Raw genomic sequence first — 125,486 nt, 5'->3', positions numbered from 1 at the left:
AGGGAGCAGCCTGAATTGCTCCAGGCCAGGCTGATCGCTCAGGAGAGCAGAAGTGGTTCCCATTCCCCGCTCTGCCCTCCTGTGCACTGGCAACCTCGCCCAGCAGCAATGGCAGCGGGCTGGGGCAGAGCCTTGTTTGTCCCTCTCCCCAGGCCTGGCCCCTCCGCTATACGCCCCACACACTCTGCAAGGAACGGCCTGGTTTGGCTTAGCCGCAATGCTAACCATGGAAACCGAGCACCAGGGGACTAGAGCCCTTGTGCCAGGCTGGTAACCCCACATGCCCCGCGCTCCCTGCCCAGTGCAATTCACTCACTGCAGCTGGGCGACAGGAACTTGGGGACAGGGCTCTCAGCCAATGCAGCTAAGCCGGCTTACAAGGCCTACAACAGGGGTGATTGCCTGTGCTCAGAACCTGCCTGCAGCATGTGTGAATACAGAGCGAGGGGGCTGGCCGGGCACGGGACCACTCGGGTGGCTGCGGCCAGGCCTGCAGCCACAACACAGGGTCCATCTCTCACACGCTGAAATGTAAGCCTGCTCGCTTGAGCTTAGGAGCAAGGGCGGTTCTAGGCCTTTCAATGCATGTTATTTGTTGGAGTGACATCCCCGGGGGGCAGGATTGCCCGCTTTGCCCAGAACAGCCACATGGCTGGCTGAGCTCTGAGGGGTCTTTGCTGCCTTTCTCCTGTTCCTGAGGCTTGGCAGAGAGCACTCAGGCTGTGCCACCTCTTACCCAGTGCCAGAACCCAACAGGCCCCAGGGCAAGTGCTTCCAAGCCTGAAGCAAACATGTCCCTGTCCTGATACCTGTGCGCTCCCGGCAGAGCGGCACAGGTGCTGGGGGGACCTCAGTGATGGACATCCGGCTCTCATGACGCCGGCCCGGCCATGACCACAAGGCCAGCACCAAGGAGCTGCTGCCCCGTGTGTGTGCCTGGCGCCCATGACCCTGCCCTGGTTTCTGAGGGCATGCCTGCCATTGACCAGCCCTGCTCCTCCCTAGGCCGCATCCCCTGACTGTCCCCTCTCAGGCCAGGCCACCAGCTGATGGCATCCTGTGTGCCAGCTGCCATTACACAGCAGGGTCAGCACGGGCAGGTCACCCCTTCGGGAGCTGTGACCCTGGTTTCAGACAGCACCTCACCCCAAAGCCCTGTGTAAGCTTCACAGTGGGAAATGAGGCAAAGCCTGAGAGAAAAGGCTTCTACTGGGCTAAACAGGCTCTAGGCTCGCCTAGCCTAGTGCCAGCTGTGCTGGTAAACTTAAGAATGGCCTGGTGCCTTCATCCCCCCACCCCCACCCAAGCACGCACCTCTGTGTCAATCTGCTCTTCATGAGCAGCCCCCTGCTGCATTCCCTGCCCTGGCACAACAGCCTCATCCCTGCTAATGCGTCAGGCCTGGTCTCGCAGCCTCCTGAGCGGCTCGCCAACAGGTGTTTCACCTGCCCCCCCGCTGTGACCTCCCTACACGCTGCCCCACAATGCTGCTGTTAGAGCAAAGCTGGACTGGCTCACTGCCCATTCCATAACCCAGCGTGGCCATGCAGTACCGAGTCCACTCACCAAGTCCTAGACGGCCTTCACTGCACAGCCTGCACCCAGCCCTCCAGTAGCCTAGGTGCGGGGGGTGGCAGAGTGCCCAGGGTGCCAGCCCAAGCACAACTGTCTACTCTTGGGCACAAGCCAAACATGAGGCAGCTGCACTAGTGCCATGTGCCAGCCTGGGCCACACTGCATCTGCAGACAAGCTTGCAGCCCATGCTGCCATGCAAAAACAGTCCCGGCCCTCCATGCCTCATCAGGCAGGGCTAGGTCACCGTGTGCACAGAGCGCTCCACGCTTTCACAGCTGGATGGCAGGCTCAGAGCTCATTTGCTCAGCTGGTCTGACCTGTAGCACGCAGGCAGGCCCTGTTACCATTTCACCCTGGCTGGAGCCCGCCCAGGAACTTGCATTTGACTCAACTGTAACTTGTTTGGCTAAAGCAGGGGTCAGCAACCTTTCAGAAGTGATGTGCCAAGTCTTCATTTATTCACTTTAATTTAAAGGTTTCGCATGCCAGTAATACATGTTAATGTTTTTTAGAAGGTCTCTCTCTATGTCTATATATTATATAACTAAACTATTGTCATATATAAAGTAAACAAGGTTTTCAAAATGTTTAAGAAGCTTCATTTAAAATTAAATTAAAATGCTGATCTTACGCCGCCAGCCTGCTCAGCCTGGGGTTCCGTTCACCTAGGCCGGCAGCGGGCTGAGCGGGGCCGGCGGCTGGGACCCCAGCTGGCAAGGGGCTGGCAGCCAGACCCCCCAGACTGGCAGCGGGCTGAGCGGGGCCGGCGGCTGGGACCCCAGACCGGCAGTGGGCTGAGGGGCTCAGCCCGCTGTCGGTCTGGGGTTCCAGCCGCCGGCTCCTGCCAGGCAGGGTCCTGGCAGGGTGCCATTTGAAATCGGCTCGCGTGCCGTCTTTGGCACGCGTGCTATAGGTGGCCGACCCCTGGGCTAAAGCATCTTCCAGAAAGGTGGCCAGCTGTGATGTGAAGCCTTCAGGAACTGGCAGAGCCACCCAATCCAGCAGCTGAACCGCACTTCAACATTTGGGCCATTTCCCATTTCAGCTTCCAGCCCCTGGTTCTTCATCTGCCGTTCTCCACTCGCGTGAAAGCACCCGCTTGGCCCCTTGTGCACCGTACGCCCATCCATCTTCCTTCTGCAGAGCTGCACCTGCTGGCGGCCTCAAGGCTCTATCTTTGAGGCATTTCATTCCACCCACAACTCATTTGCGTGGCTCTTTTTTTTGCACCCTCTCCAATTTTTCCACACCTTTCTTAAAACATAGCCCAGACCTGGTGGCGGTATCCCACTCTGTCTCACCAGTCCCGCCCACTGAGGTAAAATCCTCCCCCAGCAGAGGGAAAACACAGTGACACAGCCTGAGGGCCGAGGCATGAGGAGGATACCGTGGGCCCTGGACTGATGTGGGTCTGCAGGCAGAGATGACCACGGGAGAGGCACCACCAGGAGAGGGCACGCCCCTAAGAGAGCTCATCCCGGAGATTGCTGGCAGGAGGCACTGGTGAGCGAACCATGTCACAGTCTTACAAAGTAAAGAATAAGGATTACCACACCTTTCTTCCAATGCCCGTGATACCAGACTGCACTGCTGGCACCCCAGCCCACACACCCCCTCCAAAGGGGAACAGTGGAAGTAAAGCTGAGACTCAAAATAAGAGCATCACCCACCACTAAGATTTTCTCTTCGGCCAGGTCTACAGTCCCACTTACTTCAGTGGCCAGGCCAGCGCCAGCTGGGTTGTAGAGGACACCAGAACCCAGCCAGAGCAGCAGCGTGCGGCCGGACCTAGGCCTGGCCTGCTCGGGTCTAGTTCTGTGTGGTTCCTTCATAGCGTTCATGTCCTATAAAGAGCAGGAGCCCCAGTGAGGCCAGGAGCCCAGCTGGGAGTCACTGGCTACACTCAACCCTTTGAGGATCAACAGAGAAACATTTCACTGAGTGCCGGGCTGGGGCACCAGCTGAGGCCTGGGAAGGGCAGCGGGCAGAGGAAGGCTGGGGGCCCACTTGGCTCCAGTCTCCCCAGGAGGGGGGAGGGCACCATCCCACAGGATCAGCTCCTTGACTCTCCTGGAGTGATGTGAATGCTCCTCGCCAGGTGACAGCACTAGCAGCAGCCAGCTGAGGACCCCACAGAATCAGCAGAACATGGTGCTACACCAGAGTAGAGCGAGGGAGGGGGCGATGGGCTTGTGGCTGATGTGCTGGCCCAGGCTGCAGGAGCTCCACCCCCAAGTGCCAGTCTCCCTGCGTGGCCACAGCCCGTGACAAGGGACTAGGCCATTACCGACGTGGGAAACATCATGGGCATTGCTGATTGACCAACAGCTGCTGCAGGATTCCTGCAGCGGGACAGGTTGGTGACAGGGGATAGGCAGGCTGGTGGGAACGGCTGGGGCCTAGGAGGAACGTGTTTGAGAGTTAGACCATCAGAGGAGTGAAGTTCTGGAATAGCCTTCCAAGGGAAGCACTGGGAGCAAAAGACCTATCTGGCTTCAAGATTAAACTCTATATGTTTATGGAGGAGATGGTATGATGGGATAACATGGTATTGGCAATTAACTGATCTTTAAATATTCATGGTCAATAGGCCCAAGGGCCTGTTAGATAGGGTGGGATCTGAGTCACTACAGAGAATTCTTTCCTGGGTATCTGGCTGGTGAATCTTGCCCACATGCTCAGGGTTCAGCTGATCGCCATATTTGGGGTCGGGAAGGAATTTTCCTCCAGGGCAGATTGGCAGAGGCCCTGGAGGTTTTTCGCCTTCCTCTGTAGCATGGGGCACGGGTCACTTGCTGGAGGATTCTCTGCACCTTGAAGTCTTTAAACCACGATTTGAGGACTTCAATAGCTCAGACATCAGTGAGAGGTTTATCGCAGAAGTGGGTGGGTGAGATTCTGTGGCCTGCGTTGTGCAGGAGGTCTGACTAGATCATAATGGTCCCTTCTGACCTTAATATCTATGACTCTAAGTCACTCAGCTGTGACATGGGGATAATCCTGCCTGCAGCCCCAGGCGTCAGATCTGTGCAGGCAGCACCAACCCTGCAGGTGCCATGGGGTAACAGCAGCAGCTGCACCATGGTTACCTACCCTTGGATGGCTCCAAACACAAATTCAGACCCTGGTGAAGCTGAAGGATTCAACCAAGCTCCCCCCAGCCTGGGCCCATCCCCCATGATCCCTGGGCCCACAGGACTGTTTGGCCTACCCCCCACCTACAGCCACAGCCCATGCATCAGAGAAAGCAGCTGCCTGGCCTGGGGGCCTGTGGAGACGCTCGCCCAGCCAGCACGTGAGGCGGCTGCGGCCCCATACACTCAGGCCTGCACCACAGTAGCAGCACTGACCATGCCCAAGGATTGCCAGGGGCTATGATGGCCCCACAGTGAGCTGACACGTGGCTCAAAGCCCAGTTCAACCCCCAGGGGGAAAGCAGGGGCTCAGTGACACGCTGCAGGCTCTGAGCGCTGGCCTTGCCCCGGCCATCCCAGCACAGGGCCGCCCGTCTCACCGCTGCAGACGGGCAGGGCTCCTGGAGCTGCAGGCGAGAAACCAGTCAAGGCAGCGTGGTGCTTTAGGCAGATATTTATTGTCACAGGGGGAGGGGAGCCAGGACAGCAAACCACTCTGCAGAGAGTGACGGAGCAGGGTGGCCAGGCTGTTCCTACCAGTCTCCTATACATGCATGTAGGAGCAGCACAAAGCTTGCTTCATGGCAGCGGAGAATTGACAGCCTTCTAATGCCAGCTTGGAGCACGACAGCTAAGCAGCTGGGCCAGGCCCTGGACAGGAACCACGACCGCCCCTCGCCTGCTGAGCACCCTGCTTTGGGGACAGTGCAATTCCAGCAACCTTCATCTGTGGAAACAGACCCAGTGGAACCTGACTCCAGGTCCCAGCAGAGCAGGGCCTGGGCTGCAGAGACTGAAAAGAAGGGTGCTCTGGGGCCAGAAAGGTGGAGTTCAGCACAGGCCAAGGAAACTCTGAGCAGAGAGCAAGTGGGTGGGTGGGTGGGAGGCAGCTAAGGGCACCAGAAGTCACCCTCTCTCCCTCCATGTGCAGAGCAGCAGCGACCCCAAGCCAGCAGCAGGGAAGGCAGGAGAAGCTCAAAGTCCATGCTCCTGAGGTCTCCCACGCCCCATCTCAACTTCCATTAACGGGCTGCAAAGACCATGTCGCTGAAGGCAGGTCTGCTCTTCAAGCCAGCCTGCCTGCGCAGGGCGATTACAGGCCGAGGCAGTTACCCACGCTGACTGCCAACACCCCAGTGTTCGTGCCAGACACCCAGCAGGGGTAGGATGGGGTTTGGCAGCTTCCCATAAACCCCTGGCCCAGAAAGAGCAACAGGTCACTTCAATGGCCTTCTGGATCCCTTTGAATGACCATCTTACCGCCTGGGGAAACCGAGCCAGCAGCCACTCACCTGCCCCCAGAATCTGGGAATGAGCTTGCAGTTATGGGGACACGTGCTCCTAACCATGGAGCAGAAGGGTGTGGGGCCTGCTCACTGCACACCTGGACATGCTCGCAGATGGCCTGTCACTGCAGTTTGTAAAGGAAGCAGTGGGCTGCTCCTGGGATATAGGCAGCCAGCCTGGCAGGACAGCCAGCTCAGAGCCCACAGGAATGGGCAGAGGCCAGGGGCTCCCAGAAGAAGAGTGGCAGCTAGTGGGGCCAGGTGAGCAATGCAGAGGGGACCCTGAGGTAGCCATGGGGGTTGGACAGGCTGGCTAGCACCTGCACTCAGCAGTAGGCACCTACTGCCCCTACAGCCACTACAGGGCCAGCCTCGCTCGAGACCTGTTCCCAGGTTGAGGGCAGGTTAGCAAGAATCTTTCAGGGGCAAAGGCATTTGCTCGCTGGGTCCCCCCTTCAGTGACTGGCCTGCCTCAGCACCAGCAGGTCCACAGGAAGAAAGTGCAGCCTGGTGACGGGGAGAGGGGGGGGGAGGATGGGGTCACTGCATGCTGCTCAGAGCCCTGCAATAGCCAGCAGGAACCTCTGCCTCTGCTCTCCGGACAAGGACTGCTCGGTTTTCTGCCCTCGGAGGATTCAGACACAAGATGATGCAGGAATTACACGGCAGCATCTGCCGCACGAAGGGAGGCAAGAGAAACACGCTCACAGGAAGCCTCTGGGGGACAATACTTTACTGGAGCTAGACTGCTCGAGTCTTAGCCTTGGTAAAGGGGACATTTAAACTCCGGCAACACACATCTAATGAGTCACTCTAGAGCAAGGAGTTAATTGCTGAGAGATGCCAGTTCCCTCAGAGATCAGCACTGGCTCGCTCAGTGTACGCACACACAGCTGATCAGTACAGTGACACAGGTACAATGATAATGCAGGGACTGGAGCCCTCCTGCTACATCGCCTCCCAGGGCCCACTGGACCCGCACAGCACACACAACTCACGCAAACAATGGCAGCTCCGGAACAACAGACTGTCCAGTTTCCATCAGAGCCAGTGCCAGAGAGGAGCCATCCCCGGAGCTAGGACTAGTGACCATTCAGAATGTACTGGGAGGGGCGGGGGGGTCATGGGCAGTTCCACTGGGCTCCACGCGGCAGCAGGAGGGCCGAGGGCGGTTAGAAGATGGGGATGTAGTTGTCAATCTTGGTGCGGTGCCGCTGCGCAATGCACTCGGCAATCCACACGATGTTACGACACTCCTGCTCCTTTAGCTTGACAAAGGCGTAGAAAACCCCGAAGTGGAACTGGTTGAGGAAAGCCAGCTTGTTCAGCTTCACCTTCGAAAGCAAAGGGCATGGGTCAGTGCCCTGCAGCACTGCCTCCCCCCTCAGAAACCTCCATTCCCAGCCCCACAGCAAAGCAGCCCAGAGCTCTGGAGAATGGGACTCCTGGGTATTTGCTGGGAGGGTGAATGGCCCCAGCCAGAGTGGAGCTCCTGTTGCAACCAGCAGTGCAGGCTCAGTGGCTATGCGGAGTCAGTAGGAGAAGCCTATCCTTGGGCACCAGGAGCCATTGCTGCCATGACAGGAGGTGGTGTGTGGGGAGGAGAACAGGGACATACCCACCAGGTTTGGGTTGCCACTGTCTTTCCGGGGAAGCCCCAAGAACCCTTTGCAAGCTTCATTGGTGCTCCCTAGATTCTACAGTGAAATCATCTGGCAGGGAGTAAGGGAGTGGGAAGAAAAGCAGGGCTCCCCACAGCTGCCAAGCCAGGCCTGGAAAGCTGGGGCAGGTGGCATGACACAGAACATCTGAGCCAGTCCCCCCGCCCACCCATGTGACTAACTCTGCTGCTGGACATCCCTTTGCAGATGCTCTGGAGACTTCCACTGAGCAGCAGCTCCTAAGGCTCACCACAGAGGGTCCTTCCCTCACCTCGTGCTCGAAGAAACGGTCCTCCAGGGTTTTGTCTCCAGGGTTGCTGCCGGCTCCTTCAAACAGCAGTTTGTATTCCTATGGCAAGAGGAAGGGGCAAGGAATGCATCAAAGCAAGAACCCAGCACAGCATCAGCATCATCCCTCCCGGTCCTGCTGGAGCAGCAGGCTCCCTGCAGAGTGCTTATCCATCAGCCAGCCCTCCTGGCCGGTGGGGGGTTGTCAGCCTCTTTCCCACCCTGCAGAGAGGAGAGAAGTGCCAGCTCCAGACAGAAACCCTTTCATCCTGGGCAATTTCTCACAGCAGCCTCCACCACAGACGGCAAGAAACCAAGATCAGAAGCGAAGCAGACTCTCGTCCCTCTGCCAGGCTGCCAGCAGCAGGGCATTGGGCTGGCTCCTGGAGGAAGGACAGGATTCTCTGCAGCAAGCACTGATGATTTACCACCCACTTACATTATTTAGATATAGGGCACTTAATCTGGAGTGAGAGTGTCCACACAGGCTTGCGCTGAAACTACAGGTGTCAATGACAGCAGATTTGGAACCTGGTGTAGACAAGTGTAAATATGAAACTGATTTCATTGCTCTGGTTCCAACAGGAATTAATTCAGGACAGGTCTCTGGCCTGTGTTATGCAGGAGGTCAGATTAGATGAACCCAGTGGTCCCTTCTGGCATTGGAGTCTATGAATAAACCAGGGCTACTCTGTGTGGGCACTCACTGGTTTAAACCCGGCTCCTGGAGAGTTTACAGGTACAAGCTAACCCAGGCAACAGGTAAACCAGGGCAGTGTGTGTTGAGACAAGGCCTGGGCACAGATCCCTGCCACGGTGCATCACTCTAGGGGAGACGGGTCTCTCCATACCCAGCTCCCAACAAGTTTCATGCCATCTGAGCAGGTCCCTGGCAGGTTTCGAGGCCCTCGCCATACAGCATTCTAACGCTAGGGTCCAGTTGTAAGGCAGGGGATCCCTTCAGCCACCACCTCCACCTGCATTGCTCCGTGACCCCAGCCAGGTCTGGGAGAAAAGCCTTGCAGCGCCTCTTGGCACGGATGGAGACCTGGGGGCTCAGAACTGGGTCTGAATGCCAATCATGCAGCAGATGACTCAGGCTCTTCAGCAGGGGCAAAAAAATAAACAGCACCTTGTATCCCACCCTGCAACCAGCACGGCACCGAGTGACGCCGGAGGGAGCCCGGTCCAGGCCTCTCTCAGCCAAAGGAAGCGTTGCTGTGACAAGAGCCCCTGCCAGACGAACCCTGAAACGCACCAGGGGTATCCCGCCCCCACCCTCCTCCGTGGCTGTTGTGCCACAAACTCGCTGATCAATCCGCAGAGAGCAGTCCAGCCTGGTCCACAGTCAGCTCCTGTGACCCCCCGACGGTACTTACAGGGTAGTAGTCCGCTACTGTTTTGACTTGCTCGTAGTCATCTGCTCTGGCTAGCTGGGCCAGCCCCTCAGGATAGAGCTTTCCGCAGTGAGGGAACAGCTTAGCTCGGTCCTCTTTGGAGAGCTCCGTGCCAAACGAGTTAATGGTGATGATGAAGGCTCTCCTGTCAGCTTCAAACTAAGAGAAAGACAAGTCGCATTAGGCAGTGCTGTGCCCGTCCCCCTTGGGTAAAGCGCAAACCTTCAGCTGCCAGTTGGCAAATCCAGCGCTCAAGCTGCAGGCTGACGAACGGAGCAAGGCCAGGAGAGTGATAAAGAGCAAATCTGGCTTCGTTAGGGCATGCGAGAGCACTGGAGAGGGCACAAGCCAGCCACACTTCTGCCACCCTCAGCAGGGCCAGGCGACACAGCCTGTGGCACAAGCCCGGCACACGTGGCCAAAGCTCCCATGCAGCTGCCGTTTGTGGGGCAGAATGCCAGGTGCAGAGGAGAGTCACCGTTCCTACTGGGCAACGTGGCTTCGGAGCCGGGCTGATGAGCACTCAGTAACTGAGGGATGGTCTGAAAACCTGGGGACCACGTCTCGACTAATCGGTTTGGTCTCTGTGCTAGCAAATGAACTGCTTGTCCCACCCACTGCCCTCGGGCGCTCATGTGCCGCACGCAGTCACTGCCCCAGGGTTGATTTTCTAAAGCCAGGCACAGATTTGTGCAGCCTGTCTGCAGAATCACTGGTCAGATTCATGCATCTTCTGGCTCCTCGGCACTAGTGTGCAATAATCATAGGGTACAAGGCTGAACTGATGGAGACAGCCTTGCAAGATGCCCAGCGTTGCACTCCAGTGCTAGGAGTTCGCAACGGAGACAAGGTGTGTGAAAGCTCTGGCCACAGGAGGTGTCCACCAGTCCCTTTGGCTGAAGGGCAGAGTGCACCCAAGGACAGGTATGCACTGGGCCACTTGAGCAGAGACCCGTGGAAGGAATACTCATGGGCTTGGCTGCCAGGAATGGGGAGAGCCACATACCACCCCTTGCCCTTCCAGCTGCTTCATAACTTACTCTGTCCCCGGCATCATATGTGGGCTCCTCTCCGAGCCAAAATGTGCCACCTCCCAAGCCTTTTGCATTTCTGGCTGAGGGCAAAGTGGGAAGGTGTTTGTGGGGCCTGCTGTGATGACATCACCCGCTTCCCAGTGCAGGCAACAGCTTCTCCTGGCTCCCCAACCAAGCAAGCTAGCCACATGCACTGAGGTGCAAAGGAGTTTTAGAAACCAACTTATCTGCGGTCAATAGGCAGCTCTGATCTGCTCTGGCTGAGCAGCGCACAGTGCAATTACGGTTACATTATACTGTGCAGAACGTGCAAGGGTGTCCCGTCTGCAGCCTACCTCCAGGATTGGACACATGGCGTCTGCAGTTGTGCCTCCCAGGATCTTGCAGAACTTGTAGAAGGATTCCAGGTATGCCTGAGCAGAAAGACAAGCAGACGAGAGGATGAGTGACACTTATCTACAGCCCATGTGATCCCCAAGCATTTCTGAACGTGTCAAATGGCCTCAAGACACGAGCCCAGTAGGACCTCTGCATCCTGGCACACGTCTCACGCCACTACTACTCATCTGGTATGTCCCCATTAAGTTCCACCCACTCCAATGACCACGCTTCCATGGAAGGGGAGGGAGGCTAAAGAGGAGAAAGGCTGCAGTTTGATTTCAGAAGTGGCTCGGCAGCTGGCAGCATGGGCCCCACTTGCATTGCCAGAGGTTCTGAGTTCAAATCCAAGGGGAGCCCTGACAGCTGTGAATACATCTATGGCTCCTCTAATTGCTCCCTTCTTGTCTTCCAGTCTATGAACCAAACAAATAGGCAATGACACAGGGTATGTTGGAGCTCCTTGTGTGGGGTGACTCGCGCTGGTCTCCCCAGCTAGCCAGTAATAGGGTGCCCGAATTTGTGCTAACACACGTCATAGTTCATAGCATAGCTGATCTATGCGCAGACTGTAGGCTCATTGGTTCTGTGCAGTGCCATCTATGTTTGGGCTGCTAACAGAAAATGCAAGACACCCTCACCCCACCCTTTGTATCAAGACAAGCTCCCCGCACCCCTCTCCCCAAGGGAGCAGTGGAGGGGGGTGGGAGGAGGATGGTGTGTCATTGTGGAATGCCAGCTGGAGAGATTAAAGTGCCTCTGGGGTTAGTCACATGCTGGGATACCAGGCTGTCGCTTCAGACTCCAGTGAGAGACCAGAGAAGTGCTGTTAAAGTAAAACCTTTCCTAGGAAGATGCTGTCTCACAGGGAGTCACCTCGCTGCACATTCACAACTGGAACGTGCTAGGAAACCTCAGCAGGGAGGGCGTGAGAAAAGTACACCAGTAGGAGGCCGTGGGGAGTGCTGCCCTGCACAGCTGCTGCTCTGGGCAAATGTGTCCCTCATTTCCACAAGGGCTTTCAACTGAGAAGTCAAGAATGCGACATGCCCCAGAATGGGGTGCTCTCGCTTGGGCCCCAGGGTGACGGCATCTGCCCAACACTCATTGCCTTCAGCTCTGCCGTTCACCACACTCGGGCCAGGACTTCCATGGCAGCCCCAGATCTCACGCAGATCTCTCTGACCAGCTCCCTGAGAGCACTCGCTCCCTGCTCCATGTTTGGCCTCAGCCTGGAAGCACATCTGGGGAGAAAAGTTGAGGAAAATCCTTCCTGCTACTGAGCTACACGAGCCGGACAAACTTGCGGCATTTTAGAGCTTTCTGCTAGCCAGTGCAGTAGAGCTACTGGGGAACCCCCAGCCTTTGCCCGCTCAGGGGCCCAGAGCAAGCAGCCAGCCCCCTCCCAAGGGTCTCAAGGGGCTCCATCCTGTCGTGCACATACAGCAAGAGACGGTCCCTGTGCTGAGGAGTACTGCCTCCAATACTAGAGCAGACACAAGAGGGAAAAACACGGGCAATGTCTGTAAGATCACCAGAGAGTCCTATAAAGGAATTAAATACAACTCAAACGCCTCATCTTAAAATAAAATAAAATACAAAAAAAATCACCCTACAGGAGCTGGGTATGATTAGTCAAAAACAAAAGCTAGAAAAATTTCTATACAAATGCAAGGAGTTTAAAAGCAAAATAAGGAGACGTAGAATGTTTGACAGTTGATTGAGGTCCTTGACATCCCAGGCATTAGGGAAACCTGGTGGCATGATAAACATCTATTAAAACAGCCACTGTTTCAGAGAACCGAAGGGTGGCAAGGGTGCCCGTGTTTAAGTAGTTCATGGGCTGAGGGAACTAGGAGGATTCCAAAAAGGATGGAGCTCGGCTGTTCTCAGTGGTGGCAGATGACAGAACAAGGAGTCATGGTCTCAAGTTGTAGTGGGGGAGGTCTAGGTTGGATATTAGGAAACACTATTTCACTAGGAGGGTGATGAAGCCATTCAATCTTACTCATTGCTTTCTGTCTCCTCGGCAGTTTTTGATCCGTGACCATACTTTGCCTCTCGCCCCGTGATAGAACAGAATAGAATTAACAGAGGGTAAAATTTTCAAAAGCATCTTAGAATAGACTATCAGGGTTGGAAGGGACCTCAGGAGGTCATCTAGTCCAACCCCCTGCTCAAAGCAGGACCAATCCCAACTAAATCATCCCAAGCAGGGCTTTCTCAAGCTGGGCCTTAAAAACCTTTAAGGATAGAGATTTCATCACCACCCTAGGTAACCCATTCCAGGGCTTTACCACCCTCCTAGTGAAACAGTGTTTCCTGATATCCAACCTGGACCTCCCCCACTGCAACTTGAGACCATTGCTCCTTGTTCTGCCATCTGCTACCACTGAGAACAGTCTAGATCCATCCTCTTTGGAACCCCCCTTCAGGTAATTGAAGGATGCTATCAAATCCCCCCTCATTCTTCTCTTCTGCAGACTAAATAACTCCAGTTCCCTCAGCCTCTCCTCGTAAGTCATGTGCCCCAGCTCCCTAATCATTTTTGTTGCCCTCTGCTGGACTCTTCCAATTTGTCCACATCCCTTCTATAGTGGGAGGCCCAAAACTGGATGCAATACTCCAGAGGTGGCCTCACCAGTGCCGAATAGAGGGGAGTAATCACTTCCCTCGATCTGCTGGCAATGCTCCTATTAATGCAGCCCAATATGCCATTAGCCTTCTTGGCAACAAGGGCACACTGCTGACTCGTATCCAGCTTCTCGTCCACTGTAACCCCTAGGTCTTTTTCTGCAGAACTAGAGGGGTTCAGAAAAGAGCACGGAGAAGGACCAGGGTACATGCATAGATGTGTGTGTTTTTACACAAATACACTGCCCTAAGCTGTTTGCACACATCAGGCAATATACACACGTGTGCACATTTGCTCAGTTTAGCAGGTTTTCCCCTAACTAGCCTCCATGCTGAAAATGGCCTTCACTACCATCCATCAGAAGCAGAGGTCACACCCCAGCTGTAGTGAAAACAAGGAAGACAGATATAATCTGTATCCTGCCCTTTACCCAGACACTCAAGATGGAGTGACAGCCTCATGGCAGCACTCACTGTGACAAACACAGGACTTGGTTTTCATATTAATGAGACGTTCCTGATAGTGCTGGCTAAAACCAGACCATACTAGTAAGAGCTGCAGTTAGCTCTGCACGCACAGCTCTGCTGGTGCCCCTCAATCCTGATCCACCACGCACACAGCCATTCCCTCTCTGGGCTCCCCCACACAGCTTTGCCGGTGCCCCTCAATGCGGACCCACAGCCATTCCCTCTCTGGGCTCCCCCACACAGCTCTGCCGGTGCCCCTCAATGCAGACCCACAGCCCCCACAGCCATTCCCTCTCTGGGCTCCCCCACACACAGCTCTGCCGGTGCCCCTCAATGCGGACCCACCGCCATTCCCTCTCTGGGCTCCCCACACACAGCTCTGCCGGTGCCCCTCAATGCGGACCCACCGCCATTCCCTCTCTGGGCTCCCCACACACAGCTCTGCCGGTGCCCCTCAATGCAGACCCACAGCCATTCCCTCTCTGAGGGGCATCGGCAGAGCTGTGTGTGGGGAGCCCAATGCGGACCCACAGCCATTCCCTCTCTGGGCTCACCACACACAGCTCTGCCGGTGCCCCTCAATGCGGACCCACAGCCCCCACAGCCATTCCCTCTCTGGGCTCCTCACACAGCTCTGCCGGTGCCCCTCAATGCCGACCCACAGCCATTCCCTCTCTGGGCTCCCCACACACAGCTCTGCCGGTGCCCCTCAATGCCGACCCACAGCCATTCCCTCTCTGGGCTCCCCACACACAGCTCTGCCGGTGCCCCTCAATGCCGACCCACAGCCATTCCCTCTCTGGGCTCCCCACACACAGCTCTGCCGGTGCCCCTCAATGCCGACCCACAGCCATTCCCTCTCTGGGCTCCCCACACACAGCTCTGCCGGTGCCCCTCAATGCCGACCCACAGCCATTCCCTCTCTGGGCTCCCCACACACAGCTCTGCCGATGCCCCTCAATGCGGACCCACAGCCATTCCCTCTCTGGGCTCCCCACACACAGCTCTGCCGATGCCCCTCAATGCAGACCCACAGCCATTCCCTCTCTGGGCTCCCCACACACAGCTCTGCCGGTGCCCCTCAATGCGGACCACCCACCGCCATTCCCTCTCTGGGCTCCCCACACACAGCTCTGCCGGTGCCCCTCAATGCAGGCCCACAGCCATTCCCTCTCTGAGGGGCATCGGCAGAGCTGTGTGTGGGGAGCCCAATGCGGACCCACAGCCATTCCCTCTCTGGGCTCCCCACACACAGCTCTGCCGGTGCCCCTCAGTGCAGACCCACAGCCATTCCCTCTCTGGGCTCCCCACACACAGCTCTGCCGGTGCCCCTCAGTGCAGACCCACAGCCACTCCCTCTCTGGGCTCCCCACACACAGCTCTGCCGGTGCCCCTCAATGCAGACCCACAGCCATTCCCTCTCTGGGCTCCCCACACACAGCTCTGCCGGTGCCCCTCAGTGCAGACCCACAACCCCCACAGCCATTCCCTCTCTGGGCTCCCCACATAGCTCTGCCAGTGCCCCCAATGCAGACCCACAGCCATTCCCTCTGGGCTCCCCCCACACAGCTCTGCCGGTGTCCCTCAATGCGGACCCACAGCCATTCCCTCTCTGGGCTCCCTACACACAGCTCTGCCAGTGCCCTTCAATCCACACCTGCAGCCCCCATGCCTATTCCAGCCCTCCACGAGGGAAGCTTATTCAGAGTAAAGACCTCTTCGCCCTCCAAGGCGGGGGATTCTGGGTTCAAAGTCACATGCCATCTCCTTATTCCTCTAAGCTGCTGCGTTGCTGGGGTATCCATTGTTCCAACAGCTTGGCTGGGGCTCTGAAGCCTTTCCCAAGTAAACCTTCACTTTTTAAGAAAGCACGTTACTGGTCCATGATCTTGGAGCCAGGCCCGAGGGAGCAGTCTCTCCACGTTGGCTAGGTCAAGCCTCCACTTCACATGGATTCTGTGGCCACCTCTGTCAGCCAAGGAGCAGCCCTCTGCCAGAGCCTGCACAACTCATGCAAGGTTATTCAACAGAGAGGGGCAAGGTCAAAGGGTACTTTAAGGACACCCTCGCTGGCAGCCGGCTGACACGGCAGCAGAGATTGGAAGCAGCTGGCACTAGCAAGCTGGATATAATAGCATTGCGTGAACCAGCCTCCAGACCCCCCAGCCCGGAACACGGCTTCATTCCATCCTGGACACAGACCCTGTTCTCGGTCACTTTTTAACCGCATTATTGCTCCCTGGGGGAGATTCTTCTAGACGGCTTTACAATATACAGTGAACACACTAACAACTGCCTCCTTACCCAGCCTGGAAAAGCTGTCTTTGGAAATAGCCAGCCAGGACAGTGCTCCATGGGCGCTCCCCCTGTGTGGCGGGAAACCGCCAGGCAGACAGCAATGCCCCACCCCCTCACAGCACAAGTCACTGATGTGTGTTACTCCAGGAGGCTGCTTCATTAGCTCCTTCCCTCCCCGAGAGGGCCACATTTACCTTATACAGTGTGTTTCGGATGATTTCGATGTTCATTTCGTCGAGGTCCTGCTCGGATATGCAATCCTGGAAGAAGGCAGCTGAAACAGACACAGAAAGCCATGAGCAACATTGCAGGGTGCTCCTGCTGCTTGAGTTGTACACTGTGCTCCTTGGAGAGGGAGTGGAGTGTAAGACCTTGGCATGTAGGAGACCAGGTTTCCAAAGGCACAGCACCCAGCATGACCCTTACGGCTGGATGGTCAGAAGCGCTCGTATTGGGGGCTGAGCTGGGAGTAATCAGGCCTGTATTCTGGTGCCTAGATGGGAGCCAAACTCTCCTGAAAAAGACTGGCCGTGACTTTTCTAGTCCCCGGGAGTTCTGGTGCCGCATAGCCAGTGAACCACCAGGCGTCCCACAGAGCTCTGCAGGACGGGGCAGGGTCTTAACCAGCAGTTTTATGGTGGTGACAATAGTGCCATTTAGAAATCTAATTTCCTAGGGTGCCTTGAGCTGCAAGGCTATTAGATCCCAGACTCGGGCGCAAGTCAGACTGCAGTACCAGTTAGCGGCTTGTTTGTTAGGCAGCACTATGCTATTCCCCAGGACTGGGCCAGCATCAGACATGGTGGTGAACAAACGCTGAAGCAGACAAAAAGAAGGCATATGCAATCAAGTGGGGCAAGAGGGAAATCCATATGCCTGTAATGGTGATGGGACATTCACGGGGGCAGTGGATGTTAAGTTTTTAGGAAGGTAAAGAGCTGGATTAAAGACTCTGGCCTACAGAAATGTTCTACACCGCCTTGTTTCTCAGCAAGAGATGGTCATTTTCATTCAGTATAAACCCTGGACACAGAGCCGAGAGATGGACACACTGCACAGCTGGTCAGACTTTTTTAAACAATGCATTTCAGCCTTGGGAATTGGACATCCCATGTACGACGCTTTGCAGTACCTTCCGTTACACTTGCGGTAGCTATTTGCGTTAAGGGTCCTGGTTTTCATTCTGCTTCCGTCTTGCTGCCCCTTTTATGCTAGGGCTCCCTTTCCGGTTTCCCCTGCTCATGTTCCATGCTCAGGGAATGCATGTAAATGCTTTGGCTTTGCTGCAGGTGACCCTTCCCTATCTGAACACTCAATACATGGGAGCAAGAGCTCTCGCTATTGGTTCAGTTTTTGTTCAATTCCTTGGCTCCTTGTCTAATGAGTCATTTTCCCATCGACTATTTCTCTGCCTCATTGTCCCAGGCCGTGTTTGTGGGAAGCACTTTCTTTCCCAGCTAAGAAAATCTAGGCTGCTACCAACTGTACCACCAGGACTCTAAGTCTGTTGGGGAACTGGATCCTTTCTGGAGCAGCTAGAAGAACTGCCCATGGATCACCCCATCGATTATGTTCCATTAACTCTGTTTGCCAACACGAGCCCAGGAGGCCTGTGTGCCCAGACAGCCACAGTGGACGCGTTCGCTCATCTCCTCCCAGACTGCTCACTGCTGGCCTTCGGTCTTGTCTCTCTCTTGCTAGGATAAGGTGCCATTGGGACGAGTTTCAAGTACTTGTTTCACAGTGGGACATAGACAAGTCTGGCTCTGCAGACCACAGCAATTACCAACATTTAACAAAGTTAGTGGCCTCTCCCACTTGGGGTTACTTTTCCCCTCTACAGTTACGTCTCGCTGCTGGCGAGAGAAGGCTCTGCTGACCATTCTTCCAGCCAAGCCGTGATGCATCACGGTAACGCTTCTGCTAGAGTCCACATTCTACAGATCATTATAAGGTAAGTCAGTGAACTCCTGGTTTACAGCACTCATGGTTTATGGAGCGACTGCTTGTATTTACTGCCTCTGTCGGTACAAGTAAAGGCAGAGAGGAATGGAAGTGGTAGCTATCGGGAAAGATGCCCATAGAAAACTGCCCAGCATACCAACCAAACTGCTCAGTGTTCCAGTGGGAATAGTAAATCTATGCTACAAACTTGCTAAATTAAGTAAAATTACCTCACTCCCTCAGAGGGACTTCAGATTATTTACTAAACTGCCCTGCATTACCTGTGTCAGTCAAGACAACTAGTGTTAAAAGAAGGTTACATTTCTTAACACGCCTCAACCTTCTACCTTCAGGTTTCCGCATAAGACCGTTTGTACAGCAGCTGATGGGGAACTAAGGAGGTCGCTATATGATCATTAAGTTGTAGCTGCACAAGATAGTTCAAGTAACACATACAAGACAGAAAAACCCGCCAGGCCTGTCTGGGTGGTTAGAACAGTTTGTAGTCCCAGATTCAGAAACACGGGATTGTGCCCATCCTCGTGCACGAATGGGCAGACAGGATCCAAGCCCAGCTGAAAGGCACTTTGAATAAACGCTGCTCACCCAGGGGCGTGTCCACCAAGATTGCGTTGTAGAGCTCCGCAGGGGTCTGAGCAATGTTCACAGCTTCCATTTGCTCAAAGCTTCCTAGAGGATGGCACTTGGGCACCAGCTCCGCGATGGAGCGCTGGTGCAGCGTTCCGGTGATCAGCAGGATGACGTTATCGATCATGTAGCTGTAACTAGGAGGAACAGGAGAGGGGAACGTGTTACTGATACGGACACAAGGGCAGTAGGGTGGGTGCACGTGTTGGCCCACTGAAGATACATCACAGTCACTGCTGGCTCTTCAGGCCACCTGAAGGCTCTCTAGGAAGTTGCCAGGTGCACCCCCCTCCTCCAGGGAGCAGAGGAGCCTCCTTTCCAACACTCACAGGTCTACCAGCCTGGGCGAGAGGAACCAAGCTTACTCCCAACTTTAAACCTCTCCAGCTAGACCCCTGCCAACCACACATCTCTTCCTGCCACTCCCCTCCCTCTCCCAAGCCACTGGGACCCCCTCATGTCACATGCCCCAGTGAAGACTCCTCCGTTTGTGGCTGTACAAAGCATTGCCTCAGCCAGGCCAGTAGGAGCCAGGGAAACTGATGGGGATGAGGATGACAGGTCTTCATCCCTCTGGCAGTTCAGCTGCTGCATCTGGGGAAGCATTGTACAGGCGCAGTGGGGAGACTGCAGCGTTCCTGCAGCACTGTGCCAAGTCTGGCCCCTGTACCTTGTGGCTACTCACTTGGGAGCACATACGCTGGGCAGCCTTATTAAAAACCCAGTAAGAGGAAAACTGCATGTTATTAATCACCATCACCTTGCAGCCTTTAACTCCAGACTGGAGGTTTCCAGAAGACCTGCTCTAGCTCCACCGGAATTTATGGGTTTGATGGAGAAATCACTGGGTGCGGGTCTGTGGCTGCATTATTACAGGAGCTCAGACTGCATGATCCAAAAGGGCTTTTCTGTCCTTAACCCATGAATCATTTACACTGCAGCAGAGGCCACAGGCCATACCCCAACAGGGGCTGCCTTGCGCTAGGCACTGTACACACAGATTTTAGCTTGAAAGACAAGACAGGCTGGAGGGGCAGAAGCTGCAGCAATCAGGAAGCAAGGTCAGGGCTTCGAGAGATGCTCCGACTGCCTATACAGAAGGAGACATGTGAGATTTAGACACTGCTTGGATGCTGGGCTAGAGGGCAGGAAAAGGCCAGAATGTGGCTTGGTGCTGCCCAGCATGACAGAGGCAGGGAGGAGGAAGGGCTTTGGGGAAGAGCTGCAGCTCAGCTGTGGCCATGTTGCATTTCAGCTGAGAGCTGGAAATACACAAGGAGGTCAGGAAGACAGGCTGAAATTTCAGTTTGAGGGAGACACGTGCAAAGTAGAGGCCGACAGAGACGGCAGGAGTCTATCAGCAAACATTGCTCAGAGACACCCAGGGAGAGAAGGGGAGACAAGGAGGGTGCCAAGCATGGTGCCCTGATGGACCTCAGCGAGCAAGGAGGATGACGAGGTCCTGAAGGAGCAATCTGTGAGGTCGGAGGAGAACAGGGAGAGGATGGAGCCAAAGGCCGAGGGATCACAAGACTGGGATGGGCATGATGGAGAGTCTCCAAGGAAGCTGGTAGGTCCAGGAGGAGGAGTACAAGTTTTTGACTGGAAAGAGGCCATCAGAGCCCTTGGCGAGAGCTGTTTTGGGGAAGCAGAGAGGGCAAAAGGCGGAAGGGAGTGGGGCTAGACTGGACTCCTGAGAGCGGGTGTAGGAGGCACGCTGAGCGCGTCCGGAGGTAAGTGGAGAATGGCAATGGAGGCCCAGCCTGGCAGGGAGCAGGGGTCCAGGGCGTTCTCTGGATGGCCGGAGAGTAAATTATTGAGGGGAAGGGACTTGAGGGGAGGGCAGAGATGGGGTTTGAGGAACCAAGCAGGAAGGACATGGCCTGGCTCTGCTCGAGCACTTAGTTGAGCCTGGCTAGGAGAGGCTGGGTGAGTTTTTCAAGGCCTGCTGAAGCTGGGGGCTGCCGTGTCTCAGGGAATAAGGAGAAAGCAAGATCAAGCCCCATACCACATGGGGTGGGTAACTACCCCTCCAATTGCCCTCCACTTCCCCGCGTGCTTCTGCCTCTGCCTTCCCCTTATGACAAAGGACTCTGACAAAGGACGTTAAGATTTGGTTCACTTTACCAAGACTACACGTCGGCACAACCACATGACTTTATTAACAGTCTCCCAGCTCAAAGGCAACCCCTCTCCTGCCTCCACAGCACCCTAGACCAGAGCCCCCTCCCCACTGTGGAGATTAGAACATGGTCAAGGCCACCTGAAGGGAAGCCCCCTCCCCCCAACTTGTTTGTAACAGAAGAGAAGCAGACAGAGCTGTAACCCAGGAGCGTGATTAGCACTGGATGAGAGGCCACAAGCCACCAAGATGCATCTCAGTGAAACACACAGACCAAGCCCTGGCTGAAGCATGCACTGTTAGGACCAGCGCCATGCAGGGGCTCGAAGGTAGCAGTTTCCAGGCTATACTGTCTGCTTACAAACAAATGCAACTTAAGCCAAGATTGCACGCCATGATTTTCAGGAAAAGCCCTACAGGTCGTCACGTGCCCATCTGTAACGCCCCTACTCTGCAAAGGCTGCATTAGGGCATCACCTATGCACAGCAAGGCAAAGCACGCTGAACCTCGCAAGGCATAAGATCCATTCAGCCAGAAGCCTCCTGAGCTTAACCTGCAACTAGGAACAGGCAGGGGAAAGGAAGAGGATAGAGCGCTCCGATGTTGCCAGCACAAGCACCTACCAATTACGTGCTGAACGGCTCTTGACCTGCCCTAGCTCACCTCAAGTCCTGCCGTCATCATGACAAGGGCAGCCTGCAAGGAGTTAGACCCAAGCCATCCACAGACATGGGAACGGTAAGGTAACACTTCTACAGCTACTTGTGAACACAGAAACGGCTCCAGAACCACGCTCTCTGATCCAGCTTTGCTAGAAACAAACTGAGGTTGTGTTCGACACCGACAAGCACCGGGCAATGCAGAGCTGGGCTGATGGGCCATCCTTCACACAGACACACACACACACACACTGCTGGGGGAGGAGCATAAGTGTGAGAGCACACACTACACTACTTTCCCACTCTCGATTTTGAGTGTCCTGTCACCTGCCCCAGTTTCCTGCACCACTCTCCGATGACAGAAATTCATCACACGACATTGTACACCAAATCGAGCGTCTCAGACTCACAAGTCTGCCTATTACTACTGGTCCCCAGGCTGATTTCACCTGGGACCAGCTTCATATGTGCACAGTGTGCATGCACAGGTCCCAGGATATGTGCACAGAGCCATAGGTGTGCATGACACTTCACCGAGAGAGAGAGGAGAAAGGTTCCAGGCTGAAGTGCTTATAATCTATGCCCAATACAACAGGACGCAGGGCGAGCCCAGGAGATAAGGAGCCGGCTCACGCAAACAAGGCAATGCTCAATATCCGACAGTTCCCATTCACTGCTAGAATACTAGTGCGGATATCAACCCCCTAGGGTGAAACCGGTGCAACAGGAAAAGGAACTGGCCTTTTGTTTGTCTGCAGCTCTCCCGGAGGACCACATAAACCCAGATATGAGAAGACACGTGCTGTAGAGGACCTAACCTAACGGTCCGGAAAAGGCCAACCATCCAGCAGCAGCTCTGAGTACACGCCTTAGCAATAGCGTTGGCTAAATGTGAGCTGCAGTTCCACTCTCTAGCAAGCCCAGGCTGTGTTTATGCCAGCTCTCTCTCGCTCTTTCCAGATAAAACAAGCTAGAGGCTGAGATCTTCATGTTTCCTGTTCCAGGTGACCATCGAAGTTCTGACTAAACAAGAGAATTAAGCCAGAACACACTGACCGAGTGTTTGGGATGCAGTCAGAAAAGCCTCCCCCCAGCCATGCCTGGATGCACCTGCTTTCCGGTGCAAGCGGCCTTCTTGTATGCCAGTTACAGCACGGGCAGCGAAGCAGCAGTACCTCCTTTGCCTCTGCTACGGTCTCTTCTACCAGCCCTACGGGGTTTGGTTGGTTTGATTTATTACAGGGTAGCACTGATCCCCCAAATGCCCATCGAACATGGTGTGCCTGTTTATGCACCTCACCTCCCTCCCCACAACTTCCTCGGGGCCTTGAGTGCTTCAGCACCTGCATAAGTGTCATTTTTAGGTCATGCTCAAATCACCTCTTGGGAATGAGAGGCTTTCCAGCAGACAATGCCACTAGTCTGGTGAGAGCCAGACACAGGTATAACCAGATTGTCCGAGGTTACAGAATTCCGCAGCGGCTTCACAGAGCTAATCAGTGCTCACACCTCCACGCCTAGAAAGGTGCCACCGGAGGATAATCACTTCCCCTGTTTTATTATGTGAAGAACAATGGGAGCAACATGTTAGTCATATGGGACTGCTCCTTCCAGCACTCCCTTTAACAAGTCAGGTTATGCTGCACCTCTTAAGAGGAACAACAGTTCAGGAACATCAAGGTTCTCAACCAGCAAGGATAATACAGGGGCTTGGAGGGAACACACCCAATCTTCCCACTTGTGCTGGGAAGTGGGCCACTGGGTTGAGGGATTCTCCAAGAACTGTGACGCGAACCAGGAAAGCCACCGCAGAAGAGGGGGAGGTGGTGACAGCTGTTAAGACAGAAAATCGCCCCCAGAAAAATGGTAACAGGCACCAGGAGTTAATTAGGGAGCGTAAAGACTAGTGTAAACACCAAGGAAGCTGTATTGAGAGCTAGCAAAAGAGGTTTAGGGAGACCTAAATAAGAACAGGCAAGCAGCAAGAAATGGGAGAGATTACATTAGACAACAGCTAAATTCTGATGTCATCCTGTAGCGTATTTGGCAATGGTAAATCTGTACAGGGGATAAGGTTGTGGGGGGGGGGGGGGGGGGGACTGAAGAACAGGAATCAGGACCTGACAGAAACTCTTCACTTAAATCGCTTCCCTTTCTGAAGTCAGGATCAAACCCTCGCCAAGGGCATAATGAGGTTTCCAGTGGCACAGAACAGGAATCTGCCTGCCTGCAGCTGTGAAAGCAGTTATCAATAGACTAGGAGCTTGGCCAGAGGCGCAAAGTTCTGGATATAGAGTCACTGGCACATCCAGAGGAATATAGCCCTGTATCTTGCAGCACATAAGATGCCAGCTGTAGATCATCTGCATCCACAGACCTGCAATTAGTCTCTGAACTCAGAAATATTTTCTTGGCGGTCCTTGAGAACAGGTCAGATGTCTAAGACGGAAATTCTCAGACACCAACGTTAGCAGAACAAGAAAAAGGGCCAAAACAGCAGAAACCATGGAGATTCACAACAACAACTGGAAGGGCTCTTTCCAGATCCTGCACTTGGCATGAGGGAGACCCTTGTTCTTGAAAGAGAGAGTCTCTTGTTCAGCCCAGCAAACCCTCCCCTCCCATCCTCTCCAGCCCCCAGAGTTGTGTGTGTGTGTGTGGAGAGGAAGCTATGATGCAAGAGGACAGCATATCCGATAGCAAACCACCCAGAGCCTGCTAATGTTTTTGTACAGTAATGTAGGACAAGTCCCTGAGTCACCTTCAATTATACAAAAGATACCAATTAAATTCAGCCCACAAGCGAAAGGTCAATGATGAGATGTTACACACTGAATAATTCAAACAATTCAGGCTCATGGCGCCATGGCACTGTTTCTCTTGCAGGACGGCAGGACCTTTATCACTGTGGCTGGTGTTAACATGAATCCCTTAGCACAGGTGTTCGGTAGAAGCCATAGGTTCTAACTGACATTTGTACTTACGGGTTTCAATGCTGCTGCAGTGACATGCGGTTGAAAAGGTGCAGCACCCTAGACATGCTAATGGTTACATACAGTAAACCCGGAGTCCCGGCATGAACTGAAGCATGCATGTCGCTGCATGTCAGAGTTCCCTCAGCTTGGCCATCACGCATATACAGCGGCTTTTGCCCAAAAACTAAGATGAGCAGAACCTTGCTCCTACAGCCATAAAAACCACAGACCTCTGCCTCCGCCCTCCAGATTTCCCACTGCTGGGCCTTTTATCCTTTGTTGCCGTGGCCACTGGAGAGCTGCACAATCACATAGTGGGTACATTTCTGTAATGCATTCAGATGGGTTTTCACCCTTCAGTTACTGATACGGTCAACCAACCTTAACGCCCATCCTGGGAAACTTTTGAACTAGATGAGGTTTTTTTATGCTTTTCTAAATGGTTTGGCATGCACTGGGAGGAAACTGAACATGAAACCCTAAGGAATTTAGGAGTGTCACATGGTCTCTGACGCTCCCAGCCAGACTTTGAAGCCAGCTATTCGTTCTCCAGCCTTCTTTGCCCCATAACTTTAGAAAAGCGGTAAAGCTGGGAAGAAGAGCAAGAATAAAGTCCAGAGGACCTGTTGCAGACTTACCAGGAATGACGAATTTGATGGGGATGACTAGGTAGGACTAGGACCTAACTTACCCCCCTACTAGGTCTATAGCAGATTTTGCAAACTAAGAAATCTGCAAGGAGCAGACGTATGCCTGAGGGCAAGAATCAATGTATAAGAACAGCCACACTGGATCAGACCAATGGTCCCGCTAGCCCAGTATCCTGTCTTCTGATAGTGGCCAATGCCACATGCTTCAAGGAGAATGAACAGAACAGGGCAATTTATCTAGTGATCCATCCTGTCATCTAGTCCCAGGATCTGACAGTCAAAGGCTTTAGTACACCCAGAGCATGGGTTTGCATCCTTGACCATCCTGGCTAATAGCCTGAACTTATCTAATTCTTTTTTGAACCCCATTATACTTTTGGCCTTGACAACATTCCCTAGCAATGAGTTCCCCAGGTTGACTGTGCATCGTATGAAGTACTTCTTCCTTATGTATGTTTTAAACCTGCTGCCTGTTAATTTCATTGGCTGACCCCTGGTTCTTTTATTACAAGGGGTAAACAACACTTCCTTATTCACTTTCTTCCCTATTCACTTTCTCCACAACATTCATGATTTATTGACTTCTATCATATCCCCCCTTGGTCATCTCTTTTCCAAGCTGACAAGTCCCTATCTTTTTAAATCTCACGTCATATGGAAGCTGTTCCATACCCTTAATCATTTTTGTCATCCTTCTCTGTACTTTTCCCAATTCTAGTATACCTTTTTTGACATGGGATGACCAGAACTACACCTAGAATTCAAGGTGTGGATGTACCATGGATTTATACAGAGACATCATAACATTTTCTGTCTCATTATCTATCCCTTTCCTAATGGTTCCCAACATGGATAGCTTCTTTTTGGCTGCCGCTGCACACTGAGCAGATGTTTTTAGAGAACTATCCACAATAACTCCAGGATCTTTCTTGAGTTGTAACAGCTAATTTAGATCCCATCATTTTGTATGTGTAGTTGGGTTTGTTTTCCAATGTGTGTTACTTTGCATTTACCAACACTGAATTTCATCTGCCATTTCCTTGCCCAGTCACCTAGTTTTGTCAGATCCCTTTGAAACTCTTCGCAGTCTGCTTTGGACTTACCTATCTTGAGTAGTTTTCTACCATCTGCAAACGTTGCCACTTCAATGTTTACCCCTTTTTCCAGATCATTTATGAAGATGTTGAACAGTACTGCTCCCAGTACAGGTCCATCGGGGACCCCGCTCTTTACCTCTCTCCATTCTGAGAACTGACCATTTATTCCTACCCCTTTCTTATCTTTTAACCAGTTTCTGATCCATGAGAGGACCTTCCCTCTTATCACAACTGCTTACTTTGCTTAAGAGCTTTTGGTGAGAGACCTTGTCAAAGGCTTTCTGAAAGTCTGAGTATACTATATCCACTGGATCACCCAGGTCCACACGTTTGTTGACCCCCTCAAAGAACTCTAATAGATTAGCGAGGCATGATTTCCATCTACAAAAGCCATGTTGACTCTTCTACAATATATTGTGTTCATCTACACTTGTGAGAATTCTGTTCTTTACTATTGTTTCGACCAATTTGCCTGGTACTGAAGTTAGGCTTACTGGCCTGTAATTGCCAGGATCACCTCTGGAGGCTTTCTAAAAAATTGGTATTGTGTTTACTATCTGACAGTCAACTGGTAGAGAGGCTGATTTAAGTAACAGGTTACATACCACAGTTAGTGGTTCTGCGATGTCATATCCAAGTTCCTTCAGAACTCTTGGGTGAATACCATCTGGCAGTCCTGGTGACTTATTACTGTTTAATTTATCAGTTTGTACCAAGACCTCCTCTACTGACACCTCAATCTGGGATAGTACCTCACCTAGAAAAAACAGCTCAGGTGTGGGCATCTCCCTCACTTCCTCCGCAGCGAAGACAGAAGCAGAGAATTAATTTAGCTTCTTTGCAATGGTCTTGTCTTTGAGGGCTCCTTTAGCACCTTGATCATCCAGTGGCCCCAGTGATTTTTTGGCAGACTGCCTGCTTCCCATGTACTCAACTTTTTTTTTGCTGTTACTTTGTGTCTTTTGTTAGTTGCTCTTCAAATTCTTTTTTGGCCTGCCTAATTGTACTTTTGCACTTGATTTACCAGAGTTTATGCTCCTGTTTTCCTCAATAGGATCTGATGCCCAGTTTTTAAAAGAATGCCTTTTTGCCTCTAACCACCTTTTACTCAGTCATTTAGTTATGATGGCATATTTTTATTTGGGATATACATTTAATTTAAGCCTCTATTATATGTTTTTTAAAAGCTTCCATGCAGCTTGTAGGTATTTCACTCTTGTGACTGTTCCTTTTATTCTCATTTTTGCATAGTTCCCCCTTTTGAAGTTAAATGCTACTGTAGTGGGCTTCTTTGGTGGTCGTCCCCCCCCAAACAAGAATGTTAAATTTAATTACTTTATGGTTGCTATTACCAAGTGGTACAGCTATCTTCACCTCTTGGACCAGATCCTGTGCTTCGCTTAGGGTTAAATCAAGAATTAAGTCTCTCCTGGAGGTTCCAGGACTAGCTGCTCCAGGAAGCAGTCATTCTTGGTGTCTAGAAATTTTCATCTCTGCATCCTGTCCGTAGGTGACATGTACCCAGTCAATATGGAGATAGCTGACATCACCAATTATTATTGAATTTTCTATTTTTATAGCCTCTCTAATCTCCCTGAGCATTTCACAGTCACTATCACCATCCTGGTCAGGTGATCAGTAGTATATTCCTACTGTTATCCTTTTATTATTCAAAGATAGAATCTCTATGGATAGAAATACCATGGAACAGTTTGAGTCATTTAAGGGTTTTTTTGGGGGTTCCCCCTATATTTGACTTTGCTTTCTTTCACATATAGTGCCACTCCCCTACGAGTGTGACCTACTCTGTCATTCCGATATATTTGCACTCTGGATTACCATGTCCCAATGACTGTCATTTCCCATGTTTCTGTGATGCTATTATATCAATATTCTCATTTAATACCAGGCACTCAAGTTCACCCATCTTAGTATTTAGACTTTTAGGATTTATATACAAGCACTTATAAAATGGGTCAATATTTAGTTGTCTGGTAGTGGAGGCCACAGAGTAAGGGACAGATGGTTTGGGGAAGCTCGCTGGATGCGGTGAAGACAAGTGGCAGCAGCTCCTAGTCTACGTGAGAAGTAGTAGGGTTTGTAGCGGTGCTCACAAAAGCCACAGATCACAGGGCAGCAGCTCGTTTTTCAGACTCGCAGCCTCACAAACAACTTTGATCATAAGGGGACATATTTTTAAATGTTCTTGGCTGACAAAGCTCTCCTGTTGCAGTGAATGTTGACAGCAGAACACGAACTGGTAAGCCTCATCTCCACTTCACTTTGACCTTCTGGGCAGGAAGCCAAGAATCTACAGGAGCAGAACAAAAATGTATCCGTGTTCCAGCCAAGCGAGCAACTTATCACTTTGGAGAGCCACAGCCAGGAGACCTGGTATGTGGAGTTTCAGGAACCTCAGCTCCTTCACCAAGGCTAGATCCACCTGAAAAGACCTAGTTAAAAACAAGTAATGCCCAGAAGGAAGGTGGTCCAGCCACATGCAACACTGACTGCAGCTCCCAGTCCAGCAAACACACCCTCTCTCGACATGGCAGACAGACAGCCTGCTAGCCAGCTAAGTAAGCTGACAAACTGCCGTTCTGCCCGCTGGAACTGGCCTAGCCAACCACTGAAATTCTGCGTGTACTGTCACAGCAATGGCTCAGACTTCTGTGCCCCATTCAACACTGCAGCGTGTGCCCGCACACTATCCGTTTGGGTACACAGCATCACTGCAGAGGGAGCATGAAGACCAAATGGCCTTGGAAATCAGCTTCATTTCTGGTTTCAGGGCAATCCCTTAACAAACCCAGGAGTTCTGTCTTGCAGGTTCAACCTATTCTCTGTACACTATCATCTCAACATACACAGAGGAAGCAGCTACCAGGGTGAACGTCAATGCCCCATTACCACCCCCTCCCTTTTCACCCCTATTTCCATCCCTCCCTGCACCAGCAGGGTACAGTCTTGCCCCCCTCTGGCCCAGAAGGAATGTTTTTTTCCCTCCCTGCATCATGGCTCATGTCGCAACAGCCGCAGCCGTCAGCTGACAGCAGGAACCAAACCCGCTAGAGAGCTCTGTTCACTACCTAGAAGTCACACAAGCGGTGACTGCCATGTTACAAACAAAGTACCGCCCCTTGGAGGTGGTGTCTGCTTGGTAATGCTCCAACTCTCCGCTGTCCAGGCTCTGAGGCTCACCCGCCCCCCGCCCCCATCCCAACGCAAAGATGAACTACAGCACAGAGAAGCCAGCATGTAAGCTTGTACTTTTTCACCAGCCATCAGAACCAGTGCATTCCACAACAGACAACTTCCAGCTGAGACCCATTCATGGCTCCCTTTCTCACATCACATCAACCCATACCTCGCCCGCTCGCTGACAAATGCTGGCCTCTGCTCCAGTGGTAGGCACTGGATTGTGACAGAGAGCTGCTATTTTCACTAAACTGTGTGCCACACTAGCAAATCCACCAGGAGTACAACACGGTCATGTTTCAGTCAATCCACAGGCACTAATGCAAATACCGGGACTTATCCCCAGGAGCCATCTGAGCTACTGCCTTTTGGATTGGTACTGAGTCCCAGCTTCAGTAACCTTGTAACTTTGGAAGATACAAAGAGCACAAAGAGCAAGGTAAATTATGTTATGGCCAGAGAGGAGAGAGATCCAAAGGGTCCTAGCTGTGTAAACGTGGACAGGAAAATAAATGGTGGTAGAATGCAAGGTAACAGGACTTGGAAAGACCATTGGGGCACGAAGCTATTAGTTCATGGGAGAAACCTGGAAAGCAGCGATGCTGAATTGGACGTAGGGAAGGGCAGCAGATTAGACAGGCTTGTAATGACATACAGCAGCCGAAGGAAAAGACCTAGTGTGTTTCACAGCAGAAGCAACACATCATGAAAAGGAGAGGATCGTCCTTGTCTTTTGGACTCTGTTGAGACTGCACCTAGTAAACAAAGATGTCAGTAAGTCAGAGATCACTACGTAAGGAGCAAAGCTATGTGGGTATTGGGCTGAAGAAACTAGCTTAAAGAGTGGAGAGAGGTCCACAACTGGACCTCAGCCGAACAGCAGTTAGGCTGAGGAAAGGAAGAAATAACTGCGTACAAATATTGAAAGATGCAAGTGTCCAAAAGAGAAGGATTATTTGAGATGAGCAGAGTGGTGTAAAGAGATAAAACCAAGCAGAAGAAAATATAGCAACAATCAGAAAAAGCTTTGTTACCAAGGAGTGTATTTGACTGTGCAGTCTCCCAAGTGAACCAGACAGAGCCCCATGGCTTGGGACACTTACAAATGGCCTGGAAAAGGCACTGGAGAACGTAATATTGCACTGGTCCCAGGGAGGAAACTACATGTGACCAAAGACATCCCAGCACTTACTGCTAGGCTTGGCAGAGTTTGATTTATTTTACTTTGACAGATAATATTGATGTTTATTATTAAGTTCTTAGATTTTTATCCATTTAAATTTTCACCGTAGCAGGAAATGATGGGCGGGTCAGACAATTTAATGACAGCAGACATTCAAAAAGATTAAAAGATTCAAAAAGCTAAAGTTTGGTAAACATTAAAATCCTGTCAACATCGCATCAAAATATGCAAAGGAAATAATACCCTTAAGTCAGCAAATCATACCTATTTTTACTATTCATTCACTAGCCCATTTGTCTAAGCCTAAATCACTGAATTTTGACTAAGTTTGCAAGCAGCTTTTTTCTTACTTCTCCCAAATTTAAAATTCTATTGTCGATGGAAATCTCTTTTTGATGTCTGTACGGTGAAATCAACCCAAAAATCTAACCCTTCCAAGCCCACATAGGGCTCAGTCTCAAACTCATCAGGTAATATAGTTTCATCCCCAGTCAGGACAACAGGCGGATATTTTTTAAACTGCTCTCTGCCCCAGGATACCAGGTAACGTATAAACAACATTGCAAGTGGCTGCAGAGCATGACTAAGGACAGAACACAGGATGAGTTGCATGTGTCTCATGAATCTTCTGAGAACCCAGCCACACTGTACTGGAACAGCTGCTATATTCCACAGTCCCAAGCACTGTTCTCCAGGAAGGCATGACCAGGACCAACGACCAACGAAGATCCAACAAAAGCTGGAGGCTGTGCTCAACTGGGGCATAGGAAGGTTGGGGCTGCTGTTAAGGCACAAGATGCAGTCAGGAGCAGTCTAGAGTCACCTAACTACCAACATCTCCTTGTTGAAGGACACCATGAACAAGTCACTAACCACCTCAGCACTTGGAAGGAGACAAACCTGCCTCACGGGAGTTAGTTTGTTGTCCGGGAGACCTCCAAAATGTGAGTCCGTGACCACCCTAAGCAAACAATGGAAACCCCAGACCTCCAAACATAGACGACTGTACACACGTAGCCTTGTGAGGGAGCTGATCCCACTACTGCACAGTCCGCATGCTGAAGGATGGGAATACTTATCTATTGATGACGACATGTTCACACCGGATCATAAAGCATATGCGCAAAGGTCAGATTGAGACTGACCAAGCAACTCAACTCTCAAACCAGGAAATGCCAGTGTTTTACCCTGCAACCTGAACCTTCGTGTACGATTACACACATACACGCTTCTGGGCATAAAAACATGACCTCAGAGCCCAAGCTCATGCCTGCAGGTCTGCAAATGATCAGAAATTCCCCAGTTTCCAGGGAGAACACCACACCCCAGATGCTGTAGCCCTGGAAATGCCCTAAAGAAGGCTCTGAAGGCATGACGTTTTAGTGTCTAGACAGGCTATTTTAGTGCTTTTATGTGGCTTCCGTATAACCGGCACAGCCGACTCATGGGAACTAAGGTCCTTGGCTCAACAGACAGAGGGATATAACGAAAAGTCACTACAATTACAAGAAAATCCCTCCAACATTTGTACAATAGCTTTCCTGTGGCTGGTACAAGATGGCACGGCATGGGAGAGCTCACTCGGCTCTGCTTTGCGATGATCCGCACACTCCCGAGTAACGAGACCATCCTAAACTCAGGGCGTGAATTGGGGCCCGGGTGCATGTGGCGGAAGAAGGGCAGGGGCGTATGTGGCAGTATGGCACACTACCACTTCTTTCAAGCTCCTGCCTAGCACTCCAAAATCAATGCTTTCATTACAAGAGAGATTCCCATAGTGGTTAAACAACGAAGAGCCGGAGATGCTCGCTCAGAGAGGTACAGACACCCCTGTTCACCTCAGTGGGGGCACACTCAGATGCTGAATGAGAATTTAAACAACATTAACCATTTCATTGCTGATCACAACATGACAGAAAGAAAGAAGAGGAGCCCTTCTTCCACTACCTTCCTCTCTTGATCTCTGCAGACACCACCACCATCCTGCTGTGACTCCGGCTCTCAAGCTGGACATCATCTTCAACTCAGACTGCTTTCGAGGTCCCCACATCCAAGCTGCATTTAAATCTTGCAGATTCTTCCTACATAACATCTGTAAGATCCAGCCTTCTCTTATCCATCCAAGCTCTCAACCTCTCACTTCTCAACTACTGCAACATCTCTAGCCTTGACAAACACCATCGTGCCCTGCTCAGATCCATTCAAAATGCTGCTGCAGTGATCACTTTCCTGGCCCATCACTTTGACCATGTCACCCCTCTCTTTGCATCCCCCTCCATTGGTTCTCTCTTCTCTACCACATCAAACATAAGCTGCTTGTCTTTGTTCTCAAGGCCCTTCACAATCTGTCCCCCACGATCATCTCTCCTCCACCGCCAACGCTCATCTCTGATGGCCCATATCACACGTCTCCATCACCCGCTTGTTACATCTGCAAACAAGCACCATCGTGCTTTCTCCCATGCTGCCCCTAGACCTGGGAGGTGCTCCCGTAAACATCCTTCCTTCCCAGCCCTCCTCGAGTCTCCTTTGCTGTGGCATCTACAAAAACCATCATAATGGTTAGGCTGCTGGTGAGAGAGACCACAGCACATCTGACTCCTTGTACTCCATCTGTTGTCTCATCTTACACTCGTCAGCTCCTTGGGGCAGGGACAGTCTTTGTCGTGCTTATACAGCACCTAGCTCAACAGGGTCCAGGTTCATGATTGGGGCTGCCAGGCATGACACTAATACACATGTGAAGAGATGCACAATCTGCTGCTCATTTGGGTGACAGATAAATGGCGGTGGGGACATATCACCACTTACATATACTTAAGTTCAACCACAAGTGATGGGACTCAACGCAGGCATTGCTGGATGAGTTCTCCAGCTAGCATCAGGCAGGTCAGAAAAGATAATCAGAGTGGCCTCTTCTGGCCTTAAAAAAAAAAATCTATTAATTTATTTTCCCCCAGTTAAGGAGGGGAGTTGAGGCCAAAAACCCAGAGAATATGCATATGAACATCTGCAGCTTACTTCAAGAGACCTCTCAGGTGGGTACTGCTTATTTTGTGGTGGCGTTTGTGAGTACTGCTACCTATGCCCCTCATTCTACCCCTGCCCAAATTTACATGCTTTTTGGAAAGCAGACCTTTTATACACACATCATGTATCTGCTCCAGAAGTGGTCCAGGCCTAGAATTGCAGGGCAGGTGCCACAATCCAAAGGCTCAGTCAATAGCTGGACACACTGAATCCTTTTACACTAGTAAGACAGGCTGGCATGCAAGGGATTCTATAAGTGCTTATCTGGACTCCCCTTTGCTCTGCAAAATGGCAGCCTTCTGTAGGGCTAGGCTTTTAAAAGGCCAAACACCTGAATTTGCTCTGGCAATATATCAGACTCTCTCCTTTATTTTATATTTAGCCATGCTGCCACACGGTGTGCTCTGAAATCTATTTTCTAGCATATCTGTATATTTTTGGTCTGTGATGGTAGGTACCTACAGAGGCAGGATTTATGGCTTATTACAACAAATCTATAACTCATTAACCCTCTCTTTTTGTTTATGACTGCAGACGTGTTACCAGGCCACTCTACCTTGAATGGTCCCTTACAATACCTGCTAACTACGCATGCTGAACAATCTGACCCACCTTGCATTTTGCTGTGAGTAACTTTCCCAGACCTGAAGAAGAGCCGTGTGCATGGGCAGCACACGACTTCTCCCCCCACCTCGCCCCCGTTTGGGGAGGCTAGCCCCGCCCACCCCGCCCCCGCACCACCCCTTCTGCCTGAGGCCACGCTCCCTTCCCCAGAGGAGTCCTGAGGAGCCCCGGCCTGCCAACTCAAACCACCCCAATCCCCGGCCCGCTGGAGGAGCCCCGCCGCAGCCCAGCCCCGGGGCCGTGGCGGGGACCATGAGCAGAGGTTTGGGGAGGCTTAGCCTCTCCCAGCCTCTATTACACACGGCCTATACCTGTGTGGCTTGAAAGCTTGTCTCTCTCACTAATAGAAGATATTACCTCACCCACATTCTAAGTTACCTGCCCTAAAGTTCCCACCACTGCTACAAATACCTGCCACCCCAGTTAGGAGACACTATTCCCAGGAAGCAGCATACTGAAATATAACCATGCATCTGATAAGACATAGCACTGGTATTTCAAAAGGCTCTGCAGAATACAAACAAAGCCTCAAGAGATTCCAGCCCGCAACTCAATTCACACAGCCCCTCAGCTGGCGCTAGTAATTAGCCTTGTGTCTCGCTGCTCAAAGTGACGTGACGGCCTGTCCACCTCTCCCTTGCCGGTCGCATTTTACCTCACAGCAAAACACAACACGCAGCAACAACAGGAATATCTGGCTCCCTGAGACACAGCCTAGTCATCATAAGACATCTGCACTGTCCCTTTAATCTGCCCAAGAATTGTAAACTCTACAATCCTGGAGGCAGTATTTATTTACTGCTGTTCCGGTGCCCAGTATACAGCTTCAGGAGCCAGGGAAGCAGAGGGCAGACTGGGTCCCTGAGAATCACAGCTAGCTTTGCAACCCCACTCATATAAATGCGCCAGTCTGGCAAATCCCTGCTTGCAGCTTACCAGACAGTCCTATCTTCCTAAAGATGCAAGTGTCGTACACCTTCCCCAGCCGGTGAATCGCCAATGCTTGCATAACGATGGGAAAAGCACCCCTTTGTTTACTACTAAGAGGGAAGCAGAATCAAGTTGTGTCCCCTCTATTCCTCCCCAACCCCCCAAGCTAGGGAAGTCCATTTAATTGAATCCATCTCTTATTTCTTCCGTGTTGCCTAGAATTACAATCCTGTGCAGCAGGATACACTTAATGGCCTTGCATACCTGCATGACAACTGCCTGTATGTTAGCAAGCCTCCAGAGTGAAATTGCCACCCATTTCTCCACTGTCAAAGCAGCTCTCACTTTGGTCTCCATGCTGGGGCAGCTCTGTACAACTCCAAAATCGTGGCCTTCTGCATCTGAAAGTCCTGCAGCCACTCAGTCATCCCAGCGTTGCATCATGATCTGATCCCACTACTGCGTGCTTGTTTCACTGACTCAGAACCATGGCTGACCGTGCAGCTGGTCAGTGAATGCCTGCGGCATCTGGCTAGTTCAATTCACTGTCCACATCATCCACTCAGTGTTCTCAGTACACTGCTGGGGGCTGCGGTTCCACAAATACAAAAAAACCCCAGTCAGTCACCCTGTCTCTAAAACAGATAAGCGCTCAATTGATGGTTTCACATCTGAGTTTGACAGCAAGATGGCAAATAGAAAATTGGTATGAAAGAGCAGATTTGGGGATGGACCAGAGGGAAGTGGGGATTTTTAACCTAAACAGCCACAATTCTGAGCAGAGTGTTATCCCACAATATGCTACAAAAATTTCCCACAACATAAAGCACCCGATGGTGGTGCTTGAAACACTGGGAGGCATACCCTCAGTGCCACATGTCTTTTGCTGGTGCTAACTGGCGTTGTGAGCACACGCTGCACCGACAAAGGCAGCCAAATGTGAACACTCTTGCCCAAAGAACTGTTGGCAGAACCTCTGCGGGTAAGACTTTAGTCTATACTAGCACTGAACTGGGATATTCTAACGTGGTCCCGGCAAAGCAAGGTATTTGACCTGCTCTGAGCTGGCACCCTCACGCAGGCCCTTGGGATGTTTGCAACATTTTACAAGCATGTATGGACAGTGTTTAACAAGTGTAAGATGCTTGAAGTGATACTGTAAACCCAAAAAGCAGCTAGTGTGATGTGGCTTTAAAGGAGCAGAAAAGACAAAAGGAAGGTGTCGAAGAGCCTGACCTCCAGGCATAAGAAATTGATCTTGCAGAGAAAAGTTGGGCGCAGCATTGCCCCATCTCAAGAGCCAGACGTTGAGGTGAGCAGGCACTCCAGGGAGAGCAGCACACCTTCGGGCTCTCAGATGGCTTGCAGTTAACATGCCAAGCCCTGTTCTTGGTACTGTAATAGCTCGTTACCAAGGCAGAGTGTTGTTTGTTCAAGTTATTTCTTTAACTATACTTTGCTCTGTATTTACCAACTACCATAGGTAATGCGCTCAAAGTTTACTTTGAACTGAATTATGTAATTTTATTGTCCCACTGTACCTTGGTGAAAACAAACATCACCAACACTGTGTGTTTCTAAGAAAGAAGCAGGATCAGGACTGAAGGATCAGGCCAATACTCTCCATCCAATTCTCCATTTTTGCGCTGAAAGTTTGGTAGTGAGAAGTGTAAAACTCTCCTCTCATCGTGCACTTGTCATACAGTCCTCCCCTTGGAAGGGAAGTGAACCCTCAACAAATTCCATGGCCCTTTTTTAAAGAACTAAAAGCCACTGTAATAGCAAACTGGAATGCCTGCTCTCATACCCATCAGGAGAAATAGCTCCTTTAAGTCATCGTTCAGTTCTAGAGGCAGCTGGGTTATACAACAATTTCCAGCACATAATGTTGAAGCTCATTCCTAATGTCCATGAAAACGTGGTTTCCTTTGGACAGACGTGGAAGGAGTGGGGTCTCTGCCATTCAGGATGGCATGGTCAGAGAACTGCTGGTCCTGTAAGCCTTTTCAAAGCCTATGCAAATGGTTCTGACACACTGTTGTTACTTCTTCCTTCAAAGTCCTTGGATCATCTTCCACAGTTCTCCTGAACCATCCCTCTTCAGCCAGCCAGTCTCTTCATTTCTGCCAAAGTGGCTTGTAAAGCTTTTATTCCGAGATCTGCAGAGCTCCTAGAATGATGTTTGTTTTCATCCCCAAATAAAGACTCAAACCCCTCTTCTAAATGGAAAAACTTCAACGCAGCCTTAACTATGGTGTCACTAAGAAAGCCTCCTGAGAATTTTGGATCTGGGGTTCATTTTACACTAGCGACAGTGTGGTTTCCCCTTGCTGTAGGTTCTCGATCATTGACTGGGATGTGCCCTGTAGCACATGTACACTGGGATGTGCCCTGTAGACCACGTAGTGTCAAGAAAGGTCTGCTCGTCACAGGGAGCACTACCCCTTAACCCAGGCAGCCATGGAAAGACTTTTGCTCCATCCAATAGCACTGTTGTAAGATTAACTTCAATTCAAAGTTGAGCAGAAGAACACAGGTCTGCCCAGCGCAGAGGAGGAGCAGAAGTAAGTTGGGAGTGGGGTAGGGGGTGTGCCAGCCCAAAAAGGGAGTCTCTGCTGGGGGAGGAGGGGAGGGCTTAGAAAGTATCTGTCGTTCACTGACCAGAGACAGCCCACTTGGCTCCAGCAGCCACTCAGTTCAAAGCCTACTCACCAGTGGCAGGAATTACTGTTCCTAAGTTACACAGGAGTAACAGGGATGTGCAAAAAAAACGAGGAGTCCTTGTGGCACCTTAGAGACTAACAAATTTATTTGGGCAAAAGCTTCCATGGGCTAGAACCCACCCCATCCCCCGGCTGTTTCCCACAGCTGGGCTTCAGTCACACATTCTCCTGGCAGCCTTTAACAGAGCAGTAGGAGTGAGAATGAGAAATGGCGGGGCTGGAGGGTGCGGAGGAGATCCTGCCCCGGCAATACACACCTGTGGCAGAGAAAAGGGGAAGAGACACAAATACAAGCGAAACCAGGGGCCTGTAAGCACAGAACTCTCAGGCCATGGCCCACCGAGCTCATCTCCAACAGTGGTCAGACGAAGGGGTGCAAGAAACACCACAGTGGGCTGTGTGTCATGGCCTGCCCAGAGCGGAAGTTTCTCCATAGCAGCTCCAGTGAGGAGGTGCTAGGTCTTCATCTGAGTCCTCTAAGCGCTAATTGTGGGTTTTACTACCAATTTCATTATTTAATGCAGCTAAGCTCTGCCTCAACTCTATTTTGTGGCCAGGAGTTCCACGGGCTCACTGTTTCCCATTCTCTCTTAACATGTTCTGCTTTTCAGTGAATGTCTTTGTTCGTATATTATGGGAAAGAGCAATCAGGAGTTCCCAGCCTCCCTCCTTGGCGCCACTCGCTAGCTTGGACACCATCCGGTCCCCTCACACAGAAGCCTTCCAGGGATCTCATTTATCTATTGCTACTCTATCCCCTCCTGAAGGACGGTGACTGGAGCCGAACAGCCTTCCCGGTGAGGTTCTAGAACGGGGCAGCAATGCTCTCTGTATTCTCCGCCCCATTCTCATGCACAGCGAGACTGCTGGCTCTTTGTGAGCTGTGCGGCAACGCCAGGTCCCTTCCCTGGGTGTTTCTTAGAGCCCAGCAAGGGGAGCCCTTTTAACCTAGCCTCAGTCTTCTCCAGAATCAACTAACCTAAATGATTGCATGATTTGAAAATTTATCCACCTCATTGCCCACCCTTTTCAGACACCTTTAATATATTAAGCATGGCTCCTAGGTGAAAGATAATGCCCCGGCCCAAAGAAAGGGGGATGTAGTACCAGCCAGAGCAAGGGGATTCCACACCACCCCCAACTCCTGGGTCTGCCAAGGAGGCAGGTATATCCATCTCTCTGGACATCAGGAAGGCACTGACAGAAGAGACACAATGGGAGTTTCGAGCAGAGATGGCAGTTCCATTGACTTGAGGACACGAAGTAAGGAACCTGTCTATTACAGGGAGTTTGACCCCACCGGGTGACTCTGCTTTGCTGAAGGACATCAAGCTATGCAACTGCAAGAGGCAGTTCATGAGAGTTAACCTCAGGCTCTGTAGCATCAGTGGTAGCTGAGGGAATCCACCAATGACAGCCCTATGTTACAGTGACACACTACATGCAATCCACTTCAGAAAAGCTTTTAGGCCAACAGACAACCTGACCAGGTTCAAACTGACAGTTTGGGAGCTGTCCCAAACAAACAACAAATAAAGAATCTATCCAAAACGTATAAAGGAACATTAAAAAAAAACCAAAAAAAAAAAAAAAACCAGGACAGTTCGTTCTGTCAGGCTAATACAAAGAACAAAGCCTTTACACAAAGTCAGTGCGGCAGAACGTTGAGAACCGCCTAAAATCACTTCCATCCCGCAAATCCATATAGATATTTGTTGAATTCAGGAAGTGGTTTTGCTGCTTCAAGTACACTTAATACCTGCGGTAGCTGCCCTACAACATGACCCTATAAATACTCTGAGCCGAACAGTCGCTATTTGTGTTGGAGCTAGCATTTTGACAGCCAGCTTGTGCCTCTGAGTCTGAAAGTTATTACAAAAGGCATAAAAGAATCAGGGACACTCCTTGCAAAAAGAGATTATTGACCACAGAGGAGTTCTCTAACAAGGTAATTTGCCCTGACGTGACGCTATCAGGAGTTTTATGAGAGATTGCAGTTAGCCTTCTAAGAACAGTATAAAAGTTAATCTCTGGAGTCAGAAATCATCTTCTCCCTGGTAACGGACAAGGATGGTAAACTACGCTCACTAAGGAAATAAAATAAATGAGTTTACAGTGGTCACGTCAGGAAAAAAAAAGGGAAAAAAAATGTCAAATTTCCAACAAGCCATGTGTTGAAAGGCTATCACAACTAACAATGGCCCACCCATCACGTGGAAGTCTCTGAGAGGGGCATTTCCTGAGATGCAAACAAATCAATGCTACTCCCCTAAGTGGGAGGAGAAGAGAACTACTGCTGGATGGGCAAAAGCAAGGATTTGGAAGTGACACCAAGAGACCCCCCCAACGTTTGGCCCTTTTGCCTAGAATCACGGTTAAACAAGGACATTTCCGGTTTAACCTTGATTGTGTGCTTTTAACAATGGAGACAGGGTAAACATTTCTCCCCACCTCTTTGGACATTACAAAACTGAACCCTGTGGTCCTCAGGAGGGGCTCTGTAGACTCCCCACCTCAGCCCTGGATGCTGCCCATTCTTCAGGTCTTCTCTCTCCTTTTGGGGTAGATTTTCAAAGACACATGACAGTTGGGCACCACCTATTGACAAGCTGCACTTTGAAAGGCCCGATGTCTCCCCTCTTTGCCTTCTCTTCCCGTCATCTTTATGCCCCATGCTGCTTCTGCCCCTCTTCCAGTGCCTCAAGTGCTCTCTCCTCACTTCACTTCCACCACTCACCACAATCCCATGCTGCCTGCACCTCTCCCCAGTCACATCCCCCTCTATTTCAGCTCAGCGCTCCCAGGACTCACTTCCAGCACAACATGACTTAGGTTCGTTCCTTCCCACCCACCCCAGTGCCTGTTACCTTTGCTTGCCACGTTGGCCTATTCAGATGGCCAGCTCTTTCGGCCAGGCCCACCAGGTATCAACTCTCAAATGCCACATGCTGAGTGATGGGGCCACTTTTACTGAGACGTGGCTGGTGTGAAGCGTGCAGCACCCTCTCCCTTACACTGGGTTAACAGGTCACCAGCACTGACAAAGTAGCTTAATATCATCCGATAAGAAAAATCCTCTGCAAGATCACGTTACAGCGTTCTGCTGCTGAGAAGCTTCTCCCCCTCCCAGTGCTTCTGCACAGCGCTGAGTCCACACAGGAGACCCATGGCAACTTCCCTGGCTGGCTTTGCAGCATGCAGACTACACACAACTCCTCTGGCTATGCTGATATGTTAATACACAACCCAACTTTGCTGGTGGTCTTCTTTAGAAATCAAAGCTCCAAAATGAGGAACTTGGTGAACATCTCTGTTCCTAAGGCATCATGGGACCTATTGACCATCAGGGCAAAACATGTCTAGGCAAGAGACAGCGCTTTCGGGGGGAGTGGGGGTGGGCAGGCAGACACGACAGTCTGAGTCTAGGGAACAAACCACCCCAGGAACTACAGGACCACCCCAAACCTCCCCACCTTCTACTGTAAGTACCAGGCTCACATCTCCAACTGCTTTTCTCTGACAGACACGGAGCAGTATGGACATTTAAAAATATCCCCCAAACAAAACCTACACACACACACACACACACACACACACACTTCTCCCTGTAGGGAAGGGAGAAAATGAGCCACGTGTGTGACAGGTGAGTCTCACCTCACTTAATGTACAACTGGAAGACCGTCCAATACCCTGACAAGGGCAGGATAAAACCCCGTGTAAAATAGGAGGCCAGCTCAGGGGAGCAGCATTCACATCTCAACTCATTCCCAAGCTCCCCAGCTGGCAGGGGCTGGGAATATTACTAAGGCAGCACTTTCTACCAACGCCAAAGGCCAGCGTGAGGGCACCAAAAGTAAACTAACACTAAAGAAAGACAGGCCAAGAAAGATGGTTTTATGCTCTTCAGATCAATTTGCAACCAACTGTAAAATGTTTTCACTGTAGAGATGTTTGTTTTAGCGCAGCCATTCCCTGGCAAAGCAACTATTAAAAAACCAATGACAGGGCAAAGGAACATGCTGTATTGTCTTTGGCAAATAAAATCTGGAATGATCAGGCAAGATCAAGACTGCACCAGGCTAAGTTCAGAAAGGGAAAGGCACAAAATGAGTTACACTTTAGCAAGGGACACAAAAGACAACAAGAAAAGGTTATATAAACACTTCAGGAACAAGAGAAAGATGAAGGAAGTATAGGTAAATTACTTAGCAGGGAAGGAGAGCTAATAACTCAAGAAATCACGAAGGTGGAGGTGTTTAATGCCTATTTTGCTTGTCTTCACTATAAACATTAATGGTGACCACATACTTAAAACAATATTAACAGGGGCAGGGAGGGTGGAATGAAAGCCAAAAGAGGGAAAGAACAGGCCTCAGAACAGTTATCGATTATCTTCGAGAACTCACGGAAGATGGTGAGGTCTTAGAGGACTAGAGAAGGGAAAACTTGTCTTCAAAAAAGGAACAAAGAGGACCCAGGGAATTACAGATCAGTCAGCCTAACATCATTACCTAGAAAGATACTTTAACGAACAAACAATTTGTAAGCACCTAGAAGATAACTGGGTTATAAAACGTAGCCAGCATGGATCTATCAAGAACAAGTCACGCCAAACCAACCGAATTTCCTTCTGGTGACCAGGTGACTGGCTTAGTGGATGGGGGAAGCAGTAGATGTGATATAGCTTGATTTTAGTAAGGCTTTTGACATAGTCTCAACATGACATTCTCATAAGCAAGCTAGGGAAACATGGTCTCGATGAAATCACTATAAGGTGGGTGCACAACTGGTTGAAAGACCGTACTCAGAGTAGTTAATGGTTCACTGTCAAACTGGGAGGGCGTATCTAGTGGCATCCCACGGAAGTCAGTCCTGGTTCTGATCGAATTCAATATTTTCATTAAGGACTCGGATAGCTGAGTGGAGAGAGTATGCTTATAAAATTTGCGGGTGACACCAAGCACTTTGGAGGACAGGATTAGAATTCAAACAACCTTGACAAAACTGGAGAATTGGTCTGAAATCAACAAGACGAAACTCAATAGAGACAAGTGCAAATTACTACACTTCGGAAGGAAACTACAAAATGAGGAGTAAGCGATCAAGCGGCAGTACTGATGAAAAGGATCTGGGGGTTAGAGTAGATCGCAAATTGAATAGGAGTCAACAATGTGATGCAGCTCTGAGAAAACACAAATATTTTGGGGTACATTAACAGGAGTGTCCTAAGTAGGACACAGGAGGTGGTAATAATCCCGCTCCACTTGGCATGGGTGAGGCGTTAGCTGGAGAACTGTGTCAAACTCTGGGCACCACACTTTAGGAAAGATGTGTACACACTGGAGAGAGTCCAGGGGTGATCTAGGTATAAGCAGTCCTGGCTCAGTGGAGGGGGCTGGACTAGATGACCCTTCTAGTCCCACATCTCTATGATTCTCTGGCTGCCCCAGGCCACGGAGAAAGCCATCCCCATGCTCAGCTCTAGTCACAGTACAGAAGCCAGAGGTGCACAGACATGGGGCCAGCGTACCACCACCTGCACCTGACTGGGAGCTACACGACACAGGCCTGTCCCAATGCTGTCTGAGCCCCCGAGAGGGGACACTGCAGCACCCGTCCCCCCGGCACTGGGATGCATGCACAGCTGCCGCTCACAACAGGCCCAGGGGAAGAATGTTTACCAGGTCACTCTCACTGGCAGGTGTGACAAGTATGGCTGATGCTGAGATTTCTCTGTTGAGCTACGTGGGACTTCGAGACGGAAAAATGCCAGCACAAGTTACTCCACTGCCAGCTTTGGTCGGGGGGGGGGGGGCCCTCACCATCTCTTGTGCTTAAAGGTGAATGGCAAATCACAGGGGCCTTCAGCCAGGGTCACACACTGGAGACCTCATGCTACCAGTAGTACTATCTCCTTCCTGTCTGCCAATTCCCGGTGAGTTTTCTAACTGAAGCAGTACTATTCCCAACATGGGGTGAGTCGACATTAGACCTCATTCTCCTATACAGGTGGCCACTGATTTTTAGTAGAGCAATCAATGGGCACCTAGGTATGAGTAAAGCTAAGATTTTATCACCGTTATTTTTAATAAAAGTCACAAACAGGTCACGGGCAACAAACAAAAATTCACGGAGCCAGTGACCTGTACGTTACTTTACTAAAAGTCACTGGGGGGCTGGGCTAAGTAGAGTGGAGGAATCGAGTTTTGGGGGTGGAGGGACACCATGGTGGGGGACACAGCCCCAGCCCCAGTTGTCACAGCAGGGGGCACACAGCCCTGGCTCCAGAGTTGGCTGCAGCCCCGACTGCAGCCCCCAACAAGCCCTGGCCACAGTGGGGGGGAAGGAGGGGGGGAGAGAAGAGAGGAGATGGACACATGGTCCTGGGAAGTTGCAAGGAGGGTGCCGGGCAGGCATGTGGCCCCAGCTGCAGCCCCTGGAGAAAGCCATGGGGCTGGGGTGCACGGCCCTGGCTGGAGCCCCCACTAAGCCCGGTATGCCACAGGGCTCGGACATTGCCCCCACCAAGACCAGGACACCGCAGGGTTAGGGCACACTGCCCTTGCTGCAGTCCCTGGAGGAAGCAGCAGGGCTGGGGCTGCAGGGTCCTGGTACCAGCCAGCCCCACTTGCAGGGCAGGGGGAGGGGCACACAGTCCTGTCTCCTCCTCCTGAAGCCCTAGAAGTCTCCGAGGTCTGGTAAAGTCACGGAATCCATGACTGCCGTGATCTCTGTGACTAAACCGTAGCCTTAGGGATGAGTGACTAAGACACGGTTATATTTGTTTTGTGTCAACAGAATCCCAGCCACTAACACATATATCCACATAACTCCACTGTGAAGCAGTTCCAGTTGCTACCCAATATACTTGAGATACTCACAGAAGCAGGTAAGTGTATTTTTAAACCCTCTCACAAGATATCCCCCTACTCCTCCACCTCTTTCCATTGTCACAGCCCTAGCTGCGCACTGCAACCTTAAGTCAGATTTATTTCTAATTTGAATGTGTCAGATATTTTTAACAGTGAGGGTGTCAATCACTGGAACAAACTACCAAGTGAAGTGGTGCATTCTGCATCTCAGGAGATCTTCAAATCCAGATGGGATGCCTTTCTGGAAGAGACTTTAGTCAAATGTGAAGTTATTGGGCTCAATACAGGGATAAGTGGGTGAAATTCTCTGGCCTGTGATAGACAGGAGGTCAGATCTCCTCTGGCCTTAAACTATGAATCTATTAACTCTGCCCACATCAATCATTGCATGACTTTTCCCCAACACCAGCAGTGGTGGATGTTTGGTGCTGTAGTTGGCTGTGTTGGAGAGGGTTGCTTGGGAGAGGGTTGTTAGCAGTTACAGCCGTGCTGTAAAGCTGGCACCTCTAGTGGGGCTGAGGTAAGGTTATGGCGTTTGGTCTATGGTGTACAGTAGCTGCATTAGTGGTAAGGAGTGTCTGACACCAAGGACAATAGAAGGAACATATTGTTTGTTAGGTGGCTTACCTACACATCACTGCTTCTGTGGATTTGTAACAGGTACATTGTACAGGCCTAACTACGTCACACCCAAGTCTGTTTTAGTTTCCTGGAGATTTTTTATTGCTTAAGTTAGCTGAATTTCTTACCCCCATCCTGGTGGAGGACAGTCCTTCAGCAACTGCGCACAGACCCTCCTCTGCCGTAGGAAAAAATCTGACCGATGTAGTGGCTGATGGAGAAGGTTTCACAGAGCTGGCCCTCAGTCTGCTTTAGGGGCACAGCTCAAGCCTCTGGTCATGACCAACAACAGCTAAAATATTAGCCCAAATCCCATTTTTGAGACAGCTACCCATTGCACCAGATCTTCTCAAGAGCCATCTCCGCTGTGTTGTGTGTAGACAATGTTTTTTTAAAAAGACAGTCAACAATGACAGATTGGACTGTCAAGAACAAATGTCAGCCAGAGCCCACTTCAAAGGGCTTCCTTTTAGAAGTATGTGAAAAGGAAAGACTGTACAGAAAATTCAAAGGGCGTAAAACGAACAGTGGGGTTTTTCAGACCGAAAGGGTTCATGCTAAAAGAAAAAGCTAGAATCAATGCACTATATTAAGCTCGTTTTGGAACCCTACCTATGCAGTTGCTACTAAATGCATCCATACTTTTTGATTTTTTAAAACAAGCAAATTTCCCCAAACAAAAAATGGAAAGAAAAGTTTAATCAGAAGTGTGAATTTAATAAATAAATAAAGCAGGAGTTGTGTAATAACACTTCGTGAGATGCCTTAAAATCCACAATTCCTCAATCACAAAAAATGTTGTTTCCAAAAAAGAGCTGTAAGGAGTACAGAGAACTTGAATGACTAACAACTATTAATTCCCCCTGGCCCTGAAAAGTTAGAAAAGCTCTCCACCTCTGTTTATCCCAAACTAGGATCTACCTAGTAAGTAAAGACAATAGGAAAATTATTCACGTCATGAGACACTTTGTCTAAGGACCCACAGATCAGCTAAGATTAGGAGTTCCAATTTCCAAGAACAGAAAATAAAATGGCTCAATATTAAATGCCTTGGCAAGAGTCTCATAATTTGTATATGGATAAAATCTCTTTCACCCTTCCAACATAACTGAAAAGAACTCCAAAAAAGTTACCCAACACTATGCTTTGCAATGCAAAAGTAGCCCACTACGAGTAGATCAAGAGATGGGTGGGGAAGCTGTGAGTTAAGCCAAATAGAAGTAACTTGTGAGATTGGAGGCACTGCTTGTTAACCCAAGAAATGCAAATCACATGTTTTCACCCCAAGTGACCAACTATACTTTGTTTGCCTTATAAATCTAATATGCCATGTTTTCTCCAGTCATGTCTTTCACCTCAAATCAGAAGCTGCACATTTGCCTGCCCTGTGACTCAGACAAACTCTCTCTCTATGTGAATAACGTTTATTGTTCTATTGTAAGCCCGAAATAATGTGAGAAGTTCCTATACAGTCAAAGAATGTATGGAATACAAATTATTGTTGCATTCTAGGAGAGAGAGGCATCGTATAGCACAAAAAGGAAGGTTAAAGAATCACCAAACCAGGGTAAAAAGTTTAATTTATTAAAAGAAATTGCTTAATTTGAATTAACACCACAAGCTGATACAGAAATACAATCCTTAAAATGAATCTAATATAAAAAGCCTCCGATAAGACAAGGATTGAAGAAGTGTGTTACACACTAACACCATCTTCTGGATGCCAACAGAAGCAGCAAGATGAAATCTGAGCACTCAGTTGGAAAATAGCCAACAGAAATCAGCTGGTGGTCCTCTCCCAAGAGCTGTGGAGTCAGGATGCATAAACTTGAGGTCAACATGTGGGACCCCAGAGCTCACTGGACCTCCATGGACAGCCTTGCCCTTTGTCCAGCATCCCATGACCAAGCACTGACTGAACCCACTAAGTTGCAGAATCCCAGTGTGATGGATGCCTGGACCAGCCATATGAAAAAAAGACTCTACCCTCGCCACAGGGTTAACAGGACTAGAAGAAGCTGGGAGGGGTTGCAAGTGCTTTGGAGGACAGGATTAAAATTCAAAATGATCTGGACAAACTGGAGAAATGGTCTGAAGTAAACAGGATGAAATTCAATAAGGACAAATGCAAAGTCCTCCACTTAGGAAGGAACAAATCAGTTGCACACATACAAAATGGGAGAGGACTGCCGAGGAAGGAGTACTACAGAAAGGGATCTGGGGGTCATAGGAATCACAAGCTAAATAGGAGTCAACAGTGTAACACTGTTGCCAAAAAAAAAAAAAAAAAAAAAAAGGGAACATCATTCTGGGATGTATTAGCAGGAGTGTTGTAAGCAAGACACGACAGGTAATTATTCAGATTGGAGATTTCACAGAGACTTGTTAGATAAATACCTGCCAGGGACGGTCTAGATAATACTTACTCCTGCCTTGAGTGCAGGGGACTGGACTAGATGACCTCTCGAGGTCCCTTCCAGTCCTATGATTCTGTGATTTCAAAATCCGATGAAGTGAGCTGTAGCTCACAAAAGCTTATGCTCTAATAAATTTGTTAGTCTCTAAGGTGCCACAAGTCCTCCTTTTCTTTTTGTGATTTCAAAGACTATTTCCCCTTTTGTTCGTTAACATATATAACTGAGGGCTACCTTGCTGAGTCTGCATTCTTTAGTGAGACCTCACATGACCATATTTTAGATTTTAACTAGTGCTATATGCATTCCCTCCTATATAAGTCCAAGCAAATTGACCCAGTGAGATTTGAGCCTTAACTTTAAGCAATTGCTTTTGATATTCTGAATTTGTCCTTTTGGACCAATGCATTCAAATAGCAGGGCTCACATATTCCCACAAGTGCCTTGAAGACAAGTACATCCTTACTCCTTGGAGAAATACTGGAAGTGTGATAAGTGTGTTAGGTACTAAAGAATTGATGATTGGTACAGGTACAGAGAAGGGCTACTAGGATGGTCTGAGGAATGGAAAACCTGTCTTATGAAAGGAGACTCAAGGAGCTTGGCTTGTTTAGCCTAACTAAAAGAAGGCTGAGGGGAGACATGATTGCTCTCTATAAATATATCAGAGGGATAAATACCAGAGAGGGAGAGGAATTATTTAAGCTCAGTACCAATGTGGACACAAGAACAAATGGATATAAACTGGTCACCAGGAAATTTAGACTAGAAATTAGACGAAGGTTTCTAACCATCAGAGGAGTGAAGTTTTGGAATAGCCTTCCAAGGGAAGCAATGGGGGCAAAAGAGCTATCTGGCTTTAAGATTAAACTTGATAAGTTTATGGAGGAGATGGTATGATGGGATAACATGGTTTTGGTAATTAAATATTCATGGTAAATAGGCCCAATGGCCTGTGATGGGATATTAGATGGGGTGGGATCTGAGTTACCCAGGAAAGAATTTTCTGTAGTATCTGGCTGGTGAATCTTGCCCATATGCTCAGGGTTTAGCTGATCGCCATATTTGGGGTGGGGAAGGAATTTTCCTCCAGGGCAGATTGGAAGAGGTCCTGGAGGTTTTTCGCCTTCCTCTGTAGCATGGGGCACGGGTCACTTGCTGGCGGATTCTCTGCTCCTTGAAGTCTTTAAACCACGATTTGAGGACTTCAATAGCACAGACATAGGTGAGAGGTTTTTTGAAGGAGTGGTGGGTGAAATTCTGTGGCCTGCGTTGTGCAGGAGGTCAGACTAGATGATCATAATGGTCCCTTCTGACCTAAATATCTATGAATCTATGATTATTATAACTAACTACAATAAGAAATCTTGGTGATTTGCACTGTTCCTTGGTATAACTGCTGAGCCGCAGTCACAGTCTGGGACAATTGATTGCAAGTTGGTATTGGTGTGATCAGTACACACCTAGAACATTGGTTGTGTCTACGCTTTATTGGTGAAGTATGTTGATGTGGTTCTGGGTGCATTAATAAACTGATTGGTTAAGAATAACCAAGTGTTTTGATTTGAGAAATACTGTTCAAGTTAAAAGTTGACCTGAAAAGAACCTAGTGTTAAAGTTAGTAAGCTAATGCTCCCTGGACTCAATAAGAAGGGGTTATCCTATTAGATTCAGTCTAATATTGGCTATAACACTATCAAATTGGCAAACCTAGTTTGTTAGATTTCAGCTTTAAAAAATCTAAAATACATTTGCCAAGATGCCAAAAAATTGACACACACACCCCCCCCCCGCACCCTTTCCCACTTAAAAAGCACCACAGAAAATGGAAACTAAGATCAGTTGATGGCAATGAATATAAATTATAAGTTAAGAAGAGCAGACACTTAATAAAGGAAGCTACAAAGGTTTCTGTGAAAAATATTTGGCCTATAGGGTTAAAAAAAAAAGAATCTTAACACTGGTATGGGTCCATTCGAGTTACAGATAGTAAGTTGTCAGTAATAAAGCAGAGAAGACAGAAATGCTCAATAAATATTTATTACCAGTATTTGGAAAAGCTGGATGCTGTATCATAATGGGAAGGTACTTTCTATTTCACCAATAAAGAGGATTATAAACAGCATCTATTCAACTTTGCTGATTTTCAATAATCTAGCACAGAAAACTTGCACACGTGTTTTAATAAACCTTAAAGAACTAGGGTTAGCTCTTGGGGACAGGGAAAAATCCAATATTGTTCCAATATTTTAAGGGGACAAATGGGATAAGCCAAGCAGTTATTGATCAGACAGCCAACCCCAAGTGAAAAAAACAATGAAGGGGGTGAGACAGGACTATCAAAGAGTGGAAACATAATCTGTACCAATCAATAGGATTGTATGGAAAACAGAACTTGTGAAATGAACTTGGTATCTGAAGAGATTACAAGTTTGGTTTATTAAGGTAATGAAATACTTTGATTTAGCACTGAAAGACTGATTAAAAACTAGCACTACATAAAATCAGTGTAGCACATATTCAAGGGATTACAAACTGGCTGACATATCTCAAAAAGCAATTGGCAATGGGGGTGTTTCAAGGGGAGTCTTGCAGGGATCTGCCGTGGCCAATCTCAATTCAAAAGCTCTATCAAATATTCAGGAAAAAAAATAAATTCTTGATATAGCTTGTAGACAGACTGGTTGGGTGATAAATAATAAGGACTGGTCACATACACAGCACAATCCGGACTGCACGGTAAAAGGAGTACAGAAACGTGTATTTTATTATAGCCAAACGCAGACTTGTAAATCTAGGAACAAAGAATCTAGGGCCCACTTACAGGTTGAGGGGGCTGCATGCTGGAAAGCAGCGACTCTGAAAAGGACTTGGATCACGGTAGAAGCCAACATCAGCTTCCAGCATGATGCTGTGCTAAGGCAGCTGCTGTGACCATGATGCATAGACAGGAGAAGGAGCAGGGAGAAGGTATTACCTGGGCATACAGCATCGCTGAGACTGTTACTGGACGCCGTGTCCACTGCTGGTGTCCAAAGCTGGAAAGGATTCAGAGAAGAACCACAAGAACAATTCAACAAAAACCCAGTTCGACAGTGAAATTAGAGAAGTTCAATTTAGTTTACCCAAGAGAGGCTTACGACATGACTTGCTCACTGTCTACCAGCCCCCATATAGTGAGAAGTTTTCCCAATAGCAGAGAGCTCTTGAAATCAGGCAGACTAAAGCATAACAAGATCCAGTGTCTGGAAGCTGAAGCTAGACAAATTAAAGCTGGAAATATGGGGCAAGGTTTTAATGGTGAAGGCATTCCACCATTGGAACAACTAAATCAAGAGTATGGTTGAGTCTGCCATTTGAGGTCTTTAAATCAAGATTGGATGTCTTTCTAGAAGATCCTCTAGCTCAACCAGAGATTACTGGACTATGAAAGAATCACAAGGTGAAATTCTCTGTCCTGTGGTTAGACTACTACTTGTATCATGGTAGCTCTTAGGAGCCCCAGTAATGGATGAGGGCCCCATCACGCCAGGTGCTGGACTGACACAGAATAAAAAAAAAAGAGCCCCTCCCCCCAAGAGTTTACAATTAAGTACAAGACAGGAGACCAATGACACAATACTGAGGTACTCCCTCCATTGGTCTAGGGAAACAATCAGATAATCTTGGTCAGCGTGACAGGCGGTGCTCAAGTTTCTTGTAGGCCTCATGGTGAAGGAGAGATGTAGAGAGAACAATGAGTTAGTTTTGCAGATCTCGCCAAGCATGTGGGGCAGCAAGGGAAAAAAAGCACCAAGGTGTTCACCTGAAAATTTAACAAGGGGGCGATGGAGGTTGGCATCAGGGGCCAATATGATGTGGGAATCAACATCTTAATCGTGAGAAAGAGACGACGACAGGTAGAATGGCTATGGACTGTGAAGGGCCTTAAAGCAGAGTGATGGAGTGAACGGTGGCACAACCAACAACAGTGGCCAGAGTGAACAGCGAGCAGCTGGAGGAACGAGCGAGGTGCCTTCTTGCCCCCCAGCTGGGAGGTGAACTCACATGAAAGCAGCTCTGAACTCTGAGTCTCCACTGACCAAGGACACCACCAGTGAGTGTTAATGAAGCTGTTACACAACATAGTTCATGTGACCAAACATGGCCTTTCTATTTAAGCAAGAGATACCACACACTACAAACTGGAGGCCAATGTTAAATGCACTGTCACTTGTTCATCCTGAAGCTGAACACTGGTTCCGAACAAGACCAGCAAATGCTCACTGTCTTTCTGCAGGAAACTCAACTGACTGGCTAGATGCATGCGGTGCAACAGTGGAAGACTCAGCAGTTGAAAAAGTGAAGAACTCTCACCACATTCAAAAAATTTGCATGATAAATGCACCGATGCAAATAGTCACCAAGTATTAAGTCATTGTGTACATTATCTTGATGTCAGTGGTAGGCCAGTACATGCATTTCTAGATGTTCAAGTTATAGAAGACAGATTGGCTGCATCTGTGACAATCCACATCTTAGAGTTAAATGCTTGTCAGTTGGACTCCAAACAGATGGCTGCTTGCGCATTTGATGGAGCTGCAAACTTCTCTGGAAGACATGGTGGAGCACAAGCTTTGCTCAGAGAAAAGTGTAACCCTAGTCTCTCCTATACACACTGCAGAGGCCATCTACTCCACCTTGCCCTAGTATGAGCTGCAGACTCTTCAAAAGACATTTAAAAAGCTACAAATTTAATGTCTTCATTATATTCTTTTTTCAGCAAAAGTCCAAAAACACTGAATATCTTGGAAAATATAGAAGATACACTGGGACTGAAGTTCAAATTAGTCCAACCTGGGAAACCCTCTGGCTTTCTCATGAGCGATCCTTGGCTGTTGTCTTAAAATTACTCCAGCCATTATTACTGGCTTTGGAAAGTATCTATCAAGATGGGATGGATCAAAGTAGCGAGGCTGGTGGATTACTTTTGCTACTACATTCAGAGAAGACTACTGCCATTCTCTCTCTCATAAGTCTACTGTTGAAACTGCTTGGGTCATTAAACAATGCCATCCAGGCATCTGCTACAACAGTAGTAGATCTTTGCCCAGCAGTAGAAGCTACATTTGGATCAATCAGAGAGCTATCCATTGAAAAAGTACTGGAAGAAGCAAAGACTTCCATCCAGAAGTTGACAAATGAAGGCATTTATACTGAATCCTTAATTGAAGAGGACAAGAAGTGTTTGTTAAGATAACTGAAAAAGTACACAGACTTGATTCTTAAAAATCTATAACAGCAACTTCTAGATTCTACTCAACCTCTACGTAGCTTTTACAGATGCCTGTCCTATAAAACACCGACAGTTGAGTGGAGTGAGGCACGACCAGCAATGGAGCTGCCATGTGCTTGGGACAGAATAGAGAATTTGAACACAGAGTGGAATATCCTACGATGAATGAAGGAAGATTTGACTTCAACTTCTTTTTTATCATCGCTAGTGACTCGACCCGATCTTTACGCTCTGTTTCCTGGGCTGAAAGAAGCAGGAATTCATCTCTTGCTACTCCCAGTCACAACAGCTACAATTGAGCGTTCTTTTTCATCATTGAATAGAATTTTGTGTTTTGAAAGTTGCCGCCTTCTGCCTGATCATGTGAATGAACTAATGAGCATATCAACTGAAGGAATGGAAGTACCTGACACACGAGAAGCCACCAAAATTGAATGCATTGTATTCAAGACGTTCATTAACAGAGCTGTGCAAAATTATAACAAGAAACCAAGAAGGATGTAGACGTAGTGCTTCATAGAAGGCTTGAGTAGCCAACCTTAATTTGTGTGATGATTTTAAAATCTAATAAAATGGTCATGAAACATTTTTCAGTTTTTACTATGGTGCCATACAGTCCACCTTCACCCTCACGGTCTCACCCCTCATTGGCCCTGACCTCCCCCCCCCCCACCATAAATTTGAAAACCCCCCCATTTCAATTCCTGGGGAAAAATACTGCTAGCATGGCAGCTCCTGGGGTTTATTTTAAACTAGAAGATCTCAATGCTCATGGAAAACTTCAAAAAGGAAGACTAAGTCAATCTGTACTGAAGCAGATCTTGGCAGTTGTGTTAGCAGGGGAAACACCTGGAGAATCTTTGGAGTGGAAGCCTTTTGAATACACATCTGCCCAAAACACTGTGCAGCCGACGAGGACGCTGTCAGCAGGATCCCAGGGCAATTTCACTCTCAAACTTGCAAGCCTAGAGCTGTTATGTCCATCAGGGGAGAAAGACTCAGCAAAGTCTGCTTCCAAGTGCTGCTGTGGAGCAGCTCGTACTCACGTGATGAAGTCCAGGAAACTCGCCAATGGCTCATACGCGTGGTTCCTCATGTGACGAAACTCCACCACCATCTTCTCCTTCAGCTTGTCATCTATGACAGACACAGTAAGGGGGGAGGCTTCGTTGGCCAGGAAGTTCCCATAATCCGTGCTCTGGAGGTGCAGCTTCAAATCTGAAAAGCAGAAACCACCATTCAGGAAATTTTTGTTTTGAACTATTATGGAAAGGAAAAGCTCCAGCAAACACTGTGCTTTGATCTGAGCATTCCCCCCTTACACTGGCACACAGTGACACCTGCTGCTCAGAGAGATACCTCCGCTTTTGTATTGTGTAATTCAGCTCATTGTAATTCCTGCCAAGTGCAAATCCAAGCCCAGGAAGAGGCCAGCCATTTATCTTAGTCCCAACTTTGTTTTCCTCAAGCAATGCCCTCCTCCTCTACCCTAGAAAAAAATTCAGATGCCTCAAACACGTTTGTCCTCTCTCTCCTTAACTATTTAAATTTGCACCCCCATGTTTACAGTCCTATGTGCTGGTGATCTGCCTGAGTTTGAGCGCTACTCTCATTCTTAGAGCTGTGTCAACAAGCACATCTGACATCTGAAGACCAAGCACTTTATTGTGCCCGGCAGTGCTCTGGTCTCAGGCTTCATTGCAGGCCCCGCCGCAGTGAGTTTTTAGCAGGGAGAAGTAGTCAGGATCTCATGTGGCTCAGACACAGTTATGATGAAAAATCACAGAATCATAGAACAACAGAGTTGGAAGGGACCTCTGGAGGCCATCTAGTCCAACCCCCTGCTCAAAGCAGGACCAATCCCAACTAAATCATCCCAGCCAGGCTTTGTCAAGCCTGACCTTAAAAACTTCTAAGGAAGGGGATTCCACCACCTCCCTAGGTAACGCATTCCAGTGTTTCACCACCCCCCGAGTGAAAAAGGTTTTCCTAATATCCAACCTAGACCTCCCCCACTGCAACTTGAGACCATTACTCCTTGTCTTGTCATCTGCTATCACTGAGAACATCTAGATCCATCCTCTTTGGATCCACCTTTCAGGTAGTTAAAAGCAGCTATCAAATCCCCCCTCATTCTTCTCTTCCGTAGACTAAACAATCCCAGTTCCCTCAGCCTCTCCTCATAACTCTGTGTTCCAGTCCCCTAATCATTTTTGTTGCCCTTCGCTGGACTCTCTCCAATTTCTCCACATCCTTCTTGTCGTGTGGGGTCCAAAACTGGACACAGTACTCCAGATGAGGCCTCACCAATGTCGAATAGAGGGGAACGATCACGTCCCTCGATCTGCTGGCAGTGCCCCTACTTATACACCCCAAAATGCCACTGGCCTTCTTGGCAACAAGGGCACACTGTTGACTCATACCCAGCTTCTCGTCCACTGTCACCCCTAGGTCCTTTTCTGCAGAACTGCTGCCTAGCCATTCGGTCCCTAGTCTGTAGCGGTGCATTGGATTCTTCCGTCCTAAGTGCAGGACTCTGCACTTGTCCTTGTTGAACCTCATCAGATTTCTTTTGGCCCAATCCTCCAATTTGTCTAGGTCCCTCTGTATCCTATCCCTACCCTCCAGCGTATCTACCACTCCTCCTAGTTTAGCGTCATCCGCAGACTTGCTGAGGGTGCAATCCACATCATCCTCCAGATCATTAATGAAGATATTGAACAAAATTGGCCCGAGGACCGACCCTTGGGGCACTCTGCTAGATACCAGCTGCCAACTAGACATGGAGCCATTGATCACTACCCGTTGAGCCCGACAATCTAGCCAACTTTCTACCCACCTTGCAGTGCATCCATTCAGCCCATACTACTTTAACTTGCTGACAAGAATACTGTGGGAGACTGTGTCAAAAGCTTTGCTAAAGTTGAGGAATAACACGTCCACTGCAAAGGATACATGTGTCAAGAGGCACGTGTTTGCTCTGTGCATGGTGCCTTTTACAGATCAAGACACCAATTTTGGAACCCAGAGCACCACCTTGGGAGTTTCAGAATCTGATGAAGTGGCAGCAAAGTCAGTTTGGTTTTGCAAGCAGGTACTGGTCAGCAACTGCATTTGAGTCATACAGTACACCATGGTAAAGTCAAGTCTTATGTCAAGGGTCAGAGGTGGAGCTGGTGAAGAGGAACAGAAGGTGTTTCCTTGGGGAGGGAATGCCTAGTACGAGAGAGTAAGGAAAATCTGAACGCTAAAGCAAGCAAACAAGTTGACTCCAAGTCCAGACACCAGTTCTGTTCCTCAGTTCCCCCTGCAATGTCAGCTGACCCACTGCAAGCTAAATTGCTGGCCATCGGATAACCCCAATGTGACAAACTCTCTCCTTTGTCAAGATAAACCCTTCTGGCTCAAGTAAGATTTGTAATGCATCTCCAAGGGCTGTAACTGAACCCAAAAAATGTTAAGTCGTTTAGAATCATTTATTTCTCCAAGGGTTACTAGCTGCTCTAGTACATAGTGTTCTTCTGCCTTCAGCTTCATCTTGTCAGAGCACTAGTGAGGCAAGCCAATTCTCCTAGGGATTCAAGGGGCTTGAGGGGAAAGGGATAGGCAGGGAAGTTTAGTTGAACCAGATGCTACCCAAAAACCTCTTCCTGATTTCTTGGAATCCGAAGTGTTTGAGCCACTCTTGCCCTATCACTGAATTGTGTAACAACTTCAGCTTTACACCAAGAATAAGAGTAGGTACCAAGGTTGGGTGCATATCCATCACCACTGGACAGACTCAGAAACGAGCTAAGTACATCTAAGGGCCTGATTTTGCTAAACTGTGCCCTTAACCTGTAGGCATAGTTACAGCCAACTGCACCCGCAGTTACTCCACTACACCACCGTCAGAGGAAAGTTATCACCAGACAGCATTCAATGGAACATACATCAAGCGGATTAAAAAAAAAACAACAAAAAAAAAAAACAGCTGATGGAGCTCAAAGTAATTTTAAAAGGAGAATACTAATCCACTGAAAGCATTTTCAGAGGGGGTCTGGCGGGGATCTGTTCTTGTCCCAGTGCTATTCCACATCACTGATAAAGATGCTGAAGAAAATATGAAGTCCCTGCTAGTAAATTTTACAGATTGCACGTTAGTGGAGCAGTAAATATGGACAGATCATTTCTACAGACCAGTCTGGATGGTAAAATGGGTCCATTTGAATATTTTAACAACACAAAATGCAAAATTTAAAAATAGAGAATAGAGATTTCACATACAGGAAGGGGGACTATATCCCGGAAAGCAAAGACTCAAAGGGACTTGGTGGTTATGGTGGAAACCAACCAAACTTGAGCCATGGCATCACGGAGTGCTAAAAAGATTAACAGTCTTTGGACATATTAGCAGGGGAATCTCAAGTAAGGTAAGGAAGAGGTGATATTACCTTTGCAGACAGCATTGATAATGCCATTACTGGATACAGTGTCCAGTTCTGGTGCCCAAACAGACTATTAAGTTAGAAAAAAAGGGTTCAGAGAAGAGCCACAAGAATGATTTGAGGTCTGGAAAACCTACCTTACAGTTTCAGAGTAACAGCCGTGTTAGTCTGTATTCGCAAAAAGAAAAGGAGGACTTGTGGCACCTTAGAGACTAACCAATTTATTTGAGCATGAGCTTTCGTGAGCTACAGCTCACTTCATCTGATGAAGTGAGCTGTAGCTCACGAAAGCTCATGCTCAAATAAATTGGTTAGTCTCTAAGGTGCCACAAGTCCTCCTTTTCTTTCTACCTTACAGTGATTGAGCTCCTTGAGTCTATTTAGTTTATCCAAGAAAAGGATAAGAGGTGCTTGACCATGGTCTATAAGTACTTACCTGGGGAGAAGATTTCTGACAGTGAAGGGCTCTCAGCTAACAAACGGAACAAGAGCCAATGATTGGAAACTCAAGGTGGACAAAAATTCAGCTAAAATAAGGTACAATTTAACTAGGGATGAGGTGGATTCTCCATGATTTAATCTTTTAGAAAGATATCTAATGTTAAATTAAAGATATGATGTCTGCATCAAACCCATAAGAATGGCCAAACTGAGTCACACCAATGATCTAGCTAGCTCAGTATCTTGCCTTCTGGCAGTGGGCAACACCAGATGCTTCAGAGGGAGTGAACAGAACAGGGCATTGAACAATATGATCCATCTCCTGTTGTCCAGTCCCAGCTTCTGCACTGTACAGGTCAGACTAGATAATGGTCCCTTCTATTAATTTAGCTGTCCATTAGCATGTGCCTTTGAAAACCGGTGGCAATCGGGGGAGGTCCTGGACAACTGGAAAGAGACAAATATAGAGCCCATCTTTAAAAAAAGGGAAGGAGGAGGATCCGGGAAAACTCACCTCAGCCCCTGGAAAAAATCATGGAGAAAGTCCTCAAGGAATCCATTTTGATGCACTTGGAGGAGCGGAAGGTGATCAGGAACAGTCAACATGGATTCACCGAGGGCAAGTCATGCCTGAACAACCTGATTGCCTTCTATGATGAGTTAACTGGCTCTATGGATATGGGGAAAGTGGTGAATGTGATATATCTTGACTTTAGCAAAGCTTTTGATATGGTCTCCCACAGTATCCTTGCCAGCAAGTTAAAGAAGTATGGGCTGGATGAATGGACTATAAGGTGGATAGAAAGCTGGCTAGATTGTTGGGCTCAACGGGTAGCGATCAATGGCTCAATGTCTAGTTGGCAGCCAGTATCAAGCAGAGTGCCCCAAGGGTTGGTCCTCGGGCCGGTTTTATTCAACATATGAAAACCTTCATAGACTATCAGGGTTGGAAGGGACCTAAGGCGGTCATCTAGTCCAACCCCCTGCTCAAAGCAGGGCCAATCCCCAATTTTTTCCCCAGAACCCTAAATGGCCCCCTCAAGGATTGAACTCATAACCCTGGGTTTAGCAGGCCAATGCTCAAACCACTGAGCTATCCCTCCCCCCCCCCACTTTATTAATTATGTGGATGATGGGCTGGATTGCACCCTCATCAAGTTTGCAGATGACACTAAGCTGGGGGGAAGAAGTAGATACACTGGAGGGTAGGGATAGGGTCCAGAGTGACCTAGACAAATTGGAGGATTGGGCCAAAAGAAATCTGATGAGTGCAGAGTCCTGCACTTAGGATGGAAGAATCTCATGCACTGCTACAGGCTGGGGACCAACTGGCTAAGCAGCAGTTCTGCAGAAAATGACCTGGGGATTACAGTGGATGAGAAGCTGGATATGAGTCAACAGTGTGCCCTTTTTGCCAAGAAGGCAAACAGTATATTTGGCTACATTGGTAGGAGTGTTGCCAGTAGATCGAGGGAAATGATTATTCCACTCTATTAGGCACAGGTGAGGCCACATCTGGAGTATTGCATCCAGTTTTGGGTCTCCCACTACAGAAGGGATCTGGACAAATTGGAGAGTCCAACAGAGGACAAAAAAAATGATTAGGGAGATGGGGCACATGACTTACGAGGAGAGGCTTAGAGAACTGGGCTTGTTTAGTCTGCAGAAGAGAAGAGTGAGGGGGGTTTGATAGCGGCCTTCAACTCCCTGAAAGGGGGGGGGGGGGGTTCCAAAGAGGATGGAGCTCGGCTGTTCTCCGTTGCTGGAAATGACAGAACAAGGAGCAATGGTATCAAGTTGCAGTGGGGGAAGTCTAGGTTCGATATTAGGAAACACTATTTCACTAGGAGGATGGTGAAACACTGGAATGGGTTACCTAGGGAGGTGGTGGAATCTCCTTCCTTAGAGGTTTTGAAGGCCCAGCTTGACAAAGCCCTGGCTGGGATGATTTAGTTGGGGATTGGTCCTGCTCTGAGCAGGGGGTGGGACTAGATGACCTCCTGAGATCTCTTCCAATCCTGATAGTCTATGATGCTATGTGCATTTACCCAGTTTGTGCTGTAAATACAGTAACTGCACATGCACAGTTTAGAATATTTGATAGGGACCCTTGTGTGGACTTCACGGGTGGGGAGAGAAGAGAAGCAGGCCGACTTGGTCTCTCTTCTCTTCGATACCTGTGGGTTCTAGGTTTCACCTGGAGATCAGCTCAAACACCAATGCCAGCAGGTACCATTCCTGCAGGCTCTGGGGCTGAGAGCTGCTCTGTAAGGAACATGCTGTAAGTGTAGCATGTGGTACAGTAGCCTCGCTGTTCCTGTGCGGCCCCAGGCCTTATTTACTGCACCCTCGTCATACCCTGTTTGGAAGAGAATCATTCATTTCCTCCTGGGTTTTCTACGGCACTTGTCACTATAGCGTCTGAGTGCTTCGCAAACACTAATCTATCTTCACCTCACCACTCTGAGATGAGGGGGCAGAATTATCCCCACTTTACACATGGGGAACGGAGGCAGATTAAGGTCAAAAGTTTCCACTGATTTTGGTGCCCAATTTGAGATGCTTAAAATAAATGATTTTTTGGTGTACTGAGTGTCATATACCACTTATTATGGTCAACGCACCACTCTAGCTGACTTCAGCTGCGAGTGCTAAGCACTTCACAAGAAGCCACGGTGTAGAGACTTGCTTAGGACTACACAGGAAATCTGCGTCAGAGCCAGGGATAGAATCTAATTCTCCAGGGCATCGTTCAATTGAGTTAACAATGAGACTCTCCTTTCTTCCTGCATCCCCTGCCTCATTGACTGCACACCTCCCAGTTTCTGCCCCAAATGAGGCAGGGGGTCTTACAGATGACCCCACCTTTTACTGCACAGCCCTGATTCACCCCTACAGCAGCTCCACCCTGTGCACTGAATGAGGCAGGGACCCTGTGGAAACAGTTTGTGATAATGTAGTTGGATCGTGTCACAATGCACGCGCACAAGGGGACTGAGTTAAGGTAGCACAGGCAACTTGCGATCTGGCATCTCCTAACTTTTGAGTGCTTGTGTTTGCAACTTTCATGTTCTTTTAATGCAGGGGGGTTTGTGCAGTTTCTTAGGTTTTTAAGAAAACAAACTGAAAAAAACAAATTCCACCTCATCAACCCCCCCGCATGGTTCAACAGCAGGGTTAATCTATAGACCCACCGAACAGACCTCTGCCACCTGAGCTAATGGACTGATAGCAACAGAAGATTGTGACCCTCAAGATGGGCCAGCCCTAGAATGGGATGTGACAGACACTTTGCCATCAGCAGATATCTGAGAAACCCCTGCAGCAGAGGAGAGGGGAGACTCAGGGATACTGTGTTCCATTCCAAGCTCTAGAAGTGAGTGTGCTCCAGTGGGCACAGACTTCTGCCCACTTCCAAGCTTGACCTCTTCTGCAGCAGCCCCTCCACCTTGTTACTGTCCCCTTTTCCCCACCCCTGACCCTTACTGCACTCTCCTTCTCTGTGCCTACCTAGCCCCAGCCTCCACTCAGGAGGAGTATCCCAGTTCCCCTGTCCAGGCTCTTCACCCAGGCTCTTCACCCAGCCTCCCTCCTTTTTGTCCCAGTTTCTTTGCCCAGGCAGACCCACCTCTGACAAGGAGCTGGGATGCAGGGGAGATCCGTTTCCTTCCCTCCAACCCCACCCTGGTTCCTAGTCCCAGTCTCCTTGTCTAGCTAGTCGCAGTCTCCTGGCCCCAGCTTCCCATCCAGTCTCAGTATTCCCACCATCCCAGCAAACTGCCTCCAGTCCCCACCCTCATTTTCCCTCACTGGCTCCCAGTCGCTGGCGCTGGTCCACCGGGAACAACACTTCCTTGGTTTGAAGTCCAAGTGAGTGTTGTCTTGGGCCCTGACATCGCTGGGCAAAGCTGGACGCCTAACTTGGCACCTCGTCTACATTTCACTTGGCAGAGCACAGAGCAAACGTACCACAAGAGAGGGAAGGAAGAGGGGAGATTCCAGGAGCTCATGTTTTTTAAGCTGAATTGGTTTCAAGTACTTGGTAACCTTCCCACATGAAGAACCCAACAAGCTTGCTCCAAACTCACACAGTGAGCTCCTTCTCACAAGTCAGCGAACCCTCATCTCCGGCACAAGCTAACGAGTCTTGGACAACCATCCTGCTTTTCCACTTCCCACAGGAAGGACTTGTTGCCTCTGCTCAGCCTCTCAGCTGCTTCACGCAGCAGTCTCAGTGGTAGAAACAGACAAGAACGTCATGCCCTTCCTAGTACTGGGAATATCGGGGGCTTGCCCAGAGCACCGTTCCATCCTCCAGCTCCATCTTTGATGCTACTGGGACCAGACCCTTATCACTGCTTAGCTATGCTGCTGACTGATACACTGATGCCCCTTTCAAGTCAAAGGATCCCTACACAGATACTTAGTTCCTTCCTGGGGGACCTGTCAGAAACCCGCCCCCTATCCCCACATCCTTCAGTCCAGTGACAGATCACACAACTAGGCCCTGCTCATGGCCATAGTTGGAGGGAAGGGGTTAAGGGACATTGCCAAACTGCAAGCCCCAGTCAGGTGTGGAATTTGCTGCCACCTCCCCCACACAACCCCATTGACCTGACTGGAGCTGCCCCCCCTCAAATACCGAAGTCAAACTACGCCTATGGCCCTGCTCTGGTGGCCAGCGTAAAGGCCACACCCACAGCAGTGCCTGTGATGGCATATCTGCTCCAATGTGCTCTCCCCTCTGCCCCTAGGAGCTAGAATCAGGCCCCTGAATACCATGTTAAAAGTACAGAAATACGCGGCCCAATTCTCAGAGGTGCTCACCATGCACTGCTCCCCCCTAAAATCTCCCAAAACAGGCAAGTCTGTTTGTCAGGGAATTTCTTGGTAAGGCATTAGCTGTGATTTCTGGGCCACATAAAGACACGCAGGGACGGCTGCACTATTAACTCCCAATAGATGCATTTTATTTGTATCAGCTTCGCTCAAATCTTGTTCAAGATAACAGATGAAGGAGCAGTACAAGCAGTAAGCTCTGCCAAGCAACCTCTCAACTGGAAGGCTGCGAGGAAGCTTCCGTTAGCCATTTGTTTGGACAATTCTGCATGGCGTGCGGAGGTACTCAGAGAGGCACTCGTTTCAGTGGAGCAAAAGCCAGCTGGAATTGGGAACACATTATGTAACACTGGAATGGATTTCTGTGAGAGGGGAGCCAGTCCAATAACTCTGGAAACTAGGAATCAATTTCAGCTGGGCTCCTCCACTGCCTATGAATTAGTATCCAAGCAGATTAAGCACTCTCCCAGAGGCTGGATTAGCTCTGCTTTCTAACTCCCAACTCCGTGGCCCTGATGCCTCAGACAGGCATACGTGGTCCCCACATTGACTTCCATTCCTGCACCCACAGGGGCCAGTCACCTGTTCTCAGCCAAGGAGACCAGTCATTTAATAATGCTGATCACTTCAGTCTAATGGCTTGCACCACCCAACCAAGAAAGAAACAGTGGGAAAACCTGCCCCTGCCATCGCTATGGCTAGTGAATCAAACCAAGAGCCAACTGCTGAACAAGTCCCAAGTGTGCCAACCTCTGGCTCTGGGACACTGAGTGGGAATGAATTTTCGTGGGAATACATACAGAGGAGCAACAGCAAGAACATCCTAGCGGATGTCAGCTGCCACAATAAGGCAGCAGAGAAATGGGGGATACCTAGGGAGCCGATTGGCAATGCCCCTTGTTCTTTGGGTTCCTCACACTTCCATTATAATCCCTCCTTTTCAGCTGCTTGTAACTGCCAAAAAGCGACAATTCAGATGCGAGTTTCCCACGCTTAGCCTCTGCCTCAAGAAATTAAGTTTCAGGAGGAAAAAACAGTTCAGCCATTTCTGAAGATTAAGGGGAGGAGGTACATTCACCAGCTCAGACTGTTCCAAAATTCTGTGAATGGCTCTAGCCCTTAAAGGATTTGGGGAGGAGGAACCTGAATTTTGGCCAGGGCACCCACTTGGGTCAGAGTAGTGCCTTTGCTCTTCCCCTGAGCATGTCCAGCTATGGCAGTGCCGTAAGTGCCAGAAAATTGCCATTTGTAAGAGTTCAACAACTTGTCAGAGACCTGCTCTTTTGTTTGCTGATCGTCCCATGCAGAGAGTATAATTAAAGACTGCCATAACATGCACACAAGAGAGCTGAATGATGGCTACTTTCAACCAAGCATTTCTCAACTTTTACACGTTTGACTGTATAACCCTGTAGTTATTTATATGTCATTTAAAACAAGTTGCGACAACAGCATGCTCAGCGCAGTAAGGAAACAGCGGAACCAGTCCTTGCCACATGGCGTTTGCAATCTACAGCAAGTATTTTGTGCTTACCTGTAGGATGGTTTTGTCATAGTCAGTCACCCATCAGTCTGAAGGAAACTACTGGATCACCACATTCACAGGTACTCATGGAGTCAGCTCACTGGGTCAAAGTTTAGCATCCAGCTGCTACCCAGACATATGCTCTCAACTTGCACTGTCCACCTCATATATAATGGCCACTGTTTCGATTTTCACTCAACAGTTGTCAGTGTTTGAGGGCTTCAAACTGTCCCTGTTTAAGAAACTTCCAGGTAAGGACAAAATTGTCTTCTCATGCCCAGGTAATCTATCCATCTGAAACAGTCTACTGGGAATTAGCAAGGCCCTCTCAACTCAGAGGAAAGAGAATTAGTTTTTTTAAGACATTTCATGAAAGTTAAGGGAGGATTGTAGGCTGCGGTTTCATGGAAGAGCCAAGCAGAAGCCCAGGCTGTTGTCTTGCTGATTTCCTCATTGGATACATAACTTCTTTTAGGGTATGTCCACACTATGAAATTAGGTCGAATTTATAGAAGTCGGTTTTGTGGAAAGCGGTTTTATACAGTTGATTGGCTGTGTCCCCACACAAGTGCTCTAAGTGCATGTAGTCGGCAGAGTGTGTCCACAGTACAGAGGCAACCGTCGACTTCCGGAGCGTTGCACTGTGGGTGGATATCCCACAGTTCCTGCAATCTCCACCGCCCATTTGAATTCTGGGTAGAAATCCCAGTGCCTGATGGGGCTAAAACATTGTCGCGGGTGGTTCTGGGTACATATCGTCAGGCCCCCCTTCCCTCCCTCTGTGAAAGCAAGGGCAGACAATCGTTTTGCGCCTTTTTTCTCGAGTTACCTGTGCAGACGCCATACCACGGCAAGCATGGAGCCCGCTCAGCTAACCATCTCCGTATGTCTCCTGGGTGCTGGCAGACGTGGTACTGCATTGCTACACAGCAGCAGTTAATTGCTTTTTGGCAGCAGACAGTGCAGTATGACTGGTAGCCGTCATTGACGTAGTCCTGGGTGCTCTTTTAATCGGGCGCCTGGGCAAACATGGGAGTGACTCAGCCAGGTCATTTCCCTTGTTTCGTCTCGTGGCGATTCAGTCCTACCGGCAGTGTGCTGTCTTTTAACCTCCAGCCAGCAAAAATGATGGCTAGTCGTCATACTGCACCGTCTTCTGCCGAGCACCCAGGAGATGACGACGGCTAGTGGTCGTACTGTACAGTCTGCTGCCAGCAAGATGTATAAAGATAGATGAAGTGGCTCAAAACACGAAATAGACCAGATTTGTTTTGTATTCATTTTCTCCTCCCTCTCTCCTTCCCTCTGTGAAATCAACAGCCTGCTAAACCCAGTTTTGAGTTCTATCCTTGAGGGGGCCATTCAGTTTCTCGCAAAACCACCCCCTTTGTTGATCTTAATTCCCTGTAAGCCATGTCGTCAGTCGCCCCTCCTTCCGTCAGGGCAACGGCAGACAATCGTTCCGTGCCTTTTTTCTGTGCAGACGCCATACCACGGCAAGGATGGACCCCGCTCAGTTCACTTTGGCAATCAGGAGCACATTAAACACCACGCGCATTATCCAGCAGTATATGCGGCACCAGAACCTGGCAAAGCGATGCCGGATGAGTAGGCAACGTCAGCACGGTGACATGAGTGATGAGGACATGGACACAGACTTCTCTCAAAGCTAAGGCCCTGGCAACATAGGCATCATGGTGCTAATGGGGCAGGTTCATGTGGTGGAACGCCGATTCTGGGCTCAGGAAACAAGCACAGAGTGGTGGGACCGCATAGTGTTGCGGGTCTGGGACGATTCCCAGTGGTTGCGAAACTTTCACATGCGTATGGGCACTTTCATGGAACTTTGTGACTTGCTTTCCCCTGCCCTGAGGCGCAAGAATACCAAGATGAGAGCAGCCCTCACAGTTGAAAAGTGAGTGGCAATAGCCCTGTGGAAGCTTGCAACGCCAGACAGCTACCGGTCAGTCAGGAATCAATTTGGAGTGGGCAAATCTACTGTGGGGGCTGCTGTGATGCAAGTAGCCAACGCAATCAAAGATCTGCTGATATCAAGGCTAGTGACCCTGGGAAATGTGCAGGTCATAGTGGATGGCTTTGCTGCAATGGGATTCCCTAACTGTGGTGGGACCATAGACGGAACCCATATCCCTGTCTTGGCACCAGAACACCAAGCCGGCGAGTACATAAACCGCAAGGGGTACTTTTCAATAGTGCTGCAAGCACTGGTGGATCACAAGGGACGTTTCACCAACATCAACGTGGGATGGCCGGGAAAGGTACATGACACTCGCATCTTCAGGAACTCTGGTCTGTTTCAAAAGCTGCGAGAAGGGACTTTATTCCCAGACCAGAAAATAACTGTTAGGGATGTTGAAATGCCTATATGTATCCTTGGGGACCCAGCCTACCCCTTAATGCCATGGCTCATGAAGCCATACACAGGCAGCCTGGACAGTAGTCAGGAGCTGTTCAACTACAGGCTGAGCAAGTGCAGAATGGTGGTGGAATGTGCATTTGGATGTTTAAAAGCACGCTGGCGCAGTTTACTGACTCGGTTAGACCTCAGCGAAACCAATATTCCCACTGTTATTACTGCTTGCTGTGTGCTCCACAATATCTGTGAGAGAAAGGGGGAGATGGTTATGGTGGGGTGGGAGGTTGAGGCAAATCGCCTGGCTGCTGGCTTCGCACAGCCAGACACCAGGGCGGTTAGAAGAGCACAGGAGGGTGCGGTGCCCATCAGAGAAGCTTTGAAAACCAGTTTCATGACTGCACAGGCTACGGTGTGAAAGTTCTGTTTGTTTCTCCAGGATGAAACCCACCACCCCTTGGTTCACTCTACTTCCCTGTAAGCTAAACACCCTTCCCTCCTCCCTTCGATCACCGCTTGCAGAGGCAATAAAGTCATTGTTGCTTCACATTCATGCATTCATCACACAAATAGGGGGATAACTACCACGGTAGCCCAGGAGGGGTGGTGGAGGAGAGAAGCACCAGGAGGGGTGGTGGAGGAGGGAAGGACAAGTCCACACAGCACTTTAAAAGTTTAAAACTTATTGAATGCCAGCCTTCTGTTGCTTGGGCAATCCTCTGGGGTGGAGTGGCTGGGTGGCCGGAGGCCCCCGCACCGCGTTCTTGGGCGTCTGGGTGAGGAGGCTATGGAACTTGGGGAGGAGGGCAGCTGGTTACACAGAGGCTGTAGCGGCGGTCTGTGCTCCTGCTGCCTTTCCTGCAGCTCAACCATATGCTGGAGCATATTGGTTTGATCCTCCAGCAGCCTCAGCATTGAATCCTGCCTCCTCTCATCACACTGCCGCCACATTTGAGCTTCAGCCCTCTCTTCAGCCCGCCACCTCTCCTCCCGGTCATATTGTGCTTTCCTGCACTCTGACATTGTCTGCCTCCACGCATTTGTCTGTGCTATGTCAGTGTGGGAGGACAGCATGAGCTCAGAGAACATTTCATCCCGAGTGCGTTTTTTTCGCCTTCTGATCTTCACTAGCCTCTGGGAAGGAGAAGATCCTGTGATCACTGAAACACATGCAGCTAGTGGAGAAAAAAAAAAGAGGCAGTGGTATTTAAAAAGACACATTTTCTAGAACAATGGCTATGATCTTTCACGGTAAACCTTGCTGTTAACATTACATACACAGCACATGTGCTTTCGTTCCAAGGTCGCATTTTGCCTCCCCCCACCGTGTGGCTAGCCCCTCCCCCCCCCCCCATGGCTAACAGTGGGGAACATTTCTGTTCAGCCACAGGCAAACAGCCCAGCAGGAACGGGCACCTCTGAATGTCCCCTTAAGAAAAGCACCCTATTTCAACCAGGTGGCCATGAATGATATCACTCTCCTGAGGATAACACAGAGAGATAAAGAACGGATGTTGTTTGAATGCCAGTAAACATACACTGCAATGCTTTGTTCTACAATGATTCCCGAGTACATGCTACTGGCCTGGTGTGGTAAAGTGTCCTACCATGGTGGGTGGAATAAGGCTGCCCTCCCCAGAAACCTTTTGCAAAGGCTTTGGGAGTACATCCAGGAGAGCCGCAAATGCCAGGACAAATTAATCCTTTCACATGCTTGCTTTTAAACCATGTATAATATTTTAAAAGGTACACTCACCAGAGGTCCCTTCTCCGCCTGGTGGGTCCGGGAGGCAGCCTTGGGTGGCTTCGGGGGGACTGCCTCCAGGTCCAGGGTGAGAAACAGTTCCTGGCTGTCGGGAAAACCGGTTTCTCCACTTGCTTGCTGTGAGCTATCTTCCTCGTCCCCAAAACCTGCTTCTGTGTTGCCTCCATCTCCATTGAAGGAGTCAAACAACATGGCTGGGGTAGTGGTGGCTGAACCCCCTAAAATGGCATGCAGCTCATCATAGAAGCGGCATGTTTGGGGCTCTGACCGTTTGCCTCTCTGGTTTTCTGGTAAGCTTGCCTCAGCTCCTTAAGTTTCACGCAGCATTGCCTCGGGTCCCTGTTATGGCCTCTGTCCTTCATGCCCTGGGAGATTTTGACAAATGTTTTGGCATTTCAAAAACTGGAATGGAGTTCTGATAGCACGGATTCCTCTCCCCATACAGCAATCAGATCCCGTACCTCCCGTTCGGTCCATGCTGGAGCTCTTTTGCGATTCTGGGACTCCATCATGGTCACCTCTGCTGATGAGCTCTGGCCAGCGTGGCAAGCTGCAGGTGACCATGCAAACAGGAAATTGAAATTCAAAAGTTTGCTGGCCTTTTCCTGTCTACCTGGCCAGTGCATCTGAGTTGAGAGTGCTGTCCAGAGCGGTCACAATAGAGCACTCTGGGACAGCTCCTGGACGCCAATACCGTCTAATTGCGTCCACAGTACCCCAAATTCGACCCGGCAAGGCCGATTTAAGCGCTAATCCACTTGTCAGAGGTGGATTAAGGAAATCGATTTTAAGAGCCCTTTAAGTCAAAAAAAAGGGCTTCATCGTGTGGACGGGTGCAGGTTTACATCGATTTACCGCTGCTAAATTCTACCTAAACTCCTAGTGTAGACCAGGGCTTAGACTGGAAAGAGACCTTGACAAATATGCTTAAGAGACTGGGAAGAGATTTACCAGCCCTCCCATAATATTGAACCATTGCTTCCTGGACCCATCAGGAGACAGCTATTTTAGAGCAAAGTTGCTAAATACCCAGCCCAGTGAAGGAGTTGTGGCCACATGCCATTCATTTTCTGCAGAATCTACACCTTCATTTACGTGTTTAGCCCTTCAGGTTGTGCAGCTACCCTTCCAAACGTGACCTGACTCAACACCGATGCGTTGCCTTCCCACATTTTTGGATACTCCGAAGCAGTGATTCCAGGAGGTGAGCTCCCTGCCTCACGTTTGGGCATGCTGGAGTTTGGCTTAGTTCTCCACTGCCTCCATTTCCCCTTGCAAGCTTCCCAGCTGGCATGAGCCTTTCAGGATCTTGCACAGAGCTTGCCCTTGGCCAGATTCCTAGATTAGTTCTGCCATCTCAGGGACACAAAAACTGGAGTGGGGAGGGTGACCTGACTATACCACGACTACCAGACTGTGACCCACCCAGTCAGAAGATTGCAGGCCAGGCAGCGCTCTGAACTGCATCCTGGCAGCAAATCATCCAGCTTACCGGATGTTGGGCCTGCCAGGCCTCTGTACCAGATATCAATGTAAAGTCTATGCCACTGTTTTCTTAGCCCACCATTTCGACCATGTGACCCAATCTCTACACATTCCCTCCACTGATTCCCTCTTCTCTAACACTTCAAACATAAGCTACTACTCTTCACTTTCAAGGCCCTTCACAGCCAGTCCCCACCCTACCTAGCATCTCTCATTCACTGCTGAGACGTCACCGCCCGCCTCCCATCAGCCCACAATGAGGACACCAGCCTCCACTGCCCAATTCGGTTTTCAAGTAAGCATCTTTGTGCCTTCTCCCGTGGTTCCCCTCATGCTGGGAAGGAGCTTCTCGCAAATATCTACGAAGTTCCCACTCTATCTTCCTTCACAGCCCTCAACACTCCTTGCATATTCCCCTCCCCACAACGTCTGTGTGTAGCCATCTGTGACTTAGATTGTCAGCCCTTTGGGGCAGGGACCGTCTGTGTGTTTCTACAGCAGCAAGCATAGCATGGTTCTGGTCCGGGAGCAGGGCTCCTAGGCACTGTCGTAATACAAATGAACAAGAACCTCGACTCACTACTGGGCCATATGTAAAGTGGGCCCTGTCAAGATGTGTGGAAGTTCAGCTTTTACGATGGGCTTGCTCCAAAATCAATCACAAATCCAAAGAGCAATTCAAGTTCTGCAACAGACTGGAAGTGCTGACCCTCCTCCTGTTTGCACCATGACCCAGCAAGGGAGCTGTGCAGGTAGCAGCAGCCACTGCTAAGATCTTGGAGAAGCTCTGTGGGAGCAATGAATGGCAAAGGAGAGAGCTGCACCGTGAAAGTGGTGCTCACCTCAGCTATGGACTGCAGGTCTCTAGAGTGCACAGGCTGTTCTTTGAGGTCTATAGATCGTATGAATTGCCTCCATCTGTGAGCAGACACCTCTTACTGCCAGGTTTACAAGAGACAGGCCCAGAACTGGGCTTAATTCCCCACTCTTTTTAGAGCCAGGAACTTATGCCCGAGCCCTTCTCCTGAGGTGAGAGGTGCAAATGCCATCAGAATTTTCCAAAAGGTGCTGAATACCATCCCAAAGCACTGCCCACGTGATTCGGCTGACTGTCAGTGAGGAAACAGCGTAAGACATTAGTGAAGGGCATACAAACTGTGAGGTACCACGTTGCAATATGTCCAGCACACATTGGTCCTAGCTGGTTCTGACCCAGACTCAGCAGTAAGGTTTCAGCCTGTCCCCAACAGAAGAGGGAATCTAGGCCAACCAGTTCCTGGAGGAGGGAGTTTCTCTAGCCCAGGGATACTCAGACTGAGGCTCCCAAGCTGCAAGCGGCTCTTTAATGGGTCTCCTGTGGCTCTTTGCAGCACATGCTATTAAAACACTCTGGTTTAATTATTAACCAATCAGGATGTTTCTACTATGTTATTAGCCAACCGTAGCTGATAAAACAATAATACGTGGTCAGTTATTTTGCTGTGATCATAGAATCACAGAATATCAGGGTTGGAAGAGACCTCAGGAGGTCATCTAGTCCAACCCCCTGCTCAACGCAAACCAATCCCCAACTAAATCATCCCAGCCAGGGCTTTGTCAAGCCTGACCTTAAAAACATCTAAGGAAGGAGATTCCACCACCTCCCTAGATAACCCATTCCAGTGTTTCACCACCCTCCGAGTGAAAAAGTTTTTCCTAATATCCAACCCAAACCTCCCCCACTGCAACTTGAGACCATTACTCCTCGTTCTGTCATCCATTACCACGGAGAACAGTCTAGATCCATCCTCTTTAGAACCCCCTTGCAGGTAGTTGAAAGCAGCTATCAAATCCCCCCTCATTCTTCTCTTCCGTAGACTAAACAATCCCAGTTCCCTCAGCCTCTCTTCATAACTCATGTGTTCCAGTCCCCTAATCATTTTTGTTGCCCTCCGCTGGGCTCTCCAATTTTTCCACATCCTTCTTGTCGTGTGGGGCCCAAAACTGGACACAGTACTCCAGATGAGGCCTCACCAATGTCGAACAGAGGGGAACAATCACATCCCTCGATCTGCTGGCAATGCCCCTCCTTATACATCCCAAAATGCCATTGGCCTTCTTGGCAACAAGGGCACACTGTTGGACTCATATCCAGCTTCTCGTTCACTGTAACCCCTAGGTCCTTTTCTGCAGAACTGCTGCCTAGCCATTCGGTCCCTAGTCTGTAGCGGTTCATGGGATTCTTCCGTCCTAAGTGCAGGACTCTGCACTTGTCCTTGTTGAACCTCAGATTTCTTTTGGCTGAATCCTCTAATTTGTCTAGGGCCCTCTCTACCCTATCCCTACCCTCCAGCGTATCTACCTCTCCTCCCAATTTAGTGTTATCTGCAAACTTGCTGAGGGTGCAATCCACACCATCCTCCAGATCATTAATGAAGATATTGAACAAAACCGGCCCGAGGACCAACCCTTGGTGCACTCCACTTGATACTGGCTGCCAACTAGACATGGAGCCATTGATCACTACCCGTTGAGCCCGACAATCTAGCCAGCTTTCTGTCCACCTTATCATCCATTCATCCAGCCCATACTTCTTTAACTTGCTGGCAAGAATACTGTTGGAGACCATGTCAAATGCTTTGCTAAAGTCAAGGAACAACACGTCCACTGCTTTCCCCTCATCCACAGAACCAGTTGTCTCGTCATAGAAGGCAATTAGATTAGTCAGCCATGACTTGCCCTTGGTGAATCCATGCTGATTGTTCCTGATCACTTTCCTCTCTAAGTTCTTCAGAATTGATTCCTTGAGGACCTGCTCCATGATTTTTCCAGGGACTGAGGTGAGGCTGACTGGCCTGTAGTTCCCAGGATCCTCCTTCTTCCCTTTTTTAAAGATGGGCACAACATTAGCCTTTTTACAGTCGTCCGGGACCTCCCCCGATCGCCATGAGTTTTCAAAGATAATGGCCAATGGCTCTGCAATCACATCCGCCAACTCCTTTAGCACTCTCGGATGCAGCGCATCCGGCCCCATGGACTTGTGCTCGTCCAGCTTTTCTAAATAGTCCCGAACCACTTTTTTCTCCACAGAGGGCTGGTCACCTCCTCCCCATGCTGTGCTGCCCAGTGCAGTAGTCTGGGAGCTGACCTTGTTCATGAAGACGGAGGCAAAAAAAGCACTGAATACATTAGCTTTTTCCACATCTTCTGTCACTAGGTTGCCTCCCCCACTCAGTAAGGGGCCCACACTTCCCTGGACTTTCTTCTTGTTGCTAACATACCTGAAGAAACCCTTCTTGTTACTCTTAACATCTCTTGCTAGCTGCAACTCCAGGCGTGATTTGGCCTTCATGATTTCACTCCTGCATGCCCGAGCAATATTTTTTTTACTCTTCCCTGGTCATTTGTCCAATCTTCCACTTCTTGTAAGCTTCTTTTTTGTGTTCAAGATCAGCAAGGATTTCACTGTTAAGCCAAGCTGGTCGCCTGCCATATTTACTATTCTTTCTACACATCGGGATGGTTTGTCCCTGTAACCTCAATAAGGATTCTTTACAATACAGCCAGCTCTCCTGGACTCCTTTCCCCCTCATGTTATTCTCCCAGGGGATCCTGCCCATCAGTTCCCTGCTCTCCTTTCTTCCCTGTGTCAGGATCCTGAACTCGACCATCTCATGGTCACTGCCTCCCAGGTTCCCATCCACTTTTGCTTCCCCTACTAATTCTTCCCGGTTTGTGAGCAGCAGGTCAAGAACAGCTCTGCCCCTAGTTGGTTCCTCCAGCACTTGCACCAGGAAATTGTCCCCTACGCTTTCCAAAAACTTCCTGGATTGTCTGTGCCCCACTATATTGCTCTCCCAGCAGCTATCAGGGTGATTGAAGTCTCCCATGAGAACCAGGGCCTGCGATCTAGTAACTTCCGTTAGTTGCTGGAAGAAAGCCTCATCCACCTCATCCCCCTGATCCTGTGGTCTATAGCAGACTCCACCACCATTATGTGATAATACATAAATAATAAATGACAATTCACATTCCCCAAACGAGCTACAGGTATGCTAATTGCTAATTTGCCTCCTGAACCCAAGGTCTAAGCATCACTACTCTAGCCCCTCTGGAGCCTTTCCCTCCTGCGGTAAAGCACTTTCACACTCACATGTGCGCCAGGGAAGTGGCTTCTCTGACCCCCAACAACCCAAGCTCCCACCAGCCACTCTCCTTCAAGACTGCTTTATTGGCAGTGACACGTGGAGTGGAAAAGGAGCCAGAGATCCCCCATTTTTGGTGCCCTCTGGCTGGATACCAATCCAGAAGATGCAGAAGACGACTATGTGAGTTAAGGAAGGGGCAGCTGGAACAACTCTGATATTAGCTTGCCCCCGCATAGAGCAGAAGCATGTTACACCTCCGATCAACCCAACATGCTAGCTACGGATAGAAGGTGAAGGGCTTTGGGGAGCACCACACTGAGCGCGTTACAAGAACAGAACCACCCTCAGTCAAGGTTCATGAACTCCAGAACTGCAGGGACAGAGAAGCAGCACATAAGTACATGAATAAAGGGGAAGCTTAACTCTTCCACTGCCCCTCAGACGTAGAGAGCCCTCAGTGTGCAATGCCACAGGATGCTATAGACCCCAGTGATGGGAAAATTAGTCACTCCAGGCTCTCTAGACAATAACAGGATTCAGCACTCCAGTAAAAAGGAAGCACTGAGGGGACCACAAAGCAGTAGGACATTCTCCAGACAGATGCCCTCCAGGGCACCTACTTCTGGGAAGTGACTGACTTCATTCTTTTGTTAGAACGTGAATGCATCATGTTCATTCACTGCACAGTCAGGCCTTTGTATTTGTATCAACACTTGCTAGAGAGACAAGGTGGGTGAGGTAATATCTATTATTGGACCAACTTCTGTTGGTGAAAGAGACAAGCTACTGAGCTTATGCAGAGCTCTTCTTCAGGTCATTTGCTAGTTCATTAGCCCCACTGTCAGATGCGGGCATGTAACGACTAATTGTCTTTCAGAACAACCCACAGCCAGCAGCACTCTGTTCACTAGCCAGTTATGGGTTCTCTGCACTTGGGGGTAAGTGATGGGGTAGGCCAACTACCAGAGTCTGAGGGTGAAGATACCTTTACAGGGGGATGGACTGAGTAGGTCTACACTGCAATAAGAAACCCCTTGGCGGGATCTCAGAGTCCAGGCTTCAGCCCAACTCCAAAATGGCTACACTGCCATTTTTAGCCCCACCGCCCAAGACCCACAAGCCCAAGTCAACTGACAAGGCTCCGAGACTCAGTACCGCAGGATTTTATTGCAGTTGACATATACCCTAAAGATCTGGGCACACTCCGCTTTTAAGAAGGCACACTTCTGGCTCACATTTCCCACCGACTGGGTCACTGAAACGGAGGGACACCAGAGAAGTGTAGTCACTTATTTTTTCAGTTCACATTTGACAATGCTGTGTGCAACAGAGTCCATTTCTGCCCTGTATACACGGGTCTTTCACACAGAAAGAAGGGAGAGGGATGTAGGGGAAGCTGTAATGCTAGGGTGACCAGGCGTCCCATTTTAGCCAGGACAGGGCCTTTTTTAAGCCCTGTTCCAATTGCCCTGACTTTTTTTGGCAAAAGCAGGCATGTGTCCTATTTGCTCTCGCCAACTAACCCTAACCCAACCTCCTGCCCTCAGCCCCCTCCCACACTGTACCCCCTTCTGCACCCCAATCCCCTGCCCTGAGCCCCCTCCCGCACTCTGTACCCCCTTCTGCACCCCAAGCCCCCACCCTGAGCCCCGGCCCATACTCCACACCCCCAACCCTGCCCTGAGCCCCCTCCTGCACTCCCTTCTGCACCCCAATCCCCTGCCTTGAGCCCCTGAGCCCCCTGCAGCCCTACCCCCTTGCCTGAGCCCTCCCATACTTTGCACCCTCCCCTGCAGCCCAAACCCTGCCCTGAGCCCCCGCCACACCCCACACCTCTCCTGCACCCCAACCCCTTGCCCTAAGCCTCTTCCTGCACACCGCACCCCCCCACACACACCCTGCACTCCCTCCCACACCCCTACCCCCTGCCCCCAGCCGTACATTCATGGCCCTGCATGCAATTTCCCCACCCAGATGTGGCCCTCGGGCCAAAAAGTTTGCCTACCCCTGCACTAGAGCAACACTGGAACTACACTCCAAGGAAATTTCGAATGAGCCAACCCTCCACAAAATGCAACTTAAAATGCAGCTTGATGGTTTAGTTTGGCTTTTTTTAATTGATGCTGGTTTTGTTTGTTTTTTAAATTGCCCAACTCTTATCATATGCTGTTTGCTGCACGCACACATTGTCAAGGCTGATTCCCCACCCTGGCACTTCCAGTGCGGAAGGTGGGGGCCCGCAAGGACTCTAAAAAATTAATACTGGCCACTCCAGGCTTGTATTAAACTCCCACGGTTACAGCTCTTCTCTGACCTTGGCTAGGTAGCTGCTGCCACCACCCAAGTGCAGAACCCCTTTGAGAGCCCAGGAAGGCGCACTTGGGAATTCCTTCCTGTGGGGTACCCTCAAGCCTTTCACCCCCCCTCTCCGGGGAAGAGCTGAGAAAGAAGGGGGGGGGGGGAGAAAATCAGCTGTTGCCACCAGCTAATTAAACAACGTGCACAAACCTCTTAGACACACAAATCCAAACCTGTTCTTTAAAAAAGTAAATTTTATTAATAGAAAAGACAGAAAATACATCTGGGAACTTAGGCTTCTGCTAGATTTTAAACAACACAACTACAAGGATTAAGCATCAAGAATAGCTTTCTGGAGGTCCAGTTGAAAGGTTACAAGCAAAACAAAAGCACCTGGGGTTAACACAGAGGAATCCACAAGCCATAACGAAATAAAAGGGATAAACCTAATCGGATCTTCCTAGACATTCCCTGATCTACTTACATAGCTGGGGGTTTAGAGGAGTAGTTTCTAGGTATAATACTGATGATTTTTCATACCTGGCCCAAACTTCTCACAGCATAACTGCTCCCTGTCTGCCTCTCCCTGAGGACAGACAGACAGACAAAAGGGGAGCCTTGTTTCAATTTTAAAAAGTTCTAGCCATCCCCATTGGCTCTTTTGGCCAGGTGCCCACTCACTTCTTTTTAACTGAGCATAGCAGGGAGACTCAACCCTTTACAGGTACAGCAATTAGAGAACAGCTACTAAGAAGGATTTTATAGCTACTGGCTGGCTAGGTGTCCATAAAAGGGAGCTCCCCCCCCCGGGCCCCCTTTCATTTATCACACACATTAATTGGACTCAGGTTGTAAATGCATCAACTGACTCATTCTACAAATAAGGTTCTTGTACATCTTGGAACCATTTTGGATAAAATGCACTAAATTATAGCCAAGTAGCACCTCAGGTATATAGTTAAGGTTGAGAAGTTTACCGTTTAAAAGTCAACTGTTTTAAAAGCCACACGCTGACTCAGACGGTCTTAAAATTTACTGTGCCGCATGGGGGCATGGGGTAAGGTTAGTGGTCCAAATTTGGAACCATGTGAGCATGGGGGTTCCAAAATACAGCCTTCCCTCCCCAAAAAAAGAAAATCAGACACTTATAAGAGCCAGGTGACTTTGTAACAGTTTTGCCCACACTTGGGGCTCAAACTGCAGCTTTGATCCTCCTCAAACTGATCTCCCCCACTCAGGATTATCTCAGCCAGTGCACTGTACCCACTGTCGCTTTGGGGAACCAATACTGAAAAGGTTACTCAAGGTAAATTTTTCCGATTCTTAACTTTGGGGGCAGAGCTCGGGAAAATGGAGGGTTGGGGCAGTGCAGCGACTGAGTGATACCTTTCACTAGTAAGGGTTGTCAGCTGGGCCAGATCTAAGCTGCAGACCTATACTGGTATAACTATGTTGCTGAGCACTGTAGTTACACCAAGCTAACCCACCGTTTAGATGGCGCTCCATCGGCAGGAGAGCTTCTCCCATCGGCAGAGCTACCGCCTCTCCCATCAGCATAGCCGCGTCTTCACAAAAGCGCTACAGCGGCACTGCTGTATGTGAAGACAAGCCCCCAGGGCTGTGCCGGCCCCTCAGTGGCTGTGCCAGAGCACAGCCTACGTGCCATCCAGCCACTGTTTTGAAAATCCAGTCTGATGGCTGGTTGCTGATGAAGAACTGGGTTTCCAATTGTATTTTTCTATGATCCCTCAGTCAATAAGGGATCAAAGGGACCTTCAGGAGCTCAGAAGTGCTGACAGAGCAAAACCAGCTGGTCATTTTCCCGTCAAAGTGACATCCTGTGGGAAGGGGAAGTGAGCAGTAGTGGCTAAGGACACAGATGGCTCCATCTCTCCTATGCATACCACCACTGCCCAAGGCTAGGGAAGGAACTCCAGGGAAGGAACCTAGACCTCTCCTTCCCCATCTGCCTCCAGTAGTGGGGAAGGGAAACCATGCTCCCACTACCCCCAGTGCTGTTGCTTCCAGGTGAAGGAGGAGGTCAGAGCAGTGCAGGGGAGTGTGGGGAGAAAAGGGGGCGAGGGGGTCAGCTGTCTCCCCTTAAAACATGCCCCTGCTGACTCCATGTCAGTCCCTGCCCTGTTTCTGCACCCTCTGCCAGGCACCTTGACCTGCAAGTCTCTCACCAATGCCTGTGCCATCCTTTGCAGGCAGGAAGGACTGGGGTGTCCTGGATTGGCAGAGAGACATGGACGATGCTGGGGCACTGATGGGCTGACATGCAGCCAGTTCGTGCTATGGCTGGTTCTCTCATTGCCAAGGAGCTCCAGGCTGTGGGGAGCGGGAGATGGACTGTTGAATATGGAGGTGCTGAGATTTATTTTTAAAAACCAAGGAAATTAACTGCCCAAAAAGCTTCATTAATGCAGGGGTGAGGTTGCCTGGTGGGGCCTTGCATCCTTCTGGAACGCTGATTTCCACTATGCGCAACTGTCTGAAAACCAGCAAAATGAAGAGTTAAGGCAACACCATCCCCACAACACAGTAACTCTGCCCCAACACACCAACACCACACATGCTAGCATTCTGCCCTCACTCCTGCCACAGAACACGCTGGGGACAAGGCACACGAGCACCGCAGGACAGAGCGACACCTCTTTGTGAAGGCAAAACTCAGATTTAGGCCAAGTGTGGCAAGCAGGAGCTACTGCACCTGGCCTCTATTCAAACACTGAGCTTACTCCACACAAACCTCCCCAGACTTGCTGTGTTACCATGCCTTTCCCTGAGGAAATCTGTATTCCTTCTGAGACATGGCCTTCACTAAGCCCTGAGCCCACTGCCATGTATGTTGCCAGACTGCTTACAATCCCCAAGGCAAGAAAAACCCAGTGATCCTCTGACAACCTAGAGAACTCAGCATGGAAACAATGTACATCTACCAATGTGATATATGCCATCATGTGCCAGCAATGCCCCTCTCACATGTACACTGGCCAAGCCAGAAAGTCTCCCTTTGTCAACTGTTTGAAATGGGCCACCTTGTTTACATTGGCCTCATTAGCACTAAAAAAGTGGTTTCCACCCCTTCTTGTCAACGGTTGACAAAAAGCCCTCTTCCACCTTAACTGAATTGGCTAGCTAGCAATGACATCACTACCCCCCACCCCAAACCTGGTAAGGCGACTCCCATCTTTTCATATGCTGTGTAGTTATACCTCCCTACTGGAGTGGAACATACATGCATCTGACGAAGTGGGTTTTAGCCCATGAAAGCTTATGCCCAAATAAATTTGTTAGTCTCTAAGGTGCCACAAGGACGCCTCGTTGTTATGCATACTTAGTCCGTCATATCACAGCAAGAGGTTGGGCCAACCTGCTCCAGCTAACCCCTCCACTACTCAATACAGCTACACCTGACACAGCTGGAGCGCATGCAGATAAGTGCTGCAATTCAAATATGGAGCAAAAAAAACCAAACCAAACAATGGCACATTCTTAGTCATTCTTCACAGCTACTTACTGCACCTGCCCTTACTAAGCCTTTCTCAGTGACTACTGCCAGCTCCAGGGTGGCAGAGTTAATATTGCATTGAGGAATGGGGTGTATCTTAACTACTTCCTGGTTCAGAGGTTTGAGTGTTGCTGAACTCAGTGTTCCAGACACTGAAAACCGGCCGCCCCTGCAAGGGCTCACGCCCCTGTGACAGACTCCACTGGAAGGCACCACCAGCATCTGTACTCAGTAGTGCCCTGTGGCACTGCTTAGTGAGGACAGATGCACCACTGAGGGGATTACAATGACAGGCTACTTCCCCCCCCTTTCGACTAGAGTTCGTGGTGCTGGCACCCAGGAAACACTGAGTTGGGGTGACATTTCCCACACAACCCAGCCTTAACTCTGCCCCCCGGGGATGGCAACAGGAACTTGGAATATCACAATTCACCTCTCCCCAACACAGCCTGCCACTGTCCAGGCTCATCACAACTCCCAGTCAGCCCTCCTATTCACCGCAGCCCACAGACACGTGCCGTGGGCTGTGCAACATCTGCTGCTGGCTGGCAGAGGCTGAGGGAGGGGTAAAGGTACTGTGATGCCCGAGGGACTCCCCAGGACAGGGAGCACAGAGGCAGGATTAAGGCCGTGTGGGAGGGGGTCACCTTAGCTTGGCAGGCCTTGGCTTGCCAGTATTTGAGCTCTGGGATTTGCATCTCTCAACCTGGATAGGCACAAGAAGGACGGGGCAGTGCTGAGCACCAGCAACCCAAACAACATTTCCGCCTGCAACTTTCCCTCTTTTGTGAGCAAGGGGTAATGAAGAGGCGTGAGTGGGAAGCAATGGTGGGAGGAAATCTTTGCACATGGAATAAGCAGAGAAATGCTGCTTAAAATAAGATTTCCCCAGTAGCCTTGGTTTTATAGAAGGTTCTCCACTGGGCTTTAGGGTCATTAGATCACTCAAGCTGCAACACAGATTATACCGTGTACCTTACCTCTCCAAAAGAGCAGCTCTAAGCAAGGCAATTTCTTTTGTTGGCAACTGATTTCTAGGAGGGTTGGAGAATTTCTGGGGTTCTCCCTGAAGAAATTCCTTCTCTACAAGCTCGGTGCAGCACAGCAGAAGGCAGTCCAGTACTTCAGCAACCGTGCTTTGCAATCATGCCACATGTTTTTAGTTCTAGAGCAGCCGAAACCGGGCATGCCGAGAGAGCACCGTACATCGTTGCTCCAGGCAAAATCTGTAAGCAGCAGCTTTTAGTAGCCCTGAAGGGAATCCTCTGACGAAACAGAGGCTGGCAGCAGATTCAGGCGCCCTTATCTGCGACAAGGTCCCCAAAGGGACACAACATCTCTCCAATATGGTTGGTTTGAGCACATAGGAGAACGGGGCTGAGCCAGATAAGTAGTACACGAGTGCCACCTTGTGTTGGACACAAGAACTTGCACTTTTCTGGTGAGACAGGCAGAGAGCAGAGATATTAACCCTGTGCACCTGCACGCAACACACAAGTCTACATAGGGCAGGGGATACTCAAGAGGAGAAGACAATGATCCGTTGCCTACTTTAGAAGGCTGGGCACTATGGGATCAATAGCCCACACATCCCGTCTGAATGTGCTAGAGGGCACAGCATTTGAAACTGACAGCACGCAATCCCAGCAGCAGAAACTTTAAGTCCCCCACCTCCTTTCACTATCTCACTAACAGCAGTGAACTAAAGCCAAAGCAAATTTCCAGTGCCATGACCAAGGAGCCCGCAGATCAGGTAGCCTGTTCACCACTCTGACGACACATTCTGTTCTGAAATTTTGACAAAGTGATTGAGTAGAACGCCAGAGGGCTCCAGGTACGACAAACATGGCACTGCCTAGCCACTTATTCCTCAGTTTGTATCTGTGCAACTGATTTTTTCTTTCCGAAGTGCAGAACTTTGCACTTGTCTCTATGAATTTCACCTTGCTGATTTCAGACCAATTCTCCAGTTTGTCAAGGTCCTTTTGAATTCTATTTTTATCCTCCAAAGTGTTTGGAACATCTCCCAACTTGGTGTTATCTGCAAGTTTTATAAGTCTACTCTCCACTCCAAGTCATTAATAAAAGTTTTGACTAGTACCAGACCCAAGACAGACCCTTGCAGAATCCCATCAGATATATCCTCCCAGTCTGACAGCAAACTATTGATAACTATACTTCGTTTTTGACAAATCCATGCTGGCTATTATTTATTACCCCATTATCCTCTCTGCGCTTACAAATAGATTGTTTAATTATTTGTTCCAGTATCTGAGTATTAAAGTTTAGCTGACAGTCCATAATTCCCCAGGTCCCGTGTTCCCCTTTTTAAAGATAGGTACTATGTTTGCCCTTCTCCAGTTCTCCAGGACCTTACCTGTCCGTCGTCCAGGAGTTCCCGAATATCATCGCTAATGGTTCCAAGATTGATTCAGCTAGTTCCTTAAGTACTCTAAGGTGAATTTCATCAGGCCCACTTTAATACGTCTAACTTATCTAAATATTCTTTAACTTATTCTTTCCCTATTTTAGCTTGTGTTCCTTCCCCTTGTGGTTAATGTTAATTGTGTTAAGTATCTGGTCACCATTAAGCTTTAAAGACTGAAGCAAAACAGGCACTAAACACCTTGATGTAATCTGTTATTAGCTCTCTTTCCCTGATAGACAAAGGAAAGTGTAGGTCCATTGCTTTTCTCTTGTTCCTAATCAGGGTGGATAAAAAAAATCCATTTTTTTTAAAACCAAAAAAATAGGTTTTTTCCTCAAAAACCATTTTATAAAAAAAATCCAATCTAAAGATAAAGACACATTATAGCTCAAAGATATCTCATAATGGAATAGGGATTATAAATTCTAATTCTAGAGTATGAGACAATATATTCATGTAATGTTTAAGAAAAGTTTTGTAAACAAATTCCAATAGTTCATGGATTAGGGGCCCAATCTTATGGAGGCTTCTGTATAGATTATTTAGGCTAATCTTTCTATCTACGCAATGGGATTCAGTCCCCAGACTAGAAGATACCATCAGAGACGCTTAGTTTTGCAGTTCTCAAACTGTGGATGTGTGTCTCCAGAGATATTTTTGCTGTTAACAAGCATGTTGTTTTTAAAATAATAGAGAGGTGAGAAACAACAGACCTCAACCCTATTGTCCCTCTGCAAATTTGTGTACACAGAGTCAATCCTTTACCTCTCTAAAAGTGCAAAGTTTAAAAAAGTTCAATGAATAGAAGATTGTTGGGGGTGGAACAGATCTGGACAAGGAGAAGAAGTCTGGAGATAAATGTGAGAAGGGAGGGACACGCAGTAGAAACAAAAGTGAAACTGTTTGAGCAGCATATTCCAGAAGTCTTAAGGTCTTTCTGAGTGTAGCCTTCATTGATTTGAGATCTACAATACCATTCTCTCACTAGAGGGGAAAACCTATAATGGCAGCAGGCCGTAAAAGAGACCCAGTTTGGGAATAAGAACCATTCAAGAAATACATGTTTGCTGATGACGTTTTAAAGTCACACCAGTTAACTGATGGAAGTCACTTAAGCACTTGGATTCAGAGACTGCTGAAGTGATAATCTCACTTTTAACAGCAGTAGCTTCTTCTGCTGGTGTAGAAAGAATATTTTCTTCCTTTGGACTCATTCATTCCAAATTGAGAAATCGTTTGGGACCTGAAAAAGCAGGAACGCTTGGTTGTCTTTTCCAGATTATGAACAAAAAATGAAGGTGAAGATGACCGAGTTAGCTGCAGAAGCCAGTATTTTAAGTTTCTCACGTTGACCTGGCTGACATAGGCGATTTAATTTTTTTTTTGGGGGGGGGGGGGAGGGGTTAATATTTCATTTAAAATTGTTTTTAACTAAAATAGTTAAAAACAAACCTGAGTTTAAAAAACTTGAATGTTTAAATTCAAAAATTCACATGCTTGTTTTGTTAAAATATTGTATGTTTGCTCTTGAAGAAAAAAAATCCAGAACACAACATTGTTGTTTTAGTTAACTAAAACAATTTAAATGTCTGTCTGGTGATGTTCTCCTCCTAATACAGCATGACAAGAAAATCCTCCAAATATTAATGATTAACCTGTTGAATTGGAGATATTTATGAAGTCATGGGAGGTGAACTATCTGCTTCAATTGCCTTTGGTAAATGAAGTAACCAAACGATCATTCATTTTCTGATATAGCTGTAAAACTAATCTGAAAAGTTTTCAAAATAAATCACTTTAAAAATGTATAGTGTACCTTCTAAAAATTAAACCTACATAATCTTCAAAACTCAGAGATAGATGTATTAAGGTTATAGCAACCAACAAGAATGCACTTTTATGTAGAAATCCATGATTAAATAGAGTCTTCCTGACTAGTGATTTAAATCAATGATTTAAATCAAATCCACCCTGTCCCTAATGTATTTATAGAATCTCTTATTACCTTTTATGTCCCTTGCTCGGTATAACATTTTTGCCTCAGTCTGATTTTGTCCCTACATGCTTACATTAGTTTTTTGTACTCCTTAGCAATTTATCCCTGTTTCTACTTTTTGTAGGATTCCTTGTAGAAGTCAAAGGCTAATAATGGATTAAAGTCATTGAGGAGGAGAGAGGCGCAGCCAGGGATGAGTAGAAAGAAGATCATAACCAGGTAGTGCTTGGAAAACCAGAGAGCTGGAATTTGCCAGGGTCACTAGCCTAGTGGATGTGGGGGGAAAGCAACAGATGTGACATATTTTGATTTTATTTATGCTTTTGACAGTCCCACATCACATTCTCATAAGCAAACTAAGGAAATGTGGTCTAGAAGAAATTACTACGGGCAGGTGTACAACTGGTTGAAAGATTGTACTAAAGGAGTAGTTATCAATGCCTTGCTGTTATTCTGCGAGGGTGTACCCGTGGGATCCTGCAGGGGGTCAGCCCCACGTCTGGTATATTCAGCATTTTTATTAAGAACTTGGATAAGGTAATGGAGAGTGTGTTTATAAAATTTGCAGACTAAACCAAGCTAGGCAGGACTGCAAGCAATTTGGAGGACAGGATTAGAATTCAAAATGACCTTGACAAATTTGAGAATTGGTCTGAAATCAACAAGATAAATTCAATAAAGAGAACAAAAGTTCAAAATACACCACTTAGGAAGAGAAAAAAGCAAACTATGCATTTTGCACAACTACAAATGGGGAACAACTAGCTAGGCAGTAGCACTGCTGAAAAGGATCTGGGGGTTACAGTGGGTCACACATTGAATAGGAATCAGCAATGTGATGCAGTTGTGAAAAGGCTAATATTCTGGGGTAGATTAACAGGAGCACTGCATGTTAGGAAAATTCCCTTGTGTGTACTCTACTTGACACTCATGAGGCCTCAGCTGAAGTAGTGTGTCCAATTCTGGGCACCACACTTTAGGAAAGATAAGGACAAATTGGAGAGAGCAACCAAAATGAGAAAAGGGTTAGAAAACCTGATCTCTGAGGAAAGATTAAAAAACTGGGTATGTTTCATCTTGAGATAAGGCAACTGAGGGGGAACCTGATAAGAATTTTCAATTATGTTAAGGGCTGTTATAAAGGACGACGGTGATCAATTGTTCTCCATTTCCACTGAAGGAAGCAGAAATGGGTTTAATCTGCAGCAAGGGAGATTTAGGTTAGGAAGTTTTTCCTAATATCTAATTCTAAGGGAGGCTGTGGAAACCCATCATTGGAGGTTTTTAAGAACAGTTTGAACAAACACCAGTTACGGATGGTCCAGGTTTACTTGGTCCTGCCTCAGCACACGGGTCCGGCATGGACTTCAAGGTCCGTCCAGCCCTACATTGGTATGATTCTATGACTAGTCAGTATGGAGGGAAGCACCACTCCAATTTAAAGAGCTTGGCTGAGCAATAGCTAAGTGGGAACAGATGGATAAAAAGCCACAAATACACGCTGGATGTAAACAGCAAAGAAGAGAAGAATTGTATGATTCACAGAAATTAGGATAAGGAAGGAACAATTTAGGCCAAGTATCGGGAAGCATTACCTAACAGCAAGGTGAATCCGGCTGTGGAGTCATTCCCCAAACAGGGCCAAAAGCACTATTTACTTGGGACTTAAAACCTGACCCACTACCAGAATACTGAAGCAGATACTGCAGAACTAGTCCTGAAGCTGGCCAAATGTGAAAGACACAATTAGCTCTACTAAGATATTCTCAACGTTATAAACAGACTATGATGGATCCCACATGCCTATTACAGGCAGATCTTGTAACAGCCTCTGATTCAGCACACCTGCAGAAGGCTGCACAGGTACTAGGAGAGCATATAGGAAGCTCACCAGATGTGCGTGCGCTTTGGGGATAGGAGATGCCTCACAATCAACATCAAGAAACGGGCTGCAGCCTCTCTTATCATATTGAGAAAACAGATGGAGACCGGACACTTTAAGCCACTCAGCATAGAAAGAGCTACCTACTGTAGCACGCTGAGAGAAAAAACTAACTCATGCCTCAGGAAGGGGTACAATAATATCTATTCACGTATGGAAGAGGTGCATACAGTGACGTACTTATGTGCCCTCACTCTTCCCCTTAGTGTCCTGTTATCTTTTTTCATGAAAGGGATGCAGTGCTGACCTGGCCATGAGAGGAGCTGCACAATCGAATGTGTCTTTTCCTAGGATCGCGCAGAGGAGGAGGGGGAATTAAAATATCCTTGTCTATGAGCAGCAGTTCCGAACTGTAGTCAGACCCCTCACCGGAATGGCAACTAGTGCTGATCCTCCCCCATTCTCAGATGAGCAGAGAGCTGGAGCGAAGAGGAAACAGAGTGATAAACTTCCCTCAAGAGACACCACACTTACTGCACTAGAGACAGCTAAAAATTCACCCGTACTTTCCTGACGCTGCTTTCCTCTGGAGGCAACTGCCATAGGTTCACAGCCTAGGCTACAGGATTGCACCGGGGAGCAGAGCCAGAAGAGTCACTAAATTAAGATGAGTGTAAGGAACCTGTTTTAGAGACTAAGGGAGAATAGATGGAAAGGCATCAGAGAAGTCAGCCTGTCATGTGAGTTGAAGGATAAGTGAGCACAGGGTGTGCCCAGGAAGCTGTTTCAGACATAAGGTCAGTGTGACAAAATGCAAGTGGAGAAGGGGATTGGGAGGTGGCAGAACCACAGTGCAAGCAGGAGCGAGAGAGCCATGAGCAATGAGCAAAGACAGCACTGCACAGAGCCTAGGAAGTGAAGATGCAAAACCAGTGGGGAAACCAGAACACAATGGAGGTGGCAACGTGATCTGAGCAGTAGGCAGTTAGCTACAGCATCTGTGCACTGGGGCAGAGAGGTACAGTAGCCAAGCAAAGAGGGTAGAGGGGGCAAACCTGCTAACCTGTGTATGAATAAGGCTAAGATTTTATCACAGTTATTTTTAGTAAAAGTCACAAACAGGTCATGGGCAATAAACAAAAATTCACAGAGCCCGTGACCTGTCTGTGACTTTACTAAAAAATAATCAGGGAGGAGAAGGCGGGGCAGGGCTAGGTAGGGGGGAGGAATGGAGTCCCATGGGGGGGGGAGGGAGAACGACACGACTAACAGGCTGAGCCCCCCACCATGGCAGGGGCATAGCCCCAGCTCCAGTGGCCACAGTGGGGGGGGCACAGCCATGTGGGGCACACACACCCCCACTCCAGAGCTGGTTGGGGATTGGTCCTGCTTTGAGCAGGCGGTTGAACTAGATGACCTCCTGAGGCCCCTTCCAACCCTGATATTCTATGACAGGGGTGCGTGGGCCCAACTGCAGCCTCTGCCAAAGCAGGGGGGCACACAGCCCTGGGAAGCCACAATGGGAGGTGCCTTGTCCCAGCTGCAGCCCCCGCGAAGCCTGGGACACAGCCAGGCAAGGGTGCGCAGCCCCGGCTGCAGACCCCAGCAGAAGCCACTGGGCTGAGGCACACAGCCCCAGCTGCAGCCCGCAGCTAAAGCCGCGGGGATGAGGCTAAAGGGTCCTGGTTCCAGCCAGCCCCACTTGCAGGGCAGGGGCACACAGTCCTGCCTCCTCCTCCTGAAGGCCTAGAAGTCATGGAGGTCTGGTAAAGTCATGGAATCCATGATTGCCATGACCTCTGTGACTAAATCATAGCTTTATGACCCAAACATCCTAACAAGAGGCACTGCAATTATAATCAGGACAATTCACTTGTGTGGGGATATCAAAGAAATGTTAATTAGGCTAGCAGTCTCTAACCACTGTGTGTGTTTACCTATGTCCTGTTAGAAATAACCACATTAGCTTGTAGATGACAAGTCCCTTTCATGCCTTAATTGCCTTTACATTATGTATGCAATTGTGTTCAGTGAACCTTAAGATCAAAGATGTGAGACACTGTATGAAACTAACATTACCTATATTGTCTTCAGCGTATCCATCCCTGTTATAATGAACTACCGGCAGTCCCCTTATGTAATGTATGCACAGGAAACAGAAGGTAAACTTCAAAGTGATGGGTCAGTGTGTGCTCAGTCACATGCTGGGCTCATAACAGCCTGTTTCAATTGTGCAACCTTGGCTGCTGGTTATCAGGTCCCGGGGATGAAACCCTGCCTAGGAGGGGGGCCTGGGTTCCCCAACCAGCCACTGTCAAAGTGGCATGATCCCAGAGTCAGGGGCCGGAGACCTGACACAAAGTCTTGGAATTATTCGTTGAATTTCATTACCCGAAAAGGGGTGGACATTAAGATCGTGACCTGGCTGGAGGGCCGGGTTAAAAGAGAGACCAGTGCAGCAAGGAGCAACTGTTGGCAGGGGCACCAAAGTGAAAGATGCCACGCCTGGAGATTAGTAGGCACTCCTGCAGTGAGTGAACCCCTTTACAAGCCTGGAAAACCTCCCCCATGTAGAGGAAATGAAAAGGCCGGGACTGTTTAGTTAGAAGAGGCACATGGGGGGAGAACATAAGAATGAGCATACTGGGTCAAACCAAAGGTCCATCCAGCCCAGTATCCTGTCTACCAACAGTGGCCAATGCCAGATGCCCCAGAGGGAGTGAACCTAATAGGTAATGATCAAGTGATCTCTCTCCTGCCATCCATCTCCACCCTCTGACAAACAGAAGCCAGGGACACAATTCCTTACCCATCCTGGCTAATAGCCATTAATGGACTTAAGCTCCATGAATTTATCCAGTTCTCTTTTAAACCCTGTTATAGTCCTAGCCTTCACAACCTCCTCAGGCAAGGAGTTCCACAGGTTGACTGTGCGCTGTGTGAAGAATTTCCTTTCATTTGTTTTAAACCTGCTGCCCATTCATTTCATTTGGTGGCCCCTAGTTCTTATTATGGGAAAAAGTAAATAACTTTTCCTTATTCACTTTCTCCACACCACTCACGATTTGATAGACCTCTACCATGTCTCCTCTTTTCCAAGCTGAAAAGTCCTAGCCTCTTTAATCTCTCCTCATATGGGACCCGTTCCAAACCCCGAATCATTTTAGTTGCCCTTTTCTAATGCCAGTATATTTTTTTTAGTTGAGGGGACCACATCTGTACGCAGTATTCAAGATGTGGGCGTACCATGGATTTATATAAGGGCAATAAGATATTCTCCATCTTATTCTCTATCCCTTTTTTAATGATTCCTAACATCCCGTTTGCTTTTTTGACTGCCGCTGCACACTGCATGGACGTCTTCAGAGAACTATCCACGATGACTCCAAGATCTTACTCTTGATTAGTTGTAGCTAAATTAGCCCCCATCATATTATATGTATAGTTGGGGTTATTTTTTCTAATGTGCATTACTTTACATTTATCCACATTAAATTTCATTTGCCATTTTGTTGCCCAGTCACTTAGTTTTGTGAGATCTTTTTGAAGTTCTTCACAGTCTGCTTTGGTCTTAACTACCTTGAGCAGTTTAGTATCATCTGCAAACTTTGCCACCTCACTGTTTACCCCTTTCTCCACATCATTTATGAATAAGTTGAATAGGACTGGTCCTAGGACTGACCCTTGGGGAATACCACTAGTTACCCCTCTCCATTCTGAGAAATTTACCATTTTTTCCTACCTTTTGTTCCCTGTCTTTTAACCAGTTCTCAATCCATGAAAGGATCTTCCCTCTTATCCCATGACAACTTAATTTACATAAGAGCCTTTGGTGAGGGACCTTGTCAAAGGCTTTCTGGAAACCTAAGTACACTATGTCCACTGAATCCCCCTTGTCCACATGTTTGTTGACCCCCTCAAAGAACTCTAATAGATTAGGAAGACATGATCTCCCTTTACAGAAGCCATGTTGACTTTTGCGCAACAATTTATGTTCTTCTACGTGTCTGACAATTTTATTCTTTACTATTGTTTCAACTAATTTGCCCGATACTGATGTTAGACTTACAGGTCTGTAATTGCCAGGATCACCTCTAGAGCCCTTCTTAAATATTGGCATTACATTAACTATCTTCCAGTCACTGGGTACAGTAGCTGATTTAAAGGACAGGTTACAAACCATAGTTAATAGTTCTGCAATTTCACATTTGAGTTCTTTCAGAACTCTTGGGTGAATGCCATCTGGTCCCGGTGACTTGTTACTGTTAAGTTTCTCAATTAATTCCAAAACCTCCTCTAGTGACACTTTAATCTGTGACAATTCCTCAGATTTGTCACCTACAAAAGACAGCTCAGTTTTGGTAATCTCCCTAACATCCTCAGCTGTGAAGACTGAAGCAAAGAATTCATTTAGTTTCTCTGCAATGACTTTATAGTCTTTAAGTGCTCCTTTTGTATCTCGAGCGTCCAGGGTCCCCACTGGTTGTTTAGCAGGCTTCCTGCTTCTGATGTATTTAAACATTTTGTTATTACCTTTTGAGTTTTCGGCTAGCTGTTCTTCAAACTCGTTTTTGGCTTTTCTTATTACATTTTTACATTTAATTTGGCAGTGTTTATGCTCCTTTCTATTTACCTCACTAGGATTTGACTTCCACTTTTTAAAAAGATGCCTTTTTATCTCTCACTGATTCTTTTACATGGTTGTTGAGCCACCATGGCTCTTTTTTAGTTCTTTTACTGTGTTTTTTTAATTTGGGGTATACATTTAAGTTGAGCCTCTATTATGGTGTCTTTGAAAAGCGTCCATGCAGCTTGCAGGGGTTTCACTCTAGTCACTGTACCTTTTAATTTCTGCTTAACCGCCTCATTTCTGCATAGTTCCTCTTTCTGAAACTAAATGCCAGGGCTGGACTGTTGAGGAATGTTAAATGTTATTATATTATGGTCACTATTTCCAAGCGGTCCTGTTACAGTTACCTCTTGGACCAGATCCTGCGCTCCACTCAGAACTAGATCAAGAGTTGCCTCTCCCCTTGTGGGTTCCTGTACCAGCTGCTCCAAGAAGCAGTCATTTTGTCATATCGAGAAATTTTGTCTCTACATTGTCCTGAGGTAACATGTACCCCGTCACTATAGGGATAATTGAAATCCCCCACTATTATTGAGTTCTTTATTTTGATAGCCTCTGCTCTGCAACCTTTTTAATGTTAAGTGCCAGCAGGCTGGATCCACTCTGGTTTAGGTGGAGCCCATCCTTCCTGTAGAGGCTCCCCCAATCCCAAAAGTTTCCCCAGTTCTTAATAAATCTAAACCCCTCCTCTCTACACCATCGGCTCATCCACACACAGACTCTGAAGCTCTGCCTGCCCACCTGGCCCTGCACCTAGAACTGGAAGCATTTCAGAGAATGTCACCATGGAGGTCCTGGATTTCAGTCTCTTTCCTAGCAGCCTAAATTTGGCCTTCGGGACGTCTCTCCTACCCTTCCCTACGTCACTGATGTCTACGTGTACTACCACCACCGGCTCCTCCCAGCGCTGCACATGAGTCTACCTAGATGCCTCGAGAGATCTGCAACCTTCGCACCAGGCAGGCAAGTCACCACACGGTTCTCGCGGACATCACAAACCCAGCTATCTATGTTTCTAATGATCGAATCTCCCATTACTAACACCTGCCTTTTCCTCATGACTGGAACTCCCTCCCCCGGAGAGGTATCCTCAGTGCGAGAGGATACCCCAACATCATCTGGAAGGAGGGTCCCAACTATGGGAAGGTTTCCCTCTGCTCCCGTTGGCTGCTCTCCTTCTCTGGGCCTTTCATCCTCCTTAACAGAGCAGGGCTGTCTGACCGGAGGTGGGACAAATCTACAGTGTCCCGGAAAGCCTCATCAACATTCCTCTGCCTCCCTGAGCTCCTCCAGTTCCGCCACCCTGGCCTCCAAAGCCTGTACACAGTCTGAGGGCCAGGATGGAATAGACATGATGGAAACCACAATAATGCACAACTGTAAAAGCCAGAAGGGACCATTATGATCACCTCATCATGTGTTTTAATATAGCTAAATGCGAATGTTTACATCTAGGAACAAAGATTGTGGGCTAAACTTATAGGAGGGGGACAATCCTGGGAAGCAGAGGCTCTGAAAAAGATTTGGGAGTGGTGGTGGATAAAGAGCTGAACATGAGCTCCCAGTGTGATGCTGTGGCCAAAAGAGCGAATGTGATCCTGGGATGCATAAAGGGAGGAATGCTGAGTAGGAGTGGAAAGGATATTTTACCTCTACATTTAGCACTGTTGCAAATGCTGCTGAAATGCTGTGTCCAGTTCTGGTGCTCACAAGTCAAGAAATATGTTAATAAATTAGAGAGGGTTCAAAGAAGAGCCACGAGAATGATTATAGGATTAGAAAACCTGCTTTGTAGTGATTGAGTTCCTTGAATCTATTTAGCTTAACAAAGAACTTTAAGGGTGGTTTGATTGCAATTTATAAGTCTACTTGTGGAACAATTATTTAATAATGGGATCTTCAATCTAGCAGAGAAAGGCACAACAATCCATTAGCTGGATGTTGAAGGTAAGCAAATTCAGGAATTAAGGCTTTTAAAAAAAAAAGTGAGTTATTAAGCATTGGAACAATTTACCAGGGGATGTGGTGGATTCTCCGCCCTGGCAATTTTAAAATCAAGATAGATGTTTTTCTAAAAGATATGCTCTAGGAATTATTTTGGGAAATTCTCTGGCCTGTGTTGTACAGGTCGTCAGACTAAATGATCACAGTGGTCCCTTCTGGCCTTGGAATCTAGTCTGAGCTCATGCATGGGACAAACCAAACAATTTCACCCAGTGATTCCTGTATCACAACCATTACTCCACTTCAAGCTACAGTGTATTTTAAATCAAGACTAGATGTCTTTCTAGAGGACTCCAACTGACGGGAGAATCCGCCACATCCCTCAATGTTAAAAATGTGCCATATTTTGTTTAACTTCAGCTTTCAACCACTCCATCTTATGATTTTTTTATTAAATTAAAAGAGCCCCTACTGTCAGATACCTTCTCCCCATATAAGTACTGAGAGACTGCACAAGGCATGGAGGAAAGCTGTGGTCCTGGAAAAGCAGCAAACCACACTGGTGAATGGAATTCAAAGCATTCATTGACTGAATACTTTTCCCCCCATCTTTCCATCCACAAAAAAAAAAACACACCCTGATATTTACCCAGAAAAAGTAATCGTTTTTTGCACTGATCTTCACCTGTTTTTGTTGTTGTGGTAATAAACACTGAGAAATTCCCAAGAAAAATTTAACAAAATACAAACTGAAAATGAAGGGCCCTGTCTAGTCAGTTTACCGAAGGGAAGGCTGAGAGGTGATTTGATCACTGTGTACAGGCGCATACACATGGAAAAAAAGAGACCCGAGAGTGGGGGATGTTTCAGCTTTGAAATAAGATGCAATTTCCTAGTAGCAAGAGTAATTAAACGTGGCGCACTTTACCAGGGAGGTGGTGGACTCTCCATCAGCTGGAGTCTGAAATTAGAAATCTTTCTAAAAGACGAGCTTTAATCCAGTTTCTGGAAGAAATCTAAAGCCTGCGTGCGTGGGGCCTTGAACTGGATGACCATGGTAGTCTCTTCTGACCTCGGAGTCTGAATCTGTATTAATCCCCCCTGTTCATCCTCTCCCTTCATAGGCCACAGAGAGAACAGAAGTTCTGCAATGCCCTGAACACTTGCAGCTCAGCCTTAAGACACTGACTCTAATCCAGTATCAGGTTTCAGGGCTACAGCCAGTTCCCTGCAGGGGTTAAGAAAGAATTTTCCCCCTTGAAGCACAATTGGTCAGATGTGTTCTGGGTTTTTTCCTGCCTTCCTCTGAAGCATCAGGGCTGGCCACAGCTGGAGATGGGATGCTGGACAGGGTGGTCTAGTCCTCTGAGGTGGAAAGAGAAGAGGTCTGTCTGGTGAGTCTGGCTCAGTCAACCTAATCACCAGATTTGGAGGTGGGAAGAAATTTTCCTCCAAATCAGATTGGTGAGGCCCTTGCATCCCCCACACCCATCTTCTTCCGCAGCATGGAGTATGAACTACATGGGCATCTCTCACCTTATCATTTCCCTGACACTGCAGAGGCCTCGGGCTTTGGTGGTATCTTGGTCTCTCCTGTCCTCTGCCTATGACAAGAGCTTAGCCTCCTAAAGACTCAGATCCCTTCATCTACCCAAGTTATTGGGCTCAATACAGGGGGAGGTTGATGGTGTGGGGTGTGCAGGTCAAAATGGATAATCTGATGGCCTCTTGAGGTCTTCAACTCTATGAAACTAAACTGGCTTCTCATTATTTACTACTCCACCAATTTTATGTCGCCTGGGAAGAAAACAGGATAATTGGATATAGAATTGAATTGGGCCAGATACAGATCCCTGTGGGACCCCTCTAGAAACACTCTCATTGGATGGTGATTCCCTATTTACAATGACTTGTTATCAGTTAGCTAGTTTTTAACCCATTCAGCATGCTACATTTTTGGGGGGTGCTCATTTTCAATTGGATGTCATGTGGGACTAAGTCAAAAGCGTAATAGAAGTCCCAGTATATTACATCAACAATTACTATTATCCACCATACTTGAAAACTTAAAAAAAAAAATAGCAGGTTAATCTGACATGACATTTTTCATAAATCCATGTTACAATCAATAAAGAAATAAATGCTGATAGAATACATATCCCATCAGTCTTTCCAAGATTTTGTCCTGGACTAATGTCAGGTTAATCAGCTTATAGTTATCCAGGTCATCCATTTACTCTTTTTAAATATTAGTACATTAGCTTTCCCCACCCCAGCTCTAGAACTCCCTATGTGACAATCTGTTCCTTTGTTGAAGATTAAAGAAAGCATGCTCACCTGCAGTGAACAGGAAGTTTCTCATTGCAAATGTTATCAGCTACCACAGAATTAAAGCTTTCATTTTTGAGAAAAAAAAGTCAGTTTTTTAGCTCTTAGAGTCATGAAGATCTTTCAGTGCGATCGGAGTGCAACTGATGCACAGAACTGGCCACAGTCCTGGCAGCTGTGGGCTGCTGCTTTTCAAAGTTCTGTAGGAAGCAGTGAAACCAACAAGACTCGTCAATTTCACTCTATGCTGCTGCTCAGCAAAGCAATGACCAGAGGCAGAGAATGGAGAATATCTAAAAACAGAAGCCAGGGGAAGGAGATTAACCTCCTCAAATCAGACAGAGAAGTAGAGTAGTAGTCACGCACCCTCCATCCCGCATCAGAGGTCTCTGAGGTGGGAAGGGGCAGAGAGAGAATGAATACTCCTTTCTCCCTTGCAGCACCCAGGACCTAGTGGAGGGAGGACTCAGGTTTACCTCACACAAACTAGATGAAAGTGGATATACAAGATCGGAATCCTGAGTTGGGTTCAGCCAATCCCAGCATCCCCCCTTTTCCCAGAAGCTTCAATGGGGGAGGGAGGGAAGGAATTAAAATGGGCTTCTGAACCAAGCCCTTCCCTTGAGCAGTGGAGCCCCTATCTTTTGCTTGCCAAAAACCAGTGTAAGGTCATTCCTCTGGCTCTTGGCAACATTTGCCAATCCTGATTGCATAGGGAGTCACACGAGTAACTCTAGGGAAGGGAGCGCATAACTTCATAGTTCTGGTGTGGGACAGAAGACAAAAGGAATAGTGAGAGAACATGGGGAAAGAGCACACAGCATAGGGAGGCAGTACAGTGATGGGTGCCCCAGAGAACCCCTCAGAGGAAGAAAGAAAATATGCCAAAGAGATGCATCGTGCTGTTATGAACAGGGTTTGAAAAAAATCTGACCCTTACTAGCCTGAGGACTTTTTACTCTGGCTAGTAGACTAACATCTGTGTGCCACACCCTGCCCAAGGCCATGTCCTCTGCAATGTACAATAATGTATCTCACTAATGGGCTGGCCAGACTAACATTCACTGCATACATCTGACAAGGTTCTCCCACATTCGTTGCATTATAAATCCATCAGAAAACATGATCTCCCAGAGCTAGCTGTTGAATGCCACAAGCAGCATTTATCATGTGAATTACTGGACAGACACTGAGAAAGTATTTGACAAATACTCAAAAAAATCCCACTTATTGCACCATCCTAGCTTTTCTCTTCTGTTTTTCCTTCCCAACTTCACAGACACCAAGGCCTGAAGAAACCACTAGAATCATAGAATATCAGAGTTGGAAGGGACCTCTGGAGGTCATCTAGTCCAACCCTCTGCCCAGAGCAGGACCAATCCCCAACTAAATCATCCCAGCCAGGGCTTTGTCAAGCCTGACCTTAAAAACTTCTAAGGAAGGGGATTCCACCACCTCCCTAGGTAACGCATTCCAGTGTTTCACCACCCTCCTAGTGAAAAAGTTTTTCCTAATAGCCAACCTAAATCTCCCCCACTGCAACTTGAGACCATTACTCCTTGTCCTGTCATCTGCTATCACTGGGAATAGTCTAGATCCATCCTCTTTGGAACCCTCTTTCAGGTAGTTGAAAGCAGCTATCAAATCCTCCCTCATTATTCTCTTCCGTAGACCAAACAATCCCAGTTCCCTCAGCCTCTCCTCATAACTCATGTGTTCCAGTCCCCTAATCATTTTTGTTGCCCTTCGCTGGACTCTCTCCAATTTATCCACATCCTTCTTGTAGTGTGGGGCCCAAAACTGGACACAGTACTCCAGATGAGGCCTCACCAATGTCGAATAGAGGGGAACGATCACGTCCCTCGATCTGCTGGCAATGCCCCTACTTATACACCCCAAAATGCCATTGGCCTTCTTGGCAACAAGGGCACACTGTTGACTCATATCCAGCTTCTCGTCCACTGTCACCCCTAGGTCCTTCTCTGCAGAACTGCTGCCTAGCCATTCGGTCCCTAGTCTGTAGCGGTGCATTGGATTCTTCCGTCCTAAGTGCAGGACGCTGCACTTTCCTTGTTGAACCTCATCAGATTTCTTTTGGCCATTCTAAACTAGGATCATCTAAACTGATTTCCTGGATATGCAAACTGTAGAATTTTCCCCAGAAACTGGAATAAGGCAGGTCTTGTAGAAAGATACTGAATCTCGTTTTAAAGACTCCATGATGTAAGAGTTCAACTAGGGCTGCTAGCCAAGAGCAATACAAGAGATACCAACCCCCCACCCCCGCAGACAGGGTATCAGCCAAGCAAGATGCCAACCCTCCCGAGCTGCTGGGATTCCTTTCAGAGTGCTGCTCCTAGACCTGTTCAGAGGATCTGTGTATTGTATCAGCTTCCAGCTGCTCGGAGTCTGAGTGGGAGCGTGCTGCAAAATTCGCTTCCCAAACAACCCGATTGATACAGGGAAGATGCATTCTCTCTCCACCTTCTCCCACCCACCCAAACACTCCTGGCTACCGCAAAAGGGGTCTTCTCCCCACACATTCTTCATTTCTGAGTCATCCTCCCCAGCTTCACCCCAAGCAGAGTGAAGCGGACCAGATGCTTTCCAGCTTCACAAAGGAAAAGGACTGTGTAGAAAAGGGGTGTAGTAACGGAGCGAGACTCCCTACCGCAACACCTCCTGCTGGCCGTTCTGGAATTATCTCAAGTCCTTCCGCAAGGCGCCCTCCTCCGGTGGCGTCTCGCTTACCTACTTGGTGTCTACTCCCGCTTTGCTGTCTCCACCGCTCTTGGACCACGGCGTCCTCTTCTGTGTACAGCCCTCCGACTATGCCCCACTCTGCTGTCTCCCCTGCTTTCGGGGGACCCAGCAGTCTATAATACAGCCACTTGCCTCAGTGGCCTGCTGCAGTCACCAGTCTGTCCCTGGGGCAAGGGACTAAACTGCAGTCTGTGTAGGCCACTTCCCTCAGGGCAAGTGGGGGCAGCCCTAGCACCTTATCTGCCCTTCCTCCAGGGCCTCAGTCTGACAGCGGTCAGCCAGAAGCTCCTTCTGCTCTGCTACACTGCCCAGCACGGCTCTAGCCATGGTGCTCCTAGGCGGCCAGGGAGAGACTGCCTTCTGCTCTGTTGAGCAGCCCTTTATATATGGCTCCTGCTGACCCTGCCTGTCCACTGCAACAAGACACCTCCGGATGGGCTCGCTTAGTGAGCCCTCCTCTAATGGGAGGGTTCTGCACAGGCTCCCTCTAGCTTTCTTTAACCCTTCCTCTTCCTGGTGTGGGGCAACTGCCCCACTGCAGGGGGATTAAAAATTAAAATGTACACCGTGTCTCAGGTGATTCCAGTACCTTTTAGTATGTAATTCCCCTTCACTTCCGAGAACCCTATCACCGAGTCACCTGAAAAACCTCCACACACCTCTCTGCAGGAAAAGGTACCAAAAACTCTTCAGGACAAACTCCTCTGCCACAGAAAGCTTGTATACAGTAAACAGCTTTCTGTGTTAAATGCTCAATACTTAGTACTGTATAAAACTTCACATGCTCAGAGCATTTTTAACATACACTTGCCTGATTTTAACTTTCAGGATTCCTTTTTAAAAGCTAGTAAATTCACATACAAGAGCCCTCATTACTGGTAGTTCAGGTTGCTAAATGCAGTTCAGAACAAGATATATCATTACGCATAATTAAAAACATATTAAAACCTAAGCAAATCACAACTAAGGTTACATTAAATAGTTCTAATATTAACCTTATTCAAATCAGGCACACACACAGAAGAACGTCAACTGACTAGGTGTGAAACAGGATGGAAGCGTGTGAAATGTTGGAAGACATATTTGAGAGACCAGGCCTAACGAGCACCCAAGACAGTAAGAAACAGGTCAATCTGAGAAGGAACAGTACACAACTCAGTGAATGCTTTTCCAGCTTTTAGGGCTTCACATGAACATAGGAATTGCCAGACTGGATCCAACCAATGGTTCATCTACTCCATTATTCTGCCTCCAACAGCGACCAAACTAACTGCTTCAGAGGAAGGTGCAAACATCCAGCCAAAGGCAGCGGTGGGATAACCTACTCCCACAGAAAGGTTCTTCTTCATTTCTACCAGTTAGGACTTGTCTACTTAAGAAACTGACTGCAATAAACTACTGTACCCTAGTTCTGGCGATAGTGCTTTGAATTCACAGTACCTGATTCCAGAATAACCTCCCCATGCAGACAAATCGGATTAACCTTTTGTGGGCCCAGCACCCACCATATTTGTGGGCTCCCATGGGGGCAGTGGAGCATGGTGCAGGGGGATCAGTCCCTGGAGCAAGCGGCTGGCCAGGGACATGGCAGGGGCAGCCCTGCTCCGCCCAGCCCAGTCTGAGGACACTATTTACAAACCGGCAGTTGCCAGATGCACAGTGGCCCGCCCAGCCCAGTGCTGCCAGCATGCCCCTTCCCCTTGCGGGTGGGCCCATGCCACGCCACAGAGCACCCCACCCAACACTGGAACAGCCCTCCAATTCCCTGTGGCCAGACCCCTCCCGGACCCACAATGCCCAGCACCCCCCCAGACCCCTTCTACAAACACACAGTGCCCTGGACAACACCACCCCTGCCCAGCGCACCCCTGCCCACAGCCCCCCCCACAATTGCCCAGCACCCCACACAGAACCCCCACTCCCTACTGCCCCCACACACACCTTCCCCACCCCCTCACAGCCCAGCAGCACCCCCACAGGCCCTCCAGAGACCCACTCCCCCATGCCCTGCCTCCCGGCCTCACTCACCAGCCCTGCTGGGAGGCAACTGTCTGCCAAGCTGAGCTGCCAGTGCAGCCAGGGCTGGTCCCAGGGCAGGAAATTGCTCCAGCCCCTCAGGAGTGGTACGATCAGCCAGGCCAGGGCCTGCGATGGCCAGGCTCCCTCAGGACCCACTTGCCTGAAAGGGCCCAGTCAAGCCCCCCACACTGTCCCCCCCCACAATTGGCCAGGCTTCTGCACCTGTCCCAGGCGGCTCAGCTCCAGGGAGACAGGTGGGGGCCCCCACAGGTGGTGGGAAGCAGAGACTGCCCGGAGCCGGAGGTGCCCTGGGATCCGGCCAGGGGGCAGAGAGAAGCCGGCGAGTGGGGCCAGGGGGTGAAGAGGAGCCCTCAGTGGGCAGGCCGAGAGAAGCAACTGGTGGGCAGGGTACAAGCAGAGCAGGCTGGGGCCCCTTCTGAGCATGGGCCCGGCTCCATTGTAAACCCGCCACTGTAAATATCCTATGCTCTTAAGCTCCAGTTCAGCTTTTGGTCTCCAATATCTAATAGCGAGTTCCAGTGGTTAACTGCACAAGCAAGTATGGCCTTCGGCGAGTTATAAAATCTGCTCCTTTCAGTTTCTGTGAAGGCCCCTTGCTCTTGGGTTAGGCGAAGGGTGAAGAGCAAGGGCCTTATCCGCCCTGCCTGCCCCAGCCCCTGCTGGAGGGTGAAGGCCACTCCTGCCCCCCACCTCTCTGGAGCCCGTGTCCTTTCAGGCGGGCACAGGCCGTGCCGCAGAGCAGGCCCCCCCCGCCGGGCCCGTGTCTCCGCCGGAGGTTGGGGGGGGAGCAGCGCGGCTGGATTACGGAACAGCCGCGGCTGGTGGCCCGGATCGCCCCGCAGCAGAGAGCCGCTGCCCGGGCGCCCCCGCACAGACCCGCCGGGGCCCGCCGCCTTCCCTGGAGCCCCGCCGCGCGGCCCCAGCGACTTGGGGACCGGGGAGAGGCCGGGCCCCGCGGGGAGAGGCCGGGGCCGGGGAGAGGCCGGGGAGAGGCCGGGCCCCGCGGGGAGAGGCCGTGGCCGGGACTCACCCTCCAGGCTCTCGCACTGCACCAGGTTCACGTAGTCGCCCTGGCTCAGCACGCCGGCCTTGAAGCCCCGCACCAGCCCCTCCAGGTAGCCGCTGTCCACGTTGAAGTAGAGCTCGGGGAAGCTCGACATGGCGGCGGCCGCGGACCCGGCTCGCTCCCGGAGACTGGGGGACCGGCCGCTGCGAATCACGTGACAAGCGCGGCGCTCACGTGACAGAGAGGGGGAGTGGGGGGAGGGGGAGAGATCCCGGCATGCGCCGCGCGGGGCCGCCCCCAACCAGCCTAGCACCGAAGGTGCGAGAATCATTGGCCGAGGAGCCCCCAGGGAGGGGGGGCCAGGGGGCGGGGCTGTTGCAGGGGAGGGGTTGATGGCAGGGGGCGGGGGTAGAGGCAGGGGAGGGGGCGGGGCTGTTGCAGGGGAGGGGTTGATGGCGGGGGCGGGGGTAGAGGCAGGGGAGGGGGCGGGGCTGTCGGCAGGGGGAGGGGTTGATGGCAGGGGGCGGGGTAGAGGCAGGGGAGGGGGCGGGGCTGTTGCAGGGGAGGGGTTGATGGCGGGGGCGGGGGTAGAGGCAGGGGGCGGGGCTGTCGGCAGGGGGAGGGGTTGATGGGGGGCGGGGGTAGAGGCAGGGGAGGGGGCGGGGCTGTCGGCAGGGGGAGGGGTTGATGGCAGGGGGCGGGGTAGAGGCAGGGGAGGGGGCGGGGCTGTCGGCAGGGGGAGGGGTTGATGGGGGCGGGGGTAGAGGCAGGGGAGGGGGCGGGGTTGTCGGCAGGGGGAGGGGTTGATGGGGGCGGGGGTAGAGGCAGGGGAGGGGGCGGGGTTGTCAGCAGGGGGAGGGGTTGATGGCAGGGGGCGGGGCAGAGGCAGGGGAGGGGGCGGGGCTGTCGGCAGGGGGAGGGGTTGATGGGGGCGGGGGTAGAGGCAGGGGAGGGGGCGGGGCTGTCGGCAGGGGGAGGGGTTGATGGGGCAGGGGGAGGGGTTGATGGCAGGGGGCGGGGTAGAGGCAGGGGAGGGGGCGGGGCTGTTGCAGGGGAGGGGTTGATGGCGGGGGCGGGGGTAGAGGCAGGCTCGGAGGCGGGGTGGAGGCAGGGGAGGAGGCGGGGGTGGTGTTGTTGAGGGCGGTGGGTGTCGCTCGCCCTGGTGTAAACAGAGGTGTGTGCTGTGCTGTGCAGGCTCAGGCCTGCATGTGGATGCCCCTCTGTGTGTCTCTTTGTGTGTATTAAAGAAGCACAAGAAAATCCTGCCTGCCCTGTGGAAGTAACGTAACATTCCCCCCAGTGCCATGATCACTGTGCGCGCGTTGCATCAGCTGCTCCGCCGTCCGTCACGCGTGTAAGCGCTTCGAGGCAGGGACCGTGTATGAGCATGTACAGCAGCTCCTGCAAAAGCCCTCCCATCCTGGAGGGCGCCTCAAAGTCCTCCTGGGACACTGAGAATTAACAGAGCTGTGCAGAAGGTGGAAATTCCATTTCACAAACTATTTCAAGATTTCAAAATGTGGCTTCATTGTTTCAAACAAAAAATGAAAACAGTTGGTTAAAAAATGTCCAAAAAGGATGTTTCACCATTTTTAGAATTTCCCCCCTCCTGCTTGTTCTCCAAAGTTTCGATGAATTTGACACAATTTCACAAAGCGTTTCAGTTTCAACAGAGCTTCATTCTCCAGTGGAAAGTGGTCCTTCCGAAGTGTCTCCAACAAGCTATAATAATAATAATAATAAATTGACTTCCCTGCCATGCTGTAGCCCTGTCTGTGCCCCTACGAGTATGCTCTGCACCTTCTGTGCCCGGTCTGGGCCTCTCTTAAGTCAATTGTGACTTTTTTGTGACGTAGACAAATAGGAAGTAGGGTGAGAGAAACACTAAGTTCATTTTCACTTGTCGGTTTAGATTAGTCCTTGCAAGAATACATTAGGCACATTACTATTTGTCCTCTGCAGCATTGGCTTATATTATACACATGCTAACCAGTTCTTTCTTTCTGGCAGAATTAGCCTTGGGTGCAACAGCAGTTGAGGGAGAGAGGATCTCTCACAGCGTTTGTACCACTTTAACAATTTAGAAACCGATGTAGTTAAATTGGCACCATCCCCTACTGTGCACACGGTCACACCAATCTAAAGGTGCTTACATCAGTATCCTCACTTTGTATAATGAGCCCGGTTGGTAGATTCGTTATATGGCTCCTGGGTTAAGTCTCAAGGAGCTAATATTAGTTTTCCTGGTTTTAAGAAAGGGGGGGAAAGCAATCAGAGAAAATACAGGCCTGTTAGGTTGACTCCAAGTGTGTGCAAGGTCTTGGAACAAATTTGGAAAGAGAACGTAGGAAAGGGCATCCAGGGGAATGATAACTGGGATAAAATTTAACATGGTTTTACCAAAGGTAGATCGTGCCAGACCCACCTGATCTCCTTCTCTGAGAAGATAGCTGATTTTTCTAGACAAAGGAAATGCAGTAGGTCTAATCTACCTGGATTTCAGTAACGCATTTGATAAAGCAAAGATTTTTGCTATAAGCTTGAGACTTATCAGTTGGAAGTGACAGAGGAGAAGAAAGACCCGGGTGTATTGGCTGATCACAGGATGACTATGAGTCACCAATGTGGCCATGAAAAAGGCTAATGCAGTCCTAGGATGCATCAGATGAGGTATTTCCACTAGAGACAGGGAAGTGTTAGTACCATTATACAAGGCACTGGGGAGACCTCATCTGGAATACTGTGTGCAATTCTGATCTCCCATGTTTAAGGAAGATAAATTCAAACTGGAACAGGTACAGAGAAGGGCTACTAGGATGATACGAGGAATGGAAAACCTAACTTATGAGAGGAGACTCAAAGAGTTTGGTTTGTTTAGCCTAACCAAACGAAGGCTGAGGGCAGATATGATTGCTCTATATAAAAACATCAGAGGGATAAATACCAGGGAGAGAGAGGAGTTATTTAAGTTAAGCACCAATGTTGACACAAGAACAAATGGATATAAACTGGCCATCAACAAGTTTAGGCTTTAAATTAAGCTAAGGTTTCTAACCATCAGAGGAGTGAAGTTCTGAAACAACCTCCCAAGGGGAGCAGTGGAGACAAGAAAACTAACTTGTTTCAAGACTGAGCTTGATAAGTTTATGGAGGGGATGGTATGACGAGACTGCCTACAATGGCATGTAACCGATCTGTGACTGCTAGCAGCAAATATCTCTGATGGCTGGTGATGGGACACTAGATGGGGTGGGATCTGAGTTACTACAGAGAATTCTTTCCCAAGTGTCTGGCTGGTGGGTCTTGCCCACAGGCTGAGGGTCTAACTGATCGCCATATTTGGGGTTGAGAAGGAATTTTCCCCTAGGTCAGATTGGCAGGGACCCTAGGGGGATTTTGCCTTCCTCTGCAATGTGGGGCATAGGTCATTTGCAGGTTTAAACTAGTGTAAATGGTGGATTCTCTGTAACTTGAAGTCTTTAAACCATGATGTGAGGACTTCAATAACTCAACCAGTGGTTAGGGGCATAGGCGCCGACTACATGGATGCTCCAGGGCTGGGGAAAAATTAGTGGGTGCTCTGCACCCACCAGCAGCCAAGCTCCCCTCACCCCCACCCCACCTCCTCCCCCTCCCCTTCCTCTGAGCGCGCTGCATCCCCGCTCCCCTGCCTGCCTCCCAGTGCTTCCCTCCAGCTGCCGCCAAACACCTGTTTGGCTGCGTTAACACACTCGGGGAAGCAGGGGGGGAGGAGCAGGAACATGGCACGCTCAGGGAAGAGGCGGCGCCGGGGTGGGGATTTGGGGAAGGAGTCGAAATATTGCCAGGGAGGGGGTGAAGTTGGGGCAGAGACTTTGGGGAAGGGTTGGAATGGGGGTGGGGAAGGGGTGGGAAGAGGCGGGGCCTCATGGAAGGGGTGGAGTGGGGGCGGGATGGGGGGGGTCGAGGACCCAGGGGAAAGGGGGGAAGTTGGCGCCTATGATTAGGGGTCTATTTCAGGAGTGGGTGGGTGAGGTTCTGTGGCCTGCAATGTGCAGGAGGTCAGATTATCATGATGGTCCCTTCTAGTCTTAAAGGCCACAGTCTATGAGCCCGACAGGTCTGCTCTACGTCACTGTGGTGGACTTGTGAGGATTTTCTTGAGGTCATCTGTTATCAGACATTATTGTATGAGACCATCTGTGTGCCATGGAGGATTGCTGCTCCCGCGAAACAGGAACCACTTCTGCTTTCCAGCCGCACCACCTCCAATGTGGAGAGAGCACTCTGTGAAATTCCACAGACTCCCATGCCATAGGCAATCTGGTGGAAACAGGACACAGATGACCTGGCTCTCAGCACTCACACAAGACTGATAGCTCCTGCCTTCCCCAGCAGTCACCTCTCTGAGAGATTTCAGAGTAACAGCCGTGTTAGTCTGTATTCGCAAAAAGAAAAGGAGTACTTGTGGCACCTTAGAGACTAACCAATTTATTTGAGCATAAGCTTTCGTGAGCTACAGCTCACTTCATCGGATGCATACTGTGGAAAGTACAGAAGATCTTTTTAAGCGCTCCCTGAATCAGACACAGGGAGGTCTCTGTAACACGCTTCTCGCTAATGGGCATGAAGATATTTGCTGTTTCCTGCTAAAGGAGAATATCCCTGTGAGAGGCAAAGAAAAAGCCAGGGGCAGAACAACTGCACTTGGTGACCCTATTTACTAGCAGGTCGTTTATTGGAACTGCAAAGGGCACACGGGCGTAAGGGAACCCGGTTACTAATCCAGGGAGCGAAAAAAAGGGGGCCGGGGAGCACGCCAACGCTAGTTCTTGCCACACAGGAGTGTGGCGCTGATTTTCCTGCAATAGCAAAAGGCATTGAAGAAGCGGCAGTAGCAGGTGGCACAAGGATCACAGCAGGGGAGCTGGTGCCCAAGGCAGGATTCCAGCAAGCGGACGCATCTGCGGGGAGCGCGCTCCTCTCGGCCCTGAGCCTCCAGTGCAGCAGACAACACCTGCAGGAGGAGCAAAAGAAAAGGGGTTTCATACAGGACAACCATGCACATGAATGGCGAACCGCTCAGTGTGTTCTTGGGACCCCCGTCGGCATGCTGTGTGAGGGTGGAGGTTTAAACATTTGCTGTGCTTGCACTGAAGTTGGATTGATTTAGGGGTGCTGCACCTGGGTTTCATCAGATCTCCAGAAAGGGACATGGAGCAGGTGCACAGGCATATGCCAGAACTGGCTCTGCGGGGGACAGAGAGTGCCCTGAAGATGCTATCCATTTACAGAGGGTCTGAACCACAATGTCAGGGTATGTCCCCATATCTCCAGGGAAGGGTACACAAACCTGGTGAGTCTGGCCTGGAAGTCCAGGCCCCGTGTTCTCTGCAGCAAAGTCCCCAGACTCTGGTGACATTGGGTGGTAGCTTCAGATAAAAGTGAGGTTTGTAGATGTAAGCAGTGTCAGGATGAGCTCCATCCTGACATCTGGTGGTGAGGTGTGGCAAGTTGTGGAAAAGAACTTCAGGGGCCGATCTCATTTGCATAGGCACACCCACCCCGCCTAGAATGAGGCCATAGCTGCCCAAATGGTCACTTGGGCTGCTGTGGGATCCCCAGTGTCTCTGTTATTGGGGCAGGAAGAATAAATTGTTATTACCCTGATTATGGGAACTGTGCTTGGAACTGTACTTGGCCTTTTGTTATGATGGAGGGACTCACCATCAACTAAGTAGCACTCGCTAGGCAAGGGTCATGGGTTCCAATTCTCTGTGAATTGAGAGAGGCTGGGGACAAGTATTGATACTTGGTGGCATGGGCCCCTTGGTAAGGGCCTTACATGATAATTGCACTTCCTTCTCTCTCTACTATGGAATATTAGAGCTAATTTTGATTTCATTAGGAGTCTAGTTACAGGCTGCTGAGCTCACTTTGGGCTAATGGTGCACCAGCACTGAGACTCCCCTACTACAAGCTGACTTCACCAAAGAGCTGAAATCACTGAGCATTGTGTTAAGGAGTGGGGGAGCCTGAAGATATATTGTGGAGAAGTTCATAGGATGGTGGGAGCGGCTGGTGGGATGTGGAGTGGAACAGTTTGTGGGACGGCAGGAGCTGCTTGTGGGCCACGGAGTGAAGCAGTTTGTGGGGCTGGTGGAGCGGAGCGGAGCGAAGGCCTATGGAGCTGTGGGGTGGTCAGCTTCAGATCATGTAAGGTGCCTTTTACCCCTGCCCGCATCTCCATCCAGGTTGGGAGGTAAAGCTCTGCAGATAAACTTTTGAACTCTGGGGCTGCCCTGACCAGGGACAGAGACTTTTGGGTCATTGGACTTTTGGGACTTTGGGTGATTTGGGGTTGCTGGACTCAAGAACCAAAGGGAAAGGGGCATGCCCCAATTTGCTTGGGGTGGGTTTTTTGCTCATGGGTTGTGTTATGAATCCTGTTGGTGGTGTTTCCCCAACATAATGCCACATTGTTTCTCTCTGTTATTAAAAGGCTTTTTGCTACACTCAGACTAGGTGCTTGCGAGAGGGGAAGTATTGCCTCTTGGAGGCGCCCAGCGGGGGGTGGTATATATTTGTCCCAGGTCACTGGGTGGGGCTCGAGCCGGTTTGCATTGTGTTATTGGAATGGATCCCCTAGATATTGAACCTGGCCCTTGTTGCTGCCAACTCTGACGGGCAGAAGGGTTACATAATGAATTAACCATGTAAACAGATAGTGACCCAATCCATGCAGCAGCCTCCAGACTGGTTATCTTGTTATTGATTTCAATTTATTTTATACTCGCCTCACATTTTAGTTTTCAGTGGATTTCTGTATTGACAACTCATAACACACCTCAGCAGTTGCCAGGCATGGGAGAGCTGAAGGTTTTAGCATCAGGGATGATAGGGATAGTTAGGGCTTGGGGCACACGGAGACTGTGGGGAGTCATTTGCTGGATGTTTCTACTAAAATGATCAGCGGTGAAGCAGTGACCAATACTGACATTTAAACTGTCATCTTTAGGTTTGGGAATGAACATGTCATTGAGCTGAATGGTGTAATTCGCACCTCACACAGTGTTTGTCTCAGGCTCTCTACAGACTCAGGCAGACAATCCTGCATCTGTTACACTAGAATCATGTGTAAGATTTTCTTCACAACCATGAAAAGTAGCAATGAAATCTCAGCTTCTGGAGCACAAAAGCATAGCAGGGAGTGAATTGCTCAGCAGTAGACCGCTGGCCTGTGCTCTGCAGGAAGTCAGACTAGGTGATCACAGTGGTCCCTCCTGGCCTAAGAATCTAGGAATCGTGACATGTCTCAGAATACATCTAGTCAGTGAGATGATGTTAGTAACCCCCCAGGGGTCATAGGAAGTTACCTCTGGCTCCAGTACACTGGCTTCCTGCATGAGGTCCTCATCAGCTACCCGGAGCTCCATAGCCATCCTGTCAAACCCAGGTCTTGGTAAAGTCCCTGTGGAATACAGACAGGGTGAAGGACGCTGCTGATTGGCTCCTGGGGACTGGCTGAGCCAGAGCTCCACTCCGACCCGACCCCCCCCCAACACACACACTTCTCTACAATCCAGAGTGAAGGGGGACAGGGAGAGATTAAATGGTCACAAATGTCACTAAACAATGATGCGCCTCAGAGGTGCAACGGACTCACCAATCTGGGACAAGTCTAAACACACACAGAATGGCTCCCATCTGCCCACCACCTTCACTGGGTGCGGCCTGCAGATCTCAATGCCCCAGGCTGAGTCCCATGGGAAAGAAGCCCCCAAGATCTCGATCATGCCCTTCCTGTGTTAGCTGGGAGCCGGTTGCACTTCTCCTGTCCAACAACTCAGAACCCAGGCTCAGGAGTGACAGAGCCAAACAAGGGAGGAAAAATTCCAATATTGTTACATTCTTAGTTATTGTCAGTCACAGTCGCAGTAAGGAGATCCTGCAGGGCAGGAGGGGATCTCCATCACCGCCCAGTGCTTCCTGCAGATCCCCGTGCACAGGGGATCGAGAAGATCCTGCAGCAGGAGGGGATCTCCATCACCGCCTGGTGCTTCCTGCAGATCCCCATGCATGGAGGATAGGGGAGATCCTGCAGGGCAAGAGGGGATCTCCATCACCACCCGGTGCTTCCCATGCAGATCTCCATGCTCAGGGGTTAGGGGGGATTCTGCAGGGCAGGAGGGGATCTCCATCACCCCCAGTGCTTCCTGCAGATACCCACGCACGGGGGATGGTAGGATCCTGCAGGGCAGGAGGGGATCTCCATCACCACCCAGTGCTGCCTGCAGATCCCCATGCTCAGGAGATGGGGGGATCCTGCAGGGCAGGAGGGGATCTCCATCACTGCCCAGTCTTTCCTGTAGATGCCTGTGCATGGGGAAAAGGGGGGATCCCGCAGGGCAGGAGGATCTCTATTTACCTCATAGGATAACATGCAGTAATTTGGCAGAGTCAGCCAGGTATCAAGTTACAAGTCTGGGCGTGGCTATGCTAATTAGGGGATGCAATGTTGCCATGGAAATGACTAAGCTTGTGAGGGATGCTGTGCCAACCAGGGACCGACTGTGTTCCTGCCTTGTGTGAGTGAGCTGGGGCAGGAGCAGAAGGGTGAGCCATTTCTCCTGACACACCAGACCCTGGGTGTGGTTCTGAACATCACACCCCTCGAGGGAAGCTGGGCTCTCCCAGGACGAGGGGCTGCATTTCTTTAAATGGTTCCTCTTTTCCTAGGCTCATAGACTTTAAGGCCAGACAGGACCACCAGGATCATCTAGTCTGACCTCCTGCTTGTGAACTGGAATGAAGCAGCAGCACTGTTTGTGGCCACTGCCATGTGCCAATTAGCTCACTGGTCATTGCTTTCATCGGGGAGACAAGGCAGCCTTCGGGAGGGAAACGCTCACCTGCGGGCCCCACGGGTGCCTCCTTGAATTTCTGCAGAAGGCTGGGGTAGCTGGACCTCTCTGCCCCATCCAGAATGGGGTGCAACTCTGACAGATGACTGCTGCTGAGGTCAGCGGTGAGGATGGCCTGGATTCCCTGCAGCACTCCCCAACCCAGCAACAGCATATTCAGCATGATCCCCCAGAACCTGCACAACAGGAAGAGGATCAGGAGCTGGGCACAAAGGCCGAAGTTCAAAACGTCCGTTCTGAGGGCTGAATGATAGGACATGGATTAAACACAAGCTCCATTCCCTGGTAAATTAATCACTGCACTGATCATCTCAGGTGGACACCGTACTGAGAGGGAGGGTGTCTGCCTGCCTGGCTGGCTGGCAAACAGGCAAGGCCTAGAGTCGCTCACCATGTTTATTCACTTGAACGAAAGGCGAAGACCCTGAGCACCGGGAATGGACTCTGGGTACGGTACCTGCACTCGGTGGTGGCAACTCTCCTGATTTTATCATGAGTCTCATGATTTGTGTTGTATTTCTTAAAGCCCCAGCTGCTGGAGTCAGCTGATTGCCTGAGAATCTTAGCTTTCATCAAAAAAAGAAAAGTAAGCTTCCAGCCTTCCTGGTTGCAAAGAAAACCTTGGAACCATGAAGTGACTCCCCTAAAGGCTCAGGAACTAGAAGACAGATAAAAAGAACCTGGCTCGTGTTTTCAGACTGAGAAGATCCCATTTCTCTGGTTTGCCTGAATACCCAGACAGGCCTGCCATGGCTTAGAGAGGAGTCCACTCTGGCGGGGGGCGCCTGGCCTAGCTGCTACTTCCAGGTTCAGTGACTTTGCCAGCTGCCCGCCAGCCCTGCCTTGTGATTCACACACTGCTGATGGAAGGCAGCCTTTGGCCTGGGTGAGCTGCACAGCTTCACAGACGCAGCTCAGGCCACATTGTTCTCTGAGAGGATGAACAGTTTCCAATGAAGGGCTCCCCAAATCTAAGAAATAGAGGGCCTGGGCACCCCAGCTCTGACTCGCTAGAGAAAACAAGCATTGGCTTAGGGGACTCCTGAAGCCCTCTATTTCTTAGATTTAGGGGAGCCCTTCACTGGAAACCGTTCATCCTCTCAGAGAACAATGGCACCTGAGCCATGTCTGTGAAGATGTGCAGCTCACCCAGCATGTGTAACATACCAGGATACAATCCAGACTAAGGAGCAGCTGTGGCACCCCTGCCCTGCAGCCTTGGGTGCCCCACAATGCCTTGCTGTAATAGCAACTCACAAACAGCCTTCTAGCATGCAAGCCACACCCTGAGTGTCCGTGTGTGACTGCAGCCTGACAGCCACACTTGGGTTACATTCCGGCTCTCAGTGGCCTTGATTATATTGCCGGGTTACCCAATACACCCAGTCTTAGATCTTCCTCCAGAAATGTATGTCCTGTACCACCCAGCCCTCTCCTGGACAATACAAGCTATGTTAGGTCCGTTATTTCTTTAAAAGGAACACTATGCACACAACTTGCCACCCCAAATGGAGTTTCCCAGACCCTTCAATTTAAACACACTGGATTAGATAAAACAATAAAACAAGTGTGTTAATTAGAGAGAGAGATTTTAAGTGAGCACAAGGAATGAGGCATAAAAGTCAGAAATGGTTATAAAGAAAATAAAGATAAAACTCTACTGGTGCCTAACTCAACAAACTATGTTAAATTCAAAGCAAAGTTTTCTCACCACCTGCTTTCAGCAGTCTGACTGACCAAACTTCTTACGGCAGGAGCCCACCCCTAGTCCAACAGCTGCTTCCTTTATATCCCTTCAGGTGCAGTGAATCAATGGGCAGGGGGAAAGCGGGGTGTCCCTTGGGGTGTTGGTCCCTCTTATTTATAGTTTCAGTCCCCATTTTGAAAAATATTTTCAGCTGAGAACCAGGAGACAAAACGTCTGTGTGGAAGGATGTTCCCTGCAGCTTTGTTCTCACCTGTTTGCACTTCCTTTGTCTCCCCTTCCTGCTTGATTACTCAGTTTACTGCTTAAATGCACATTAAGCAGAGCACACGTTCCTTTATTTGCAACAGACCCGTTTGCCAACCCCATGTGTTAATAACACCATACAGTGGAAGCTCACAGCTTCACTTACAATATTGCCACACATATTTTCCCAGGACGATACTGACCAGCAAGTTACAAGTTTTCAAAGGGTACCTTACAAGGCATACTTTGCGCAAAGGTTAGTGTGTCAGGTGTGAATACAGGGGAGCATTTGGTCACATCGTGTTGTCACAGGATACATCTGAGATGTTTGCTGGTGTCCACTGCCTGCCTCATTAGGAAAGCTATTGTCCTGGTGGGCCAGAAAGCTCCATGGGACAAGCAAACAGACCTGCTGGTGAAGAGGGATTATGAGGCCTCTGATCCAGCTCTCAGAGCCACTCCATTGGTGTGATCACTTCTAAGGCCACTCTCCCTGGAGTCGCCTTGGGCTAGGCACCCTTTCTTCCCCATTTTCCTGACAAACTGGGGTCACCAGGCATTGACTTGAGTCAATAAGACAAATGCAGACACCTCGACTCACTCACACTAGAGACCGCTCTGGTTCTTGGTGCCTCTTTTTTAGGACATCTCGTGTGATGTCCCCTGTGTCTCATGCTGCTCTCCCCTGATGCTGTGAAGAGAAAGACTAGCTCCATACCTGGGATATGGACTGCAAGTCCTGTACCCAGGACCTCACAGTTCCATTCAGTGGGAGACCCCCAGCAGCAGCCTTCCGTTAGGGAACTGATCTTGGCAGCCTCCAGTTGCTCAGTGAGGAAACGCAAGGGGGTGTTTCCTGCCAAGGTACAACTGCAAGGCAGGCTGCAAGCACCCCTTCCTCGAGCAGCCACAGCGACTGGGCGGCCAGCCAGTGACAGGCCTCCTCTCTGCCTGTTTGCACCACGTCACAGTGGAAGTTGCCTCTCCCCAGGGGATTTGGTCGAGGTGGTGTCCTCCCATCGGGTCTGTGCTAGTGCCGGTAAATGCTGCAGGGAGGGGCGCTCATCTGGGGCAGTCCCTAGAGTTCTTGCCCACTTCGGCTGTTTCACAAGTGGGTTCCCGCCCTTCCCAGACAAGTGCCTTGCTTTTCTCCAGAGGGCACAGCTGGTTACCACTGCAAAGAGAACACTACAAAGTCCCTCAGGTGGCAGAACGCCCGGCTGCCCCTGGGTGGATTAAAGGGTTCCACGCAGGGCTGACTCCACCTCTCTTTCACTTCTTTGACCCCTGCACCCAGGTATCATGGAACTAGTTCTCCCTTGCTGCGGCACATCGGGGTGGTTTGAAAAGCCATGTAATCAGCATTGGAGTGGGAATCACACGGAGCCCCCTGCTCTCTGCAGTCCAGCTGTCTCAGAGCAAATTCACCTGTTCTCTTGTAACGTTTCCATTCCCAGCAGCATTTCCCCACCCCGTTCACTATAGAACTCCCAGAGCCCTGCCCTGCTTCCAGGAAACCTCCACACTAGAGACCCTCTGAGGAAAGTCACCATCGGAGACCAGCACGCAAATGTGAAATGCATATGCACACCCGCACTCCATCTCCCCAGGAGTGTAACACCACCGCACCCACAGCCCGGTCACCATGAGTTTGCATACACCTTCCCACATAACCCTCACATGCCACAAGTCCTAGACAGAGCACAACACAGCTTTCTTAACATGGTCGCGGGGCTTACCGGGCTCTGCTCTGCTCCGCTCTGCTGATCTCTCTGGGAAAGATGCTGTGCCTTTGTGTCTAGATTTCCCCTCTGCTAGCTGAGTGGGGTTTATATTGGCTTTCTGTAATTAAGTACTTCAGCCACATGACTGTGCTAACCTACCAAGTAGGTGGGCTTCTCTGCAAATAGATCTATGTCCATATCCTTCCTCAACTGAGGGAAGGGCCGGGGAGTCGGGGTGGGGGGGAGAGAGAGAGAATTTGCTTCTCTACACCCTGCCAAGCTCTGGCTCCAAGAAGGGCGACTGGCTCCCTCACTGTCATATGCACCAAATTCAACCACAGACTCACATTGATTCTAACAAGCCCCGTCTCGGCATCAGCTGCTACATGTATGGATATACTGCAGTTTCAGAAGCATGGTCCTCATGATGCCAAAGGCAGGCATTATCCCTGCCATGACCCTGTTAGGAATCCTGCATTTGTTTCTGGGCACCACCTAACCAGAAATACAGGGTCATCCAGAGGGAGTTAAGAAAAGAGCAACAGAAATTGGCAGTGTGAAGGAACATCTAAGGAGCTAAGGGCCAGACCCCAATTGGTATAATCAGTGGTGCTCCACTAACTCCAATGGTGACTGGCCCCATTGACTCCAAAGGAGAAACCTCAATTTACACCAACTAGGGATCTGGCCCTTAGACTCATAGACTCCTAGACTTTAAGGCCAGAAGGGACCATTATGATCATCTAGCACAGAGGTTCTCAAACAGTGGTCCATGGACCACCAGTGGTCCGCGAGCTCCATTCAGGTGGTCTGCGGATAGTCCCTTCTAGGGTGTGCACCTGGGCGGCCGCACATGAGACAATGAAGGGCCACCCCCCTAATTAGTGGAGCCACACCTGTGCTAATTAGGTGCCTGGACCCTGGAGAAGACCCACATGTAAGATGAGGTGGTAGCCTTGGGGGGAATAGGGGGTAGGTGGGAGGGGGCAGTGGGGTGAGAAGAGGGGATGGGGGGAATTTGGGATGTGCAGGGCTGTAGCAGCCAGAGACTTTCCCCAGCTCCAGGGCTGCGGCTGCTGGGGAGAAACAGTCCTCCTTCCCAGCCCCAGCTCGGGGGCTGCCATGGCGGGGAGAGACACCCCTCCTTCTCAGCCCCAGCTTGGGGGCTGCCATGGTGGGGAGAGACCCCCCTCCTTCCCAGCCCCAGCTCGGGGGCTGCCGTGGCGGGTAAGACTACTGAGTTTAAAAGATGAGTCATGTGCTTTTATTTGTAGAACAAAAAAACGTTAATTATTATTGAGTTTTTTATATAGCGCTTTTATCCATAGTGCTTCACAATAGTTAGCTAATGGTACAAACAACATTTGGAAAGGAGCATTAAGTGGTCCGCGAACCCTCAGCAATTTTCAAGTGGTCCGCGAACAAAAAGTTTGAAAACCACTGAGCTAGTGTGATCTCCTGCACATTGCAAGCCACAGAACCTCACCTGTTCATTCCTATAATAGACCCCTAACCTCTGGCTGAGATACTGAAGTCCTCAAATCTTGATTTAAAGACTTCAAATTACAGGGAATCCATTTACTTTAGTTTCAGACCAGCAAGTGACCTTTGCCCCACACTGCAGAGGAAGGCAAAAAATGGCCAGGGCCTCTGCCAATCTGACCAGTGGGAAGTTCTTTCCCAATCCCAAATATGGCGATCAGTTAGGCCCTGAGCATGCGGGCAAGATCCAGACACCTGGGAAAAATTATCTGCAGTAACTCAGAGCCTTCCCCAGCTAGTGGTTCATTTCTGGCTGTTGGAGATATTTGCTAAAAACAGTCACACTGTAGGCCATATGCCATGGTAGGCAACCTCATCATCCCATCCCCTCCATAAATGTATCAAGCCCAGTCTTGAAACAAGATAGGTTTTTTGCCCCACCACTCCCCTTGGAAGGCTGTTGCAGAACTTCACTCCTCTGATGGTTAGAAACCTTCGTCTAATTTCAAGCCTGAACTTGTTGGTGGCCAGTTTATATCCATTTGCTTTTGTGTCAACACTGGCCCTTAAATTAAATAGCTTATCTCCCTGCCTGGTGTTTATCCCTGTGATGTATTTATAGAGAGCAATTATATCTCCCCCTCCCATTTTTTTGGGTTAAACAAACCAAGATCCTTAAGTCTCCTTTCATAAGACAGGTTTTCCATTCCTCTGATCATCCTAGTAGCCCTTCTCTGCACTAGTTCCAGTTTGTCTTTATTGAATTTTATCTTGTTGGTTTCAGACCACTTCTTCCATTTGTCAGAGTCATTTTGAATTCTAATCCTGTCTTCCAAAGTACTTTCAATTCCTCCCAGCTTGGTGTCATCCACAAATTTTTTAAGCACACTCTCCACTCCATTATCCAAGTCATTAATGAAAATATTGAATAATACCAGACCCAGGACAGACCCCTGTGGGACCCCACTAGGTACACCCTCCCAGTCTGACACTGAACGATTGATAACTACTCTTTGTGTTCAGTCTTTCAACCAAGTGTGCACCCACCTTATAGTAATTGCATCCAGACCACTTTTCCCTGGTTTGTTTATGAGAATGTCATGTGGGACTGTGTCACGAGCCTTACTAAAATCACATGTAACCCAGCCCTGAATCATGGCTGCAGCCTTATCCCTTTTCTCCTCAGGGGTATGGGTCCTGAGTTCATATGTAAAGGCACCTGGTGCCTCCACCCAAGGGACCCCCTCTTAGTGCATAGAACACAAAGGGCTTGTCCCTGGAGAAAATATTTAACATACAATCTCATAAAGAGGAGTGTCAGTCAGAGCACACATGAATAAAACAGCTATCACAATTTCCAGAGTAATAAAACAGTATCCCGAGCTTTATTAGGTCTGGGGAATTCAGGGATACAGGACAATGGGGGAAAAAGAATCCGGATAAGAAAAGATAAAAATAACCATACATAAACTCTACCCCTCCCAACATTTACAGCCAGTACCAACCATGCTGTGCTCCCTCCTCGCACCTCTCCAGGCAAATAGTAAACTTAGGCTTGGGTTTTGGTGGGTGGTGCAGCCCTGAAGTTGATGGTGGGCTTAGAACAAAATATCAGAATAAACAAGGGTGTTCTTACAAAGTATTCCCACCAAGGATTGTGAGGTCATCCCTGGGGCTCTCTGGTCTGGAGTCCAATGTGTAGTTAGGCGGGCTCATGGTAGCCTGACTATTACTCTCCTCAGCCTCCTGAGATTCTGGTCTCTGCTAAGATGACACTGTTCAATGTCCCAGAAATCCCAAAAGGACCCAGAGTCTTCCTTGGGGTAGGAATGTGGAGGGGAGAAGGGTCCTCTCTGGCTGTGATGCTTCTTGCCTTGCTATGCTCCAAACACAGCCAAAACCAAAAGTAAAATCAAACCCATTTATCTCTGAGTTCTGGCTCATGATTGGTTCTGGTAGTATTGCCAGCCAGTTCTGGCTCTGCCCTGAACCCTAGGCAATCTGGGAAATGGAGTCCTGAACCTTGGCTACCATTGCTGCTGTAGTCCAGGGATGATTCCCCTAGATGATCCATATGGTATTTCAGAAGCACCCCTTCCAAAAGGCCTAAACATGTCTACTGCTTCCCCCTAGCCACGAGGCTAGAAACCCTGTCAAAGAAGGAAATTAGGTTGGTTCTGCATGATTTGTTCCTGACAAATCCTTGCTGACTATTCCTTATAACCCTATTATCCTTTAGGTGCTCGCCAATTGATTGTTTAATAATTTATGCCAGTATCTACCCAGTAACTGAAGTAAGGCTGACTGACCTATAATTCCCCAGTCCTCTTTGTTCCCCTTTTTAAAGACGGGTGCTGTGTTTGCCCTTCTCTAATCTTCTGGGGAAATTTTGGGGGCTCCTGAACTAATGCAGATTGCTCTTCCCACTCCACCTTCAAGCGTACCCCATAGTCTAAACTAAGGTGGGGGCAGTCGTCAGCCTTCTCATCAACAAAGCACTCGATTGGGCTTCCCCATGACTGGGATGCCTTCCTGCAAGCCTTCTCAACCACCTTTGATGACCTACATCACATATGGTCTGCAGAGGCTGCTCTCCGGAAGCATGAGGACATGATCTTGCCTCCTGCCCACCTCAAAAGAGCTTGGGAAATGGACCAGCCCTGTCCCAGTGGCGGGGTAGAGAGTGGGCATCACCAGAGCTCCATGCTTTGGAACCACCACCCCCAAGCAGAATCCAACTCAGGAACTAGGGGGTCTTTCCGCATTTCCAATTGCTGCTATGATTGTGGGTCTTGGGGCAGGTGTGGTAGATCCCCCTGTAAATGGTGATGATAGCATCCATAAAGTTGGCATAAATGGTGATGATAGCATCCATAAAGTTGGCAGTAGCCCCAGAGTCTAAGGCAGTCCAAACCCTCCCAATCCCAATCTGGCCAAAAACCATCCCAGACCTGGTGGAGGCGATTGATGGATCACCCGTATCATCAGGACTAGTGACCGAAGAAACCATCCCCCTAGAGGCCGTAGCGGAAGGCACTAGGAAACAATATGCTTTAATGTGATCCACTCTCTGTTCTTCCCAATAATTCTTGGCATTGCTTGGTTGGAGCAGCATGACCTATTTTCTCTTGGTGGTGGTGGAGCATTAGCTTCCCTTCCAAATATTGCCAGAAAGATTGCCTCAAACAAACCAACAAACCAACCTGGTGATCTGCACCACAGGCCCCAGGATTGGATAAGATGCTTGGAAATGAGACCCCAGACAGGGGGACTAGCCAGAAGGAAGCAGCTCCAGACCAGAACCTCAGCTTCTCAACAGGTACTGAGACTACCTGAATGTATTAGAAAAGAAAAACATAGATTCACTACCTCCACACAGGGACTATGACTGTTCAATAGACCTACAGTCCGGGCAAAGGCACCCAGTGGTCAGATATACACCATGTCTGAACCAGAGCTGGATGCACTATGTGTGTATAACCAGGAAAATCTGTCAAAGGGCTTCATTTGAAGATCTACCTCCCCAGTGGGGGCACCATTCTTCTTTGTGTGAAGAAAGGTCTCGGTGTAGACTATGTCTATGTCCACTATGTCTCGGTGAAGACTATCGCGCATTGAACCAAGTGACTTTTCATAACCAGTACCCCCTACCCCTCATCCTGGAATTGTTGGACGCCTGAGGACTGCCAGGATCTTCACTAGACTAGCTCTTTGGGGGGCATACAATCTAGCGCATATAAGGCCAAGGAACGAATGAAAGACCACTTTTCGTACCTGATATTGGCACTTTGAATACACAGTAATGCCATTTGGCGTAACAAATGCCCCCACAACATTTCAACATTTCATAAATGATGTGTTCAAGGACATCCTGGAGCAGTACGCGATCATCTACCTTGATGATATACTGGTGTTTTCTGAGAACTCTGAGCAGCACTGTCATCATGTCTAGTCAGGCCTAGGGAGATTACGGAAGCATGGTTTTTCACCAAACTAGAGTAGTACACTATCCATCATTGAATTTTTAGGTTACATCTTCTTCCCGAAGGACATTTAGATGGACCTGCAGAAGATGGGAGCCATCTGCAACTGAACAGTGCCCTGGACCTTCTGAGAACTTCAGAGCTTCCTGGACTTTGTGAATTTTTATAGGCGATTCATCACCACTTCTCTGAACAAGCAGCCTGCGGTCTTCCCTTCTTCGTAAAGCAATTTGATTAATTTGGTTGCCTGAAGCCCAGCTCTCTTTTGATCAGCTAAAGGCCACCTTCACACAGCCCTGACTCTGGCACATCCTGACCCGACTCACCCATTTGTAATGGAAGCAGATGCATCCAGCCTGGGCTGCGGTGCAGTACTCTCACAGTGACCTCAGTCCATTCTGCACCCTCATGCATTCTATTTTTGGAATCTCACCACTGAAGAGATGCATGATGGAATACTGGACAAGGAGATGCTCACCATCAAAACTGAATTTGAAGAACAGCATCACCACCTTGGGGGAGCTTGGCTTCCAGTACAGGTTTTCACTGACATAAAGCCTTGAGTACCTCCACAAGGCCCAAGCCCTGAGCCAGAGGCAGGTAAAGTGGGCCCTGTTTCTTTCTCAATTCAAGTTTACAATTACCTACCACACAGGAAACCAAAATGGGAAAGCCAATGTGCTATTGCTAAAGGGGGGTTATTACTGGGAAAACAAGGAACCTTCTTCCAAGCTCCCCTATCTCCTCAAGCCTAGTAATTGTGTCAATGCCACAGTCCAGCAAGACCTGCTCTCCCTCACCCTGTCTGTCCTGAAAGAAGACCCACTTGCCCAAGGAACACAGTCTGTGCCCTTAGGGCCTGAGGTGCACCTTTCTGTGTGGGATGGTATAACACACTTGGAGCACACATATGTCCATCTTGATGCCCCAGACTGGAGGAGCTATGGCTGTGTCATGATGCCTGGGTCACTTTGGCTGCCAGAAGAGCTCCCACATGGTCGCCTGTGTTTTCTGGTGGTCCTGCATGTAGGCTGAGGTCCAAGCTTATGTGGATTCCTGCAAGTGCTGTGCATGTACCAAGTCACCCCAGAACAAACTGCTCGGCAGCCTAGTACCCCTGGAGAACCCAGCTAGGCTGGGTTTGCCATCAGCCTAGACTTCATTGTGGAACTGCCACTGTCTGATGGCCACACCACAGTCATAACAATCATGGATCATGTAACTAAAATGACCCACTTCATCCCTGCAGCCACCTGCCCCCTGCTGAGACTACTGCCCAACTCCTGGTGCAAAACCTGGTCCAACTCCACAGACTTGCAGACCACAAAGTTTTGGATGCATGCCTGCAGTACACTTCTTGTTTTTGGCATGAAGCATTCAGATTACTGGACATCCACATATCCACCACCACCACACACCTCATCTCCAAACAGATGGGGAAGCCAAAAGGGTGAACCTAACACGGGAGCAGACCTTGAAGTGTTTTGGAAATTAGCACCAAGATAACTTGTCCATGCTCCTGCCATATGCAGAGTTTTCATATAATAATACTGACCATGCCTCTACAGGTCAGAGCCCCTTCGCTAATTATGGGTTCCAGCCTAGTTTTCACCTGGCACTACCAGCAGCCTCCCCAAACTCAGCCGCCACAACTGGGTCCAACAGAGCCTAGAAGAGGTGAAGAAGGCTTATAAGAAGCATGCAGACCATCAGGGACAAGAAGCTTCTGTGTTCACAGTAGGCCAGAGGGTGTGGTTTGCTGACAAGCACCTCCAGAGCAGTCAGCCCTCCCGGAAATTGGACTATCAGCCCAATACACCAGCAGATCATCCTGGTTACCTTTAAAGCACAGCTTCCCCGGTCTCCAAACACACCCAGTTTTTTCAGGATTCTCTTCTGAAGCCCTAAGCTGAGAACCCCTTCCCTGATCGAACCACACCATCCCCTCAATTAAGGGGTAACGAGGAGTACAAAGTGCATGCTGTCCTCAATTCCCAGTGGGCACCTGTACTGTCTGGTGGACTGGGAAGGCTACAGCCCCAAGAAGCACACTTGGGAACCTACTTCCCATGCCCCTGCCGTGCTGGGGGAATTCCACCAGACTCACCCAGACAAGTCTGGACCAGCACCACCCTGACGGGCAGAACAATGTAAGAACCTGCAGGACTGGAACCTGGGACCATGGGGCTTGTACACCACAAACACTTCCACATCACCACTGGAAGCTTAGGCTGGGGTTCTGCTGGAGGGCCCTGTGAAGCTAGGCACTGCAGGAAGTACCGCCCAGCAGTGCTTGAGTGGTAGCCCCCTGCAACCCATTGATTGGCTCATACTGCCGTATAAACCAGGAAGCCAGCCTGGGGAGCTGTCTGACCAATGATGCACATGGCTGCTTGCTTCTGCTCCAGACCTCGTCTTGCTGTGGACCCTAGACTCAGGCTCCTGACTCTGGTTTGTCCCCAACTCTGCTACTTGCCTACTGTCTGTAACCTGGTGCCTGACCCTGACTCCCTGGTATCCTGACCCGTCTCAGCACCACCCTGCTACTTGTCTCCTCACTGCATCTTGGAGCCCAACCAAGAGACTGGTTAACCGAGTCCGGGGGCTTGTCACGTTGGTGAACAGGACAATAATGCCTTCAGCACCAAGGGTCAGCATTTGAGTAGTATACAGGGAATTAGCCAGTGCAATGAATGAGCTAGGCTGACTGGATGCTGGCCAGGAATAAGCAGAGCTACTCGGAGAGTAGTGACCGTCCGTGACCTGCTGGCCCACTGGAGCACCCTTGGATAGCAGGACTGTCGGGGCATGGTCTCCCACAGCGCCAGTTTCTGATACGACAGTGTCCTGTACTCACCCTGCCTTCAGTCGTCAGTGTCTGGGCAGACAGAGAGCAGGTCCCGGCTGGGGAGACTCAGCCCTTCAGCTGAGTCCAGCAGGAGCCACCTGAAAACAAACAAACTGATGCGAGTCCACTGGGGGACTCCCTCCCTTCTTTCAAGGGCCCTCTGTCAGGCTGTGGTCCCGCCCGACACCCACAGGCGGGGCTGGCAAGGGTTCCAAAGCAGTCCTTCGTTCCTTGGGAGGTCCGGGTGGAGCTCGTCACAGAAGCTGCCCCGCACCTCACACAGGATTGTGAGGCTTTCCTGATAAGATACAGTCACATCACAGCTCCCGCATTGCCCTCAAGCATGGGGAGACGCTGAAAGAGCTGGGCAGGCAAGAAAGGGAACCCTGTGTCAGGAAGACTGTGCCTTAGCTTTATTAAGCAGCAGAGCTATTCTGACTGTGCTGGACAACACAGCCCCATTTCGGGGCAAGCAGCTGAGGGCTCCAGTTCCTGCACTGGAGGGGAGTTGGCATCTGGAAGAGGCAGTAAAAACTGAACTGGGTGGAGAGAAGGGATGGGTGAGTTCAGCTGCAGTGAGAGAGAAGAGCATTTCATTGAGATTCTGCTGGACACAGACTGATCAGAGCACGGTAAAGAGGGATTGGAGATACGCAAGGCTTCTTTTGCATGGGGATACTGAAAATATCCACTGAGCAATGAGCAAAAACTACCCCTGCCCTGGTGATAGTCTGCTCACCCGGTGCCTACACCCAGCGACAATCTGCTCGCCCGGTGCCTACACCCAGCGGGGCTGGATCCCAGCAGCCAGAGAGCATTTGTGGCTGTGCAACCTCTGACCCTACTGTAGAAATTGCACATGGAAGGATTGTAAGGAACACTTGAATGGCACAGAAGCAACTGGGTCACATAGGACAGTGATAAGGGTAAGTGATCCCAAGGCTGTTACTAAGGCACGTGGTTTGCAGTGTTGTTGCTCCCAGGATACGAGAGAGACAAGGTGGGTGAGGTAATATCTTATATTGGACCAACTTCAGTTGATGAGACATACAAGTTTTTGAGTTACACAGAGCTCTTCTTCAGGTCTGGGGAACAGAGGCGGATTAGGCATTTGTGGGGCCCTGGGCCAGAGCAAGTGGGGGCCCCTCCCCACCCCTTCAGCCCACAGTCCACCCTCACGCTTCTGTTGGGAAGCGGGGTTAGAGTGCAGGGGCTTGCCCTGTCCCACCTGCCCAGTGCTCATGCTGGGGAGTGGGTTCATGGCGCGGGGGCTTCCCCTGCTCCTCAGCAGGAGCGCTGGGTGGGAAGACCAGGTCAGGGTGCAGGGGTACCCATTTTTCCAGGGGACCCCCAATTGGTCATTGGCCCAGTCGCTAATCCACCACTGCTGGGGAAGGAAGCAGAGTGTCTGAGCTAAATACAAGTTGGAACCAATTGTTAAGCAGAAGGGGTAACACATGGGAGATGGTCACTTGAAATGAAGTGGGCAATTGGGGGTTAGATTGTTATGCAGAAAGGGTTTGAAGTGGGCAGTTAAGGGTAGCAAGCTGTGGGGCGTGTTACAAGTTGTCATGAGCCATAAAACCAGTGTCCCTCTTAAGTCCAATAGATGCAAAACCTGAAGACATATCTCCACTGCTACAATGATCCCCCACAACACACCTGTCAAGTCCCACGGTCCTACAGATGCTTATCACAACATGTGGGGTACCTCATCCAGTACATCAACTGCCCCAACAACAACTACATGGGTGAAACCAGACAGTTACTATGCTCTTGAATGAACTCACACAGAAAAATGATAAAAGACAAAAACACCCTACCACCTGCGCACAGACACTTTTCACAGAGTGATCACTCCATATCTGATCTTTCAATACTTGTCTTCAAGGGAAACCTGCACAACACCTTCAAAAGTTGAGCTTGGGAACATCAGTTAATAACTCTGCTAGACACCAAAAGCCGTGGACTTAACAAAGACGCTGGTTTTATGGCTCATGACAACAATTTGTAGCATGCTCCACAGCCTGCTACCCTTGATTGCCCATTTTTAGCCCTTTAAGTATAACAATGTACCCGCAATTGCCCGCTTCATTTCAAGTGACCGTCTCCACATGTGTTACCCCTTCTGCTTAACAATTGGTCCCAACTTGTATGCAGTTCAGACACTTCGCTTCCTTCCCCAGACCTGAAGACCAGCTCTGTGTGGCTTGAAAACTTGTATCTACCACCAGCAGAAGTTAATGCAATAAAATATATTCCTCACCTACCTTGTCTCTCTCACTAAGGTCCATCCATCTCCCTAGCATCTGTAGTGAGTTCAAATCCCAAAGGAGGAAGATATGATAGTCAGCCTCACCTCAGTCCCCGGAAAAATCATGGAGCAGGTCCTGAAAGAATCAGTCCTGAAGCACTTACATGAGAGGAAAGTGATCAGGAACAGTCAGCATGGATTCACCAAGGGTAGGTCATGCCTGACTAATCTAATTGCCTTCTATGACGAGATAACTGGCTCTGTGGATGAAGGGAAAGCAGTGGATGTATTGTTTCTTGACTTTAGCAAAGCTTTTGACACGGTCTCCCACAGTATTCTTGTCAGCAAGTTAAAGAAGTAGGGCTGGATGAATGCACTATAAGGTGGGTAGAAAGTTGGCTAGTTTGTCGGGCTCAACAGGTAGTGATCAATGGCTCCATGTCTAGTTGGCAGCCAGTGTCAAGTGGAGTGCCCCAAGGGTCGGTCCTTGGGCCGGTTTTGTTCAATATCTTCATTAATGATCTGGAGGATGGTGTGGATTACACCCTTAGCAAGTTTGCAGATGACACTAAACTGGGAGGAGTGGTAGATACGCTGGAGGGCAGGGATAGGATACAGAGGGACCTAGACAAATTGGAGGATTGGGCCAAAAGAAATCTGATGAGGTTCAATAAGGATAAGTGCAGGGTCCTGCACTTAGGACGGAAGAACCCAATGCACAGCTGCAGACTAGGGACCGAATGGCTAGGCAGCAGTTCTGCGGAAAAGGACCTAGGGGTGACAGTGGATGAGAAGCTGGATATGAGTCAACAGTGTGCCCTTGTTGCCAAGAAGGCCAATGGCATTTTGGGGTGTATAAGTAGGGGCATTGCCAGCAGATCGAGGGACGTGATCGTTCCCCTCTATTCGACATTGGTGAGGCCTCATTTGGAGTACTGTGTCCAGTTTTGGGCCCCACACTACAAGAAGGATGTGGAGAAATTGGAGAGAGTCCAGCAAAGGGCAACAAAAATGATTAGGGGTCTGGAACACATGACTTACGAGGAGAGGCTGGGATTGTTTAGTCTGCAGAAGAGAAGAATGAGGGGGGATTTGATAGCTGCTTTCAACTACCTGAGAGGTGGTTCCAGAGAGGAGGTTCTAGACTATTCTCAGTGGTAGAAGAGGACAGGACAAGGAGTAATGGTCTCAAGTTGCAGTGGGGGAGGTTTAGGTTGGATATTAGGAAAAACTTTTTCACTCGGAGGGTGGTGAAACACTGGAATGCATTACCTAGGGAGGTGGTAGAATCTCCTTCCTTAGAAGTTTTTAAGGTCAGGCTTGACAAAGCCCTGGCTGGGATGATTTAATTGGGGATTGGTCCTGCTTTGAGCAGGGGTTTGGACTAGCTGACCTCCTGAGGTCCCTTC

General features: G+C 49.2%; 2 protein-coding genes across 3 annotated transcripts; both read right to left on the bottom strand.

The window, feature by feature from the left end:
* Positions 1-5,143: 5,143 nt before the first annotated feature.
* On the bottom strand, positions 5,144-101,180 carry ATP6V0D1 (ATPase H+ transporting V0 subunit d1). The gene is made up of 8 exons (XM_074968419.1): positions 100,957-101,180; positions 54,167-54,338; positions 18,705-18,883; positions 16,349-16,428; positions 10,712-10,789; positions 9,325-9,501; positions 7,929-8,006; positions 5,144-7,330 (listed from the first exon to the last, which is right to left on the bottom strand). Exons 1-8 carry the CDS (start codon positions 101,084-101,086, stop codon positions 7,169-7,171), a joined length of 1,056 nt encoding a protein of 351 aa, XP_074824520.1. The 5' UTR covers positions 101,087-101,180; the 3' UTR covers positions 5,144-7,168.
* A 4,272-nt stretch (positions 101,181-105,452) lies between these two features.
* On the bottom strand, positions 105,453-113,591 carry AGRP (agouti related neuropeptide). Of its 2 annotated transcripts, XM_074969068.1 has the most exons (4): positions 113,526-113,591; positions 109,824-110,011; positions 108,288-108,382; positions 105,453-105,928 (listed from the first exon to the last, which is right to left on the bottom strand). In XM_074969068.1, exons 2-4 carry the CDS (start codon positions 109,996-109,998, stop codon positions 105,737-105,739), a joined length of 462 nt encoding a protein of 153 aa, XP_074825169.1. In that variant the 5' UTR covers positions 109,999-110,011; positions 113,526-113,591; the 3' UTR covers positions 105,453-105,736. The 2 variants fall into 2 exon arrangements, with proteins under 2 accessions (XP_074825169.1, XP_074825170.1); XM_074969069.1 differs by lacking the exons at positions 109,824-110,011; positions 113,526-113,591 and adding an exon at positions 108,578-109,187.
* Between the last annotated feature and the right edge of the window lie 11,895 nt (positions 113,592-125,486).

This window comes from Natator depressus, chromosome 12 (assembly GCF_965152275.1).
Source record: "Natator depressus isolate rNatDep1 chromosome 12, rNatDep2.hap1, whole genome shotgun sequence".
NCBI lineage: Eukaryota > Metazoa > Chordata > Testudines > Cheloniidae > Natator > Natator depressus.
Note: the sequence above shows the minus strand (reverse complement) of the source record. Positions and strands in the feature narration are given on the sequence as shown.

What these genes read in the sequence shown, in the direction of transcription:
- ATP6V0D1 (XM_074968419.1), bottom strand. Translation starts at nt 101,086, where the DNA reads ATGTCGAGCTTCCCCGAGCTCTACTTCAACGTGGACAGCGGCTACCTG. An exon ending in TCCGAAACACACTGTATAAG is followed by an intron (nt 10,790 to 16,348) that starts GTAAATGTGGCC and finishes CTTTCTGCTCAG; the next exon opens with GCATACCTGGAATCCTTCTA. An exon ending in CCATGTGTCCAATCCTGGAG is followed by an intron (nt 9,502 to 10,711) that starts GTAGGCTGCAGA and finishes TCTTTCTCTTAG; the next exon opens with TTTGAAGCTGACAGGAGAGC.
- AGRP (XM_074969068.1), bottom strand. Translation starts at nt 109,998, where the DNA reads ATGCTGAATATGCTGTTGCTGGGTTGGGGAGTGCTGCAGGGAATCCAG. An exon ending in GGCACCCGTGGGGCCCGCAG is followed by an intron (nt 108,383 to 109,823) that starts GTGAGCGTTTCC and finishes TGTATTCCACAG; the next exon opens with GGACTTTACCAAGACCTGGG. An exon ending in CCAGTGTACTGGAGCCAGAG is followed by an intron (nt 105,929 to 108,287) that starts GTAACTTCCTAT and finishes CTCCTCCTGCAG; the next exon opens with GTGTTGTCTGCTGCACTGGA.